This window comes from Zootoca vivipara, chromosome 1 (genome assembly GCF_963506605.1).
Source record: "Zootoca vivipara chromosome 1, rZooViv1.1, whole genome shotgun sequence".
NCBI classification, from domain to species: Eukaryota; Metazoa; Chordata; class Lepidosauria; order Squamata; family Lacertidae; genus Zootoca; species Zootoca vivipara.
This window is the reverse complement of record NC_083276.1, coordinates 112,851,863-112,996,041: the sequence shown is the minus strand read 5'-3', so window position 1 is coordinate 112,996,041 and position 144,179 is coordinate 112,851,863. Positions and strand designations below refer to the sequence as shown.

The 144,179-nt window shown below is 45.5% G+C and overlaps 1 protein-coding gene across 4 annotated transcripts; it reads left to right on the top strand.

Annotated features, from left to right (window-relative positions):
• Positions 1-25,126: 25,126 nt before the first annotated feature.
• On the top strand, positions 25,127-124,337 carry UBE2E3 (ubiquitin conjugating enzyme E2 E3). Of its 4 annotated transcripts, XR_009558353.1 has the most exons (7): positions 25,127-25,259; positions 27,312-27,514; positions 29,968-30,018; positions 110,875-111,007; positions 118,450-118,597; positions 119,681-120,981; positions 121,346-124,337. XR_009558353.1 is itself a non-coding variant. In XM_035133777.2 (6 exons), the coding sequence occupies exons 1-6, from the start codon at positions 25,194-25,196 to the stop codon at positions 119,776-119,778; spliced, it is 699 nt and encodes a 232-aa protein (XP_034989668.1). In that variant the 5' UTR covers positions 25,127-25,193; the 3' UTR covers positions 119,779-124,337. The 4 variants fall into 4 exon arrangements, 3 of the variants coding, with proteins under 3 accessions (XP_034989668.1, XP_034989682.1, XP_034989674.1); XM_035133777.2 differs by having other exon boundaries at positions 119,681-124,337; XM_035133791.2 differs by lacking the exon at positions 25,127-25,259 and adding an exon at positions 25,459-25,600 and having other exon boundaries at positions 119,681-124,337.
• The last annotated feature ends 19,842 nt before the right edge of the window (positions 124,338-144,179 follow it).

The window sequence follows — 144,179 nt, the reverse complement described above, 5'->3', positions numbered from 1 at the left end:
AAAAATATACTACTCATCTCTATTTGTCATCTGCAGTGTGCGTTTGTGCATGTGTGCGTGAGAGTGTGAGTGAAAAACTGTTGCCTTCATTCCTCCTTCCTTTCCTCTGAAACATCTGCATGCGTTTACTGACCCCAATTTCCATAACTACATTTTGTACCAGAATGATCTGTCCAAAAGCATAAAAATATACAAACACGCAAGTGCAATAGTTATTTAAGACACTGTGTTGCAAACCGCAAAGTATGTTATGAGCAGGAAGCACGAGGGCAATAAAATCTACTTTATTGTACATGTGGTTGATTTGAATATGTTTTTATTGTTTATGTACACCCAATGTATCGGCCGCCTGGGGGGTTTCACTGTTTGTGTTTGGTTGTTGGTGATTTAAATTATATATATATATATATATATATATATATATATATATATATATATATATATATATAATTTTTAAAAATCTACTTTATTTTCTTTCCTTCTCAAAGAAATGCTAGATTTGGCCCGGGGTGCCAAAATGTCATCAAAACATGAAGTAGGTGAAATATCGAAAGTGGGCGCAATTTAGTATATAGGAGAAGTGAAGCTCATGTAAAAAATAAAATAAATGTTGTTACTTGAGATATAGTGGAATTTTCTACAATGGTACTTGGCAAAGCACCATCACTCCTATACTGGAGGACAAGGCTGCTCCCTATGGAATTCATTGGACTGCAACTCCCATCAGCCCCTGCCAGTGTGGTCAGTGGTCATGGATGATGGGAACTGGAGTCTAGCAACGTCTGGCAGGTCAAAGGTTCCCCAACCCTGCTTAAGGGGACGTAAGACGGGTTCTCCATTACAGAGAGCACGATTTGCGGTGGGGGCTGGCAAACCACGCTTGGTGCAAAGGTGGGGGCATGAGTGGCCACTGTTGATTGGATAGGGGCTGTTGTTGGGCATATTAGCATGTAACGTTTTGTAAATCAAACCTTGGGGGGTATATAAGTTGGAACGTTGAATTTTTCTTACCCTGCTCTTTGGCTGCGTTTCTGATCCCCACCCTCCCTCCCTGTTTTTAGGCCTCTGTGTTGACATTGCTATGACTTTTCTTGGTCGCCTGTATTCAGGGGCCGGTAGGAATTTTTCCCATCTGGCTGATTGGCTGGTGTCATTTGGGTTTTCGCCTACTGCATAGCAAATAGTCACAACTTGTAAGGTTGGCGGTTAGGCATTGGTTATGTTGTTTGTATTAAGGGTCTTAAAGATTAGTTGGCCCCAAGTTTATGCCTGAGTGGTGGGGAAATCCTGGTCAGGAATACAGTGGCTCTATGCTGTGTCCGTAACCCCTAGGCAGGGGCCAGGACGGCATATTGAAGCCTCTGGGAGCCTGAAGGGAGAGGGGAGAGTTCTGTACACCCGGTCCCCGTCTCTCCCTATGGGGATTTCCCCGTGTTGACAAGGCAAGTTTTTATTCTATTATTAGTTCTGTCCTTAGGTGACAGTTGGGAACCAATGCCTACGCAACCACTCACATTGTTTTGGATTTAATAAAGTTGTGGCCAAATTCATGCCAAAAACCATTAAAACTTAATTCTGTGTACGTTGTGATTTATTTAAGGGTGGTTTGGGGACCTCCACACGCAATAAAAAGACCAGGCTTTTTGTTGTTAACGTCTACAGCCTGAGAAAATGAGAAGCCGTCACCACAGGAAGACACGGCTGACATACAGTGCATGAGGGAATCCCAGAGGGATTTCTCAAGTTTTGGCAGAGAGCTTTGTTAAACGGGGGCCATGCCAGGGCACACCAGCTATGTCAGAAAGCAAGCCAGAATTCCATGGGAAAGGGAGCTGACAGGAAACCACAAAGTCTATACATTTCAATTCACTGCCACTGCTAGACTTTGTCAGTCATTGCTGCACTTGCCACCTTTGCCTGTGTTGCCTCAGGTTGACAGTGTCCCTCCCTCTGTTTCACTTGCTGCTGTAATGGAACATGATCCATAAACACATCAGAGCTCAGTCATCTTCAAGTCAGCTGCACTGAGCCGGTGTTGTGTGCAGCTAAGGGATTTAGCGATAAAAGTGGGAAGTTAAAATCTCCCCTCTGCTATAAACTCGCTGGACAGCCTTAGGCAAGTCCTCGCTCTCTCCCTCCCCTCTCTCTGTGTGTGTCAGTACCCCATCTATAAAACAAGAGGCAATACTCTTAATTTACTTTACAAGGGTGTAGTAAGCAGGGCCTGCCCAAGACATTTTGGCACTTGAGGCGTGGTACCACTGTATCACAAAATGGCCAGGGAACAAGGAGTGAGTGAAGGTCAACATCAGGAACCAAGGTGGAGGATACAGTGGTACCTCGGTTTAAGTACACAATTGGTTCCGGAAGTCTGTACTTAACCTAAAGCGTACTTAACCTGAAGCGAACTTTCCCATTGAAAGTAATGGAAAGTGGATTAATCTGTTCCAGATGGGTCCGCGGAGTACTTAAACTGAAAGTACTCAAACCGAAGCGTACTTAAACCGAGGTATGACTGTAAAGACCTACACTGGGAACAAAGGTGGAAGGTGAGCGGGGAGGCAGGATCCACATTTTAAATGCCATACATGTCATGTTCAATGCTATATAAGTCACTTACATTTATAATCATATTGTACTGCTTTGGCTATGTGTTTAATAAAATATTTAATTCTCGCATTGTGAAAAATGAATATTCAGGTGAAAAGTGAAAAACATGAATTGCAAAAAATAAATAAATAGAGCTTACAGAACAAAACCGACTTCAGATATGAAATCAGCACATTGAAATTAGGTTAGAACAACTGCAAGTGTCAATGCAACAAAAAATTTGTTCCCCAGTGTTATTCTTCTTATTATTATTTAATTAATATACCCGCAGGTTTCAGGGTGGTTTACACTGGTCATCACACTGTTCATTTGTGGTTCTCTCACCTGGTTGACTAAGTGGGCTCCTCTTATTCTTACTTCAGGGTCATCAAAAGTTAGTTTTGTCTGGTAGAAAATTATTTCTCATGCTCAGATAAGGGCATCATTTCAGAGAAATTCACAAAATGCAAAACTGACCCTCCTAGGTGTTCATTAGAATACACCTGAAATGAGCCAAGCTCCCATCAAACCCTTGTGGGATTTGTTCTTTGGTTGCAGACAGTTTGCTGACAGACAGTGATTATTTTTCCTAAATCGATGGCCTGAGGAATGATTTGTGCATCGCGACATAATCAAATATGAATTGGGGAGAAATCTTTTTGAGAGTTTAATGAGATTCTCTCTTATAGACGCATCATTGACGTCCTTGGCAATAGATAAAGGCAGCCAGCGTTTCAGGTACAGAACACTCCACTCCAGAGTTCTTAACAACACAGATTTACAACTTATTTTGTGCAAAAATGTGCCAGAAACCTTCCTTAATTAAATCTGAGAAAATGAATTCTAGGAAGCAAGCAAGGAAGGAAGGTTAGATCTTGGTTGGTGTTTGCATGATGATTAAAATGATTTCATTCTTACTGTTAATTAGAGTTGCCATACATCTGGAATTTCCCAGACATATCCAGAATACTGCAGTTGAAAGCAGTGTCCGGGGGGAAATGTTCAAGAAAATCCAGGCACATTTTCCTTAAAAATCGCTCAAAAAAATATTCTACCACAACACCTTTCCAAAAGAAGCTCAACAACTTTTCTGTCTGGTTTGTTTGAAATATGGCAATGCCATTAATGTTCAAAATCTGAAATGATAATAATGGAAATTATAAATAAAACTGTTGCATGGCTTTAAGACAACAACACATTTCCCCCCCCCCTACATTGATATTCTCTTTGTGCACACAAACTTTGGATTAATATGAATAACTATGAGAGGGGCTATTCTGGTTTTCCTTGCTTCAATAATCCACAGGCTAGAAAAGATTTACACACAAAAACCGAAGGACACCATGGGATCTCTGAAATAATGAGCAATTGCAAAATGATGCTCTGTTCCCACACATATTAGGGTCGGTCCACCCCTCCCCCCCCCAGCACCACTAAAACATAGTGTTGAGAGTTAGTCTGCAAGGGTTAAAATCTAATGGAGGATTCCATGGTTGAATTAACCAGGCAAGGGTCCTCATTACCTGTTTGTCAGACAGGAGCTACCTGAAGCAGGTTACCTGTTCCAGCAGTGTGGATCCTCTAAGCCAGGGGTCAACAAACCTTTTCAGCAGGGGGCCGGTCCACTGTCCCTCAGACCTTGTGGGGGGCCGGACTATATTTTTGGGGAAAAACAAGAACGAATTCCTATGCCCCACAAATAACCCAGAGATGCATTTTAAACAAAAGGATACATTCTACTCATGTAAAAACACGCTGATTCCCGGACCTTTCGTGGGCCGGATTGAGAAGGCAATTGGGCCGGATCCGGTCCCGGGCCTTAGTTTGCCTACCCATGCTCTAAGGCCTCCTTCTCCAATGTAGAAGCTGATGTTGGTAAATGCATTTCTGATAGAAATGGGAATTGTGGGAGTGGGCAACAGAAGTTGAAATGGGAATCTGGACTAAAATGCAGCTATCAGGTAGGTAGGTAGGTAGGTAGGTAGGTAGGACGGACAGTTTCCTGTCTAAGTCAAGCTGCAACTCTATCAGCCCCGCCAGCTTAGTCTACTTATTAATGCTGACTCTGCAGTTGTAAAGGTTTGACGTCAGCTTGAAATATGTCTCATTAGCAATCCGAAACAAAGTCAGAGTTTCAGAGTTAGGGCGCCTGACTCATAACAAGGGCCAGTTTTATGAGCTGTGAAAAGTCGTATTCTCTCCAGTCCTGTAATTTGCAAACTTCATCAGCATCACTAGTGAGCTGTGGTGGCTGGAATGACTTATGAGATGGGAAGTCCCTGGGGCAAATCCTCACCATGAATATTCTAAGTGGCCTTAGGCAAGCTATAAGACACAGGCTGCAGATGCACCAAACATTTTAAGCACATTCTTCCCACCCATCCCTGTATCCTGGGAACTGTTGTTTATCCAACACAGAGCTGCAATTCCCACTACCTCTAAAAGAAACCACAGTTCCTTGGATTCTTGGGGGTGCGCACAACTTCTGTCTCGGCTCACAACCAAATGCAAAGCAGGGGGTGATCATAGCTTGCTTTACATTACAGAATTGCTATAAGGTTTGCTGAGATAATGGGAAGTGCTTTGAAAACACGAAAGTGCTGTGCAAATAATATATATTACTATTATTTAAAAGGCGGCTGTCATCATTTCACAGACCTATGATACTCTGGAAGTTGAGTGCAATGTGTCTATGGTTTCCACCACTTTTAAGAGATCGGGATCACTCCTAAGATGGGAATTGCTGTCACGAGCATGCTCTTTTATTACTGTCCCTCAAAGGCTGGATAGCTCAGTTGGTAGAGCATGAGATTCTTAATCCCAGGATCATGGGTTCGAGCTCCACGTTGGGTGAGAGATTCCTGCTTTGCAGGCAGTTGGACTAGACGACCATGAGGGGTCCCTTCCAGCTTACAATTCTGTGATTCTGTGACCCATCCCAGAGTGGTGACCCTGTTCTCCTGTTGCCACGAAAACAATGAGGAAACTTTGAGCACCTTGAAAGACTAGCAAACATATTGTGGCAGAAGCTTTTTGCAAACCACATCATCAGATTCACTGGATATTTTTTCCTGAATGTGGCTGAGGAATAGTGGATTTTAAAAGGTCGGAGGAAAACGGAATGTGGAAGGTATCGACAGTGACAAATACACTTTCAAGAAGAGTGTAGATGACAACACAAACATCCTGGCAATGGTAAGTGAATTAACACATGCAATCAAAACCACCATCCCCACCCTGTATTCAAGCCACAGGTGGTAGAACTGAACCTCTTGGCAAATTGCCACTCATCTTGAGGTGCCTATACTTGAACAAAGGAAGTTCAAAGGGAGACTTCATTGTGAAACTGCTGAATTTTGGGAGGTTCACTCAGGTTGAGTGGTTTGAATTGGGGTGTGTATATCTCCCACAACACAGGTTCATTATCAATATCAGGGTGTTTCTGTATTCATTTCCAGCATGCTCTTTCTATGCAAATGGTCACTCTTAATAATGACATTGTCCGTACTCCCTGTAATCCATCCATCCCCTAATCTTGTGGTATTTATAGCTGCAACTCAGGAAAACACTTAAAGCAACTGATGAAGAGGACTCTCGTCCGTGAATGCTTCTGCCATAATAAAAGTACTAGTCTTTCAGGTGCCCAAAGACTCGCTTGTTTTTTTCCTTGTTGACACTGGGCAGATTCCTGTGGTTCGTTTTGTGCTTGCATTCCCAAGTTCAACAAGGGAGAATGAAATGTCTCTGTGACCACATTACCTCCTTCACAAACACCAGGACCTGTGCACCAGGAAAGAAGGGGAAAACTCCTGCATTATTTCAGCAGCCCTCCTGGCCAGTGCTGTGTCCACTAAAGCTTTAGCCTGGGAATAGGGTACTTTGTGGGTCCCCAAACATTGCTGGACTACAGCTTCCCTGACCTTTGGCCAGGCTGGCCATGGAAGATGGGAGCAGGAGTCCAACATCATCTGAGAAATAGCTCAGCTGGTTAGAGCGTGGTGCTAACAATGCCAAGGTTGCAAGTTCGATCCCCGTATGGATATTCCTGCAGTTAGATGATCCTGAGGGTCTTGCCCAACTCTACAATTCTATGAGTCTATGATCATCTGGAGGAGCCATCCCTGTCTTAACCAAGCCAGGTTTCCTTAGCTTCCTCTTATAAGACCTACTTATTTTTTTAGCTGGAAGGAACTCACAAAGTCATTCAGAATAACCTCCTGCTCTGAAACTGAATGGGCAGCATAAAAAACAACAACAACCCTACACCTACTTTACAATATTTGTGGCGCCAGATTAAGATCCTTTTTAATCGCTCATGTGTTATATCTGTACATTTCCTCAGTCGATCCCAACATGTAATTATGGCTGTTGATGTTTGCGTTGTGGTGTGTTAGGCTTTGAATAATGTGTTATCTGCACTGGTGTACACTCTGCCCTGGAATATTGATCGGGGGTACCATAGAGTGTTTTATAATAATGAATAAATGAACAAATCAATGCATTATCACCCCCACCTCAAGGTGGCATGCATGGTTTGCCCCTAATTCTTTTTATCCCCAGAACAAGCTTCAGAGGTAGTCAAAGCACTCTAACCATTGATCTTATATAATAAATAAATATCTATCAATGGAAAACAGGGCTGGCCCAAGACATTTTGCTGCCTGAAGCAACAGAGACAATAGTGCCCCTCTCTCCTATTCCACAAACAGAACCGTACTGGAATGGCAGTGATGCGTCAACAGGCTCCACTGTACCTGAAAGCAGCAGCCTAGTTTAGGAAGTAGGAGGCAAGCCTCTTGGCATACATCCCTCAACACTGCTACACACGCACATAGAGAGAAACACACAGCCTCATTCTGCCTTGTGGTAGGTCCGGTTCAAAACCTTCAAAGGAAGACAGCTTCAGAATCTGTTCTGGCAGCTTGTTCTATTGCTGAGCCGCTTTCTAAAGAAGCTTGAAAAGTTTCCAAGAAGCTCTTCCTTATATCTCCCCTACTGAAGTCATTCCGGTTTTTTAAAAAGTGCTTGATTTTGGGCTGCATCGCATATAATGCTTCTTCCCCTTATTCCCGGTGGGCCTGTTAAAACAAAACGCTTCCCTTCCCTCTCTTGTCCTTTTTAAATATCGCAAAGTGTCGACGCTACTCGAGCCATCTTCTTTTGTCTAGACTCAAATGCACAAAGTTGAACGCTAAAACAAAGCAGTCATGCATTTACGGTCCCCCCCCTCCAACCCCATCAAAGCTTTATCAGCTGAGCTAATGGAGCAATTCACTGCAGCTCGCAGAGCAAAGAAGAGCCTCAATTGTTCTCTGCTCTAAGAGCTAGTTGTGATGTAAAGTCAACATCCAGGGGTTGCTTTCTGGAATTGTGCATGGCTGTAGATCCATTTAAGAGGAAACTGGACACAGGGGTTGCCTTAAAGCAAGGCAAGCAATTAGGATGAAATGGTTCCACACCTGGGGGAACGGTGCCCAAAATCAACCCTCAGAATGCAAAAGGTAAAACTGCTATTAAAAAAAATAATTATCTGTGTCTCATATTCAATATATGTTGTTGCTAACAGTATTGTGAAACCTTTGGCTCAGTTCATTAGTAATCTGTTTACTAAGCGGTAGCACGATGTGATCTCACGCACGGGTTGCATTTCCTTATCTAGATGCCTGTGAAACTTTTATTTGTGGTTGCTTAATCAAGAGGCTGTGCTTCTCCAGGAATCATGCGCTCCAAGTTTCTTCAGCCTAACACACGGGATTGTGTTATTTATTCATTATTTCTTTATTGCATATTTAGCACATATTTTTCTCCATGGAGCTCAAGGTGATTGAATACTCGGTTCTCCCTCACCTTCCTTTTCTCTTCATAACAAACTTTTGAGGTAGGTTGGGCTGAGAGTGAGTGACTTGCCCTAGGCCACCCTCATGGCCAAGTGGGGATTTGAACCCTGGCCTTCCAGGTCCCAGCGTGACACTCTAACCACTGTGCCATACTGCCCTTGCAAGAAAGTTGCTGTGTGCATCACATATTCTTTCTAGTGGCCATATGAACCTGACAGCCACCCGTTGTGGTGATTCCTTGGCTAGAAAATGAATAGTGCTGTTTGACCAACAAATGGATCCAAAACAGATCCTCTGGAGTGGACACTCCTGCTAAAAGAGAGAGAGAGAGAGAAAAGGTAATTTTTGATTATTCCTCCTTTCTGTAGGCTCATGGAAAGTTGCTCCAGAGAGCTGAATGTATTCTTATGATCTTATTGACTCATGTATATTCTTTCTGTATTGAGTGATGACATGTATTCATGCATCCTCATCCTCTATGAGAGGCCTTTAATGCCCACCCCGGTCAAGCTTCTGAGTATGAACTCAGTGGGTTGGATTGTATCCAACAAAGTCATCCTATGAGTGCAAGGATTTCCACCTGTGTCATGGCACTACCTCTCTCCACATCCTTGCCCCAATCTGATCCAAGCCCCATACTTCTGGAGCAGATCTGAGGTGGCAGGGGTTATACAGAGAGAGGAGAAGAAGTCCCGTATTGCAGCCGGAAGTCATGGCACTAAACAGAATGCCTTGTTGGAATGGATGTTTAGCTTTGAAAAGAACACTCTGCTACCAGGAGAGACGCAACAGGCTTTATCGCAGAGCTTGCTTATTTCAACACCACAAAGCAAAGCTAGCCAAAGGCACATGCTCAAGCCCAAGATCCCTCATTGCATCGGAGCGACAGCACCCATCCAGCCTAGAAGTTAAACACATACCCAGTCTCTGGTGTGACAGGTCTAATGTTCCTCTGACAGCCTGTGGCCAAGAGAGCAAAGAATGTGAGAGGAGGCTTGAGGAACTGAGATCCACACACGCACACACCCAGAGCTGGGGGGGGGGGGAGAATGCAAGAGCTTGGAGAGAAGATAGCATTTTGGGGGAAATGCAGTGGTGGTGAGGAGCTCTGCAACAGGATGTGGCTGATGCAATAGGCCAATCCTTCCATTGCTCTGTCCTTACTAAATTAGCCATCCTACTATTCAGAACACCTCTTCTCAGTCATTGCATCCCTACAGAGTGTGTGCATGCCTGAGAGCTCTCTGATTTCCTAAACCGTACCCAATAAATATAGTGTTCCCACCATTTGCCCTATTTATGAGTCCCTCCGGTTCTTTGAGGTTGAGTTCTTTTTGGAACATATGAAAATACAAGTGTTAATACTAATAAAATAGGTGAGAGGTGTATGCTTTCAGATTTGGGATCCAGCAAGATTGGGGAATCAGCCATCTATTTGTTCCAGCTCTGCAAGTGATTTTTCACTTCCCATGCAGCGATAGCAAACATCGAACCTAGCTTGCACCAATGCTCTTGGATAGCACTCCTAAAGCAGGACAGTTTTTGTTGCGGGAAGAAGAGGCAGTCAGAATTCCGTATCCCTTGCTTGCTTTCCACATCTAGGATGCAGTTTTGTGACCCATCAGTTGATGCTTTGGCTAGGACTGCCCCTGTATACACACTATACATTTAAAACACATGGCTTCTCAAAAAGAATCCTGGGAATTGTAGTTTACCCCTTGCAGAGCTTTGATTCTCAGCACCCTTAACAAACTAACGTTCCAAGGATTCACTGGGGAGAGTCATAAGCCTGAAATGTGCTTTCAGTGTATGGTGTGCATGTACACAGCCTGGCGCATAAGTGACATCACTCATTACGTCCTTTAAAGAGGATTGCTATTTATGCATTGTTAGACAACAAGGGGAAAACCTTTATCTTCAATTGATCAGTAAAATCTTTCCGGATTTTGATGGAATATTAAAATGAATAAGTATTAATTGATATAAATAAGCATGTGTTGAATCAGCTGGGCATTTCATAATTGTGTGACATTAAGGATTGGGAAATCACATCAAGGCTGACCTTTTCTATTGACCTCTGCTCAATAGTCTTTTGAAAGGTGACATCAAAAAACACTGGAATTAAGCTTAGTGTGCATCAGGTTACTTAACAGATACAGAAAGATACCGTTGTCTTATCTCTTTTAACTACCTTACTTAGCTCTATTTCTTAAACGTTTTGGTACACTTAAAGGTTGCATATCTACGGCTGAAATGAATCTTCACAGCACACTTTGATCTTTCTCAATTTCATGGATCTGCATAAAGAGAATTGGAGTACTTGACAAAGGAAACCGTACACAGCAAACTCTCTTTTAGGCCTAGGCAGACAACCCATTTATATTCAAACATGCTGAATTTTTCCTACCAACCCAGACTGAATTTGCACACGGTAAAGTGGTCCTGAGTGCTTCCTAAAAGATGGGGTGGGATGGTATAAGAAATTGAGACCCAGGCACAACACGGAGGGCTCAGATGATTGCGTTGCCATGCCATTGCAGAAGACACAGATACAGTGGTACCTCGGGTTAAGAACTTAATTCGTTCTGGAGGTCCATTCTAAACCTGAAACTGTTCTTAGCCTGAGGTATCACTTTAGCTAATGGGGCCTACCGCTTCTGCCATGCGGCTGCCGTGCGATTTCTGTTCTCATCCTGAAGCAAAGTTCTTAACCCAAGGTACTATTTCTGGGTGAGCGGAGTCTGTAACCTGAAGCGTCTGTAACCGAGGTACCACTGTACTTGAAACTGCAGAGATGGTCATTAACCAGCACATGGAGCTATTTCAACATGTACAGGAAGCCATGACTGACAGTGGATCCCCACTGCATGTGCAGAAGGTAAAACAAATGCACGGATTTGTGCCACATGTCAGTCTACAAACAGAATCTACATAATTCCACACAAGGGAGCAACTCCTGCTTTGGATAAAGCCGCTGTCAGTTTGAACTGCCGAAACAGCGCAGAACAAATGTAAGGTCACAAATGGGTTGTCTAGACTGGCCTTTCTTTAAACCACTAGGAGGCTGTACATCCACGATCAAAACAATCTACTTTTTACAGAATTCCATACTGCCATTATATCTTAGAAAAGATAGTTGGTGTGGTTTTTCCTTCCCTAGAGTAAGCCTGATTTTCTCTGTTTGGAAAGGACAGCAATCCTTGCTACCAATCCGAGCACCAATTCAGGCTTATTCCTCCCATCTAATGGAAAATAGGTTGCTTAATTTTTGTTAACTGCGAAAGTGTCTTGTTCGTTTACATGTACACTCACTTCCACTTTACACAAACCAAATAAGCTATTTAACATACAGCCAGAAGAACCATTTGTCCTCCCAGCTCAGAATTCTAGGGATTGAAGCTGGCACTTTCTGCATGATTTTTAAAGTGTGTGTGTGTGTATGTGTAGTGGGATTATTATGGGGAGGAAGGGGAAAATTGGGTTAGTGACCCCACTGGTTCCAGCCAGTCTGTGCTGTACACTGTTAGCTTCATTCTGGTGTGATGCAAAATCATGATGATGTTACAACACTGAACTCAGCACTGTGCTTGTGCTTCCACAGCAGGTTCACTGTTCAAATTATAGACATTTGTATGCACCTGGGGACCCAGGTGGTGCTGTGGGTTAAACCACAGAGTCTAGGGCTTGCTGATCAGAAGGTCGGTGGTTCGAATCCCTGCAACGGGGTGAGCTCCCGTTGCTCGGTCCTAGCTCCTGCCCACCTAGCAGTTCGAAAGCACATCAAAGTGCAAGTAGATAAATAGGGACCGCTCCGGCGGGAAGGTAAACGGAGTTTCCGTGCGCTGCTCTGGTTCGCCAGAAGCAGCTTTGTCATGCTGGCCACATGACCTGGAAGCTGTCTGCAGACAAACGCCGGCTCCCTCGGCCTATAGAGCGAGATGAGCGCCGCAACCCCAGAGTCGGACACGACTGGACCTGATGGTCAGGGGCCCCTTTACCTTTACCTATGCACTCTTAGTTACCTCTGCAGAGGTTATTTCTATGATTTGGATAGGTGTGGTGCCATAATGCTGTGCTGCTATATGAACCAAGTCAAGTGTGGGCAGAAAGTAGATCAGAATCTACTGGTAGGTTTCCAGGTTGCTTGCAGCAGATCAGCAAACATGCTTGTCTCTGACAGTTAAAACCAAGGAACAGTGCCTGCGTTTGCTTTTCCCCTCCTTCCTCCCATTCAATCTTTTTTTCTTTCCCCTTTTGTGTTGTGTCTTTCAGATTGTGAGCCTGAGGACAAGGACTCTCTTATCACTGACATTTGTAAGCCACTCTGGGAGCTGCTTTTTGGCTGAAGAGTGGGATAATTCTTTAAATAACTCTTTAAATAAACAACCAGGCAAATAACTATATATACGTTGGCAATGATGGAATGGCTCTCTCCCCTGCCAATAAATAAATGAATTAAACTGCTGAAATGAAGAAAACTTTGTGTAACCTGGAATGGATTTTCATGTGGAAGGAATGTGAGCTCAGCTCAGCTCTGCAGCACAAGACAAATCCCTGTCGTCGGCCTCTGCTCAAAGGTACCACGGCCTTTAACTCTATACCTTTTATAGAGGATAAAGTGAAAAGGATATGGTACTGTATCATAAACTGGAATACCCAGCTCTGTTTTCCTAGGATCAAATAAAGTGGTTTGCTGCTTAGAAAACCATTATCTTCTCTATTGCAGCCTCTTTCCTTCTGCATCCAGACATGTGGGAAGATTGGGAAGGTTCTGAAGGAAACTGGAAATCTTCTCAAAGACCAGTGGCATAGTGTGGGTTGCCAGTGCCAGGGGCTGCATGGAGCAATGGGGTGGGAGTGAGGAAAATGGACAGAGTATGCATGCACAATCAACTGCCTAATGGCATATAAAAAAGAAGAGTCAATTGGAACTGGTCCAAGCTGGTTGGAACCGGATCAAGCCAGTTAGAACAGGTCTAGGCTGGTTGGTACAGGTCTAGGCCGGTTGGAACCAGTCCAAGCTGTTGGGAACCGGTCCAGATTGGTTGAAACCGGTCCAAGCAGGTTTGAATCGATCCAAGCCAGTTGGAACTGGTTCAGACCAGTTGGAACCAGTCCAAGCTGGTTTGAAGCTGTCCCAGCCGATTGGAAAAGGTCTAGAATGGTTGGTACTGGTCCAGACTGGTTTAAACTGGTCCAAAATGGTTTGAACTGCTCCCAGCAGGTTTGAACCGGTCCAAGCCGGTTGGAACTGGTTCAGACCAGTTGGAACCAGTCCAAACGGGTTTTAACCAGTCAGAAGCCAGTTCAGGCTGGTTGAAACCAGTCCAAGCTGGTTTGAACCAGTCAAAGCCTGTTGGAACTGGTTCAGGCTGGTTGAAAGCGGTCCAAACTGGTTTGAAACTGTCCAAGCCAGTTGGAACTGGTTCATGCTGGTTTGAACCTGTCCAAGCCGGTTGGAACAGGTCTAGGCCGGTTGGTACTGGTCCAGACCTGTTTGAAACAGTCCAGGATGGTTGGAAACTGGTACATGCTAGTCTGAACTGGTCCAAACTGGTTGGAATTGGTCCAAGCTGGTTTGAACTTGTCCAAGCAAGTTGGAACTGGTTCAAACCAGTTGGAACTGGTACAAGCTGATTTGAATCTGTCCAAGCTGGTTGGAATAGGTCTAGGCTGGTTGAAACCGATCAAAGCCTGTTTGAACCGGTCCAAGCGTAGGCTGGTTAGTACTGGTCAAAGCTTTTTGGAACCGGTCAAAGCTTTTTTTGGAACTGGTCAAAGCTTTTTGGAACTGGTCAAAGCTTTTTGGAACCAGTCCTAGCTGGTTTGAACCTGTCCAAGCCGGTTTGAACAGGTCTAGGCTGGTTGAAACCGGTTCAGGCTGGTTGAAACTGGTCAAAGCCAGTTTGAACCGGTCAAAGCCGGTTTGAACAGGTCTAGGTCGGTTGGTACTGGTCCAGACCGGTTTGAACCGGTCCATGGTGGTTCTAACTGGTTTGAACTGGTCCAAGCCAGTTGGAACCAGTCCAAGCCGGTTGGAACTGGTTCTGACCGGTTGAAACCAGTCCAAGCTGGTTGGAACTGGTCCAAGCCGGTTGGAACTGGTCCAAGCCAGTTGGAACTGGTTCAGACCGGTTGGAACCAGTCCAACCTGGTTTGAACTTGTCCAAGCCGGTCGGAACAGGTCTAGGCTGGTTGAAACCACTTCCGGCTTGTTGCATCAGGTTGAAGCCTGTTTGAACCATTCCCAGCTGGTTGGAATAAGTCTAGGCCAGTTGGTACTGGTCCAGACCAGTTTGAACCGGTCCAAGCTGGTTTTAACTGGTTCAGATTAGTTGGAACCAGTCCAAGCTGGTTTGAAGCTCTCCAAGCCGGTTGGAACGGGTCTAGGCTGGTTGGTACTGGTCCAGACTGGTTGAAACTGGTCCAAACCGGTTTGAACCAGTCCCATCCGGTTGGAACAGGTATAGGCCGGTTGGTACTGGTCCAGACCAGTTGAAACCGGTCCAAGCTGGTTGGAACCGGGCAAAGCTGTTTGGAACCAGTCCTAGCTGGTTTGAACCTATCAAGCCGGTTGGAACAGGTCTAGGCTGGTTGAAACCGGTTCAGGCCGGTTGAAACTGGTCCAAGCTGGTTGGAACTTGTCTAAACCTGTTTGAACCAGTCCAGGCTGGTTGGAAACTGTCCAAGCCAGTTGGAACTGGTTCATGCTAGTTTGAACCGGTCCAAACTGGTTGGAACTGGTCCAAGCCTGTTTGAACCGGTCCCATCCGTACAATTACAGACAAATATCATGTGGGATCCTTCCTAGGGACTGGTGGGAGAAGAGGCTGCTGCGCCGCATTTGATTTGCTGCACAGAAAAAGCAGTGTGAGAATTTCGAGCCTAGCTGCATCATTAATTCTCACCTTTGATCAAATACATTTCCAAATGCTTAATCCTGACATTCAGGGTTTCCTCCTAATCTCCCAAGTCTCATTTGGCACCATCAGCGGCAGGCAGCTGAACGAAAGGCTCTCACACTGCTGACTGATAGACTTCTGATATTGTCCTGCGCCTCGCTTACTAATTATGCCCAAGCTGCTCATCATCCAAGATACTGTTTATGCTAGGAATTTTTCTACTGTGCGTCTCAGGGGCAATTTGCTTGTAGTGGGGAGCTGGGAATTCTCTGAAGCCTACTTTTTAACAAAAAACAAGCAAACATACATACATACAAGCCTTTGCTGTTCTTCCACGCTGCAGTCGAACACCAAAAGCTGCCTTATAACCAGGTCAGCTTGCTTGCTCATTTACTCCAGGTCTGCGGCCTTTGACTGGCAGTCGCTCCCTGGGGTCTCTCAGGTAGAGAGCAGGGCTCTTCACATCCCCTGCTGCCAGGTTCTTTCTAACTACAGGTACCCAAGACTGAACATAAGAATCTAGACTATAGAAAGCACAGGCTCTGCTGCATGGTCATACAATTACAGACGCTTCAGGTTACAGACGCTTCAGGTTACAGACTCCACTAACCCAGAAATAGTACCTCGGGTTAAGAGCTTTGCTTCAGGATGAGAACAGAAATCGTGCTCTGGCGGCAGCAGCAGGAGGCCCCATTAGCTAAAGTGGTACCTCAGGTTAAGACCAGTCTCAGGTTAAGAATGGACCCCCAGAACGAATTAAGTTCTTAACCCGAGGTACCAATGTACTGTTTTTACATTAACCCTTACCCTTACTTTTACCTGAGCAAACATCAGCCCCTCCCCCAATTCTTTGACTGCAACAACTTATGCTCCAAAAAGCCATTGTAAAGAAAAACCATTAGGTTGTGAGTGCTCTTAAAGGTAAAGGTAAAGGGACCCCTGACCATTAGGTCCAGTCTGGAGTTGCGGCGCTCATCTCACGTTATTGGCCGAGGGAGCTGGCGTCCAGCTTCCAGGTCATGTGGCCAGCATGACAAAGCTGCTTCTGGTGAACCAGAGCAGCACACGGAAACACCGTTTACCTTCCCGCTACAGGTAGGTAGCCGTGTTGGTCTGGGTCAAAGTAAAATAAAAAAAATTCCTTCAGTAGCACCTTAAAGACCAAAAAAAATTCCTTCAGTAAATTCCTTTAAGGTCTTTAAGGTGCTACTGAAGGAATTTTTTTATTTTACCTTCCCGCTGTAGTGGTACCTATTTTTCTACTTGAACTTGACATGCTTTTGAACTGCTAGGTTGGCAGGAGCTGGGACCGAGGAACGGGAGCTCACCCCATTGTGGGGATTCGAACCGCCGACCTTCTGATCGGCAAGCCCTAGGCTCTGTGGTTTAACCCACAGTGCCACCCGCGTCCCTTCTGAGTGCTCTTATGTAACTGTAAACCAGGTATCCCCAAACTCGGCCCTTCAGCTTTTTGGGGACTACAACTCCCATCATCCCTAGCTAACAGGACCAGTGGTCAGGAATGATGGGAGTTGTAGTCCCAAAACAGCTGGAGGGCCGAGTTTGGGGATGCCTGCTGTAAACAGTCATGGCTTCCCTGAAAGGATCCTGGGAAATGTGCTTGGTTAAGGGTGCTGATGACCTTGCCTAGCTGCAACTTCCAGCACCCTGAACAAACCACATTTCCAAGGTTCCCCATGACTTTGAAAGTGGTATAATAAGAGTGCCTTAAATGTACATCTTGTAGGTGAGCTAGGTCTGGGGAGAAATGGAGCCTGGGAATTCTGGGATCGCTTCATTAGTAGAGCACGAGACACTTAATCTCAGGGTCTTGGGTTCGAGCCTCATGTTTGGCAAAAGATGACCACCACCAAAAGACCATCTTTTTTTATGGCAGCACTTTGAAGTGTTTAAGAAGCATCACACACATTATCACTTAGTAACAGTGGCCACTGTTATTGAAGCATTGGAGGCAAGGCACCTGGGCTGGCCACTGGCTTTCTCTCTATAATGGGGGCACATGCTTAGTTTCATGGGCACAGCTGATGATGGCTCCCAAGTGTCAAGTCCATACTTGAAATGCGCAGCAGGGGAGAAGCCCATTCCCTCTCTCCAGGCTGAATTACTTTTCTTGCTGCAAAGATCATTGCACTTGCTTGAGACTCTCACGTAGATGTGCTGGATTCAGGGCCGGATTAAGACCTTTAGGGGCCCTAAGCACTTAAAAGAGCCCCATATATATCTAATTCAAAATGTAAACAATAATAAACCTAAAATAACATACCATATTTTTTCTGTGTATAACACGCTCCTGTGTATATTATTTTTGGGGACTCCAAATTAAGAAAATGGAGGGGGGGATTGCCCCATTTATAAGACGACCCCCCTTTTCTTAGCATTATTTTTAAAGAAAAAAACTTGTCTTATACATGGAAAAGTACAGTAATCACACTTTTATGTCCATGACAGTCACTTTTGACATTATGCCTTGGAATTGGTCATAAATAGAATGAAACTCTAGGGTGATTCCCTTATTGGTTATCACAAACAGCATAGCGTTTGGTATCCAAATTAATGACCTGACGAGTTCATAGGGATGCATATATGATTTCAACACAAGTTGACACACTGATTGCCTCCAAAATTTTGCGATTAACATTTGGCTCCCCCTAAATGCCGCCTCCCCCACCAGAAAAGTTCTCTCCAAAATTCTTGCCAAATCTTTAAAATGGAGAACTGCTTCACTTTCTCTCAGTGGACAACTGAATGGGATAGCCGATATGCATTCCCAAGATTACTGTAGATCATAAATATCTATTTTACCTATTTCACTGTTGTTGTTGTTGTGTAATTTTTTCATTTATTGTGGGAGCCTTTTTTGTAGAACCTGGTTCTGCTGCACCATATGGTCCATGGTAAATCCGGCAGTGGGAATTTTCTGTGCTGCCCCCCTTCCCTTAATGACCTAAGCGTGTGCTCATTTTGCTTAATGGTTAATCCAGCCCCGATTCAGGACTCTCTTTGGTGGAGAGATGTGATGTTGCTTTTCTTGGCCCCCACCATTTAGTGAGAAGGTTTTTGCCTGCATAGATCAGATGCAGACCCTCGGAGCACAGGTGTATTCACGTGCAAAGGAAAAAGCTTTTGCAATAGCACTTAGAAACGTGGGTACTGCAGCAAAGTGTTGCAGTACTGAGTGTTCCTGTGCTTGCTTTTAGCCAGCCAGCCTCGTCTTTCTTTATTAGGTCATTTTTTTATTAGGTCATTTTTGGGTGCCCACCCCTTAAGGCCTTCTGCGAAAGTGTCTTTTGTACATCTTTAAAACTGGGGGTTCTCCAAAGCCTGCCTCTTGCGCTGTCATTTTGCCTACATAAAAATGGCACTTGGATAATGAGTTTGCTATTAGAACAAGATATTTCCTTTGCACAGATCATGAAAGGAGCCAACCCTTTGTTTAATGCATGAAATGAACAATACGTTTGCCTAGGTTGTTAAAACAGCATGCCCTTTTGTGAATTAGGCATTTAATCACGACTGCGAGTCTCTTTCTTAAATTTAGGCATGGGTGGCGTTGCCAATTTGATAAACTAGGCAGAGTTTGCCTAAATGCTACAGGTAGAGGCAATTCATGAACCAATGTTCTTGTTTCATGAATAATGTAAAGAATGTATTTAATTCAGACATAAGGCAGTTTCTGACATTATGAATCCAATGATGTTTTATGCTTGTGTCTCGAAGCTTATTTCCAGGGATGTGTGACAACACTCCCCCCACAGTTTTGCTTGTCTGGTTGAAATATTTTTGGCTGCCCTTAATATTCCTCAGATATTTGAATTCTGCTTTAGGCGAAATCTGACGGCAACCCAGCAATATGCAGAGACCTTCTAAAAAGGTATTTAGTTCTGTTAAGTTATTTTTGGTTTCCCTTGAAAGTCCTACGAAGTTCTGTTTGAGACCAGACCCCTCCCTCCTTCCCTCCCTTCCCAACCGGCTTCAAAACGCTCTTTAAGTGGAGACTCTATTAATACTCAACCTCAGGGGTGGGACCCGAAGGTGGTATTTTTTTTATCAGCACTCTTCCGGGGGTCCGCATGACTGTACTGGGCAGGGCCAGAGGCAAGAGTGGATGGAACAAAGGATGCGATTCTGACCTCTGCACAACAGACTCCATTGCAGCCATGCCGAAGATAGGACTGGTTCACACCTCTGTTTACCCTGCTGCCACTCCCCCGCCCCCGGGAAACCCACTCTCTATTGCTGGAATGGCACAAACAACCATCAGGTTTTCTGTGGATTTCCATTGGTTCCGATTCAGCAGTAAAGAACCCTTTTCCCCAGGGGAAAGCTGTGAGGCAAATGCAAAACCGCTCGGACCTATGTTTAGAATTCATGCAACAAGTGGGTGCTGGCAAACTCAGGAGAATCTGGAGGTTTGCAGGACTACAAAAAAAAAATTCATTTTGGGATGACGGGGGTGGGGTGGGGTGGTGGTGAGACACACTCACCAATAGCTCAACAGCATGGAATGCTAAGAGGCTGAATAAAACCCCCCACTGTTGTGCAAATGGGAGAGGGGAACTGAATGGAGCAGCTGAAAGAGGACAGAAGCTACACACATACAAACCAATGTCTGGATAGGTCACTTCCTGGTTCACACTGAGAAGCTATTTTAAAACGCCCCCAGGGGCAGAAGTGAGAGCTGCTGGTAGAAATCAATGGAGAAACGCAAGATTTCCGTGTTGCTGAGACTGGGCACTGTCGGATGCACACTTAGCAGCCCCCCCTCTCCCAACTCCCCACCCCCTCCTGAAGTAGCAGCAAAAGAAAGAGTTTGCACTCTGTCTGATTCAGAACCTGCTAATGCAGCTTCCAAAGCAAATACACCATACTGCAGGCTGGGGTGGGCTGTAAATGGCAGAGATTGCCTCATGGCAGCCCTGCAATGTAGTTCACATTGAATACAGCAGGTTATACACTGAATGGGTCACAGCAACCCTGCGGTGTATTTTTTTTAAAAAAATAATTAAAACTTAATTCCCCTCCCCAACAAAAATACTTAGCATAGATATATGATGACACCCAATATTGTAAACTTTCACAGCTGAGACAATGTAAGGTAAAAGAAAGCAGGCATAGGTTACGATATTATCAAACCTGTGATTAGAAATTCTTCGTAACTGGGTCTTGAAAAATCGGGGGCAACCCAAAAACTGGGAAGAGGAAAAGCAACAGAGCAGCTGGAAATCTGAAGGTTTAATTCCGAAGGCTGCAGCTAAAGGGTTGGCACCACAGAGGTGGTTTTATATGAAAGTCTACCTCTCTGCAAGGAAACGCAGAGTTACAAAGGGATAAAGGCAACGGAGGAAAGGGAAAAAAAGTTGTTTCCGAACACTGCCACTTACTTTTTAAGCAGATCTATGGCAGATGTTTATCATTAGGCTACATTGTACATCGACGCCACGATCATCAGAATGCGGAATGCATAGCTGGGAAGGAAGGAAATTATTTCCCATCATGACTAATAGCACAATTCTCCTGGTGACATTTCATGATTCCCCACCCCCACCCCCAGCACAAACGGCACATTGCTTTATTGCTCCATAATTGATTAGCCATCCTTTAATCATGATAGTCAAGTTCCCATTACTTCATTATCAAAATTAATATTTCATTCACATTAATTTGCTTTGGGGGCACAGTTGTCCTTAGCCTTAGGAGACCTCGGCTAAAAATCAAGGCTTGCTGTATGGAGCCCTGGATTCAAATTCCTACTCATGCAAATGAGAGCTATCAGTGCTACTTCCAAGCTTTTGGGGGTGGAGAGGAGCTTCTGTAGGTCCCCTTTCTACTTGCTGCTGCTCATTCACTTGCCCTTCTAGGGAAGAAGGCTCAGAGCCAGGGGATTGGTGGTGGGACAATGATGAGTGGTCAGAGGGAGAAGAGGGAGCAAACTGGAAGGAGCAGGTGTCAGAACTAAAGAGGGAACAGGGCTTAGTGAGCAAGAAGAGGCTGTGGCAGAGAGAAGTCCAGACTCAGCAGCAGAGGGGGCCAAGAGGCAGAGATCAGACAGGCTACAGAAGAAGCCAGGGAGTTTCCTGCTTCTGCTACAACCAGCTCCCCTCCCCACTGGTCTTCCAGGACCAGAAGAGGCATGAAGAGGGCGGACCAGAGACAGACACGTTGACGGAGTTTCAAATTGCTTGGGAAAGATTTGGGGGCTTAGGCAACTGTGGGAAGACGGGGACTTTCAGTCCTCACAACTGCCCCATTGGGGCAAGATCTACCGGGAAGAGTTGCTGTGTTCACAAGGCCTGGTCTCCTGAGCTGTTTGTTTCTTGGAATAAAGATTTAAATTCACTGATGCCGTGTGAATTACTGCTGACCTCACTCAGTATTCCATCCTTTCTCAAACTTGGGTCCCAGGTGCTGTTGGATTACAACTCCCATCATGCCTAGCTACCAGGACCAGTGGGCAGGGATGATGGGTGTTGAGGTCCAACAACATCTAGGGAACCCAAGTTTGAGAAAGGCTGATACACTAGCTGGCAGTGGTTCTCCCGCCCTACCTGGAAGATTTCTGGGATTGTACCTTCTGCTACCCACTGAGACATGATCCTTCCTCTTCCCCCATCCTTTCTACATGGCCAGCAAGGGAGTGGTTGAGTCCCAAAGAGGAGGAGGCTCCTTTACCTTGCTCCTGTCACTTTGCTCCAACAAGCTGAGTGACGAGGCGGTCAAGTGGAGGAGGATCAGGGCTACAGGACTCTGGTGGCCAGAGTGGGCCCCCGAATCAGGACATTGCCCCAGCAATACCAACCCTTGCAGATGTCAACATGAATAATGGCCTACCTTGCAGGACAGTTGTGCTGAGGCCTACTATACAACCAGTTTTCCCCTGAGAACAACTCCCCGAGTTTGCATCTTCTACCCTTGATCTGAAGTGAACCCAGAGAACCAGCACATGCTGGCAAGATAGAGGATCCTGTCTCGTATCATTTGGCATATACAATAGAACTGGCGTGGGCAAAGAGATGGCAGGGTCCATGGAGAGATGAGCACAAGCCAACCTATGTGGCTGAAATATTGACACAGGGCTTGGTTGCACACATGCAACAAGACGGAAGGGAGAAGGACTCCCCCCCCCCGTAGACTAGGTATGTGTGCACCTGTGGCCTGCAAAAGAGAGGTGGGTAGATTGCATGGGGGTCAAGGGCTTCAATATGCCATCTCATCAGGAGGACGTAATAATTGGGGTGGAATTCAATTTTACATTAATAGGAGTGTTCGGCCAGTGCAGGCATTTTTGCTTGCCAGACAGAATGATCCCCCTATTCTCCCCCTTTCTACCCCATGAGCTGTTCTGCAGGTTCTCCTGAAATTCCAGAGCAGGATTGGGGCGGGTGGAGGCATGTGGGGCGTGGGGGAGAGAATGGAAGAAACCCCATTACACTAGCGGGATTCTTTGCACAGTGGGCGAGTTGAATAGCAGACATGCACTGCCTCTGTAGTTTCCTTGGCACCTGTTGCAGATCTTCCCTTTCCAACAAGCCTTTTAAAGCGGTGGTTTTTATCCAGGCATTCAGTTGGGTGGGTAAGGGACTTGCAGCCACTCACTCCTGCACATGACCCGCTTTATAGACTGTACATACTGGGTGGAAGCACGAGCGAACTCACCCTTAGAATTCCTTGCTCACCTAGACACAGGTGGTTGTGTGCAGGTTGCAGCTTCTCAGTGCCTTGGCTGTGCATGTAAATCCTTGATGAATATAGGCTGGGCACTTAAGGCTTCAACCCCCGTCCCCCCCATCCCACTCCCAAAGCATGCAACACCAAAAAAGGAGGACAAAAAGGACCCAGATTTGCATAGAATGGACATGTGCTAATTTATGTTTGTAGACACAAATTTAGAAAGTCTGTCTTTAGTGCTTTTGCCTGCAGAGCAGGCAGCAGGAGTGAAGACCTTTGCCCTGGCCAGGCCTTTAGGCGTTCCTCCTGCTCTTTTGATGCAGGTTTAGAATGTTCTGTAGGCCTATTGTTTGTCTAAAGAGAGACAAATCATGCACGTTGCCTTGAGTTTATTGGTGTGCCTTGAGTTTATTGGTGGAGAGTAAGGATATGGATGAATGAATGAAATACAATGTGTTATTGGGGGGGGGGGGAGAATGGATTCTGAACTTGGACAAAAAGTGATGATGATGTTGATGATGATGATGCCATGATATCTTCTCTCCCTGTCCCCCTTCTTTGTTTGAAAGCAAACAGATCAAAACTTCAGTAAAGACAACCCTTGTCCTCAGCCGTACAATCCAAGGGTTCTTGAATGAAGCTAGGAAAGTTCATTCAGGGTGAGATGCTTCATATGTGGAGTAGCAGGAAACAAAATGCTTTCCTGAGAAGAGAACGAGTCCCAATGTCTGTGGTGGAACAGTAGAAGTGTGACATCTTTAGGTTCAGTTCTGGGGAAATATTTTGTGTAAACATATTAGGAAGAAGAAGAAGAAGAAGAAGAAGGAGAGAATTGTAGAGTTGGAAGGGGACCCTGAGGATCCGCAACCCCCTGCAATGCAGGGATATTCAGGTGTCCCATACGGGGATCGAACCTGCAACCTTGGCGTTATCAGCACCATGCTCTAGCTAACCAAGCTAAGAAGATCTGTTCTCTGCAGTGCTTTTTTTCCTGGGGGGACACATACCCCTAAACATTTTGTGAATCTTTGCACTTTTATCCATTTACTGTATTTATTTCTCCTGATTTGAACTATAAAATGGTGATTTTCTTGAGTCAAAATGAGAGTACCCCTAAACATTTTTTTAAGAAAAAAAAGCACTGGTTCTCTGTTTTCATAGCAGTGCCCAGACAGACTTACCCACCAGAAATATTGAGCTGGCAAGATGGACTTGAGCAACTTTTGGTTAGGCAGGCCCCTCTTTTTCCTTTCTGAAGCCCCAAGCCTGTGTTTCACCTCCCAATAGTTTGGCTGAGTATATTTTTCAGAGCTCACCTTGCACAGCAAAGTGGTCCTCTCCCTTACCCAACCCTCGACTATTTCCCTGAGAACAGATAACTACCATATCGACAGCTATCCCCTTCCCAGGGTTAGGAGGCACCTCTACAAAGAGCAGTTGGGGATGCCCACGGGAACATGGATTGTAACAGAGCAGATTCTTCCTCAGCCCATTTCATCACAACCCCAAGGCAGCTGTCAGCTCATGCCAGCAGATTCAGGATTTCACTGCTCACCGCCCGCCACCATCGATAGCTGTTATCCCCCTCCACCCAACATACCCGCAATAACTGCCGCCGCTGGCAAAACAGGGGAGCGGTGTGTGTGTTAAGTGTTCCCCCATGGGATGTCTAGGGGTGGGGTGAAGGGGGGGGGACTGATGAGGGCCTCCAGGAGCCATTGCTAAAACAAGAGCCAGGGTTCAAAGTTGCTCTTGGTGGGGTGTCTCTGCACAGGCACCAACTCTTTGTCCTTGGCCAGCACTGAGGAAAGCAGGCACCCTGCAAAGGTAAAGCGCGCGCGCGCGCGCCCCGGCCCACAGGAGCGCGCGCGCGCCCTGCCAGCCGAGTAAAGCGAGCGAGCGAGCGCCGCCCCCCTCCACCGTTGCTGCCACCTTCTCCCTGTCAACTCTCCACCCCTCCCACCACGACACCCCCCCCTCCGCGCGCCAACCCGCTCCTTCCTCCGAGTCCGTTTGGAACTTTGCTGACTGCAAGGTTCTGGAGCCGAACGTAGCGACACAAGGGGGCGGAGGCGGTGGAACGTTCGATCCTTGCCTCGTTCCATCCGGCCTTTCCTCCCCCGGGGAAAGCGGGGCGGGGGAGTGGGGGGGGGAGAGCGTGAGAAAGAGGGAGCTCTTGATGATCCCCGAGCCACGTTGCCCCCTACCCCGCCGCGGGAGCTCGCTTGGAGGAAACGGTGCGAAGGTGGGGATTGGTGGTGGGGCGGGGGGGGGGGAGGAGAGGCGGCAAAGGGGAAATAAATAAATAAATTAGGAGGCCTCTGCAGCACCACCCTCCGGCCATCGAGCCGCACTGCACCTCCCCCTTACTCACTCACTCTCCCCCCCACCCCACCCCCCCGCTCCGACTCTCAATGTTCCACACTGCCCGGCCACAGAGCCTCCTCTGCTGCTTTATTTCAACGCCCCCCCCCGCCCCCGGGGCTGCTTCCATCCCCTCCAAGGACATTTTCTCTCCCCTGCCCTCCCCCCTCCCGTCCATCCCTCCCCCCTCCGAGCTAACGTCGGGACAGGACGCCTGCGAAGGTAAAAGGAGAAACGGGTTAGGTGGCTGCAGCAGGAGCCTGGGCGAGCATGGTGGGGGGAGGAGGAGAGAAGAGGAGGAGGAGGAGGGAAAAAGGAGCGCGGCGCCCGAGGTTGGAAGGGGGGGGGGGCGTTGAAGGAAGAAAGAGAGATTGGTAGAGGGAGCTTTGTTCTTGTTTTCAGCGCTTGCTGCCTGGCGGTGGCCGGCAGAGCCGGAGGAGCCGAGACTTGAGTTCACGCCTCACTTGGTGTGCACACACCACGCTGGTAGTGTGTGTGCGGGGGGGGGGGGAGAGGCTCCTGCCATAGCAGCCCCTCCATACCCTCCTGGCTGGGAGCTCGGCTCTCCCTACAAAGGGGGGGGGGAGACGGCGACGTCTCTCTCTCTCTGTGAGAGAGGGAGCGCGGGGTGGTGGTGGGGGGGGCAGAGCTGCAATTTTTGCCCTCCTGCAATTTCCGACGAGGATCCTCTGGTTTTTCCTCCTCTTCTAAAAAGAGAAGAAAATATATAGATATATAATACAAATATTCCAAGCCCTCCGATCCGAGCCTCCCTGGATGTGTTTTTTTGTTAGAGGGGGCAGGAGAAAAAAAATATGTCGGTCTGTTTTGTAGAAACTGATCAAGACTCGGTGGCGTTGAAAGCTTTGCAGAAGGTGCAGTTTGAATTATGCTTCTTCTTTTCTCTCTCTCTCTCTCCCCCTTTCCCTCTCTCTCCCTCCTCCTCCTCCTCCTTTCCAGCCTGCTCGGTGGTGACCAAATGCAATTCTTGCTGCCGGCCGTGTAAATAGAACCCGAGCTCGCGCGGGTTTCTCTGGACGGAGAGAAAAGCATTTGAGTCTGAAATAGCAAATCCTCTCCAGCCCTTTAAATACAGGGAAACGAGAGGGAGTGGGTGGTGTTGGTGGGGGTTTATTTCTCACCCCCCCTCCCAATTTGTGTATCAGCTTAAGTCTTGGGGGGGTGGGGTGGGGGGTGAAGGAGGAGATATGTCTGCCTTGACCCCCTCTTCTCCAGTGTAAATATTTAGAAGGTATTACTGACTTAAAGGGGAAAAAAAGCCTATATTTTTTTGGCAAGCCTCTGCTATTTACAACGTGTCATAAGTTATTAATGCTCTTGCCTGAGTACTCTGCTAAATCTGCCTCATGCCTCCGAACAAAGTAGACAATTGACGTACTGTCTGAAGAATTGGGGAGTGTGTTGTGTGCGTGTGTGTGTGTGGGGGGGGAGAAGGACGCATGATAGGATTTGGAGGTGGGAAGAGAAAATCCATTTTTTTAAAAAAAAATCTTTTTAAAACATTCATAAACATTGAAACTGTTGCATTGGAACCTCAAACTGAGACCTTATTTTGGTCAGCCCTATTTCCCCCTTTCATACACCCCCCCCCATGTAAATCTTCATCATGACCAGTTTAAGGGGCACTAAATAAGTAGGCTTGCAGATGACGGGATTGAATGAATAGCCCTTCACTGGGTGGAACTGATTTTTATTTAATTATTATGTGCAGGGGAGAAACGTAACATCAACAATCAACACACAGTCATAATAAAGAGGAATCAAAAGATTTGTTGTTCTTGGGTGAATTACAATAGAGTATAGCTTCAGTAGTCTTGGCCACCAAATGTATAACTAACGTCATATTTATTTTCCTGGAAATTGATGTGTTTTTTTTTCTTTTTGTCCCTCCTCTTTGCTCCTTCCCTGAAAGTTTTCCAAGATGTCCAGTGACAGGCAGAGGTCAGATGACGAAAGTCCAAGTACTAGCAGTGGGAGTTCAGATGCAGATCAGAGGGACCCACCGGCTCCTGAACCCGAGGAGCAAGAAGAGAGGAAGCCTTCTTCCACCCAGCAGAAGAAAAACGCCAAACTCTCCAGCAAAACGACCGCCAAGCTCTCCACTAGTGCTAAAAGGTAATGTGTCCCATACAGCCGGTAGGAATTTTTGAGGGAGAAAGGTTTTATTTTTGTTTGTTTGTTTGTTTTGCAAACAAGGGAAGGTCTTTAAGATGAACTAACAAACTTTGAGAGACCCACATGGAAATAGTCCGTGGATTAAGAGGTCTCTTTCTAACACCACGTCAGCGGTGGCGGTTGAACGGATCAGAGCAGAGTTGTGACGATTGCGCTGTTGGGTTGACCCCGTGATTCTTGGGCCCTGCCCAAAGTGAGTGTGTTAAATGGGGTGTCGAGTTGTGAACTGCTTTGCCCCTGTATGTGTGTGCTGGGGGCGCTGCTTCCATTCACTTTGCCCACTCATAGAGCAGCTCCAGTTTCTCCTGGGCAGTGTGGCGTCATCACGAGAGGTCCGTTCATCCATGGACATTCATACCTGGATCTGAATGCTTTAACTCTTTCTTTTGGTGGGAATGAGAGGAAATGGGACGATTCATCATTTGGCTTGGGTCGGATGCTGTATAAGAGCACTTGGCGAGAAACGACTCATTTTTGCTCTTTTTCTTTTTTGGAACCTCATTCATGCTCATCCATAGAAAGGTTTTTTGTTTGGTTGAAATGCAAGCAGGTGTGGTAGCTTGAGTGCCTTTTACCTCATCGGAACTACAGATTAATGACTGCCCTTCTACCTTGAAAGTTTCAAAAACTTGAGAGGAACCTGATAGAGGCTCCCTCTGTGCATCTACGATTTGCAGCTTTCTGAAGATCCTCACTCACGGCTTAATTTTCTTCAACAGCCTTCTGAATTGGGCAAACTTAAAATGCCTTGTTGATCTCTGCCTCTTTGGAGATAACCCAGTAATCATTTCCTCGAAGCTCACTTTTCGCTAGGAATCTGCGTTACATTCTCCAGTAGTGTACAGTATCTGACAAATGGCACCAAAGATATTTAAGAGTGCAGCAATCTCCCACAAAGTCAGTGGGAGTGTTTAACACTTATTTCAGAGTGGGCCTGTATGTTTGGAGGGTGCGTGTTGGAATATGCTGATGCCAAACTCCACACGTTCATTAGCAGCTCTGAAACTTTGCCTTGCAGGTGGGCAGTCCTGTTGAAATGACTGGAGGGGCATGTTAGCTTTTACCATCTGCTGCTTTTACACCGAATAGTATCCAAACACACCCCTGTGTTGCAAAAAGTACGTCAGCAATATCCAAGGCAACACGATGACCATAAACAATATGAAAATCTTTATGGAATTACTTCAAAACATAAAAAAGTAATAAACTGAAATCTTTGAAAGTCACTGAAAGTCTCTGAACGTCTTTAAATGGGGGGGGGGAATGATAAGAAGTGGATCTTTTGTGTAACTTCTGATGGATTTAAGGTAACTTTTGCTAGCGGCTGACTAGGTATTTATATAGTAAGTTTACTGCTGATACATAAATCCAGTGAGTGATTCTTTTAATATCCTGCTTGATCTTGTAAAATCTTAGCTCTGTGTGTTCTTTGACCTGATGTTTTGTGTAAATTCATGTATGGTACAAATCCAGAGCAATTTCATCTAAATCATTTGTCATTGCCATGGATCTACTACAGGCAAAACATAAAATATCTGAACTTTGTAAAATTAGCAGTAAAATCCCCTTCCCTTCAAAAGCGAGAGAGAGAGAGAGAGAGAGAATATTTTGTTATTGGAGCAAAATGACAAAGCTTCCTTCTTTTGATGACTTCTATTAACTGTAGCAAAACTGGCGAAACGTTTTCTCTCGGGATCCAAGCATCTTTATAACTGCTGTCCAGAGATACCATCTGGGCTGAAATCACAACTGATAGATCAGTGTTTGTTTTATTTTACGGGGTTTCTAGAAAAGAAAAGAAAAACGTTTCGTGGGTTTGAGGAGAGAAAGCAGCTGAAGGATGTCAAGGCTTAGTTCCAGGCACCTGGCTGCATATATACCAAGGTGATCGAAATGCTAAAAGTCACTATTGGCAGCAGGAGAAGCATTGCTTTTAAAAAAAAAGTGTCCTTGTTTATCATGCAGCAGCCTTGGCTACAACTCCCAGGCAATGTTGGTAGAAAAGTCATTCTCAAATATGCTTCTGTTTTCCTCCTCTCCCCCTCCCTCCCGGGTCTCATTTGCATATAAGATTAAAAAGAAAAAATGCCTCCTAAAGAGCGGCTGGAAATCCCTGAGACTCACTTTCCTGAGGGCTCGGTGGGAATTCCCACCTGGCTGAGGTGCAAATGCTCTATTTAGCGTCATAGCTAAGAAGGAAAGCTGCAAAGTTTTTCCTCTGTTCTGGGATTTGGGTTATGCCTCTGAGAACAAAGAGGAAGCAGCCATGTTAGCATTACTGAAGCAAAACCAATCTTGCATTTAACTGCATGGTGGTAGAGGGCAGTGTAATTCCCCGGTATATTCCTCAGGCTCTCGCAAACGCTCTGTGTCTCTTCTCATTTTGCCAACAGGATTCAAAAGGAGCTGGCTGAAATAACCCTGGACCCACCTCCCAACTGCAGGTACGGGGGAAACCCACCAAACTTATGGGTTTTTTTGGGGGGGAGAGGGGTGGCCGCGGTGTGTGTGTGTGTGTGTGTGTGTGTGTGTGAGAGTGTGCCAACGAGGGCAGAAACCGGGAGGGGGGGTGGGGAGTTAGTGTGAACAGAGGAACGCTCGGCGTTAGACAGATGTGTCGCTCTGCAATATTTGCAAGTGGATTTAAGATAAATCAGGAATTGGGTGAGGAACAAGTGTAGCCAGATGCTGGATAGAACGTACCATGAAGCTTTGATTGTTAGCTACACAGGGTAGGTGTCACCCTTGCTGGAAATAGTAGCCCTGGTTGACAAGTGTTATGTTTGCATGAGAGAAATTGTCATTATAGACGGGATTTCTTGTTAGCTCAGACTTATGGAATGGTGTGTTGGAATTGGAAGTTAAAGCAGGTAACCTCCTGGGTTGTTGGTTTTTCTACGATTGCGCTCTGCTTTTTCTTTCTTTTTGAAAGAAAGTTGTAAGTGCAGCATCTGGAAGTTTGGTTTTCTGGGCAGACAAGAGTCCTGCGATAAAGAGGCATTGTAAACACAACTCGGAGACTCTTGGGAGCGGTGGAAGCTTTTAGCAAAGGAGAAGGGCAAGTTGGTGCGAATGAATGAATGCTTGTCTCTCTCTCTCTCTTCTTTTTTTTAAATGTGAGAACTCTGGGGGATCTCTACAAAGAGTCACCGCTGGCTCAGCCTTTCGTTGAGAAATGGTCTGTTGTCATGCATGTGTGTGCAGTAAGCAAAACTGTGATGTGCTCCTCGAATATTCAGTGTTGGGACTGGGAAATAAAAGTTGTTCTGAACTGTGCCGGATACCTCTATTGACTTTATGCTCTTGATCAATTCTTGTACGCTTCCGTCCTCCACACCCGCTGTTTGCGTTGCAGTGTACAGTGACCAGTATATTGGAAGCATTCCTCATGTGTGAGAATATTGCACTATTCTGGCGAGGATTGCTCTTTAATTGGATTCTGGGGGAAATAGCTGTCAGAGCCTAAGTGGCTTTTTTTTTTTTTGCTGCTGCTGCTGTTATGTTTTGGTGCAAGCGGACTCTTTTATCACTTTTCTTACCTGCTCCAAAATAAATAAATACATCTTGACACTAGGAATTGGCGACAAAAGGGTTGACTTCTGCAGGGCAGGTCAAGCGCTATTCTGAGCTTTGTGCCGGCTCTTTGCTGCAACAGGTCTGATAGTCTGTTCTTTGTTGTTGCATTTGTGTGGATTGTTGTTGTTGTTGTGGTGCTTGTTTTGTGTTACTGCTGTGTGGTCACATCACATATCTGGTCTGGCATCCTACAATGGAAACAGCAAAGCGGGGTGATGGTAGAATGTATTAAAGAGGGAAAGAAACCCACATGCATTTGAGGCTGCTGGTAGAGAGTCTGAGCTATGGGCTTAGAGGTCCACAATTTGAATTTCGACTTGGCACTGCCATCATCTACAGTCATACTTCGGTTTGCGACCAATCAGTTTGCGACCGCCGCGGACCCGGAAGTGTTTACATCCGGGTTCCACGGCACGCAGACACGCAGAAGCGATCTGCGCAGCGTGCGCATGCGTAGAAGCGATCTATGCAGCGCACACATGCGCAGAAGCGCTCTATCGGCACTTCGCGCATGCGCAGAAGAGCCACTCTGTTTACGACGTACTCGGGGAGCGACCGGCTCCCCGGAACGAATTGCGGTCGTAAACCGAGGTATGACTGTAGCTCTAAACTGACTTATCAGAGTGAATTCCCAGCCCTGCCTGAAGGAACTGCGGATTGAACCTCCTTTCTGCATGCCAGGTAGATGCTCTCCTTCTAAGTTCTGGCTCTCTCCCCCTGCAACCTCTCCGCCCCAGAATATTACGTTCTTGCAACCTTGCAGTGTTTTCGTAAAGTTCGCCGAGGCTGAAGTTGGCAGTCTTCAACCTGCAGATTGTTAAATTCATAGCTGAACTGGGAGATGAGGCAGAGGCAGCCTCTCCGGACCATTTCTCCTCGTCCCACTCCCCTCTGCCTTTGGCCCGCCTTCCCTGCTGTGCAGCACAGCTGCAATCCTGTTTTCCTGGACCAGGTAGCATAAACAGTTAATTTAAAGGCAAAACGGCAAGATTTGGGTGGTAACCTGAAAATTGTTCTATAACCTATGTGAAGTGTTTCAAGCACACAGGGAAAACGCTACACAAATACCGGCGGCGAATGATACGTTGCGCCAGGGAAAGAAGTATTTGCTTCTCTGAAAGTAGATTTTATCGTGCTGGGCAGCACATGTGGTTCTTCCCATCCTTCCTTTCTGTTTGATGCACTGCGTGGGTTTGGAGAACTTTGGAATCCAGTAAGACTGCACGCAGTGAGAGGGGTGGGGGGGCTTATTGGTCTGTGGGTTTATTTTTGTTCTTGTTTGTAGTGTGTTCTTGTGGTGTAGTGGTTAAGACATGTAATCTGGGGAACCGGGTTCTTGTCTCCGCTCCTCCACATGCAGCTGCCGGGTGACCTTGGGCTAGTCACACTTCTCTGAAGTCTCTCAGCCCCACTCACCTCACAGAGTGTTTGTTGTGGGGGAGGAAGGGAAAGGAGAATGTTAGCTGCTTTGAGACTCCTTAGGGTAGTGATAAAGCGGGATATCAAATCCAAACTCTTCTTATTCATTTTGTTTTTTTATCTTGCGTTGTTACGTTCTGAGGTCAACAGATGAAGGGCGGCATGCAACTTGGATAAACATATAGTAAAATGACAATAAACTCCATAGTTGTTCTTCCTTGAAAGCAAAGAGAGTGCAGGAAGGAAATGATAACATTAAAAAGAGAAATCGGGAGTGGATACAGTCATACGTCGGTTTAAGTACACTTCAGTTTGAGTACTTTCAGTTTAAGTACTCCGCGGAACCGTCTGGAACGGATTAATCGACATTTCATTACTTTCAATGGGAAAGTTCGTTTCAGGTTAAGTACGCTTCAGGTTACCTACAGACTTCCGGAACCAATTGTATACTTAAACCGAGGTGCCACTGTATTTTTCTTTTAAAAAGCTCCTGGAGTACGAGAAATACCCAGGGGTAAAAATCCTTGAGGTCCACTGTCTATGCCATGCGTGCCATCTTGCCCCCGCGATTCACAGGGCTGCGCAAAATCAGCATGCCATGCTAGTAACGCCCCCATGGAACTTTGAGGGGGCCTGGCCCCTTCATTGAATTTTTTTTGGGGGGGCCCAGCCCCCCAGCCCTCCTACATGGTGTGTCTGGTCTATGCAGAGAGGTCTCGGAAGAAAGGGTGGCGCTGTGGTCCAAACCACTGAGCCTCTTGGGCTTGCCGATCAGTAGGCGGTTCAAATCCCTGCGACGGGGTGAGCTCCCGTTGTTCTGTCCCAGCTCCTGCCAACCTAGCAGTTCGAAGCACGCCAGTGCAAGTAGATAAACAGATACTGCTGTGGCAGGAAGCTAAATGGCGTTTCCATGCCCTCTGGTTTCCGTCACGGTGTTTCATTACGCCAGAAGCGGTTTAGTCATGCTGGCCACATGACCTGGAAAGCTGTCTGCGGACAAACGCCACCTCTCTTGGCCTGAAAGCGAGATGAGCCCTGCAACCCCTTAGTCGCCTTTGACTGGACTTAACCGTCCAGGGGTCCTTTACCATTTTTTTACCTTAATGGCGTGTCTGGTCTATGCAGAGAGGTCTCGGAAGAAAGGAACCACCTGTCTCTTTGCAGCGATAGGCACCATGGGCTAAGGGATTCTCTTTCTCCCCACCAGATCTCATTCCAGAGGACTGTAAGGGAAAGGTAGTCTCTCTCTCCTGCCTCTTGGGATGCCCTGCCCACCCAAACAGGCTTGCACTTCTCACCTTGAGGAGGTTGTAGGTATGGTGAAAGAATTCTTAGTTTGTGAACGCTATGCTTTCCAGGGGTCAACTTAGGATCTCTACCCCCCCCCCCAAAAAAAACCCCTGTTGAGAGGCCCTTCCTCTCTTTATGTTCTTGGTGATGTATACAGAACTCAGGTAGGGGCATCTCACAGAGTTCAGGTGATTATGGCCCCCAGTGTGGAACCAATGGCCATATTTTTGGAATTCTGCCAGTTTTTTGACAACAGTGGATAAATCTCTGGAAATTACCTATGTTCACTTGTAAAAGTTTGACTGAGTTTTTAATGTGTTTTCGCCGATAATTATTTTACATATATTTGTCAGTAGTTCTTGTTTTCGCTACACTTTTAGGGTGTGCTCTTCTTAAGGGAGGTCTCTGATAAAGCAGCTTGCTTGGAAAGTTTGATAAACAGCTCCCGGTTAAAAATAATAAGCATGGACACTCTGCCCTCTTGCAGGCTTGAAGCGAAGAGAACGTAAATGCTGAAATATTTGGAATGTCCCGCTCTAATTTATGGGAAAGAATGCTTCCTTCACCTGATACAAATTTGTTCACAAGGCTTTTGCTTTATTTTGTTTTTGGTGGTGGTTTTTTTTATTAAAAAAAAGAGGTTGTTGGATTCTACAACAGCGTTACAGTATTGGGGGAGCTGTTTTGTTAGGGAATTCCCAGTACCTTGGAAGCTCAGGGTGTCTTCCAATCGTACTCTTTAAACGGTTTTAAGGGCCATTTCGTAAACTGCATTTTGTCTTCAGAAACCACTTCCTAAGTATATAAATATGTGTGCCTTATGAAGGGCCCTTGTGTGCAAATAAACAGCAAATTACTGTTTGCAAATGACTCGCGAGCAATGACTGGAAATCCCTTTTCTGGGACGTGTTTTGGCAAAAGCTGCAATTTGCACATGTGGGCAGCTTTTAGAAATCACACTGCACTTTGTACCTGGGAACCGGCGCCCAAAATATACCATAGGAAGATAATAATTATAAAAAGCATTTCTACATAGTGCATTTCAGACATGCAGAGCGCGTCATGTAGATTATGAAATGAAATCGTTATCACAGACATTACCCCGTTAAACAACATCCTCACTGTTAAGCGACAGGCTCAGAATGTTTACAACAATAAAGGCAGGGCATTGTTTCTTGTGCAGCCAATGCGAGGCTCAGAATAGTAGCTTTTCTTGGTGAGCTTGTGTTCCAAGTGAGATTTGAACCCAGAACATCCTTGCTTGCGGTTCCTGCTCCTGGCTGCTACACAGCATTGGGGAGGGTTACGGCCTCTTCGCCTTTTGCCCGTTCTGCTTCTGCAAATGGGATGAAAAGCTACAGTTGACTAGCATTCCCATCTGATTTTAAAACGATGCTCTCTCTGCTTTCTGTCTTGCATTAATTATCGTCGCAGGCAATCCATTCCAGATTTGAAAGCCTGCTTAGCGTCACTCGTGCAAATGTCCTGGATTCAGAGCAGCAAGAAGAAACTGTTGTACTTTGTAGGTTGTGTTGGCACAACGCGGAGACGCACCAGGTTGCCAGGTGCACTGCAAACACTTTGGTTTGGAATTGCCTACGTCATATTTATTTTCTTACGGTGCCAGAACTTGGGTGAGAAGGTTCTCCGTCATTAAAAGTGGAACTTGATAGCAACATAACTCCGCTTACAACTTTAGTACTGCTAAGCAGGAAAAAAAGTGAGGCATCGGAGGCGGGGCGGGGAGAGTGCTCTGCTTTGAATGGAAAACCAGTCTCTCCATTGTTTAAAGCTCCAACGTTTCAGGGTAATAGGGATTCGCAACAGACCCAGTTAGATGCTGCCAAGAGTGATTTCTCGTCGTCCGAGCTAAAAAGTAATCACAAATGGTAAGAGGAAGCTTGGCTTCTTCCCGTGCCAGAACGATACTAATATGCGAAGGAAATGATTGGATTACTTTGGGGGTTGCTGTGTGTTATTTTGTTTATATGTATAATTAGGAAGCCACTGTGGTAAATGTAATTGGGGATAATTTACCGTGCAGCAAACGTTAGCTTTCCTCACTGACTAGCAGCACTGCAAACATCTCTGCTTGCTCCATAATACAATTATGTTTATCACCCTTTATCTGATGAACGTGAATATTCAGTGGTTTTTTGCCGACAATTTGGCTTGCAATTTATTTATTTGCTGTTTATTTGTTTGTCGGAGCTAGAGCTATATTCACACATACAAACCCTCACCAAATTTGGCAGCGTTGCTGTTAGATTTCAATTTCTGTGTGATTTTTTTTGAGCTTCGTTCTCACTCTTCCCCCCCGCCATCCACTTAACATTCCCATGTAACAGCTTCTTATATTTCACCTGATTTGACCTCTTTGTACTCAACACTTGGAGAGGACAGGCCTTTCCCATCTTGGCCATTTGCTGATGCACATCCAAGACATTTGCAAGCAGTAGTTTAATGTGTCAATGAGACAAATCCATGTTTCATTTCATTTCACTTCACTTCACTTCACTTCATTTATTTATTTATTGCATTCATGCATTATTGCTCAAGGTCTCTACTCCTCTACCCACTTCTCTTTCACCTTCACAACAACCCTGTGAGGTTGGCTCAAAGGGACAGTGACTGATCTCAGGTCACCGAGTGAGCTTCATGGGTGAGTGGGGATTTGAACTTGGAGTTTCTCAGTCTGAGTCTTGATGCTCCAACCTTGGGATGGGGAGCCAGCGGCGCTTCAGACATTGCCAAACTCCCAACTCCCAACCCCAGCCAGCATGACCAATGTATGGTCAGGGTTAATGGGAGCTGTACTCCACAACATCTGGAGGGCCACAAGTTCCTCACCTCTGCTCTAACCATTATACCACACTGCTTTGGAAACACAAGCCAATAAGGTGTTGACTGTGGATGCTCAGCGTGTGGATGGGGAGAGCGATATACATGCAAGCCCCACCCCAGTGTCCTTGAAGCTGTTTTGCCCTCCCTTACTCCTCAACCTTCCTTGTGTTATGTTGGAAACATCTGCAGTGGGCTTCTATTCCTGTTTTCCTGGTTTTTTTTGCTTAACTTGTCCATGATTACATAGAGGGTTCAAGGGAACACGAGGAGAAGCCCCCTGCAGACCTCCCTCCTGTAACATTAAGGGGAGGGGCAAACTCTCTGCCTGATGAAGGAGGTGGCAGGCAAGCTTACCTTGGGAGCACATTCCCCAGTTGAGGGGCTTCCACTAAAAAGGCCTCCTCCCCACACCACAGACACCTGGAGAAGGCCTTTTGCTGAAGATCTTAGAGCAGTGTTTCCCAAACTTGGGTCTCCAGCTGTATTTGGACTACAACTCCCATCATCCCTCCCTAGCTAGCAGGACCAGTGGTCAGCAATGATGGGAATTGTAGTCCAAAAACAGCCGGCGACCCGAGTTTGGGGGAGAGAGACACTGTCTTGGGAGTATAGACGAGATAAGTGGTCCATCAGGATTACTGTCCTCAAGCCATAAAGGCCAAAAAGACGACTTCGGATTTACTGTAGCCCAGAAACTCATTGGGAGTTGGGATTGGCACAACAAACTGGCAGAAGAGAGGTGTGATGTGATGGCAACCACTTAGCCTCACAGCTGCTTTGACTAGGGCAGCGGGTATCACTAACACCCAAACTGCAAGCCCATTTGTACAGGAGGAGTGCAGCCTTGTTGAGTGTGGCATGGGTACCACACATGAATCTCCGTTTTGTCTGGATTGAGTTATTGGCCTTCATCTAATCTGTTGCCACTGGTTTAGCACCGCCTCACCTGAAGTGAAACAAAAATTAAAGGTCATGAAACTTTGGCATCATTAGATCTGAGACCAGGGATTGTGCCTGTATGTATATGGACTCCCTGATCTTGGTATAGGTTTTTGCCCTTATATTTTTCATGTGCTATTGTTCTTTGTGCTTCCTTTCCCTTCACTTCCTGGCCTTCAGACCCGTTTCAGTAGTAGCCTACTATTCTCCTGGTGCACTGGCTGCACTGGCTCCTAGTGGGGTACAGGATCAGATTTAAGGTGCTGGTTTTGACCTTTAAAGCCCTATGTGGCTTGGGACCCTCGTACCTACGGGACCGCCTCTCCTGGTATGCCCCTCGGAGGACCTTAAGGTCCACAAATAACAATATTTTGGAGATCCCGAGCCATAAGGTGGCTAGATTGGCCTCAACTAGGGCCAGGGCCTTTTCAGTATTGGCCCCGACTTGGTGGAACGCTCTTTCACAGGAGACCAGGGACCTGCGGGATTTGTCATCTTTCCGCAGGGCCTGCAAGACGGAGCTGTTCCGCCTGGCCTTTGGATTTTGATTTGGGCCATTTTAAAATGAGGCTGCATTTTAAAACAATTTGTAAATCTAAATTCTATTTTAATCTGCATTTTAATCAGTTGTTTTTCTTTCTTTTACATTTTATTATAACTTTATTGATGTCACAGGTAGGTAGCCGTGTTGGTCTGGGTCGAAGTAAAATAAAAAAATTCCTTCAGTAGCACCTTAAAGACCAACTAAGTTTTTATTTTGGTATGAGCTTTCGTATCTGAAGAAGTGTGCATGCACACGAAAGCTCATACCAAAATAAAAACTTAGTTGGTCTTTAAGGTGCTACTGAAGGAATTTTTTTTATTTTATTGATGTCAGCCGCCCTGAGCCCGGCTCTCACTGGGGAGGGCGGGGTATAAATAAAATTTTATTATTATTATTATTATTATTATTCCACAAACAGGGGTTAATTCACACCGTCATGTCTACTATAAAATGAACATGGGAGATTTTGCTTAACCCAGCTATATCAGATTTTTGCAAGGCACGCCTGCAAAAACAACAATAAAAGATATCAGAATTAATCAGTTCATGATACAATCAGGTGGAAATTGTGGGTGAGCGCTAAGGCACGTCAGCATTTGGGGGGAAAGTGGACTTTCAGTGTTGTGAGTGTGGGGTTTTAAAAATAGAACCTAGACTACAATCCAGTGCATCTCTTGTCTGAACTAAAACATACTGAGTTCAACTGGACTTAACTGCCAGAACTGAATCCTCAGGCGTGTTTTAGGCACAACCTCTTCGAAAAATCCTGCTCAGACACAATCTGCATAGTTAAGTGTTGGAGAGTTAGGTTTTAAACAGTTTTCAGTGCAGACCTTTCGGATGCTTTTATGATACCAGTCACTATAAAAGCCACTGGTAGCCTCATAAAGGTTGACTTGCCACTTCGATTGGAGCTCAACAAGCTGTGGGCTGGCCACATAAGATCAGCTGAACTTTGAGAAACAGCCAGGAGAGGACAGAAGGCAGGCAAAGGTCTCAACCTCCACCCAAAGCCAGCTATTCAGATCAGCTCAGAATTTCTCTTTTCCTCAGTCAGTTACAATTTGGAAAAGCTGGACTTTCAGCCCTGCAGTGTAGGCACAACAGTTTGGGAACAGCTTGGGCCCACAGAGCCTGTGCTGAGCACCTAATTCTAGCCTTGCCTATTCAGAAGCAAGACCCAAATAGCCTTAATAAGCCTGTGTCACAGGAATAGCCACCATGGCAACTTCCCAAAATTGCTGGGACTTCATATCCCATCATCCCTGACCATTGGCTGCCCTGGCTGGGGTTGATGGGAGATGGAGTCTAGCAATATTTTGACGGCACCCCGGTTGCCTTCTCCAAGCTTGGCCTAAAATGACTACCAAGCCTGCTGCAAATTGTTGTAGCGTTTCCCAGTTTGCTGTTTTTTCCTGGACGTGTATTTTACTCGTCTCTCTGCCCGTGAAACATGGTGCACTCAAATTCAACCTTTTGCCTGACATCCAGGGCTTAGCGCGTTTTCCTCGACAGCTGGTCACAACATTCAATTGATACACTAAGCCTGTTAAACCAAAGGCTGACAGGAAATCTGTGCCATTCACTTCCCTAGTAATCATAGCCGAGCGAGGAAGTAACCCTTCTTCTCATAAAAAAACGAAAAGGGTCAGGAGTTTCTCATCCAGGAGCTGTCCTCAGACTTTGCTTAATGTGGCTTCCTTTTGTATCTCGGCTAAACCTGAAGGGTGAATGTGTGGAGGATGTAAAATTGTAAAAAGCCACACTTCTGCAGCCGTATTTAAGGCCTTGGGTTTCCCCAACCCTGATCTCCAATACAAATTAAATGAACACTGGCCAGGTCCCTGTCATTTAGATGGTTCTCTCTCTCTCTTTTTCACAGCTGTGTAACAATACTTTCTTTCTTTTTTTTGGGGGGGGGGTTCCTCCTAAGCGCCAGCAGCCTGCAGGGGAGAATGGCATTCAATTTGAAGGAAACTTTTGGAACCCTCACCTTAGGGGAAATTTGCACTTGGCAAAAAATGCAAGTCAATTCCTCGAATGCTGTTGTGGAATTTCCTTCCTTCAGAAATGGGTTTCCACGTGTTGTTGTTGTTGTTGTTGTTGTTGTTGTTGTTGTTCCCTGTTAGGGGGAAAGAGTTCAAAAACAATGCTGCTGTTTGGACAACGCAGTTCAAAAGCAAAATTCCAAATTGGCTTTTTGTGTTCTGCCGTCTTTGAAGCACCAGCCTCTCTCCCCTCCCCCTTTATTCTCTCCGGCATATAAAGGAAATTTACTTTCCTTTAGTTTCCTCCCTTTTTTGCGAGTGAGTGCATGCGCATAAACACAACTGGCGCCACTGAGAGGATCTTTGATTGTGGGAACCTCTGTTGTCGCCATAATAGTGACTAGAGATATCAGCTGTGGCATTCGGTCAGCTAAGCAGTTGTGACAGGAGTTTGCGGTGCCACTGGATCATTGCCAGTATTATACAGCTGTCCAAAAAATGGTGATGGATGGGCTCACAAAGGCGATTCTGTTTCACTGAGCTAAAAACCAAAGTTCTGCAAACATAGGGAGCTTGCCTTATACTGTCAGATTGTTGGTCTATATAGCTCAGTATTGTCTAAAAGAGCCAGTGTGCTGTAGTGGTTAGAGTGTTGGACTAGGACCTGGGAGACCAGGGTTCAAATCCCCACTCGGGCATGAAGTCCACTGGGTGACCTTGGGCCAGTTACTGTCTTCTCAGCCTTAGCCTACCTCACAAGGTTGTTGTGGAGATTAAGAAAGGAGGGAGAGAACCATTCACGGCACCTTGAGCCCCTTGGAGGAAAAGGTGGGATAACACAGCCCCCCCCCCCCCCTTCACCATTCAGCTCTGAGCACCTTCTGGCGGTTCCAGGTATACGGCCTCGGTCCTGTATGCCTGAAGGAGTGTCTCCACCCCCATCGTTCAGCCCGGACACTGAGATCCAGCGCTGAGGGCCTTCTGGCGGTTCCCTCACTGCGAGAAGCAAAGCTACAGGGAACCAGGCAGAGGGCCTTCTCGGTGGTGGCACCCGCCTTGTGGAACGCCCTCCCATCAGATGTTAAGGGGAAAAAACAACTACAGTATCTGACTTTTGGAAGACATCTGAAGGCAGCTCTGTTTAGGGAAGTTTTTAATGTTTGATGTTTTATTGTGTTTTTAAGATTCTGTTGGGAGCCACCCAGGGTGGCTGGGGAAACACAGCCAGTTGGGCAGAGTATAAATAATAAATTATTGTTATTATTATTATTATTGTTAGGATTTGGAGTATTGTATTTGTGGCCTGAAGTATTATTTAGGGTTTTTTTTGGGGGGGGAGTATATTGTTTATTAATGTGCATATATTAGTATTGTTAATATATATTAACAAATTCAAATATATTAAAGGATACCATAGAGAGGAGGGAGAAAGGTTGTTTTATGCTGCTCCAGAGAAGCGGACATGGAGCAAGGAATTCAAACTACAAGAAAGAAGATTCCACCTAAATATTAGGAAGAACTTCCTGACAGTAAGAGCTGTTCGACAGTGGAATTTGCTGTGGTGGAGTCTCCTTCTTTGGAGGTCTTTAAGCAGAGGCTTGACAGCCATCTGTCAGGAATGCTTTGATGGTGTTTCCTGCTTGGCAGGGGGTTGGACTGGATGGCCCTTGTGGTCTCTTCCAACTCTATGATTCTATGATTCTAATTGTGTCATTTTTTATGTTTGGATCATTTTCATTTTCATTATGTATTTTGTTATTTGATTATTTTCATTATGTGTTATGTGCTTCGTATACTGTAACTTTGTGTCATGAACTGCCCTGAGACCTCTGGGTATAAGGCAGTTTACAAATTTAATTGATGATGATGATGATGATAATGCTCTCCAGGGTTTCAGATTTGGGGGGGCGGGACGTGTCGGGCATTCCCAGTCACACCGACCAAATCAGAAACCTTCTGCATAGAAAGCATATTTTCTGCCACTGAGCTGTGGCTGCTCCCTGGTAGTATTATCCAGACTCCATGTTAAGGAACAGCTGAATGCTGGGGCTTTTATATATTAAGCAAAATAAGAATACTTGGGCATTCTCACTTGTTTGCACACTTCTACTTCTACTGGCTATGGGAATGGAGATCTATGAAATAATAAAGGAACTTTACCTGGAACTCTCAACATACTTTCATGCCTTGAGTTCTTCTAAGTCCCATTGATATTGTTGCACGAGGTCGTTAAAAGCTTAATGAGAGTTCCCTCCTTGAAACGTGCTAAACTTTGGACGGATCGCCAGAGGGATGCTGGTGTTGTCTGGACATTGGATTTTGCATCCAGCACCAAATTACTGTATATGCTTGCGCAGAACTGTGGAATAGTCGCAGTTCAAAGGCTATTCGAGGTGAAGGAATCCCGAGTTACATCTGCAAGTCCACAAATTGCTATGGTTGGTGAGTTCAGAATGGTCTCAATCTCTCTGAGATGACTCTTTGCAAATTTAGTACAGTGTAACCTCGGTTTATGAACACCTTGGTTTATGAATTTTCGGTTTACGAACGCCGCGGACCCATCTGGAATGGATTAATTTACTTTCCATTACCTTCAATGGGAAAGTTCACTTCAGTTTATGAACGCTTCAGTTTAAGTACTCCGCGGACCGTCTGGAACAGATTAATCCGCTTTCCATTACTTTCACTGGGAAAGTTTGCTTCAGTTTATGAACGCTTCAGTTTATGAACAGACTTCCGGAACCAATTACACCCATGCTTCGGGTTAAGGATGCTTCAGGTTGAGTACTCCGTGGACCCATCTGGAACGGATTAATCCACTTTCCATTACTTTCAATGGGAAAGTTCGCTTCAGTTTATGAATGCTTCAGTTTAAGTACTCCGCGGACCGTCTGGAACAGATTAATCCATTTTCCATTACTTTCACTGGGAAAGTTTGCTTCAGTTTATGAACGCTTCAGTTTATGAACAGACTTCCGAAACCAATTGTGTTCATAAACCGAGGTACCACTGTACTGGCTATCAAGGTGGCTAAAATATATAGTGTGTATCTATGTATAAAAGGGGTCATTAACCGTTTTTTTGACATGCTGTCAGATAATGCCACCAGCTACCATTGCAGCCTATTCTTGCACTTACTGGTTCCCGATTATAGGAGCTGTCTCTAAATGATGCCGTTTGTGCTTTATCCAAGGCAAAGGGCTTCCTGTTCATCTCTTATTGGCACTCGTGAAAATACTGCTTGACGGGGTTTTCCTTGCATGCTTGCATTCTGCCCTGGGGAGCGTGGGTGGAGAAAGGAAACTCCGAATAATGGTTGAGGTGGTCTCGCCACATTGGAGTGCACGCGTATGAAAGAGTCTGTGCTTTCCAGTATTAAAAATGTAGTACTGCTTCCGGGTCAGTGCACACTCGCCGACAGGATTGAGCAAAAGCAGGGTTTGCTGATTTCCAGAATAGTGATGGAAGGTGGGAGAACGGGAGAGGAGAAAGGGTTGTGAGCGTTCTAAGGGCATCCCAGCTACCTAATGGTAGAGATGGGCCTTTGGCTTGCTGCTGTAGCACAGTGTTTCCCGAACGTAGCTCTCTGGCTGTTTTTGGACTACAGTTCCCATCATCCCTGACCACTGGTTCTGCTAGCTAGGGATGATGGGTGTTGTAGTCCAAAAAAACAGTTTGGGAAACACAGCTGTAGCAGAACCATCCTTTGGAAGAGAGGGCCAAATGAAGCCCTTAGCTAGCCGGTCCCGGTGGCAGGACTGTCTGTTCAAACTGCGACTTCCTTCATCGTTAATCTTTTCGGAAGGTAAATCAATGCGTCACAGCCATTTAAAGATGTGTTTAACTAACGATGGCCTTTATTTACCCATAGCTATTATTAGTAAGTGATTTATTGGCGTATTGGGGAGCGACCCAATGATTTAATTTTGGAGCAGCGAACTCGGGAAAAGAAGAAAAAGGGAGCGAGATGCCATTTAGTACAGCAGCGTCTGCGACGACAATCTATTATTTTATTTTAGTCATTGCGCCTCCCTTTCTGCCACCTCTTAGTCCTTCAGGGTAACTAGTACTTAATGCGAGTAGCTATGGTGCTAGATACTAAACACAGTTGAATTCCGAGGCAATTAGATGCCTAATAGAATTTTAAGAGAGTTATTAATTTAGCAGACTTGACAAGGCTTGGAGATCAGGAGGGTCTTTCTCACTTTGCTACGCTTAGGAACGATTAGAGCATATTTTATCCAAGACAGGCTCAGTGTTTTCAAAATACTGTAATCATAATAAAAAAATCCCTATTGGATTTTGTTTTGTACTGTGTCTTCACACAGAGCTCTCTTCCTCTATAGCGGGGGTGAAACTGCACTGTTGCCATATTCATAGGTGGGGGCCTATGTTTAGTGTTTTGAGTTTCATATCCCTTCATTAGTGATTATGATGATGGTTATTATTATTATTAATCTTCACAGCAGCCCTGCAAGGTAGGCTACACTGAGATCAGCCATGACTGACCAAAGCTCATCCAGTGAGCTTATTTGCTGAGTGGGGATTTGAGGCCTGATCTCACTCCCAACACTCTGAACACTGCATCAGAATAATTTCCAACGAGAGGGATGAATTAAAATAGGAGGCAGAAATATATACATAGTGTACACAGGGGTCCTAAATCCAAAGCCTTCCTGGGTCTTTTCAGGACTCAAAAACTACCCCAGGGGAATTTCTGATCCTTTCCTTGGTTTCATTAGCTGTTTGTCATACATCATAAATACTAGACACAACTTTTAGAAGACATTTGCCTGGAGAAGAGAAGGTTAAGGGGTGATATGATAGCCATCTTCAAATATATAAAAGGATGTCATATAAAGGAGGGAGAAAGGTTGTTTTCTGCTGCTCCAGAGAAGCGGACACGGAACTACAAGAAAGAAGATTCCACCTAAACATTAGGAAGAACTTCCTGAGCTGTTCGGCAGTGGAATTTGCTGCCAAGGAGTGTGGTGGAGTCTCCTTCTTTGGGGGTCTTTAAGCAGAGGCTTGACAGCCATCTGTCAGGAATGCTTTGATGGTGTTTCCTGCTTGGCAGGGGGTTGGACTGGATGGCCCTTGTGGTCTCTTCCGATTCTATGATTCTATGATTCTATGACATCTGAAGGCAGCCTTGTATCGGGACGTTTTTAAGGTTTAATGCTTTATTATGTTTTTATGTGTGTTGGAAGCCGCCCAGAGTGGCTGGGGCAACCCAGTCAGATGGATGGGGTATGAGCATTATTATTATTATTATTATTATTATTATTATTATTATTATTATTAAATTGTTATCATGGGCTGGGGTGGGGAAGATGCAGTTCAAATTAAAAGTGATTGGCTTCTAGTTTGTATTTCTGGACCCAATTCAAATGCTGGCAAAGGCTACAGAAACAAGAAAACCACAGCCTCTCGTGGGTATGTGGGCTTTCAGGATTCATACTGGGGGAAAAACATTTTTAAGTGCCCCCCCCCAGGGAGAACTGCCCATAGAAATCAGTAGAGAAGTCTAGAATTTTACCATAGATGTGACTGGGCGGTAGCGTGTCTGGCCCGAAACAAAAGTTAGCTCTTTCTAATTCAGGGCTTGTTTTGTGTGAAACATCAGATTTTAAAAAAGATTTTAAATGAAAATAGTTCTGCCTCTAGACATTCCAATGCAGATTCCATCACTTATCCCCATAATGTCATCCCCTGCCTTGTGTCGTCTTCTTCTGTGGTTGTTCTGCTGCCTTGTTTTAAATATCTACCCGGTCCAGATATTGCCCCCCCCCACTCCCCGCTACTCCTGGACCAGAAAGTTCGGAGTTTGAATTCAAAGCCTGCTGCAGATGGAAGACAGCGGCAGGCGGGATGGAGATGAAAGTTGATTTCAGGTCCCCCCCTTGCCGTTAGCATAATCTTTCCTTTAATTTTATTTGTGTTGTCACAATCTTTTAATTGAACCCAGCTTTGGGGATCTGACAGAGTTGAAAAGTGAACTAAAAATAACCCAGATATATAAAATGCTGCAGCTCGAGGGGGCTTTGGCTGAGAGTAATCGTCCAGGGGTCCTTTACCTTTGCCTTTACCTAGGGCAGCCTTGCAAAGTAGTCCACTTGTTAATATTGCACCTGGGAGAATGGTCTGAATCCAGATTATAACTGCCCTTCAGTGTAGCCCAGTGCAGTGTTAGAAACTCAAGATAAAAGGTAAAGGTAAAGGGGCCCCTGACCATCAGGTCCAGTCGTGTCCGACTCTGGGGTTGCGGCGCTCATCTCGCTCTATAGGCCGAGGGAGCCGGTGTTTGTCCGCAGACAGCTTCTGGGTCATGTGGCCAGCATGACAAAGCTGCTTCTGGCGAACCAGAGCAGCGCACGGAAACACCGTTTACTTTCCCGCCGGAGCGGTCCCTATTTATCTACTTGCACTTTGATGTGCTTTCGAACTGCTAGGTGGGCAGGAGGAGGGACCGACCAACGGGAGCTCACCCCGTTGCAGGGATTCGAACCGCCGACCTTCTGATCAGCAAGCCCTAGATTCTGTGGTTTAACCCACAGCGCCACCTGGGTCCCATAGAAACTCAAGATACTGTAGATTAAGAATGAAAATCTGTCCTCTGTCTGAGGTGTGATGGTTAGCAACATTTATTTATGGAAATAGTTATAGGCTGCACTTCCATAAAAACATAACCAGCAAATAATCAGATGGGAAAGGGAAGTATTCGCCAAGTTAGGAGAGGGGGAATGAGATGGGGGGGGGGGGGGCGGGACGGAGAGAGCTTCTTTCTGCTGTCTCCTCTCCATGAAAGAATCAGACAAATTGCTCTTAACCCCCAGTAACGTTTTAGAAAATTGGATGACAATGCTAAAAATGAAGGGAGGTGGGGAACGGCAGGAGACTTAAGATTAGCTCTAAAGGAGGGGCACCCAGAGGTCTGCTGAAAGCGTTGATTCGCCAGGTACAAGCCAGGGCGGCTGCTATTTATATGCACCAACCTGGAAGACTGCTGAGTGCAAAGAGGCTTTTAAAAAAGACATACCGTATATTCTGGCATATAAGACGACTGGGCGTATAAGACGACACCCCCCCCCCCCCAACTTTTCCAGTTAAAATATAGAGTTTGGGATATGCTCGCCATATAAGAAATACGACCCGGCGTATAAGACGACCCCCGTTTTTTGAGAAGATTTTCCTGGGTTAAAAAGTAGTCTTATATGCAGGAATATACAGAGGGACACAGAAAGAAGGAGAAGAGAAAGAGCCATTTTCAAGAGAATCCTTCTCGGAAATGCCCTCCTCTGCTCCCTGCCCCACTTTCAGCTCCAAATACCCCACCCTGCTTACACAGTGGCTAAGGGTATGTGTGGTTTTTTTTTAATGGTTTTGGTTAAAAAAGAAGATGCCCAAGGAAAATCTGCCCAGAACCCTTAACTAACAGCAGCAATTCTCGGCAAGTTTGATCCATGCTCTTAATGATAGCGATCAAACCAAATTTAAGTATTTCCTATGAAATTAAAAATAGTCAGGACTGTAAAATCTTCTCCCTCCCTTCGCATTGGGAGAAGGACCACCAGGGGTGGCAAACTGCCCTTCTGATTTTGCCACCCTTACAATTTTGCCCCCAGCAGCTAACCTATGGTACTTCGTCTAGTGCTGAAACTGGCTTTTGTCAGAGTGTGTGTGAGTGGTTTGGTTAGGTTAGCAGGTGCTACTCCACATGGGCAAAGGGGGAAGGCATGGCCACCCCAAGGACTTTCTCAATTCTGCCATTTTGGCTGTTCCAAACCCTCTCTAGAGATCATCATTTTACCACTCGTCTTTTGGTTGAGCGGCTTATAAGTGGCTTTTTTCAGACTGGCTGGAGTCACTCAAGTTCTCAGAATCATAGAATTGTAGAGTCAGAAGCCCATCCCCTGCAACGCAGGATTCTTTTGCCCAATGTGTGGCTGGACTCGAACCCAAGACCCCGAGATTAAGAACCTTATGCTCTGCACCTTTGCAGTATGCTCTGCACCTTTGCAGTTCCTGTTCTGTGTTTTGGTTGTTTTATGAAATCGGCTGTGTTCGTTCTCGCTTTTCATTTTCATTTCATCACTAATGGCGTTAGCTGCATTGAGGGTCCTCAGACTGAACGGCAGGTTAAATATCTTTAAATGAATAAAGCTCTCCCCCCATCTGTTCGCAGTTTTGTTTTGTTTTTGGATTCTGATATACAGTATTTAGAATTTACCCCCCCCTCTCTCTCTCTCTGTGTGTGTGTGTGTGTGTGTGTGTGTGTGTGTGAGAGAGAGAGAGAGAGAGAGAGAGAGAGAGAGAGAGAGAGAGAGTAGGCCTTGGATCCTGGCTTTAAAGAATCACTCCTCTTAATGCATGCAGGGATAAATGAGTGATTGTTTATATAGGATTATGTTGACATGAAGCTGCCAGGGGTAGGGGTGGGGGATGCCACAATAAATGTGTTTGTGTTGTTCTGCGCATCAATTCTATTAAAAGTGTTACCTGAAAATGAGTGGTGGCTTTGTTAAAATACTTTTTTTGAAAAATGCCTCTCCTCTTAGGCTGTTTGTTTGTTTGTTCCATTTATTCCCAAGGAGCTCATCCTGGCATACATGTGTGTCTCCCCATTTTAACCTCCCAACAACCCTACAGGGTAATAATAATGATGTTTTTTGTGCCCTGTCCATCTGAATGGGTTGCCCCAACCACTCTGGGCAGCTTCCAACAGAATATGAAAGCATTAATTATGAAAAACCGAGTCTCTCCGGTCCTAGTCGAGCACTAGGGAGTAAGCTTCATTTAACATAGTGGGGCTACTTTTGAGTAAATGAAGATGAATTGGATTGCACTTTAGACCAGAGCTGTAAGAGGTCCTTTGCGCGTTATTGCACAAACCTATCTTATATGTCTACTCAGAAGGAAGTCCTCTTCAGTTCCTGCACGGGTCTGCAGGATTGTAGCCTCAATCGTTGAGTTTGTAAAGTTTTGTTGAGATTGTTATTTGAGAGGGATAAAGAAAGAGCCTAGAGTTGGCCATGGAAGAAGCAAACAACCAAAAAACCCAATCCAGCAGGTGTTTCTTTTTTAAAAAAATGAGTGATCTCCGGGCTTGATTGCTCACTTCTCCTCACAGTTGGCTGAGCCTGTGACCTCAAGGCTGGGCTCTGGATTTGAGTACTTTGAGGAAACATCTGATATATTTTGTGAGCTATCATCTGAACAGGCCCAAGGCAAATGATTAAGAGGGAGATTCGGAAGATACACAGAAAGCATTCTGCTCACAAACGGAACCCATTCCTCAGTATCCTAATCCCATATTTTTGCTTGAAAGAATGCCAAAGACACATTCATTCCTAATTTGATCCTCTCTCCCGTGGGCAGAGCAATTGAAGTCAAATCCTGCTTCTATTTTACAACAAGCCTGTGAGGTGGGCCACCATCAGCCTCCTTTTTCAGATGAAGGGCTTGGGGTGAAAGAGAGACTCTTTAAACTTTGGAAACAAACCTTTTTAGATAAGTGCACTATCCGCTGGGTGATAGTTGGCCAGAAAAATGAGAAAAGCCACACAGTCTAGCATTTTCAAAGCTTGTTTCAAATCCATGCTTAATACCAGCCTTCCATTTCACTTCAAGATTGATTGACATCTATCTTTCATATGTAAAATCAGACTGTGCAAAAACCCTCCCGGTACTGGTTAGCCGTGCACCTTGCAGCTCAAGTCTATGCATGCCTATTTAGAAGCAAATCTCACTGACTTCAGTGGCACTTATTCCTGGGTTTGGGATTGTGCTTTAATAAATAATTGTTGCATAGAATTCAGTACACTGGATGTGTCTTGTACGTGTGTTCCAGTTCTGGTGTGCAGTAACCATTGTCTTAAGTTTTATATTCATTGGTGTATGTCTTTTGCACAAGTTTACTTGCGTACAAGATGGTTAAATTGTGATCAGCAAGCATATACTTTCCCCACACAAATACTTGTACATGTGTAGAGACAGCTTCAGTGTGAACAAACCTAGACTGTAAACTCATTGAACGTTACATGTGACTAGCCATATGAGTGTAAAAAAGTAAAGGTAAAGGACCCCTGACAGGTAAGTCCAGTCACAGACGACACTGGGGTTGTGGCGCTCATCTCGCTTTACTGGCCGAGGGAGCCGGCGTTTTATCCGCAGAAAGTTTCTCTGGGTCATGTGGCCAGCATGACTAAGCCACTTCTGGCGAAACCAGAGCAGCACACGGAAACGCTGTTTACCTTCCCACCGGAGGTGTACCTATTTATCTACTTGCACTGGCATGCTTTTGAACTGCTAGGTTGGCAGGAGCTGGGACCAAGGAGCTCACCCCGTCGCGGGGATTCGAACCTCCAACCTTCTGGTCAGCAAGCCCAAGAGGCTCAGCGCCACCCACGTATCCCACGTATGTGAGTGTACTATGTGAGCGTACAGCTCAACTATTTGCACACACAGATTGGACACTTGTTGCATGTAACTTGTGAACTCTCCTGTGGCTTTGGGGCAAACCTGTTTCTGCACATTTTCTATCTTTGCTGTGGCCTCCGATGAAGCAGATCTGCGTGTTTCTGCAGCACTCTGGACAAGAATGAACATTTGTGAATGTGTATATATGATGATAATTAAATATCTCTGTAGTGCCATCCGTGTAGATACCACTTTACAGAGCTCAATGGGTCCCCACCGCAAGGGGTTTAACAGTCTAGAGAGGAAGGAGAGAGAGGAAGGAGAGGGAATCGGAGGCAGAATTAAACAGGGGAAGATGTGCTTCAACTACATGCATTTAGGCTAAGTTACAGTGAGGTATTGAGCAACGATAGTTCCATACAGTACTTTCTTCCTGACATCTATGAAAAATGGTCATCCTTATCTAGCATAGTTAGTCAGAGTTAGGCTTTCTCGAGTCCGTCAAAATCACTGAGAATGAAAGAAACAGTTAAGCACTTCCCGGGGAATCCGTTGGATTTAAAGGGCATTCCTCGTTGGATTTTCTTTTCCCCAGGCAGATTAATTTACAAGCTGACTAGCTATCCAAATAAAACTATTCTTCCATGCCTTTGCAACAGGCTTTTGACTTCCTATCCCGCTGCCCCCAGTTCCTTGATCTCTTCCTTGCAACCCACGGTACATATGATGGAAAATGAGACGTATCTCTTTGTTTGCCGAGTCTGGAGTTAAAGTACGCCGGGGCTGAAATTATTAGAAGCATGAATCCCCGTAACAGCAAGAAAGAAGTGGAAGAATGGATGTCTCTGCTGTTGGCTCGTGCTTGGAAGCAAATAGCCTTGTGGAGTCTTTGATGAAGTGGATGATGATCAGCTGGTTACCCCCCCCCTCTCCTCTGCCCTTCCCAGCCTCCATCTCATTGGAGACTAACATTCATAGAGCAAAGGCTAGGATAGGTACACCAAAGCTCATGAACACACCAATGATTTATTTGGAGGGAGTTCCCTGCACCCGGGCCTCGCTTGACTGATTTGCAGCTTCATTTCGCTCCAAAGGGAAAGTGGCGACGAGGGATGCTCAGTCCCTTGGCTGCGGAACCGGATAGCGGTGTCTCTGTCCATGTATATAGGTGTGTTTCTGTGTGTGTGTGTTTGTGTGTGTGTATGCATGCATACCTTCTAGCTTGCAGCCGGGCAAGTGGAGTGTTTGCAAGGCGGCAACAGAACCACTTGCTTGGGAGTCTAGTGTGTCGGCTCTCTGATATCAAAGGGTAGGGCAGACCAGGTGGGGAGGGGAAGGCCGTTTTCCTTGGGCAATGAACTTGACTTGGAATGTTGCAAAGCGTAACAGCAAGCAGTAACTACAAGGAAATGTTTTGTGACAGAGAGAAGGGCAACTCTTCTCCACGCACGTGAACATTTCCCCCACCAACTTTTTTAAATAAACTGAAAACGAAACCACAAAGTCGCAGCAGCTTTTGAGATTCGCTCCTTGCCTGATGAATTTCAGCTACACAATATGCCCAAAGAGTGTTCGCTTCATCCTATCTGAATGAATCTCAGGTAATATCTCTCTCTCTCTCTCTCTCTCTCTCTCTCTCTCTCTCTCTCTCTCTCTCTCTCAGACACACACACACACACACATTCAAGTGATATATATCTGTATGATCTGATCATTTTAAAAACTCCCTCAGATCTCTTTCTTTTGGTAGATAAAACTGTTTGCTTATATAGCTATTTATCCCATTTGTCTTTCCCATTTGCCCTAAGGTGGTGTACGGGGGTCTTCCCCTCATTTCATCCCCACAAGAACCCTGTGAGGTAGGTTGCCCTGAGAGAACAGTGACTGGCCAAAGGTCACCCAGTGAGCTTCATGGCTCGGTGGAGTTTTGAACCTGGGTTTCCTAATTTCTACTCCCAACACTCTCAACAGCACACTAACATTGCACTACACTTCACCACACAGGGAACATGAGGCTCCTGGGGAGTTTTTTAGGGCAGGAATGGCAGTCCTACAAGCCTGGAATGCAACTGACTTTTGTCAGGATTCTCCAGAACCAGTGTTACAAATTCATATATCTAATCAAATCGCCAAATGGGGCCTTAATCCTGGGTTACGGTTGCCACAATGGAATGCCTAGGCACCGTTTTTGTTTTGCTGTGGGCTGTTGTTGTTGTTGTTATTGTTTCTATACCACTTTGTATTTTAAAGAACAAATCTCAAAGCGGTTTGCTACACATTAAAACATCAAACAAAACAATCCGGAATAAAACAAATTCAAGCTTCAATGACAATATTTCAGATCCTTCTCTTAAGTGACCTCTTGTTATCCCCAGTCGCTAACCGGGCATCCAGAGATCTCCACAGTTGGTCACAATTGGACCCGCGCCAGTCGCAAAACGTGCCTGGCGCGTGGCTAATTTCGAACACTGTTGCAGACCCAATTGTGTATTCTAGAGCAACACAACTCACGGGCATCCTCTTAGTTCAGTGAAGCTGAAAGTTGGAAGATTCAGTACAGACAAAAGGCACATAGTTAAACTATGGGATTCATTCGGATAAAAGGGAGCGGTGACCGCCAACTTGGATGGTTTTAAAGGGGGCTCAGGAACATTCCCAGAGGATAAGTAGCCATGCTGTGTTCTAGCTCCACTTGTCGGAAGCAGAATGCTGTGGTTGGAAGCTCCAGGGGAGGAGAGTGTTGTTGCAACTGGTTGGCTTCTGTGAGAGCAGTATGCTCAGGTTTGCCATACATCCGGAATTTACCGGACACAGCTGGAATTCGGCCGTTGGAAACAGTGTCCAGGTGGGAATCGCTTTAATGTCCGGGAAAATCTGGATGCATGGCAACCCTAAAAATTGGAAGATTTCCTCCATATTTCCTCTTTTTGAAATAGGGCAAGGTCTCTAAGTATGCTTGACTAGATGGGCCGCTGACCCGATTGACAAGGCTCTTCGTATGCTAAACGCTACAAAGGATTCCATGGTCGACACTCAGGAATCCCTGGCCGACGGGTCAATGGAAAGGATTCACTCCAGGTAAAGAGTTTGAACTTGCCTGAGTTGTAAGTCCAGGACGGAATATTGGTGTAACGATGCTGCTACCTCATGAACAAGTCCATTAAAATTATTAGTCCAAAAATTTCTTTTTACTAGTCACTTGCTTGTATATAGCTTTTGATGGTTGGGGAAAGGGGTAGAGGGGAAACCTACTCCACACTGGATATCTGGGGGCAATTTTTACTCACCTCTGGCTGGTTTCCAGTTGATGTATTAGACTTGGAAGACCAAACATCCCCCTTTGCTTATTAGTGTCAACATTTTGCTCCCCCCCCCCATATGAGCAATGAAGACTAGCCTGAGATACAAACATGTTAACGTCAGGACAGACTTCTGTGTTAGATACCATGGGCTCATTTGTCCCACCATTTATTTAAGTTAAAGGTAAAGGGACCCCCAACCATTAGGTCCAGTCGCGACCGACTCTGGGGTTGCGGCGCTCATCTCGCGTTATTAGCCGAGGGAGCCGGCGAACAGCTTCCAGGTCATGTGGCCAGCTTGACAAAGCTGCTTCTGGCGAACCAGAGCAGCGCACGGAAACGCCGTTTACCTTCTCACTGTAGCGGTACCTATTTATCTACTTGCACTTTTGAACTGCTAGGTTGGCAGGAGCTGGGACCGAGCAACGGGAGCTCACCCCGTCGCAGGGATTCGAACCGCCAACCTTCTGATCGGCAAGCCCTAGGCTCAGTGGTTTAACCCACAGCACCACCTGCGTTAAGTTAGATTTTTTTTTAAAAAAAACAATCACCTGCCTTTCCCCTGCTGTCTACGGCAGAGCTTTCCAAACTGTGGGTCGTGTCACGTTAGTGTGTCGGCTGCAGGTATGTCGCGCAAACACTCCCCGCGCTCCTTCCGGGGCTGGAAAGGGCTTAGCTGAACCTCCGGGTTGCTAGTAAAACTGAATTACTGTGTCGCGAAATGATGCATGTCTAAAAAGCATGTCACCAACATGGAAAGTTTGGAAGGCTCTGGTCTACAGTGCCAAATAAATAGAACTCCATGTTGAAAAAAGGCACGGGGTTTGATGTCAAAACTAGAGAACGTTGGAACGTACCTAACCAAAGAGAGAGGGAGGGAAGATTCCTGCCTTAAATTGTTTATGCTTCGTGCTGTTTCAGTCGGCAGAAGGTTGGAAAATGTTTGATATTAAAGCATTAAAGGATTGCAGTTTACTTGTATCACCTTAAGGCAGAATTGTAATGCAGAATTAGGCTGATGCAGTGCCTTGTTTCCCTAGCTGTTAAGTTATATTTAAGCCAAAATAGATGTTGAATTTGCAGTAATAGCAGTAGTCTTACATAATCATTTTTTACGGCAGTGGCTAACAAACGCGTTCGCTGGCAGGCTGAGCATTAGACAAGGGGGAGGCAGATGGACTCAGAAATAATGTTTTATTGTTATAGCGCTTTAGCGCTGGGAAGAGGCCTTGTGTGCAATTAGCGCTATATAATCTTTACCACGTTTTTACTCATGCAGTGTGCCAGGACATTGCCTATAGGCCTTGGGCCACTTTCAGGTAGGCCCCAGTGCCACAGCCTGCCCCGTGCACTAGCTATGCCATCGCCGTAGCATTTTGCTTGGGCCAATGCCAACACCAGCAGCTCCTTGCAAAGCTGGTGTTGAGGAAGTCAGAAACAGAGAGAAAAGTTGGTAAGCGGATGTTACTATATAAATAAGGAAGGAATAGAAAGGGAGGGAATAAGAGAGGAAATTGGTTGTAGGAGGAAGAAGTGAATGGAAAAGGACCAGGGTTGAAATAAACTGGCAATTTTGCTGTGTGTGTCTGTAAGTCAGGTAGGGAAGAAGAACGGGAGAAGAAATTACAGGAGATGGGTAAGAATACGTTGAGACACGTGTTGGGAGGGGAATTGCGCAGCAAAAAGCCTTCTCCGCTGAGTGACTCTGAGTCATCAAATTCTGCTTAAAACGGGGAGGCTGAGTCACAAGATCTCCAGAGCCAATATCTGTACTCTGCAAAAGCTGAGCTGTGGAGCGCCTTGCCTTACAGAAAGTGCCATGGCAAAGAATTTAGCGACTTCCAAAGGTGGGTTAGGTTTCAGTAGAAAATAATGCCAGCCACTGGCATGTGATTGCGCCTCGCACCTGGCCACCATATTTTGACCGGTGCGCCTCAGTAATTTTCGCCTATCTCAAGTGGGCTCTGGGATAGAAGGTTTGAGAACTCTGTAAGGTGGACCAATTTTATTACCTCGTAAAACCAGGGAGGAGAATCTGAGATGGAGAGATATAGTGGCTTGCTTCTCTGGGCAGACCCAGAGTGGAAGGTGGCAGAAACAGCATGGCAGAGCATGCAAAGACTGAACAGTGCACTGGATTATAATATTTTGCTCTTCCACCTGTAGAGCCAGAATTGACTCACTTTGCCTTTGAACTGAAGAATTCTCAGATATTTGATTTGCTAACTGGCTTTGCTCATCTCTGAGCCTCAGTCTTCCATATCTGTATAATAGGACAACATATATATGAATTTTAGGTCCAGGAGCCAAATGCAGCCTTCCAGGACTATCTGTCTGGTTCTTGGGGACTCTCCCTAGGCCACATCCCGTCTTCAGCCATGTCCCTTTACCTACCTTAACTTCACATCCTCCTTGAGAGTTTTTACCTGACTAGAATGTGCCCTTAAACTTTGATAACGCCTCTTGCTAGCCTGCATGGAGGTTAGAGTGTGTGAGACTCTGTGGAAACCAGCCTAATGTACAATTTTTATTGCTACACTCACTTCCCTCCTGGTCCTGCTCACCTGACCTTTGGCACATTGCCCAGAAGGAAATGTGGCCCTTGGTTTTGTTTTGTTTTTTACTCTTAAGAGAAAGAAATCATCGCTTTTTCACCAAGTTCTGAACAAGGAAAAAGAAGTCAGCCTATGAGCCTGCTGAGAGGTCATCTCTTCAAGAGTCCCGCTCCTTCATTTGTCCTCAGCCCTGTTAGTTAAGTGCCGGTCAATGTACCAATGAAGCCCCTTATTTCTTTTCCGCAAGAGTTTGCAAATGAATGGGCAGTCTGTTGTCTACAGATGAAACTGTGTAAGAGACTCCACACCGCTGGATAGCTCAGTTGATTAGAGCATGGTGCTGATAATACCAAGGTTGCAGGTTCAATCCCCATGTGGGACAGCTGTTTTGCAGGGGGTTGGACTAAATGATCTTCAGGGTCCCTAGCAACTCTATCTGGAGGTGCATGCCTGCGGATCTTTGGATCTTGACTGTATTCACACACTAGCAACACATCCCGTAGAATTCTACCCATTATATTTTATCTGCACCATCAGAGTGAATTTCAGGAAACAAAAAGTTGTACCGAAAAATAGGGCGTTCGAACCCCAAAACGGCAAGCAGGCGTAGCGTTTTGGGGACTGCAACCCTGGTTCAAGGAGCCATTCGGCGCCTAGCTTATACACCTGAGTTTCTAAAACTGGTTAGCACTCACAACGGTTACTGGAGAAGGGATGCCGAGTGAAGTGCTTGCCTCTCCCGTTCTGAATGGGCTGAAATATTGACTGGGAGGGTTCCAGCGGCGCAGCGGAAGTGGCACAGCAAGGGCAAGGCGCAAATAGGCAATAATGTCAGCAGCCTTTCCCAGCTCTCTGTCCACTCTCAGCAGCTGCGCAGCTCTTTTGCAGCCACGCTTTCATTCCTAGTTTTCTGCGGAAAGTGTGCGTTCCCCCCAGTGCTTTTTCGGAACGCCCCCTCGCTGTGAGAATGGACACGCCCTTCACCAACTTTAGAGTCTCTGTCTGAAGAGGAGAGGAATTCAAAATATTATCATCTCGGTGCTGCAAGTCGTATGCTTCCTGGTTCCTATTAAGCCCTTGTTTTCGCTTCTACAAATTCCTAATAAAAGCTTGGCCCTTTCCCGCTAATGTTGTGGGCCCTGGATGCAGTTGCTTCAGTTTCCACGTCCCGATTTGAAGGTGTCCTCCGCCCTGCCTCTCCCCCCAGCTGTTGTTTAAATTCCAGCAGTTCTGAGCTTGCCGTTTCCTTGGGGAGACCAAGGAATGACACGCAGAAATAAAATTTCCCCTCCCCTCTGAGCTTTGCTTTAGACTGTCCCCACTGTTTGGATTTGTCTTGGATGCCTTTGTCCTTTGCTGACAGTGGAAGACACTGCTTTGTGTATCTGTGTTTTTTAGCAACCTCGTGTGGACTCAGATGCCAAGAAAATAAATAGCTTTGCAATGGTTTCTCTGTGTGCTGTTGCTCTGTGCTTCCATATGTTGTTAGCTGTTCCAGTTTAGTGACGTTAATCTTAGAAAGCATCACAGACGGATGGCCTCCTTATCAACAGGTGTGCTTTCCTTTTTAAAACCACTAGCCTGAACATACCTGCGCTTATTGTCGGCGGAAGATATACGTGACAGCAGATGAGCAATATGTTATTGGGACAGTGCTGTTAGACATAGTTTCAAGAGCTTAACTGGGATTTTTATTCTAGCCTTTCAGCAAAATTTAATTGAGAGCCCCCGCCTCGTTTGCAGGGTCATGGTCTCAGTGTGGCCACACATGGAAAAAACGGTCTATGACTGTTTTGGAGGATATGGCTGGCATTGTGGTGCCCAGGCAGCCTGGCATTTTGAAATGTCATTTGAACGCTGCGACAGATCACGGACACCTTCGACACCTTTTCTGGAAGAGGGCGGGCTGTGTGAAGAGGCTCTGCTGCATGCCCACAACACATCGGAGCAGTCAATTGAGCCAGTGTAGTTGCTACGTGTGTTGATGGCTTCATGGCATCAGCTGCCCCCTCGATGGCTCTTAGCAATAATAATAATAATAATAATATTTACCACTCTGGGCATCTTCCAACAGAAGAATAAAATAAAATAATCTATTAAACATTAAAAGCCTCCCTAAACGCCTTCAGATGTCTTCTAAAAATCAGGTAGTTGTTGTTCTCCTTGACATCTGATGGGAGGGCATTCCACAGGGCGGGCGCCACTACCGAGAAGGCCCTCTGCCTGGTTCCCTGCAACTTGGCTTCTCGCAACAAGGGAACCACCAGAAGGCCCTCGGTACTGGACCTCAGTGTCCGGGCAGAACGATGGGGGTGGAGACGCTCCTTCAGGTATACTGGACCGAGGCCATTTAGGGCTTTAAAGGTCAGCACCAACACTTTGAATTGTGCTCGGAAACGTACTGGGAGCCAATGTAGGTCTTTCAAGACCGGTGTTATGTGGTCTCGGCGGCCGCTCCCAGTCACCAGTCTAGCTGCCCCGATCTGGATTAGTTGTAGTTTCCGGGTCACCTTCAAAGGTAGCCCCACGTAGAGCGCATTGCAGTAGTCCAAGCGGGAGATAACTAGAGCATGCACCACTCTGGCGAGATAGTCTGCAGGCAGGTAGGTTGACTCCCAGGCTGCAAACCTGGTCCTTCAGGGGCACAATAGTCATCTTTTGCCTCTGCTGTCCCAGGCAGCATAGGCTGTGAATTTAAGTTTCTGGGCCATCGCATCTGAGCAGAATGTTGTTGTTTGCAGCAGGTCCTTCTGGTGGGCATCTTGTTAGAACACTAGAGTGTTGGATCAGATGGACCTTTGGCCTGATGCCTCAGGGCTTTTCTCAGGGCTTTTTTTTTTCCTGGACGAAAAGGTGGGGGAACTCACCAGGAAGTTTGCTTGTTTGCTTGCTTATTGTGGGCCCAGTCTCATGGACAAACACCCACACATACCCCTTGCAGTGGCTAAATGTAAGCTGTGATGAGTAAACTCAAGCAGACAATGATCTGGATTAGAAATGGCCACAACTTTATTGATTACAGATATAGGTGGATTTTTGGCTCAGGCATTGGGTGTATATCCATTCCAGTCTCTAAAAAAAAAAAAACTTTTAAAAAAGTAAAAGAACTCAGTTCCCCCGAATTCCTGCTCAACCCCCCCACCTTTTCTTACATTCTTACATGGTTGCTTTGCGCCTTCTCGATTCACAGAATTATTCACCCTTCTCACTCACTGTTACTTTCCCATAGCTAACACACTGTCCTTTTATAGCCTTTTTTATTTTATTAAATTGGCTCTTGGGACTAATGGCAATAACGCAGAGTCTTTGCATAACTGTTTGGTGTTAACTCAAAAGCCCTGTGTTTTTCTAGCACATTTCTTCATTATTGTATCCTTGCATTATTTAATGAAAACCACGCATACCAAATAAAAGCCAGGCGGTGTTTTGCATCTGTTTTCTCGTCGCTGACTTTGGTGATATATGTATTCTCTGTGCGAGCCACTGTGTTGTTTTAAGGTGAATCCTCAAAATAAATAGAGTGCATGTGGGGATGTGGTTTCCTTATGAGCAGCTAAGCCAGCCATGGAGAATCCTAAGCCCTTATTCTGTGAGGAGCTCAGGTGATTCCAGGGCTGGGGAGCCCTCTGCATCGCCAGGGCCGCGTTAGAAACTCAGATATATAATCTAGGTGCCAAATGGCTCCTTAAGCCAAGGTTAAAGTCGCCAAAATGGAATGTCTAGTTGCCATTTGGGGGCAAATCTTATTTTTCAAAGGATGGACTGACTGTGATTATCAGTTAAACATCTGGCTAGTTCAGAGGACAACCTTGAGCTAGGTTTAGAGCTTTTGAGAACTTGAAGAAGAGAAGTCACCTTATCCATACATATCTTAGCCTATTCCTACCTCTGTTTTGTAGTGGCGACACAGGCCATTCACAGCATAAGAATATTCTTCACAGCTGTGAGCAGGGCAGTGGAGTGGGGCAAGCGAAGACAAGCAACAACAGTTAGCTGTAACATTTTTCACTGCTGCTGCTACTTAGGCTGCACAGAAAAAGTGTTTTGGTTCCTGAAATTCATTCCGATTGTGCAGATGAAATATAACAGATAGAATTCTAGAGGACGGGGTATTAGTATGTGAAAACAGTCAAGATCCAAGGATCCCCAGGCATGCACCTCCAGGTGGTAGAGATGTCAGGTGCCATCCTGTCACCCAAGCATCTTCACTTGGTCGCAAGTGGCCAAGAGCCAGCTGCAAAATGTGCCTGGCGCCTGGCTAATTTCGAACACTGTTCCAAGGGCCACATGGGCTGGGCCAGAAGCAAAGTTGGGAAGAACAAGGAATATACTTGTTACCTTTACACAGCAGGCTAGTTTCTTCCCACACACCTCTCGGTGTCCATTCCAGACAAATGAAAGTAAAATTAAGTACAGTCAAAAACACTGAAGTGTGAATCTGTGCCAGTGAAGGAGGGGGAGTTGTGAGAGCTCAGATAGAGAGGCAGAAAAGCTGAGGTTTTCCACCTCTGCATCACACACACACACACACACACACACACACACACACACACACACACACACTGGTAGCCAAGTCCCAGTTTTTGTTGTTTAGATGAAGAGTAGCTTTGGGAGACTGAAACACGGCTAGCTGAATTGCATCATGATTTCAGCATCCTTTTTCAGTCCCGCCGCGCCTTGGTTTTAAAAGTGCCATCTAGTTTTGAGAGCTCCAGAACACTTCCCCACGAAAGCATGTGTCTTTTTAATACGTCATGGCTCAATTATCACATTCAATTTGGACTGCCAAAATAGCCATATATATTGTCTAGCGAGTGACAGGCTGGGCCTTTTTATCTGTGCCTGGCTGCCTGCCAGCTGCTTAATTGAAGCTCTGTGTTTGCTGTGTGTCAGATCTTACAGTGGTCTATTACGCCCAGCTAAAACAATATTTTGAGAATGTTTCAAATGCAAACCAAACCCACCCTGCGCCTAAGAATTTGATGTGGTCTTGCTGAATCGTCTCCTGCTGCAGTTGGAGCACTTGGTCATTTAGCGTAGATTATTTTGGAGCGCTGTATTTTTTCGGAGGGGGGAGGAGGAAGTTGTTGCCTATGGGTGTAAACAGGATCCGGGTCCCCTTGCATTCATCTTGGAAAATTACTGCAATGCCACCACCTTGCCACCCCTCAAAGCTGAGATGATTAAAGCACTTCCCTCTGCCTGTAATGTCTCATTTGAACACTTGCTCTCCACACAACCGGTCTTGCTTTGCATTGTGGAAAGCACTGAATGCCTCGGGAGGGACCCGCCTTCCCAAAGACCCTGCTCAGCTGAGTCCCACATGTCGACTTGTGTCATAGTTACACTCCATTAATTGTGGTTCCGTTTGACTGAACTTCACAAGCACAATGTGCTACCACATCTCTTCCAGCCTCTGCATTCTTGGCTGCCTGATAAGTGTGGGCATGTCGCATTTTGGGGGAGCCCCAGCTTAATAGCCCCCATCCATCTTCAGCCGCACGTGGCGGGGCAATTTGCATGATTTAGGAGTCCCCGGACGAAAAGATGGGGGAGCACACGTTGCCCTCCTGTTGCAATGGCAGATGGCCACATCCTGCATGCCACCGCTATTCCCTGTGATGCATTTGTTACCGTTGAGTGCTGACAAATGAGGGTCTTGTACGTTAAACCGCAGGGGGGGGGGTCGAAAAGGGGAGGGATAAAGGGTGTTATGTGTGTTGCAAAGGGGGGGGAAGCAAAATGTTGACACTAATAAGAAAGTGAAGTGCAAAAGGCAGCCACATCTCCTTCTGCCCATCGCAGTGCAGTTGGGCATCCAATTTGCCAGCTGCCTATTGCCCAAGGTTTCAAATACAGTAGGATAAATGTGCATGAGCAACTTGGGGCTGGATTAAGAGGCCCTGAGCACTTAAAATATTTTGGTGCCCCTCTATCTAATTCAAAATGTAAACAATAATAAACCATAGAATAAAACTGTTTTGATTTGATTTCTAGATGGGGAACCAGTGGCCCCACATAAGCTGTTGGACTTTAAGTCCCATCGGTACCATCCATCATGGCCAGTGGTCAGGGATGATGGGAATTGTAGTCTGGGAGCATCTAGAGCAGGGTTTCCCAAACTTGGGTCTACAGCTGTTTTGGGTCTACAACTCCCATGGCTTTGGCACCTACAGTATATCTATGTGTCTGGAATGGAAACTCCGCATTCCCGGGTTTTTTTTTACACGGAGGAAGCAGTGCTGGTTGATTTATACATTTGGAGGGGTGTGTGTTTCTGCCTAACGGTTTCCGCTGGCAGTTCATTAAAACTAGCCTGTGGCCCTGGTGTTTGACCAAAGTCACCCAGCCCCTTGAGCAGGTAAGGAGATTAACCTGAGTGCCTCTTTCTCACCCCTCTCCCCTGGTACCCACTTCAGCTCTTTGCAAGATGAGAGTCTATACAAAGCCGTGCAAATTTGCCATGGGCTTGTTAACTAACAATTACTTCACAGAGTGTGTATAAATAAATACTTAGAACTTGTCCTTTGGAATCATTTCTGCCAGGGACTTTGTTTATTTCTTTCCTTCCCTTTCCCCTCCAAGTGTGTTTTATGTCTGCTAGGAATATCTTTGACTGCCTGTTGAGTAGTTAAAGCCATAAAGAAACTTTGTGTTGGATTTTGAAAATGCTGTATTTCAGGCACGTCCAACAGGTAGATCGTGATCTACTGGTAGATCACTGGATGTCTGTGGTAGATCACTGGCTCCCTCCAAAGAAGCTCAACAACTTTGGCTCCCCTAAAAATGCTCAACATTTTAGCCCTTCACCCCCCAAAACAGGGCTTTCTTCCTACCTCAGAAAAGCTCAACAACTCTGACCTGAACCCCTAAAAAATGGGCCTTCCTAAAAAATCTCAACAACTTTGACCTGAACCCTTAAAAAACAGGGCTTTCCTCCTCCCTAAACAACTTTGACCTAAACAACACCCCAAAAGGGGGTAGATCACTACCAGTTTTTAACTCTGTGAGTAGATCACAGTCTCTTCGGAGTTGGCCACCCCTGCTGTATTTTATTCCCTTTTTCCCTACTAAGGGGAGAATGAATATATATATATATATATATATATATATATATATATATATATATATGTGTATATTAACACATATATGTACACACTTTTATATATCACTTTGGGAGGATATATTTCCTGTTGAAAATCATTTTTAGATGTATGTTTACACACACACACACACAAATTCATATGCACTATTTTATAAACATATACACACTCTACTCAGCAGGGAACAATAACGAATCCCTCAGAAACTATAGAAAGTTAATGTGAGCTTATGCCTGCAAACATGCCCCCTTCATAAGGAAGAAGAGGATGGAGGAATTTTAAGCATTTTTACGCATAAACTCCACTTCCCATTTAAGTGCTCCACACAAGTTGGGGCAGCAGCGTGACTTTGGGACTTGTTCCTGCATGTGAGCGACCTAAACTATGGGGTCATGTGCCGTACTAGCTCACTCTAGGGTGGAGAACCTTTTTAAAAGTGGAATTGAAGCAAGGCATTGTGGAAAACAGTGGCAGCAAACAGGCACAAAAATGGTATTTTGAAGCATGTGTGTCTGATATTTAGCTTCTGAATAAGCACTTGTGCTAAGAAATCAAAAGGGGTGGACCTTTAGCGCCACGGTAATTAAGACATTAATGTATCCATGTTTAGAAACTGCACTGTTAATTCCATCTGCACAAGAAATATTGTAAGGAAGGAAGCACTATTTCAGATATTTGGGGACTGAGCCATTTAGGGCTTTTAAATACTTAAGCTTTTTTTTATTTTAAAAAAATGAAAAAACAAAACAAAACAGGAGTTATATGTGTTCTAAAGAAAACCGCGGCCAGAATTCTGGCAGCTGAATTTTGGACCAGCTGAAGTTTCTGAGTCATCTTCAAGGGTAGTCCAATGTAGAGCACATTGCAATACGGTAATTTGGTCTGGAAGCTACCAGAGCATGGGATTCTGTGGCCAAGCCGCCGTGTGTCCCCCAAATACCATAATAGATGAACCAGCCAGCACTAGAAAAAGACTTCAAGTCTGACAACCTGAATCTCCAGGGACAAAGTTGAAACAAGCAGCACTCACCAAGTTGTGAACCTGCTCTTTCCAGGGAGATGCAGTCCCCACAACCTTCTGGATGTGAGAACTTGGAGCACATAACTTCTGTCTTTTCAGGTTCAGGGTCCGGTCCCCCCACATCCAGCCTATCACAGACTGCAGGCACCAAACTACCTCTCCTGTTTCAGATGAGTCACGGAATAGAGCTGGGTGTCACCTGAATATTGATGACACTTCACTCCAGATCTCCTGATGACGGTTCCCAGGAGCATCACACGTTAAATAGGATGGAGGACAAGCTGGAACCCTGTGGGACGCCATCAGACAACTCCCATGGTGTTGAATAGTAGCCTTCCTGGAGGGAGGAGTGAAACCACTGAAGCACAAGGCTGCCTACCCTCACCTCCTTGAGATGTTCCAGGAGGATGCTGTGGTCAACGGTATCAGCAAAAACATGTTTAGCCTTCATTCACTTCGTTGTAGGGAACAAATGGCCGAATTTTCACCTTCACGGTGGACTGACTGCTTTCCATACTCATTTAACTGAGAAGGGCATTCAGCACTCAGTACTAAAGTCCCATGATTTTCTTCTCTTTTGTTTGCAGATCACCTTTTAATGGAGCTGTAAAACTAAAGTGTAGACAGCAGCCGCCTTTTTTGTCGCCCGAAGGGCTTAAAAGTTGAGAAGGGTAGTAACTCAGATGTCAGAAACTCCTGAGGAAAGGAGAAGGAAGAGTGGGCAGCCTTGTGTAAGTAACGCAGCCATTAGCAGCGAGGGAAGTTGAAAGGCTCAGATTGTGACCCTTTTCATTCATTATTGCTGTAAAAAAAAGAAGAAGAAAAAAGAATGCCTCCCACGCGTGGTATATGAATGTAAAAAAATAAATCTGTGGTCCATGTGCCTCTGTTGTTAGATGGTCTTCACACTGTGAATAGTGACAGGCACGTATTTTCCATTGTTATGTGGTGCCGGCTTAATGCTGACTCCCTGCAAACGATGGTTTGCAAATCGGCAGATTCCAGACTCTCTTTGCTTCCTTCCCTTCTCTGGCGTGGTCCCACCTCCCTTTCCTAACAACAACAACAACAACAACAACAACAACAACAACAACAACAACAACAACTTATAATTTATACTCCGCCCATTTCCCCAGCCACTTTGGGCGTCTCCCAACAGAATCTTAAAAATACAATAAAGTATCAAACATTAAAAACTTCCCTAAACAGAGCTGCCTTCAGATGCCTTCTAAAAGTCAGATAGTTGTTTATTTCCTTGACATCTGATGGGAGGGTGTTCCCCTGGGTGGGTGCCACTACCGAGAAGGCCCTCTGCCTGGTTCCCTGTAACCTCACTTCTCGTAGTGAGAAGGCCCTCGGAGCTGGACCTCAGTGTCTGGGCTGAACGATGGGGATAGAGATGCTCCTTCAGGTTTACAGGGCTGAGGCCATTTGGGGTTGAAAGGTCAGCACCAACACTTTGAATTGTGTTTGGAAACATACTGGGAGCCAATGTAGGTCTTTCAGGACCGGTGTTATACGGTCTCAGCAGCCACGCCCAGTCACCAGTCTACCTGCCGCATTCTGGATTAGTTCTAGTTTCTGGGTCACCTTCAAAGGTACCCCCACGTGGAACACTTTGCATTAGTACTCTTTTGCAGTAGTACTCTACTTTAGCCATGGTTTAGTGTTACACCTGCACCTGTAAACCTGTACCTGTTAACACCTGCTCACCAGACACTGCCTTAACAGCGAATGCAAACTTTCTGCCCCAAACCCAGGCAGGCTCGTATGTGAGAATGGTGATACATAAGGAATTATTAGTCATAGTTGTGCTGCCTGGGAGAGTTCCCCTACCCTAACTTTCCTTCTTTTCTGGCTGGCCGGATGTGGGTGGGTGAGATTCTGTACTGCAGCTGACTTGACTTTGACCTTTCTTAAAAAGGTAAAGGGACCCCTGACCGTTAAGTCCAGTCGTGGACGACTCAGGGGTTGCGGAGCTCATCTCGCTCTACTGGCCGAGGGAGCTGGCGTTTGTCCGCAGACAGCTTCCAGGTCATGTGGCCAGCATGACAAAGCTGCTTCTGGCGAACCAGAGCAGCGCACGGAAACGCCATTTACCTTCCCGCTGTAGCGGTACCTATGAATCTACTTGCACTTTGACGTGCTTTCAAACTGCTAGGTTTGCAGGAGCTGGGACCGACCAACGGGAGCTCACCCCATCGCGGGGATTCGAACCGCCAACCTTCTGATCAGCAAGCCCTAGGCTCTGTGGTTTAGACCACAGCGCCCCCCGCATCCATTTGACCTTTCTTACAAGTGACCATTTGCCAAGTGACTACTTAAAGGTTTCCTGCATGCAATGGCTTGTCGTTTTGTGCTGTCTTGTCAAGCAGTGAGGAGATTGGGCAGCTGGCGATGACAACTTGCCTGACCCCTGATATAAGTCAGCTTCCTTTGAACCTGATAGCTATATGGCCCCTACTGCTCATTTTTCGGTGGGGTTTTGAGTTTTCCTCCTTGAGGTGAAATGAACATTCCCCTGCTTAAGGTGAAGAAAAGAAAAGGTGCGCTTCCAAAAAGGGAGGCGGAAAACCAAAGCAAAACAGAGAAGACTAGATTACACAGCTATTATTGTCCTTGTTTCAAAGTGGGTCTTTAAAACTCTTTTTTTCTTCTGATAGAAGGGCAGCTCTGTTTCCTCCTCTCTGTTGGAATTGCTTGGCCGAGCCATTATTAGCAGGGTTTGGAAGAAATGAGGCAGCTGGTATCTCTCCTTAGAGACCGAAGGCAACCGAAGGCCACCAGTCTATCTTGGATTACAAGAGGCATAAACACAGCTCTTCCTCCTTTCTCCCCACTCCCTTGGCTGCCTTGATTCCATTTTTTCTTAAAGAGGAAGCACTTTCCACTGCTGCGCTGCAAAAGAAAGGATCTGGAGGCATGATATACATATATTTTAAAGTTTGCAGGGAAATGGGGAATTGAATCAAACAGCAACAACAACATCGGCTTCAGTTCTTCAGTGCCCCTGCATGGCAAGAAATCCCCCCCCCCTTTTTAGTGTTTGTGTGTGTTTTTTAAAAAGGATGGAATTCTGCTCATTTGGTATTGCTAGAACTTGATGCTCACTTGTTTTTTATTGGTTTTTGGCTTCGTATTCTGGCTCTGCCAGTGCAGCTTGCCTACCTGTTATTTCTGCCGGCATGAGAGGACCCAACCAGGCAGTCAGGACTCCGAATTCTTATCTGCAGGCCTCTTTGCTACAGACCCAGAGATTCCCTTGCACTTAAGGCACCACATCATCTTCGAAGGAGAACTGTGTTTCACCGAATGGATAAGGGCAGGTGTGGGGAACATCAGTCCCAGGGCCAAATGCAGCCCTCCAGACCTTTATATTTGGCCCTCAGGACTCCCCCCCCCAGACCACACCCCTCACCATACCCTCCCTGTGTACTTTTCAAGTGTCCCTATTTCCCTCTCCAATGCCACCACTACTGAGCTTGTCCTGCTTCTTTTCGAGCATCTTAACTGAGGCACAGCCTTCAGAACTTACAGTATTTTTCCGTGTATAAGAAGCTTTTTTATTATTAAAAATGTTTAAAATTGGGGGTTGTCTTATACACGGATAGTGCAGAGGGAGGGGGGACTGGTGATTGTCAGCCGTGAACACAGATTGTCAGTGGCGTTTGGGCGGGTGATTGGTGACTGCGGCAAGGGCTGCTGGCGATTGGCTGCTGCTGCGGCAATTGGGCAGGTGATTGGTGGCTGTGGCAAGGCCTCCTGGCGATTGGCTGCTGCTGTGGCAATTGAGCGGGTGATTGGTGGCTTTGTCGAGGCGTGCAATTGGCAGCGCTGGTCAGGTGGATGAGCGATTATCGCTACCCCCTCCCAAATAGCTCAAGAACTCTGGGCAATCTCCCCCCATTTCCTTAATTTGGAGTCCCAAAAAATAGGGGTCTTATACATGGGGGAGTGTTATACATGGAAAAATACAATAAGCCACTGAGCATCTTCTCTCACTACTGAGGAACAACCGTGAGCAACCTCAGTTCATCTGTGACTACACTGAAAGGGCTTTTAGTAGCTGGAAGTTTTGGGGACTGTTACAATGCATTGGGCTAAAACCTGTAACATAACTACTTCTTCTTCTTCTTCTTCTTCTTCTTCTTCTTCTTCTTCTTCTTCTTCTTCTTCTTCTTCTTCTTCTTCTTCTTCTTCTTCTTCTTCTTCTTCTTCTTCTTCTTCTTTCTTCTTCTTCCATAATGAACCAGTGTATTGTGCCTTTCCCTCACCTCTATTTTTGAATCACAGATGCCAGGAACAACTAGTAAGTGGAAGGGCAAAATTCATTTCGGGCAAATGCTCTTGTTGCAATGAGCTTCCTTTGTCCCCCAAATCTAAGCATTTTTGGAATGCTCTTCCAAGATGCTTTCTGATAGTACTTGTTGCTTAAATGGATTCAGTACTTTTTGTGCTTCCTTTTCGAAACCAACAGCAAAGTGGTTCTTTTTGTGGTTCCTGCTGCCCCCAAGCCCACCCCGCAGAGATGCGAAAGAGGAGGCGAGAGAAATTGCTTTTTTGCGGGAGGAATGGGAAGGCTATGGATTTGTGAGAGACTGAGGGGAACAAAGCATGATTGCACAGCACACCTGTTTTAGCGTCTGTTTTAAATATTTAGTACATGCTTGAAATGCTTAAAGCTTCGCACTTAAAGCCGCGTTCTGATTTAATGTTATGTATAGCTGCGAATATAATGTTATGTATAGCAGTTCGAAAGCACGAAGTGCAAGTAGATAAATAGGTACTGCTCCGGAGGGAAGGTAAATGGCATTTCCGTGCGCTGCTCTGGTTTCGCCAGAAGCGGCTTAGTCATGCTGGCCACATGACCCGGAAAAACTGTCTGTGGAAGCGGACAAACGCCGGCTCCCTCGGCATTTAAAGCGAGATGAGCACCACAACCCCAGAGACGTTCACGACTGGACTTAATTGTCAGGGGTCCCTTTATCTTTACCTTTATAGCTGTGAAGGTATAACTGAAAAGTAAAGGAAAATCACTGGGCCGGGATGGGGATGGGGATGAGAGAGAGACAAGGGGAGGTGGAAACAGAGGTAGGCATCAAAGAAGTTAAAAGATTGACATGCGAGAGACAAAGTGATTGACACTTCGACAGTGCAGTCTCTGCATGTCTGCTCAGAAGTAAGTCCCAATGAGTTCCATGGGGCTTTATTTCCAGGTGTAAGGTTGCAACTTACTGGTTGTTTTGATCTCTGAAAACAGTTACTTATTTATTGCCCTCTTTTGGGACCAGTATTATCTCCCTAAAGCAGCCCTCCTGGTGAGAGAGAGGCCAGACCAACCATGAGGCAGAATGAGGGAATCGCCTCAGGCGCCAGATTCTGAGGGCATCCTCTTGAGTGAGCCCTGTGGCTGTACTCTTCCTTGGGAGGCCAGAGCTGTTAACAACAACAACAACAACAACAACAACAACAACAACAACAACAACAACAACAACAACTTATAACCCAGCCAACTGACTCTTGCTCCAGCCACTCTGCTAGGCTTTCAACAATTATAAAAGCGCAATGAAAAATCAAACGTTAAAAACATCACTGAACATGGGCTGCCTTTGGATTTCATCTAAAAGTTGTATAGTTTAACAATAAAGGCAACAAAATGCTTTGGCCCACTCCTGGTTCTAGGACAAGATAAAACTGAGTTAACAACATAACTCATATGTTGTATCTGTCTATAAAATAGGTAAAAGGGAGGGCAGCTGACCAGGAGCGATACAGAACATTAGATGAAATGTGGAAATGTGACTAGTTTACATATGTTTAAAGATGAGTGAATTACGGAAGGGGAAGGGAGGCGTATTCTCTGTAGATTGTATACAGTTCACTGAGAAGATGGGTTTAAACATTTATTAGGTAGATTTGTTATAGGCTAAGCGAGGAGCGGGCACAGTGGTTTTACGGGGGCAGAATTTGTACCCTTTCGCTGCTCAGGAAAGTTAACATGGAACGTTTCAGTGATTGACTATGTGAGGATCGTCAGTGGATGGGAAAAAAAGATACATGTTGCAGGATTCATAGTCATAGTAGCCATAGTCAGTTAATTTATATAGACCACATTTTACACAAATACTTCTGTGCTCATAAAAATGTCTAAATACAGTAGTACAATAACAGTACATAATAAAAAGTTGGAAGAGCACTGCAACCTACCCCTTCAACAATTAACAGTTCATTTAACATACATCAAAAAAACCTAAGGGAGCACAAAACTCACCAATAGGTCAAGTAAAAATACATTCAGGTTTGTAGCTTTTGTGGGTTTCATTACAAGCTTGCCATGTTTATGTCAGTATCTTAGTGGTACTTAACTCGGTGATCGACTGGGACCCTTTGCCGTTACATTTGTGAACTGGCTTAGTATCCATGTAAGCATGCAGTAGACATTCTCACACAGAAATTTTGCAATTGGCTCCCTTGATACAATTCTGTAGTGCAAAAAGATGTTGGCTGTGTGGTCAGATATTTTGGATGATGCTCCTAGGCAGCATAAAGGCTCTGTTTAGATGCAAAGCAACGTGGTTTAATATTTATTACAACCAATTAGCATGTTGCTTGTTTACGAAACATATGAATGACGAAATGGGGAAACTGATTTAGGGCAGTAACATGAGTTAGTCCTTTTTTTCTCCTTTTAACTTGGTGCCTTAAATCATGACGGAATTAAATCACTCCACCCTGCTGGAGAGTTTATTTAGCTGATACCAAAACAGACAACGAGACTTGCTTCTTTGCTTGAAAGAACAGTAAATTAACCTGATGATATTGCTATATCTACTCAGCCTGAGATATTTTAAAATGTCATTGAGCCTTGAAACACATCTGTTAAACCACACTGAATCTGAACATCAATTGTTGTCTAAGGCTGCAACCCTGAACTCTATTTTTTCCATGGCAGTAAATCCCACCGATTGAAGTGGGACTTGCTTCTGAATAAATGTACGAGATTACACTGAAAATTGCTTTTAGTTAAGGCTGAGCTGAAAGTTCTCCTCTTTGACACCAAAATTTGGTGGGTGCAGTGAAAAGGGGCCATTATTGGGAGGGCAAATTGTTTTTAAGGGGGGATAATCAACTCCCTGCTTTTACATTTTTGTGGGGAAGAAGAATATCATACTTTCTTGCTGACATGTTAGATTTCCATCACAGGAAGGGATGTATGATTTTTTCCCACACACACCGAAGTGGTACACTCCTTATGGGATTGTACCATGTATTTCCTCCACATCAGGGGCAGAGAAACACTTTCCAGCCTGTGGGCAGCCTTCCAGGGATGTGTGAATTGGAAGGGGAGAGCCTTCATATATGCAGGTTTTCCCCCGCACTTTGAAGTGGTACGCTCCATATGGGGTTGTACCATGTGTTTTCTACACATCAGGAGTGAAGAACATTTTTACAGCCTGTAGGACGGTGGGTGGGGCTAAAGGCCAAAGGGGGTGGAGCAACAGCTTATACTCTTGCCTTTGAGTAGGCTACCTTCCAGCCACTGGAACCAACTCCAGGGGACTGTAGGTGCTTTGACACCCACAATAATATATTTGTGGGGGATGGGCCACCCCCAGAGTCCATGGGCAAAGTTGAAGCCCTTCGTTGTGGGCACCCACAATCTTCAGCACGAGATGCCACCTATGCTTCCAGCCATGCAAAGCTGGAGGCTTCTGTACACACACACATACAGACACGTCCACCTAGACAATGAAGAGTTTTGCACAGTTTTAAGACTAGAAGAGCACACATAACCGAGATGGTGAGAGTGTGGCCTGGGAGGTGGGAGTCATCGCTTGAGGAGACTTCAGAGGACCAAACATAAAAGATGGGAGGGCTGCTTTCAGTGCCTGGCCTGTTGCCTCTCCACCCCTGCGCTACATTTTAGTAAAATCTGCCGTTGGTATCCAGGTACTGTAGTCCAAAACAGGAAATACACATGCTCCGAGCTTCTTGTCAAAGGAATGCTGTAGTCGAAGTCAGGGATTTGCAGGTGTTCGCCTCCCCGAGCATCTGTTGTGTCACCTTAACCGTTGTCACTCTGCTCTTGCACCCTGTGCATTGGAGCAGCAACCTCAATCGATGTGACAGAGTGAATGACAGAACGGCAGACTTGGTCATGGTCATCTCTTGCCAGAGGCAGAGCTCCCTAGTCAGTTCACTCTGAGCTCCTAAGACAAACAGAACAGACACTTCTCATGTGGGAAGGTGCATGGCGTTTGGTAATGTAGAATAGTAGTAGTAGTAGTAGTAATAGTAGTAGTAATAGTAATAATTGGAAGAGGAGGACAGGTTCTTCTTCTGAGGGACTTCACATCTGGTGTGTGCACAGATCTGCTTGTCAAGGGAAAGAATTCTCTAGTCTAGGCCTTTGGCAAGGAGGGTGCCCAGCCCCACACGTTCCCTCCCTCCGACTCACTCGAAATGAGGTGGAGAGGTGGTAAGAAACAAGAAGAGGATTCTCGAAACCTCAGGGCATTTGAGAGGAGACCTTCTCTCCCTGGGGTTTTCTTTCACACGTGCTAAGTTTTAGAGTAGATAAGAAGCAGCAAATGTATCTGTTTATCTACATCTATATCTGTTTCTTAAATGCCAGGCATTTAGCGGAGAGGAAGGAGTTGGCTGCAAATGCAAATAGAAGCTGCCTTTATACCATGGAATGTCAACATTTGTGAATTTTTGGAAATTTGCTTCCTTTTGTTTATTATTTTAGGTTTTGTTTTTAAAAAATTGGATTTGTAAAGAGCCATTGATGCGGTCACTTATGGTGTTTAAAAATCACCTGCAGATGACCAGACTGGAAAGTGTTTGCAATCTGAAAAAATAGTTTGCTCGCTTATCTGTCTGCTTTTCAGTCTCTCATTCATGTAAGCATTATGGAGAACAATAACTTCTTTAAAATGGAGTTTGGTGGTCTTTCGGACATGTGCTCATACACATCCTTGCAGTTTAGTTGTTTGTCTGGCAAGCTGCAGTTAATGCTTTTAGTTTAAGTGTGTTGAAAAGTTTCATTATATTTTCCAAAGGCTTTGGCATCACGTCCCGGGGGGGGGGGGGGGGCGACGACTGTTTTTAAAAGTGATGATTAACATGGCTGTTAGTTAAATCCCATATATGAAGTGGGTTAGATGGTTAAAACGGTTTATTTCCTGCATGTTGTTTTCATTTCCCTTCTTTATGACATTGCTGAGTAAGGGTAATAAGAGATCTGCAGGGAGGAGCACAACGAAGAGCAAAATTCATTTCTCTCACTTTTTTTATTGCCTTGTAATTTAAATCGGTTGGCACACTTCTCCTCAGAGGCAATAAAACATCTCTATTGCTCTTCTAAGGGTGAGTTAGCTGTGTAAGGATAACCATTCTGAGTAGGTAAGAGTAGGTAAGAGGTGTTGGGGCAGAGACACTTCTTTGTTGCACTACACTTTTTCTGAGCTTTGAATTATAGAATTGTAGAGATGGAAAGGACCACAAGGGTTCATCTAGTCCAATCCCCTGCAATGCAGGAATCATTTTGCTCAGTGTAGGTCTCAAACCCACGACCCTGAGATTAAGATTCTCATGAAACCTCAGAGCTACCATAGCCTCTTGTGTGCGGCCAGACCCCCAGAACCCTCTTCAAGCTGTAGTGTAATAGAGATGTAAAGAGTTACCCTTACTCAGAATTTGCGGCCACAGAGTGAGCAGGGAGCAGGGGTAGTCTTGCTCCATCCAGCATCTGGATGTACAGAGCAAAGCCTGTAGCAGGAAAGGCTTCATGCGTATAATTCTCATTTTTGTGACATGACCACCAGCACCCACCTCTCCTTCCCTCTGCCCCACTTCCTGCACTCCCCTGACCCCCCTCTCTCTCTTCATTGGTACAATAGCAGCAGTAGCGTTGATGGGTTCACCTGCTACTTGGCCAGTGGCGTAGCATGTGTTGGAGATTCATTCCCCGTGCTGCAGTCATGGGATTGTTGTCTATATCGCATTACGGTATATGTTTTTCATTCCACAGTGACGAAGACAGGATGTTTGTGTTACTGTGTTTCCTGAAGTGGGACTGTTGTCCTTTGTCCTTTCTCTTTGCTGTCTGATGCTAGAGAGAGAGGGAGCCATGTTGCAGTGCTCCGTGTGTGTTTATATGTAAATAAACGTAGATTAGCCAAATGCTGTGCTACTGAGTTCTGTTACGTGGAGGGAACTGGGAGGAAGAAATCCCAATCCCTGAGTTACATAGAGGGAACGGCAAAGCGGCCTGATGCAGCAGGACTTTGCTAAGAAAGTAGCCCTGATTTATGTGCTACAAAAGGAGGGCATTTTCCGATGCTTTTAAAGCATTTCCTGAGAGGAGAGGGACGGTGGTCCCGGGGCACAGAGTTCTGAGGGGGGTGCAACCAGGAACAATGCCCACGCACCCAGCCCCTAAGCTGGGAGGCGGCAGAGCTGGGTTTCTAACACGGGCAAGCAGTAGGAAGCCTCTGGATTGACCATGCATTGCATAAAAACGAGGGCTTTGGAAGCTCACAAGTGCACAAAGGCACCACTTTCCTTCCCTCAACTCCGCAATCCTGTCATCCATAGGCGCCAACTCTGTGGGACTGAGGACACCTCAGCCCTCCAAAATATATCGGGATGGGGCTCCCCAATCTGGAGGGGATTGGCCTTGTCAGGCCTCCCCGTAGCTGTGGCAGGGCCCTATTGGGCCTTCCCGCCGCTGCTGCGGGCCTTTTGCCCCCCTCCTGCTACGTGACATCACAAGCATGTGCCGTGTGCGTGACATCATACACGTGCGATGGGCACCCCCAAAGTTGGGTGGAACCTGGCACCTATGCTGTCGTCTGTCCCTAGCATCTAGCCCTCAAGAGTCCTGCCACCTCTGGGAACAAAGGTTTTGTTTTTATCTTTTTGCCTAATAGCCATTAAAGACTTCAGGTAGACTTATCTCTTCTGAAGACAAAGGCAGCAGGGGAACCACGACAGATCTCATTCAGTAGCTTTTCATCTACGCAGTGGTAGCGAGACGTTGTTCATCTTGTACTTGCAGGCCTTAATCAAGGGGGGGGGGAATCCTTTCATTTGCCTTATGTGGCCTGTAATTGTCAAGGTCATAATTCCAGGCAAGTTCATTGTATGTTGTTTGGCTGCGAACCGATTGCTATCTGGGCAACAACAAGCACTTCAAACTGCTTGGCTCTGGTCAGTTTTATTACAGAGGAGCAGATGTTTCCTGGCGCAACTGGGATTCTTTCACAACTGAACGAGTCGTTAGACTGAGCGTTACACTGTGAAATGAATATATAACCTCACATTTACATGCAGGATTGCATTTTCGAAAATGTTGTTATATCTATCCAAAATATTATCCTGTGGCAGTTCTGATGTTTGCAGGTTTCTGGGGCATTTTTTCTTTTTCTTTTTTTTGCAAAGCTTTAGAAAGGCAAATGCACTGTCGCTTTTAAGTGATATTTTGCGCATGGCATTACTTTGTATTAGGCAACGCAAAGGACTTTCCTTATATTGATATGCTACAATTGGAGGCTCAGAGAAACAAATAAGAAATGCTTCTTCCTTGTACCTGTTTGTTTTAAAGGCTTATGTAAATGTTTGTTTACTTACAGGTGGCATAAATAAATCAGAAGCCTTGGGAGATTAACATCACACACCTTTTTCCATACCGACAGCAAGAAAAATTAAATTATATTTACAGTTAACACACACTGCTTAGATGCACTGCTCAGATATTTGTTATGTTTTGTTTTTAAGCTGCTTGTATTGCTACACTTTTCTTTCTTTTTTACTTGCAAAGCTGGTCAGGTATTTGCAAATTTTCACTAACAATGCCCTTGTGTGCAAGTTGTAGCCCACCCTGTTTGACTGAGTCTTGCGGTGATTTGATAGCAGAGGCCATAAGGAGAAAAGTCTGGAGTGCCCAGCCCTACGTGAGTCAGGAAATTTCTCAAAATGCACACTTCACTTGGGAGCAGACATGATCAACACCACCCATTCTGCTTTAGAATGCTGAGCACGTTTAAAAACTGCTTTGAGAGTTTGAGAATTCCTTTGAGAGTTGCGATCCGCGTTTTTTAATTTTGTTTTAAAGCAATTTTGTAACTGTTTGGGTTTTCCCTATAGTTCTGAGATTAAAGCCAAGAAGGAACCTTTCACTCACTTGGATGAGACTTTATGCTTTTCCTCATGTGTATTTAGTATCTGCACGTGAATAATAAGGGATTGCAATTGTTCAGAATGTAATGCCCCATGTTTCGTTTTAACAGTTAACCGACTTGGTATTTCCTTCTAGGTTTGTAATTGGAATCGGCCTCAACATGAGTCCTTTATAAATACTTCGCCACTGCAGATGTGTGTAGTACAGCATTTATTTATTTTTTACTGTTCAAATGGTGAACAGTTGCCAAATTGAAATCTGAGACTTGCAGATGTAGGAAATTACTGATGCCAGCCAGAGATCAGTCTAAAGGTGTTGAAAAAAAATACCTCTCACTATATATAAGCATCTGGTGACTTCTGTTTCAGTGTATCTGAAGAAGTGTGCATGCACACGAAAGCTCATACCACTGGCAAACTTAGTTGGTCTCTAAGGTGCTGCTGGAAGGAATTTTTTTTATTTTGTTTCGAAAAAAATAGTTTCTGGGATTATGCAAATGCTGCTAGTTTCAAAATACAGTGGTACTTCGGGTTGTGGACCCAATCCGTTCTGGGGTGCCGTTTGCACCCTGAAATGTCCACAACCCGAGCGGTGATGGAGTGCATGCGTGAAAGTGTGCAGAACGCTTTGCGGAACCCAGAAGTAAACACTTCTGGGTCCGCCGCATTCGCAACCCAGAAAAACACAACCCGCAGCGGACACAACCCGAGGTATGGCTGTAAAGAAGATCAAAGATCACAGTCGAGATCAAGGGTGATCTTGGATGCCATCTGGCAACATCTCCTGTTTTTCCAGGGAACTGTTTGCAGTGCCTGCAGAACCTGACTCCATCCTTGCTAGAGCCACACCTTGACACCTGGCTGAGTTCCTGGCCTTTAGCAAGAAACCTCAGAGCTTTGACATTTCCATCCTCCCTCCTAAACAGATTTGGGTGCAGGCATGGGGTGAGAGATATGGCTTGGAGCTGCGCAGAAGCCTCACTTCTCTATGTCTGCTGCAAGAAAATCCCCCTGCTTGTGGACAGATTGACGGGCAGATACCCAGCAGCTGAATTTCCTTTTGACCATGTGCATAAGCCATGAGCTACAAGCCCTATTAACTTCATTATAATGATGGAATTGTCTGGGGCCACCATATATTGTTGGAAATTGTGGTTCATAAAATGTAAACCAAAGCAGCCAGCCATTTTGCTTTATTCTTTAGGGCACGAGTGTCAAACACAAGGCCCGGGGGCCAAATCCGGCCCGCCAGACCTCGTCATGTGGCCCGCCGAGCGCCCCAGCCAGCGGGACCCAGCAGCGGGACCTTGCTGCTGAAGCGCCATGCGACAAAGCGCCGACAAACAGCTGGGGCGGGGGGGGGGGGGTAGAAAGGCGGCCAGAGCAGCCTTCTCTCCCTCTCCCTCTCCCTCTCCTCAGAAACATAGGATGCTGCTTTATACTTCTGGCCCTTAAACCCTGGAACCAGGAGAGCAGCTCCAGTGAGTCAACCTCAGCCAGTCCCTTTGGTGAAGGGTGGTGGCTCACTGGCAGAACATCTGTCCTGCATGCAGAAGGACCCCAGCATCTCCAGGTACTAGTAGCTCTGCAAAGGTCCTGCATGAAACCCTAGCGAGCCTCCACCACCCAGTGCAGTTACCAAAAATCATTTTTCAACAAATTGTACAATAATTGTACATTTGAATATCTACTTGCCATTATTCTGACTATGTTTCTGCTTTCAGAGCTAGTTATTATTTACATTATTACAAAAAACAGTAATAATTGAATGCAGTGACAATAATTTATGATAATAAAGAGTGGACACATAGTCCTACAGATACAACCGGCCCTTTGAGGGTGACCAAACTGCTGATGCGGCCCCCGATGAATTTGAGTTTGACACCCCTGCTTTAGGGGATTAAAAATTGTGCATTCTTTTGCATGTACATCATACTTCATCATAGCCACCGATTGCTAGGGTTGCCATATTTCAAAAAGTTAAATTTATGACACCCACAAAGTTGTTTAGTGATTTTTAGAAATTGTTAAGCTTTTGAGCCCCCAAAATTGTTAAGCTTTTGATCTCACTGCTTCTTCCATTGCCATCCATCTGGGTTTTCCATGATTGTATCAGCACAGTGCATTTCTTTGCAATCTGGCTGCATGGTTGATGATCTGGAGCCAGAGTCATGCATGAGAGGTGGATATGGCAAATGTTACGTCTGCTTTAAACTGTGATTGGTACAGAGCTAGCATTATGTGGCATGCCAATCAGCAGAAATACAGATTTAGGTAGTGCTCATACTCAACAATCCTCTTACAGTGGTGCCTTGCTAGACCAATTTAGTTTGTTCCACGGGTCAATTCGTATAATGAAAAATTCGTCTAGCGAATCCCATAGGAATGCATTGAATTTTTTTTAAAAAAATTGCCCATAGGAATGCATTAATTGAATTTCAATGCATTCCTATGGGAAACCACAATTCGCTAGATGAATTTTCCGTAAAGCGAATTCGTCTAGCGAGGCAACCTCCACTCGAAAAATCTTTTCGTTAAGTGAAAAATTTGTCTTACAGGGCATTCGTCTAGCGAGGCACCGCAGTTTTGGGTGGATGAGGGTGTGTACACAACTGCAACCCTGCTCTATGCACATGTATGTCTGGTTGTGTAGAAACTCAATTTGTATTACGTTTCTGCCCCCTTCTTTGACCTTCCCACCACCTGCTATATAATTTAGGACAGGAGTCAGCAAACGTTTTCAGCCATGGGCCGGTCCACCAACTCTCAGACCATGTGGTGGGCCGGACTATATTTTTTGGGGAAAAATGAATGAATAAATAACCCAGAGATGCATTTTAAATAAAATCACACATTCTACTCGTGTAAAAACACCATGCAGGCCCCACAAATTACCCAGAGATGCATTTTAAATAAAAGGACACATTCTACTCATGTAAAAAGACGCTGATTCCCAAACCATCCGTGGGCCGGATTGAGAAGGTTGCCTACCCCTGATTTAGGACTACGACATCTGGGATAGTGGCATTTAAATAATCCCCCAAACAAAGGAAAGACAGAGTCAGCCCTCAAGAACAGAACACTATATTTCCTAAGATTCTCCGCATAATTGGTGGGCAGTATTAAGGTAAATTCAACAGTATAACATTTTAAAAGGGATATAAGATGGGAGAACTGAATCAGGTGGATATGCAGGAATGGTGGGCAAATTAAAAGAACCCTGGAAGTGGAGGGAGGGGAGTCATTGAATGGATGTCTATAAAATTGTAAAATTTAATAAAAATTATTATAATAAAAAAAGTTATCCATATAATTTTTAGTATTTCATTTGGGCAATATCCAAATGAGAGTAGTATTACTTGAGAGTAGACCAAAGGAAATAAATTCATTTATTTCAATGGGCCTACTTTGACTATGACTTAGGTTTATGATTAAACCCTTCCTTTTGGCCCACTAGAAACCCTCAGGACAACATTTTTATCAAACAAGCAAACTACTTTGATAATCTTATTCTGCTATCCTATGCTTTCCTGCTGGTGTATTTGCCTGCAGTATTTGGGACTGTGGAAGGTAGGTAGTTTGCATTCTCTTGAGAATTGTCTTGAACGTAAGTTGCTGACAAAGAAATTTCAGGTTGCGGTTCTGTCCTCACTTAACCTGGGAGGAAACCAGAGGGCCTTACTTCGAGTAGCCACACAGAGAATCACAGTGCTAGGGACCTTTTGTTAACACTATTTGTGGGGGGCTTCCTTAGCATATTTGCCCTATCATTTTCACCAGCTCCTTTGCGGTTTCTTCCACCACCCTGTTCAATGTTTGTGGGTTGTAAATAAGTTTTCCTTTGGCTGGGTTTCATAGTCACTGCTTGCCTACACGTTTTGTCACATTGGCACCACAATTTCCATTTGGAACCAATGTAAGCAAAAAATTAAAAAAATAAATATAATGATGTTAGTGGGACAGGATATTATAACCCAATTAGCAGGGGGCTGGAACGTTTGCCACGAATAAATGAATGATGTCACTGGAAAACCACAGGCTGAATTTACCTCTGCTCTGACATATGGCAAGAAGGCACTCTTGAAGAAGCAAACTGTCCTCGCATGCCTGTTAGAAATCTGGCAAGTGTCTGCTGCTCTGCAGAAGGCAAGGGCACCGTTACCAAATGCAAATACAGATTGGAATATTTACACAGCTTGCTTCTCACTGCAGTATTTTCCTGAAGCCATGTAACGTAAATGACTTAACAAGGCAGAGCGTAAATCCTTTGCAGGATTGCAAGTTTTCAAAAAACAATAACAGCCAGATGACCAGATAGATAGTCCCTCATGGCTTTCCCCATATCTTCTCTAGAAACTACTGTAGCCTTAGGAATAAGCCTTATAGATATATATAGAGCAGGCACGTCCAACAGGTAGATCATGATTTACCAGTAGATCACTGGACATCTATGGTAGATCACGGGTAGATCACTGGCTCCCCTCAAAGAAGCTCAACAACTTTGACTACCCTAAAAAAGCTCAACAACTTTGACCTGAACCCCCCAAAACCGGGCTTTCCTCCCTAAAAAAAAGCTCAACAACATGAAACCCCCAAAATGGAGTAGATCACTGCGTCCTTTTAACTCTGTGAGTAGATTGCAGTCCCTTGGGAGTTGGCCACCCCTGATATAGAGGATTGAGTGGTTATTGTCTTCAAGCATTCTTCTGGAGCCATTCCAGCACATTATTCAGAAAGTTGCAGGATAGCCTTGAGGCCTAGTTTCTTTCTTTTCTTTTTATCGCCTTTTATTTATTGCATTTAAATCCCACCTTTTCCTCAGAGGAGCTCATTTAATTCCTCCTCATTTAATCCTCACAACAACCCTGCGAGGTAGGGTAGCCTGAGAGGCAGTGACTGGCCCAAGGTCACCCAGTTAGTTTCATGGCCGAGGGAGAAGAGTTCATTTTAAGGACCTCTACACATTCTGCATCGAGCTTAGGGGCCTGCTCTTTCATAGCCGAGTGGGGATTTGAACCCTGGTCCGAGAACGACACTCGAACCGCTACAGTTCTGACAATCGAAACCCGACTCAGTCGTGGGGAAACCTGAGAGCTCAGAGACTCAAGTCTGTTTGCATGGTCAGTGTACGTGAGAACGACCAATTCTTGTAAGAACCCTGGGGAAATTGCAACGTGGAGGTTTCCACTTCCTAGAAGGGCAGGGATGTTGTTATGTGGTTCTGCCACTTCTCTCGCCTCCCTCCCACAAAGTATCATATGAACTGTATCTCTGATCATAGAGATTTGGACAGGGCCACCCCAGACTACAGGCGATGTGCTTGTATTTTTTCATCATTCTCCCGTTTTTTTAAACATAACTCCCTGCGCATAGTAAGGTAGCCCTGCAGGGAAAGGTGCCAAGCATTTCTTTCTGATGTGCTAGCTTGTTATATGCAGTGATATTGGATATATATTTTTTCTGGTTCTTTTTCCTTTTGCAGCGAAGAGCAGCCAAACATACGACAACTGCTTTTTGCCTTTGCAGTTTGAAGTAGTACATAGTCCAGAAGTCTCTCACCTCTTCATCTCTCTCATTATATAATGTGTAGATTGATCCTCCATTTGTTGTTTAGTCGTTTAGTTGTGTCCGACTCTTCGTGACCCCATGGACCATAGCACGCCAGGCACTCCTGTCTTGCACTGCCTCCCGCAGTTTGGTCAAACTCATGTTCGTAGCTTCGAGAACACTGTCCAACCATCTCGTCCTCTGTCGTCCCCTTCTCCTAGTGCCCTCAATCTTTCCCAACATCAGGGTCTTTTCCAAGGATTCTTCTCTTCTCATGAAGGATCTCTTCTATGATCCTCCATAGAAATGTCTTAAAGACTGGCAGCTCATCTCACCTGTATTTGATTCGGCCTTCTGGTCGTCGCAGTGCAAACAGCTATTTCTGCCTGGGCTTCCCCGCTTGAAGGAAATGACAAGTTCTTTTTGAAAAGCCCCCCCCCCCCCCCCCGTGCAGACAAGTTCAATAGTAGGTTATTTAGTGCCCATATATTCCGTTAGGCATTTAAAGTGATTTAAAAGCATTGCTGGCGTTCCTTCCTACGGCTCAGCTCCGTTTGTTATTTTAAACAATACCCACAGCGTATATTAAAAGATTAATATATTCGTACATAAATCTGGATTCGCCAGCAGTTTTAGCTCAAACCCAACAGAAAGCTAAACTTATTCCTGTTCCAAGTGTCGACATCTGGAGTTTGGGTCTTTCCAGCGTTCTTGAAGAACAAGAAAAAGGAATGTAAGGACTGTTTGATTTTTTAGAAAGCAATATGTATATCGTGGGATTCCCCCCCCCCCAAATAAGGCTTGGGATTTTAAGTAAGGCAGTTCCACAGCCCAGGCCTGTGCTCATTTAGACATAAGTCCAATTGCCTCTAATTCTTGTAAGAACCCAGGGGAAATCGAAACGTGGAGGTTTCCGCTTCCTAGAAGGGCAGGGGCATCTTTCTGTATATAGCCCATCTTTTGTCAATCAGAGAAGTTGGCAAGGTATCTGGTAATTTATTATTCTGTTTCTAGAGAGTACTGTCGTAAAACCAGTTTCTCCAGGCAACTCTTCATTTCAGACAGCAGTACAATAGGTCAGGCTTGAAAGACATAGGAAGGCTCCTAGGGAGCTTGCAATTGCTGAGTTCCTCCCTGAACTTTTTGATACTTCTGTTCCATGCTGAACTAACACAAGATTAAGTTCAGGCTCATGGCTAAGCCAGTGTGGTGTAGTGGTTAAGAGCGGTAGACTCGTAATCTGGTGGTTTGCGTCCCCGCTCCTCCACATGCAGCTGCTGGGTGACCTTGGGCTAGTCACACTTCTCTGAAGTCTCTCAGCCCCACTCACCTCACAGAGTGTTTGTTGTGGGGGTGGAAGGGAAAGGAGAATGTTAGCCGCTTTGAGACTCCTTCGGGTAGTGATAAAGCGGGATATCAAATCCAAACTCCTCCTCCTCCTCCTCCTCCTCTTCTTCTTCCTCTTCCTCTTCCTCCTCCTCACTCACCATGACTTGGAGCCATCCCCCCCCCCAGGAAAAACCCATGAAGTTATTGGTTTGAGTCCTGCCCTCCAGAGCAGGAGAAAACAAGCTTGTTCCCTCTTCCATGTGATAGCCCTTGAGAGATTTGAAGATGGCTCTCGTATCTCTTCTCAGTCTCCTCCTTTCCAGGCTAAACATGCCCAGTTCCTTCAACTGTTCCTCATAAGGAACCGTTTCCAGACCCTTGATCATCTTGGTTGCCGTTCTCTGCACACATTCCAGCTTGTCAACATCCTTCAAGACCTACCATATATAGGATTATAGGATCAGAAGGTAGCTCGGCAGGAGATTTAGCTCACAGTCCTGTACCTGAATTTTCCACTGCGGTAGAATAAGCTGGATTCCATGCCAAAGTGCCAGCCATCCAGCTTTACATTAGTTGCAGGGCTGGGGTGGATAACTCAGCCCCCCACTACCAGATTTCCTTCTCCATCTTTCTGAACAGACTTCCCCATTGTTGGGAAAGAAAAAGAAGGGAAAGAAAAACCCAACCCATTGCTGGCAGGAAACTGGCAAGTGTCCATTGACTGCAATGCAAGGCTGTGCTAATATGTCAAGGCCGGGCCAGGAAACTAATAATTCGTCCTCGCCTGAGATTTATACAGGAACTGATTCCGATCTTTCTGGAAGGTAGGAAGTTTTATTTATTTATTTTAGCTTGGCCGGCAGCTGTCAAGTGGGCTTCTGTTCTGCGTGGAGCCCAGCATTTGCATTTTCCCTGCCCTTCAGCAAGTTTGATTATTGTGGAGTCAAATAAGAAACAATTCTAGAAAGGTCTAAAAATCACAATTCTGATTCTCTCTCTCCCTCCCCCCCCCCCCGGTCTCGTATAGTATGTGTTACCGTAGGGGCGACTTTTTGTGAAATGTCAGAAGCCAGGAATGGGAGGGGGATAAGTGTTCCAGTGATTGATTGATTGTTTGATTGATTGATTGCACTTATACACTGCCTTTCTCTCATGGGGGTTTATCATTTTAGTGTGGTAAAACAAACAAATGGTATCAATATAGAACAACTGGGGCAAGGAATCCTCTCTCCGTGAGCTCTGTAGCCTGGGTGTCCATTCTTCTGTTTTCCCTCGGGTCACACGGGTCTTTCTTAAGGAGCCCCAGGAAGTGGCGGGAGCGGACAGGAAAGGGGCTGCCCAAACAGGCTGAAACAAAACAAGCAAACGATAAACAAATTTGTATATGTTCCGCAGGATGAAACCTTGCTTTTGCCCCCAGTTTCTGAAGAAATGCGTATTACTGTGCAAAGGACGCAAAGCTCTGATACTACCAGCTCACTGAAACCGCTGGTTATGATCTTCACAGCTCTGAATCCGCAGCGTATGCTGAAATCTGAATGTTGTGTTTTTGCAATAAGCCAGAAGTTGGAACATTTATACTGTATCAAGTATATACTGTATAGCACTCGTAGTGCTTTGTGTGGGTCATTTACAGTAGCTGGAATCCTAACAACAGCCCTGTGAGATGAGTCATTATTATTGCTTCCCATATTGCAGATGGGGAACTGACGCAGAGAGAGAGAGTGGCTTGCCTAAGGCCGTGTAGTGAGTTCATGGCAGAGGCGAGATTTGAACCAAGGACTTTCTGATTTGGTGCTCAGTCTCTTAGCCACTATAGTACACCAGCTGTCTGTATAATGTGGCTATACATATAAGTGTCTCTATGTAGATGGATACAGTGGTACCTTGGTTTTCGAATGTAATCCATTCCGGAAGACCATTCAGGTTTTGAAAACATTCAAAAACCGAGGTGCAAAAGGCGGTCTGCAAATTTAATAGAGAAAGTTGAGAAAAATAATATATACACTCAGCGGAAGCCGTTCAACTTCTGAGGCGTGTTCGAAAACGGAAGCATTTACTTCCGGGTTTACGGCGTTTGAAAACCAAAACGTTTGTCAATGGAGACGTTCGAAAACCGAGGTACCACTGTATGCATGTTAACTATAAACTACACAGCTTTTACAAAAGTTTTAAAAAATTATTATTATTATTATTATTATTATTATTATTATTATTATTATTATTATTATTATATTAATGTTATATTATTACAATTGACAATCAGGACCATTAGTTTTTGGAAGTACAGTGGTACCTCGGTTTGCGACTGCAATCCGTTCCGCGGAGCCGGTTGCTCCCCGAATTGGTCACTCGCTGAAGGCACGCTTCTGCGCATGCGTGAAGCGCCGATAGAGCACTTCTGCACACTCACATGCTGCGCAGATCAGTTCTGTGCATGCGCACGCTGCACAGATCACTTCTGCGCATGCGCACGCTGTGCAGATCGCTTCTGCGCCTCCGAGCGCCGCGGAACCTGGATGTAAACACTTCCGGGTGCACGGTGGTCGGAAACCGAAGCAGTCGCAAATGGAGGTGGTCGCAAACCAAGGTTTGACAGCATTTTTAATCTTCTTGGATTAACAACACCTTGTTTGTTCTCATAGCAAATTAATTTCCCTCCTTGTGTAGCGATAGAAATTGTGTAGGTAACTTTGTGTTGTTTGATAGAGATAGAGATAGATCTGGAATTTTGGCACATGCACGAGCGCACGAAACAGAAAGACACTTGTTCGCAAGGACAAAAACCGAGTGGAATTTGGTTTGGTACTCTGGCGTGAATCAACCAGAAGAGGCTCGTTTTTCAGTCTAGTGCTCTGGCCCAGCTTGCTGATTTGCACCAGAGCACCACGCCTCGCTGCCTCCCACCGCGGCATGAAACCCCAGGACAAAGACAAAACCTGGGGTGCCCTCAGAGAAAGCAGGGCCATCCCACTGAAAACAGGGTGCTTGGCATATATGGTGACTGCAAGAGGAAGAGGGAAGGTGTGGAAATCTGCCCTCTCTCAACTCCTCCCTCCCTCCCGATGAAGCCTCTGCTGGGACAAGAGTCCATTCCGTGGACATAAGTTTGCAGAAGGGCAGGTCTGGACCCAACCCAATATATATCCTGTATTTTCCCTGACTCTGTAAGTTTAGCCTGAGAACTCTGGGAGAATTATTGTCTGGGAGGAGAATGTAGTGTGCCTGCAAAGGCCTACTTAATGCATGTGAGGAGCGATGGGATCTGAAGCTCTGTGTGACTGCTTTGGCGTCAACCACACAGAATGTGAAGGACAGAGGGGCCGGCAGCAGTGTGGGGGTGTTTCTCAAGGCATAGCTTTCCTATTCCTCCCACCAAAAAAGGGAGTGCTTTTTCATACACTTGTTTTGAATGATTGAAGTCAAAGTGGGAACACGAATAGCATCACTGGAGACAGGGCCCTGGTTGCCTGAGCAATTCTTCATAATAGTGATTGGAAGGAACGCATTCTGTTATGTGTGCTATTGGTAAGGAAATCTAGAACAGCAGGTACCACGCAATCCTATACGTGTCCACTTGGAAGAAATGCTCAGAGTGAGGCTTACCCCCAGGTAAGCAGGTATAGCGTTGCAGCTGTAGTCTGCAAACATGTGTCTGCAAACATGTGCAAACATTTGTGTTCATCTGTCCTGGAAGAAATCTTGTTTTGCTGTAGATCAACATCAGGCAAGAATTAAAATCTGGGAACTTTAACATATACATGTAGTATTGTTTTAATAGCATATCCAGTTGCCTTGTGATTTTGACTTTCTGCCTGTCTCTCTAAAAAAGCTTTCGAAATAGTTATATGAACTCCACCTTTGACACATCAGTTCTGTTTGGATTCGAGATGTGTGTGACGCCGTTAATTATCCAAAACTTTCCTTCTAACCTCTCTTCTGCACCTCCTCAAAAAAACAAAACAAAAGGTTGTGGTTTCTTAAATTGAAAGTTCAGTTAATTGCAGCAGGGTAATTATGCTTAAATGGTTGGCTGGCATTTCTGCCCTTTAACAAAAATAAATAGAGCAAGTTTTGCAGTGCCTGCAATACATCATACAGCTTAGCTTAGTAAAACACAGTGTCAGTCCCCAAGAAAGGGACGTGGAGTGGGGGGTAGCACAGGGACAGGTTAATACTTAGCATTTCTAAAGTCTCAGTCTAAAATGGGTTCAGGGCTGGGAAAGACTTCAGTCTAAAATCCTTGAGGATTCAGAGTAGGCAGCACAGGAGACATGTACCATTGACTTTGACCCGGTTTGCTCTTAACATTAAGTCTGGGTTGCCAAAGCAAGAATAATGGGCACAGGCAGCACTTCTCTCTGGCTTCTGCTGCTGCTACTGTGGTTTGGCTTAGTGTTGTGCCTGATCCTGGGCTCATGGTTTCTCGGGGGATTAATAGATTTTGAAAAGCAAACATGAAGCATCCCCTCTTTTCCCTATCATTTGGCAGCTGGGGAAATTTTTTGAAGCATCCGAAAGTTGAACTGGCAATCTTTTCTTTTTTTTAAATGAACAAGTGTCTGTTACGATTCTCGTTTATCTGATGACACTGTTTTAATAATAACAAACCCTGTTTCGAAGGCAAAAGGTCATAGGAGACAGTCACGTTATCATCAGCCTTGCCCATTGTTTCCCTTGGCCAAGACAGTGTCGGGGTGACTTTGCTACAGAAACCATCAACATTGAGGTGAACGCTGAGAAATTGCTCTGTTAGAATATCCCTAATTTGTGGCCAGCTAGGCTAACCTCCTACTTTGAAGTCACTATGTCTCCTAAGGCTATGCAAGGAGGAATTGAAAGCCTTTACAGTTCTCTCCCCTTCTCCTTTGCACCTCCAGCATTGCGGAGAAAGAGGAGGATAATAAAGGGCTTCGCAAGCATCTCCCTCCTCCAGAAGTGCTTGGGAGGACTGCAAAGCCCTTCTCTACGCTCCCCCTTTCAATCTCGGATGTTGCAGGTTGAAAGGGGGAGTGTGTTCCCTGTGTAGAAAGTACCTATGTCTGCGAAAGACTGTGCAATCTTTATATAATAATTCTGTGCACACTGGTTGCACATTTGTACACAAATGCAATTGTCAGACATGCCAGTTCATAGCAAGTGCACGATAGGATTGTACGTAGCCCCATAGGTTTCCATGTAGGAAAGTGTGTGTGAAACAGCCTTAAGAAAGATGGGCTCCAAGCTAACAGACAGTCTTCAGTGTCTCTGGAAAGCAGAAAACCACATGCATTGGCTGTAGAAACTGGACTGCCTTCAATTTGCTGTGATGGCTGTAAGCCATTAGTTTGGAATGGAATTTTAGCTGACGGCGTTGATATACTTGGATTTTCTTAGCAGCAAGCAAGATAGCTGTGATAAGCTGAATGCCTAACTTATGCAAGTGAGTTTGTTTGTTTTTTTAAAAAGAAAAATATCATAGTAAAAAATAATGCTAATATCCTTCTGTTTAGTTCTGAGCATCTGTACTTCTGCCCTCATCTTTTAACGGGACAATAATGTAAAGTCTTAATGAAGCAGGTATGTTAACGGCGCATCTCCAGGTGCTTTTGTTTGCTTTTAATGGTTTTGGAATGCACCCCGGTGCTGTAATAAATGTTACTTAACAACAGCTCCAAGTTGCCAGAATATCAGTACTGTTACTTCCAGGTAGAATCAGGTGTTACCCGCACCTAATTGAACAGATGTATATTTTAATAGTTGTAAAGAGTTTCAGATGGTCCACGTGCAAAGTGTCAATTCCATATGGAGAAATCTCCCCATGAAGCAGATTGTAAACAGCTGCAACATCTTTCTTCCGCCAGCCAGTTTTGTGATCATGGTTTGCAGCTAAACAATCCACCGTTCTTGGTTCTGAAGTAGCTCTGTGCTAGCAGGGAGTAGCGCATGTGTGTTCAACACATTCACGGCAAGCCATTAACTGCAGCTTACCTTTCTGCTTACAAGCAAGGCATGATGGCAGCTGCCCCCCCCCCCAAGTTGTTTTGAGAAGCAAGGGTTGGTCACAAGTTTAGAACATGTTCGAGAGGCAGCAGCTCGCAGGACATAAATGCCCCCGCATTTGTGGAATAAAGTATGTGGCTTGCAAACAAAGCAAAGCAAAATGAAGAAGGCAAAAAGGACTTCTAAGAGGAGAAGAAATCTAAAAGGCCAGGTCTGTGTTCGAATGCTGGTCAGCTGACTTTAAATAAAGGACTTGACCATGCAGATAGACGTGAAAGAGGGATTAAGTTAGCAATTTATACAGGTTTATTTAAATTTGTATTAGTATATTACTAAGCGGCAGGTAGTGAGTGGTATTCAGCCAAGTTTTACTTATAGAGTACACCCATTGAAATTCATTAAAATAGCCAAGTTCAGTCCATTAATTTCAGTACTCTGAGTAAAAACTTAGTTGACGACTATCTGTTGTTAAGAGCAAAGTTAAGCATTGTTTAGCTTGTCTCAGAAGTGCTGAGCATCTGGTTGGATTCTGCCCCATGTGATGCATTGGCTGGAGGCTCGCAAAAGTAGCAAGCTGAATCCATTGTGGGAATGTGGTGGCAAATTGTTTTCCACGCGGGGAATGAACGCTAAACTCCATCTTTGCCACACTTTGCTAAAGTGCCTATTTGTGCTCCCTTTAAGTTCTATTAATATTAGTTAGTGAGCCCTTTGTTTATATTATGCCCCAGGGGGAGCCACCTAACACAATTATTATTCTAATTATTTACTTCCCTATGCTGACGCAAGATTCTCTTTATATTGAGAGAGGCAATGAAATGCATTGGGTATCTAGAAATCTCTGAGGCTGTGATTGTACTATGAATTACAGCATCTGGCTTTCTAGCAAAGGCATCTGTCTCATTGTTAGTGCTGGATATGTCAGCTTTAATTTCCTTCCCCCACCCCTTTTAAACCCTCCCCACCCACCCTCTGCAAAAAAAGGCATGTTTCCAGCCTGTGTGGTTAACAGAAAACTCTACAACCGCTCAAGCAATTTAAGCGAAACTAGAAGGATTCAGCACAGGTTCTCCTGTCAGGATTGGGCATGGTTGTGTAGTGGAGGGGGATTGGGGAGTGTATGTGTGTGTATGCACACACACACACACACACACACACACACACACAAGTGCAGCTTCAAAACTATTTTCATAGCAGGAGGTTTGGCATCATCTGCTAGATCAGTGTTTCCCAATGTCTGTGTGAGAAACCTCTCGCCCGTTCTGTTGACATGCATGCTGTTAATCCTGACTGTATCCAACAGCCGGCCTTTAAAACCACTCTTGGAGAGGCGTCGACAAAGGGCCACTAAATGCAACATAACCACTGATTTATGTGGGGCGAAAAACATCTCCCAATGGACGCATCTCCATCTGTTTTATATTGCTTCGTTTTCTCCCTCTTCCCTAAACCACCATGCATTTTGTCGCGTTATGCCATGATTTTGAAATTTTGGGGTTAGCTGTAGGTGCTGGTGCAATTTGTTCCTCTTACTAACTCCAGGGAGAGGAGAGCATTTGCTTGGAAAAAACCTGTCAATCACATGCAAAACCCCATTAATTGTAAACACCAGGGGTAGCTAAACTTTATCGCCCCTATGGCTGTCTCATTCCACAGATCCTTATTGATGAGTGTCCAGAAATCAGCATAGCAAACGCAGAACACTTCCACAAGCTCCACACTTGATCCACAACAATTGCCATGTAGCCCTACAGGGATGGGGGTGCGCCTCTCCCAACAAACGTGCTGAAGTGTAGGCAGCTTGCCAGAACTTTTTAACTCTGCTTGTGAATGCATCAGGGCATCCAGGTGCAGCCAGCATTGCCAGGGGCTATGCGCCCAGGTGTTTAAAGATGCTGGCATGATATCGCCTGTCCTTTACACACCTTGCAGGAAGGAAACATACCTGTAAACACGAGGCAGGTGCAAGAGGACAGCTGTTGGAGTCGTGAAACTTGACGCGAGCACGAGAAACTTAATATCCTGTTCCTAGTCAGCATTTTGCCCTTTCTGGTGGCCCTAAGCTTTTCATTTCCCCTTCTCTGTTTAGGGCTCTTTCTTTCCTCTGTTTCCTTCGTGATGCACGAGCGAACGGATGCCTGTGAGTTAAAGGGTGTGGTGATGTGCAGTTGCATTAATGTGCTGAGGGGTTAGTGCATGGCTTGCGGCTGTTTGGGGCCTTGACCAATGTCATTTGCGTGTCTTTTGGTTTGAAGACCTCTGTTTTGTTGCTCCCACTCTCCACCATTGCTGGAGATTACTGTAGTCAGGGAAGCATGCTGTGAGTGTTGATGGGGTTTGCTGAGAGCCTCCAAACCAGAGGTCGGCAACCTTATCCGAGGATGAGCCGGTCCAATCTCTGTCCGTCAGAGGATGGGCCGGAGCATGTGCGTGCACACTTATTTCCAGTGCACACCCGGGCTGGAGAAGCACCTATGCGCATGCGCACAGGCGGCATCAACCTGGAAGTCAGTCCCGGTGCCGCACCGTGCCAGTAAGAGCGGGCAGCGGGGGGCGGGGCAGCAGAGGTTGCCATGAGCCGGTTAGACAAGCCTCGTGGGCCACTACTGCTCCAAACCCTTGTCCCTTCCCACCCATAGCTGATTTGTGCTGCAGTTGAATCGTAGCTTCAGGGGGAAATGTTTTCAAATGCCCTGGTATCCCAGGTTATTTTGCTGCACTAGTGAAAATGCCACAGCGCATAATCTTGTCCATGCTTTGCCTTACACTGACAGTACTGGCGCTTCTTGAAATTATGGGCTATTTCTAGCAATGAGGGGGGAGATTCGATTCAGTTCACATTTCATTGCACATCCCGAAACGGTATGGGAATGGATATGTGGCAATATTTAGAAATTCACGCCCTTTAAAATTTTGCAACGTGGTTCTCCAACAAACAAATGCATCCATTTGGAGGAAATGCCCATAAAAATGGATGCATTTGTGAAAATTATATTAGGAAGAGTAGCTTGCTAAAATGTATTTTTTTTAAGGGAAATTGAATACAAAAATGTGTAAATTTGGATAAAAGTGCAGCAAAATGATTTTTTTGAGTGAAGGCTTAAAAAAAAATGCAAACTGACCTCATGACTGGGGAAACAAGAAAATGAAAATAAACCAAAATACTACATGAAGAACTACAATATTACTAAATGGGTTAAATTACTAGTGTAAAAATTTGGTTTAATGGATAGCAGTGAGTGCATTTTATATAACACATTCCTGCCGGTTGCTGTGCAGCTAGCATTAGCTGTGCAGAGCTGAGCTGTCAAATATATTATGGTTTCTTTTTGTGAATGAAGAAAAACTATAGCGTTGATTGCTTTGTGTGTGCGTGTTTCTTTTTAAGAACCAAGGAAGGCCTTCAGGGTTTCCCCAATGTGTTTTGCTGAAACTTATTCTACATTGTTAGAAACAATAACACCTGTGCGGATAACATAAATAAAAAGGAATGGGATTCCCCACTCTCACCATCCCAGCAACCATTTCTAGGCATTTTAGCTAAATGCCATGTGCAAGCACTGTGGTATTTTGAACAGCACTCCCAATATGCCAGCGTCTTTTATGAATGATTTAGAAATGCTAAATAATTGTTCCTGTTCAGCTGCTGTTTGTGTTGCGCCTTTGACTTAAATAGACAGTGCCAGCTGTATAAAGAACTGCTAAATGTTATATTTAAAGAACCAGCCCCGAGTCGGGAGTTTGTAATGCTAGTATTTTGAAATCTTGCTTGCTTAAACATATACTTTAGTGGTCACATTTCTGAAAAGTAATTATTAGATCTGGCATCCAAACAGGCTCGGGACGCTTACAAAATCCTGTCGTTTACCTAGCACTAAAATCGCTGTTGGGCTCATAACTCGAGACCTGCTGGGGGCATTAAGCTGTTGGAAGGTTTGAGCAGCGTTAGAAACTCAAATATATAAGCTAATGGCACCTTAAACCTGGGTTACAGTCACCACAACAGAATGTCTAGGCACCATATGTTTCCTCAGTGAAATAAAAAATATTATTATTATTATTTTCATTACCGCTATCTTTTAAAGAAAAAATATCTCTCTAAGCAGTTTATAACACATTAAAACAACAAATGGATATAAATGGAATGAATTTATGTACGTTCATGAGACGTTCAGATGACTGCAGTTTCAGCAGTTCTGGTTTTGCATAACTCTCTGCTTCCTTGGCGAGAGTGGGCCTACCTTACTGGGTCTATTTTGCTCCAAATTTTGCAGCCAACCAGTTTGAAAGCATACCAGCGCTACGGCAGGAAGGCAAATGGCATTTCCGTGCGCTCTGGCACCCGTCACAGTGTCCTGTTGCGCCAGAAGTGGTTTAGTCATGCTGGCCGCATGACCCGGAAAAACTGTCTGTGTACAAATGCTGGCTCCTTTGGCCTGAAAGCGAGATGAGCGCCGCAACCCCATAGTTGTCTTTGACTGGACATAACCGTCCAGGGGTCCTTTACATTTGACTTACCCAAATTTGAGCCCTGAGGGATTTGCTCTGCTGTGGGCTTCCTCAGACATAGTGCTGGCTTGGTTTTTCAGAAGCCCCTAGAGCTCCCAGCATAGTGCTTTTGGGAAATTTAGACGGCGGTTAGAGGACCTACCTACATGGTTTGGAAGACTCGGGACTGCATACCCTCCAACATTTCTCCGATTGAAATGGAGACTTCCTATTCCGTCATCATATTTATACCCCACCCATCTGACTGGGTTGCCCCGGCCGCTCTGTGTGGCTTCCAACATATATAAAAACATAAAGGTACCCCTGACCGTTAGGTCCAGTCGCGGACAACTCTGGGGTTGCGTGCTCATCTCGCTCTATAGGCCGAGGGAGCCCGTGTTTGTCCGCAGACAGCTTCTGGATCCTGTGGCCAGCATGAATAAGCCGCTTCTGGTGAACCAGAGCAGCGCACAGAAACGTTGTTTACCGCCGGAGTGGTACCTATTTATCTGCTTGCACTTTTGACGTGCTTTCAAACTTCTATGTTGGCAGGAGCTGGGACCAAACAATGGGAGCTCACCCCATTGCAGGGATTCAAACCGCCGACCTTTCGATTGGCAAGCCCTAGGCTCTGTGGTTTAGACCACAGCGCCACCCATGTCCCTATATAAAAACATAATAAAACATTAAACATTTTTTAAAAAACTTCCTTATACAGTGCTGACTTCAGATGTCTTCTAAAGGCTTTAGAGTTACTTATCTCCTTGGCTTTTTTTGGGGGGGGGGGTCACATAGCTCCATACCCTCCAACGTTTCTCCAATGAAAATAGGGACGTCCTAAGGAAAAGTGGGACATTGCGCGATCAAATCAGAAACCGGGGTGGCCTCTGTAAATCCAGGACTGTTCCTGGAAAATAGGGACACTTGGAGGGTCTGGGGCTGGAGTCAGTGCGAGTGGGCCCTGTTGGGGTCCCGGCAGCTCCCCAAATTTGCCAGGTGGTGATGCTGGGCCTGACTTGCTCAGCTGTATCCACGCCAACAGCTAACAAACAGAAAGTGTGGGTAGACTAAGCTGAGTCAAGGGGAAATGTTGTGGGACAGCTTTATCCTCTGATTTTCAGAGGCTCATCTGAGATAATCATTCTTCTTTCTTTGTACCTCCCACCCCGCCTCCAACAGTTTGGCCTTGTGTTCCTCCTGCTGTAGAGGCAACTTTATTTTAAGATAGCACATCCCAAAATACCCCCCCCCCCACACTTTTGCAACAGCTTTGCTAGCTTAAAGGACTGACACCAGCACTGTTTCCTCCAAGAATTCTTGCTTAACAACGTAACACCCCATGTAATCTGCAGTTGGGCAAAGGCCCGGAGAGAACATCAACTTGGAGCCCTTGTTGAAACATGATTCATCATTCCTTGTGGCTGCTACCATAGATTCTTCGTGTTGGAGCTCCTAGGTCAGGCACACCTTGTGTGTGTGAATTGTATATTTCCCTCCCAGAAACAATCTTCCAGTCATTAGCATAACCTGCGTGAATTTTCTGTCTCGATTTCAATGGCAGACCCGAACCCTAACAACACAGCAAACATGGCCAAGTTTATTTGTAAAAACTAGGTCCCAGTTATTAAAGGGAAGATGATTTCTGGGTCAAAACTGGGTTTTTAATCTCCGTGGATTTTTCAAATTCTCTCTTTAAAAAAATAAAAGACAACATTTATATGCTGTTGACTCCCATCCTCCCCTTTTGCTGTTGGTATATTGAGACTTCCACACCGTATTTGATGTGCATAAGCAAATAAACAAAACGTGACGATCAGCTCTGTTTTCGAGCAGCACATGCCATTGTATTCCCCTTGTCCTCAACAGACAGGGTCCCTTGGTAGATGTGACCATGTTTTGGGGGAGGGTGCAAGTTTCTGCTGTGAGCAAAATAGAAATGACCTCATGCAGCTTGAAGTTTATGCTGGACTTTTTAACCTTTCCGACCAGTTAAGAATCCATAGGAAGATGGAACAGGCCAACAGCTTGTCTCGTCCAGCATCCTGTTCTCACAATGTCCAGCCTGATGCATGTGGGAATTGCGCAAGAGGGACTCTGAGAGCTTAACTGTGCTTTTCCTGCTTGTGAATCCCAACAACTGATATTCAGAGGCATACAGCCTCCAACACAGTAGCTATAGGTAGCTTCCCTGTTGTTGTTGTTGTTTAGTCGTTTAGTCGTGTCCGACTCTTCGTGACCCCATGGACCAGAGCACGCCAGGCACTCCTGTCTTGCACTGCCTTCCCTAAGGGGCTACTAATATTAAGGTCATCTGAACAGTCAGGAATGCAACTTGGAATGCTCTCCCCAGGAAAGCTCGCCTGGCTCCATTGTCGTATATCTTTAGGTACCAGGCAAAATCATTCCTGTTTTGCCAGACCTTTGGCTTTTAGTTATCCATGGCCTCTGTAATTGGGCGGGGATGTTTTAATATAGTTTTAAAAAAATAGGATTAGCCTTTAGATTTTATTTTTAAAATGCAGGTTTTCGTGTATGTTTCTGTTTATTTCATGGAATCATAGAACTCTAGAGTTGGAAAGGGGGCACAAGGATCCTCTAGTAACAGGGGACTTGAACCTGCAACTCTTAAGATTAAGAGTCTCATGTTCTACCAGACTGAGCCATTTGTTTGAAATAATTGTAAGTTGTTTTGAGTTGCCGTGGCAAAAAAAAAAAGCTACTAATAAATTTATTGAGTGGTGGTCATAACAACAGCAAGTGACCGGCATGAAACACATGTTTGCCAGTCCGCTTTAGGAAGGCTGATTAATTTTAGGAAGTGAGACACTGCAAGGACCATCTATGTCGGGTGCTACAAATGTCTTTTGTCCCCTGTGACCGAACCCAAAGGGTGCTCATCAATGGCTCCTCTTCATCCTGGAGAGAAGTGACTAGTGGGGTGCCACAGGGTTCTGTCTTGGGCCCAGTCTTATTCAACATCTTTATCAATGACTTGGATGATGGGCTTGAGGGCATCCTGAGCAAGTTTGCAGATGACACCAAATTGGGAGGGGTGGCTAATACCCCAGAGGACAGGATCACACTTCAAAATGACCTTAACAGATTAGACAACTGGGCCAAAGCAAACAAGATGAATTTTAACAGGTAGAAATGTAAAGTACTACACTTGGGTAAAAAAAATGAAAGGCACAAATACAGGATGGGTGACACCTGGCTTGAGAGCAGTACATATGAAAAGGATCTAGGAGTCTTGGTAGACCACAAACTTGACATGAGTCAACAGTGTGATGCAGCAGCTAAAAAAGCCAATGCAATTCTGGGCTGCATCAATAGGAGTATAGCATCTAGATCAAGGGAAGTAATAGTACCACTGTATTCTGCTCTGGTCAGACCTCACCTGGAGTATTGTGTCCAGTTCTGGGAACCACAGTTCAAGAGGGATATTGAAAAGCTGGAACGTGTCCAGAGGAGGGCAACCAAAATGGTCAAAGGCCTAGAAACGATGCCTTATGAGGAACGGCTTAGGGAGCTGGGTATGTTTAGCCTGGAGAAGAGAAGGTTAAGGGGTGATATGATAGCCATGTTCAAATATATGAAAGGATGTCATATAGAGGAGGGAGAAAGGTTGTTTTCAGCTGCTCCAGAGAAGCGGACACGGAGCAAAGGATTCAAACTACAAGAAAGAAGATTCCACCTAAACATTAGGAAGAACTTCCTGACAGTAAGAGCTGTTTGGCAGTGGAATTTGCTGCCAAGGAGTGTGGTGGAGTCTCCTTCTTTGGAGGTCTTTAAGCAGAGGCTTGACAGCCATATGTCAGGAATGCTTTGGTGGTGTTTCCTGCTTGGCAGGGGGTTGGACTGGATGGCCCTTGTGGTCTCTTCCAACTCTATGATCCTATGCATGGCGAGTATAATGTATGAAGGAGAGCTGCTTGCAGTTTTTGATGATAGCATGTGTGCATTTCTCATTGCGAGCACATGCTCTGGGAAGGCAAGATTGGCAGCAGCTTCCCGGCACAAGCTTTATTTATAGGGTGCCATCTGTGTGCACGGCACTTTGTAAAGAATCAGAGGACGGGTCCCTGCTCTGGAAGCCGCAGCGGCAGATGGCTTTGTAGGGTGGCTGTGGCCTCAGCAACCACACAAACCAGAGGTTAGGTGAGTCTGGCTGCCACATGGCACTGCCCAGTACTGCCAAAAAGCTTGGAATCCCTCCAGGGGTTGCTAACGTGATGCCCTGCAGATATTCCTGCACTACGGCTCCATCATCTCAGACCACTTGCCTTCCTGGCTGAAACTGATGGGAGTTGCGGTGCAACAACTTATTTGCAGGAGGGGATGCAGGCTTATCCCTGTACCAGTGTTAGAAACTCAGATATATATATATCTAGGGTAGGCTCCAAATGGTTTCTGAAACCAGGATCACAGTCACCAAAACGGAATGCTGAGTTGCCATTTTGGGGCCAGATGACTTTTTTTTCAATATGACTTTTTGGTTCTTGAAATTCATTCTGACTGTGCAGATAAAATATAACGGATAGAATTCTGCAGGACGCGTTGCTAGTGTGCCAAAACAGTCAAGGTCCAAGGATCCCCAGGCGTATATACACCTCCAGGTGGTGGAGATGTCAGGTGCTATCCTGGCACACCCAAGCATCTTCACTTGGCCGCAGGAGGCCAAGAGCCAGATGCAAACTATGCCTGGTGCCTGGCGAATTTTGAACACTGCCCCGTACTAATGGCACACTCATCTTGTGAGTACTGATTACATAGCAAAAACAGAAGTTCATGGGGGTACTAGTAGGCTCTGGGGAATCCCAAGGTTTGCAGAAGGCCAAACAGCCCAACCGAGACTAAGCATGCTCTGTGGTAATGGAATGCTGGTTGGCTATTTGGCATGTGTCAAATAGGGAGAGAGGGGATGGAGTATCCTGGGAAAGGTTGTAGCTAGATGGCTGGAAACCTGAACAGGAGCACTCCACACTGGCTTGGTCACAGGTCCAAATGAACACTGGGGAGGCCTCAGGGGAAGGCAAGGGAGACAGGAAAAATAAAGAGAAATGGGGAAACTGATTATATATCCGATCAAATGAATTGCATGTAGTTGGGCTCATGCAGTTAGTTAGGGCAATCATTCTTCATCACCAGTTGTGTGTGGAGACCTTTTAACCAGCCCTAGAAATAAATTCAGACAAGTAGATAAATTTTGGTTTGGCTTTTGGCAAAATTTAGGCCACAACTTTATTGATTACGAATCAAGTGAGTGGTTGCATAGGCTCTGGTTCGACTAGCTCCCTGCACCTTTGCAGGCAGCGTTGACTCTGGGCACCAACCATAAGTCAGCCTTGGGTGAACACCTGGGACAGTGGCAAGCAGGGGGGTCTGCTAGGCCTCCACCCAGATGAGCCCTGGACTCAGGCTCAGGGCACAACCCCGCACGGGGAGACCAACCATGAGTCCGTGGATTCCTTCTTAAAGGAATACCCAACGCATAGGGATGGCTAGGCATCCTATCCAACTGAACCAGAGCCTATTCACAACCTTACAAGTTGTGATGGTTTGGTACGCGGCAGGCGAAACCCAAATGGCACCAGCCAGTCAGCCAAGTAGGGGAAATTGCTGCCGTGCCCCTGTCCCAACGACAGGCGACACACGACGGCATAGCAAGGTCAAGTGCAAGCCCTAAAATAGGGAGAGGTGGGTGGGTGTTCCAGTGCACTGAGCCCAAAAGAGGAAGCTCAGGGACACGTGCATCAGCTTAAGTAGTGGTCCCTCGATCGCTTTGACTGGCGTCCCTCATGCCCAATTGCTCCCAAGATCGAGGGACCACCAATAGGGTGTTGTGGCTGCTCCAATGTTCCCACCCACAACACCGGGCGTGATTGCCAGGTCCCACCGCAACACATGCCCTCTTGGTAGGGAGGACCCAATTAAGCATTAAGGGGCTGCGTCAAAGGTTTAATGGGGAAGGTAGGTTTCAAAGAGAGATTTGAAGGAAGTAGGAAAAGAGAGAACGTGCCAATGTGGAGGGGTTCTAAAGTATGCATGCCAGCTGGGGAAACCCAGCCAGATGAGCGGGGTATAGATATTATTATTATTATTATTATTATTATTATTATTATTATTATTATTACTTGTACTTGACCCCGCTGTTGAAGGCTTGTGCATGGGCTGCGGGGAGGAAGCACATGTTCCATTGGCTTTCTCTCAATTTCTTAACTACAGCTAAGAAGGAGATCACATCCTGACCTTGACACATTGGCCTTCAGTGAATGAGGGCTGCACGCAGCCAGCGACGATCTTGCATCTGAGGCAGGAGCTGGTCAGCAGCCTCTTTGTAGTTGCACAGTTGACACCTGCCCGGATTATTCCTGTTCTGTGGGCCCAGGCAGGTTCTCACAATAGTAATTGCCATCAAAGCCTCCAACCTCTTGTCAGGTCACAGGCTGAATTATTATTTCTTTCTTCTCCCTTTTGTTATCCTAATCCAGCTATTATGTGATAATGAAATGTTCTTGGGTTTTAAGTCTAATTATTAAAGATGAAACGCAGCTGGCAAGCATTTAATGGAGCTATTGCAAGGTAACCTGTCTGGCGTGGCATGCTTTTTATTGCTGATCTCTGCCCCAGTCTACTAGTCAATCCCCAAGATAAGCACCTTGTGTTGGATGCCTTCGTCATGTATATGCGTGCGTGCGTGCGCATAATACTGTATTTGCATTGGTCTGTCTTCACGCAGGCAACCGAGTGCTCATGCCGATGCAGGGGAGAAAGAGTAAGTAAGTGAGACAGTGAGATTGCTACTGAAGTGAAAATGAAAAACTGCGTTTGCAACCCATATTGCAGCTGCCAGCCTCTTTACCCAGTGCTTCCTGTCTTCTCCAACACTGCCTTGTCTGCACAACTCTCCAATGGGCCCATACAGGACTGGTTCTGGCTGGTTCCTTGGGGTGGCTGCAATATGCTACCTTGTTTTATAATAGTAGTTTGTTTCAGCAAGTTTTTAAATGCCACAGAACTCTTCCTTGGCATATCCAAGGAATACATTCAGTGCAGGTGGCGCGGTGGTCTAAACCACTGAGCCTCTTGGGCTTGCCGATCAGAAGGTTGGCTGGTTCGAATCCACTCGACGGGAGTGAGCTCTCATTGCTCTGCCTCAGCTCCTGCCAACCTACCAGTTCAAAAGCATGCCAGCACGAGTAGATAAATAGGTACCGCTGTGACAGGAAGGTAAACACCGTTTCCGTGTTTGTGTCCCGTCACTGTGTCCCGTTGCGCCAGAAGCGGTTTAGTCATGCTGGCCATGTGACCCGGAAAGCTGTCTGTGGACAAACGGCGGCTCCCTCGGCCTGAAAGCGAGATGAGCGCCGCGACCCCAGAGTTGCCTTTGACTGGACTTAACTGCCCTGGGGTCCTTTACCTTTTTATATTCAGCAAAACAATGCAAAATAAAAAAAGAACTGAGATAGATGCTTCAAAGGATGATTGGGGGTGGGGGGAGACACCGTTTGCAGTTCAATCACATTGCAGCAGGTGGTTCTGGCAGCCACCATAATAGATGGCATTTAAAAATGGATTAAGCAGGTTTACAGATAGATCTGCCTGCCTGCTAGCCTTGATCGTTATATAGACTCTCTGTATTCAGAGGAAGTGTAACCAGATCTGATAGCCAGATGCTGCGGACAAAAACACGTGTGCTGTCGCGGTCATATTAATTTGATCCCTTGAGTTGGTGTACTGTAGTGGTTAGAGTGTTGGGTTAAGAGTTGGGAGAGGTTCAAATCCCCACTGGGTGACCTTGGGCAAGGCTCCATCTCTCAGCTGTGTTTTAGGATGAACTAAGATAAGTGGTGGCACTGTGGGATAAACCACAGAGTCTAGAGCTTGCTGATCAGAAGGTCGACGGTTCAAATCCCTGCAACGGGGTGAGCTCCTGTTGCTCGGTCCCAGCTCCTGCCCACCTAGCAGTTCGAAAGCACATCAAAGTGCAAGTAGATAAATAGGGACCGCTCCGGCGGGAAGGTAAACGGCGTTTCCGTGCGCTGCTCTGGTTCGCCAGAAGCGACTTTATCATGCTGGCCACATGACCTGGAAGCTGTCTGCGGACAAACGCTGGCTCCCTCGGCCTATAGAGCGAGATGAGCGCCGCAACCCCAGAGTCGGACACGACTGGACCTGATGGTCAGGGGCCCCTTTACCTTTACCTAAGGTAAATGTAACAAATACTGTAATATGGATTTGACTGTCTTCTGCGATGATTTTCTGAAGCCTGTTGCACGTCTCCCTCCCACATGACATCTGCGCTGCGGTGGATATGCACGGTGGGCAGAGCCTTTTCTGTGGTGGCAGCCAGATCACAGTATGCCTACAAAAAGAGTGCAAGAATGTGGCAAAAGACGTATGCCTGTCCCGATTGCTGCTTGCCTTCCAAATACTTTGCCCTTTCTGTCAGCATTTTAGATCTGGGGACTCAGCTATACAGCTGCAAATATATAGTTTTAAGTGTGTTTTAAGTGCATTATACAAATGTGACACTAGATGGCGATGGTGAGCTAATGGAAAATTCAATATATATTTTAAGACTTCTTTTTTTAAAAAAAGAAGAAGCATTTTCACAGCGTTTTAAATTTTGTCTAGATTCAGCCTTGGTCTGTGAACCTCATTTCTGACTTCGTTGCTTTGTGAATGTTTTTAATTGTACTTTCAATGTCCTGTCTGCTTTGCGTTCGTTTCTCATATTTCAGTTTTTACCCTGCCGTCTGTACAATTTCTTAATAATGTGCGTTATAATCCCGCCGACCTGGAATAGCTCAGTCAGTAAAGCATGAGGCTCTTGATCTTAGTGTTGTAGGTTTTTGTCCACATTGGACAAAAAAAAAGTCCTGCATTGCAGGGGGTTGGACAAGATGACCCTTGGGGTCCCTTCGAACTCTGCATTTCTAAGATTTTGTAAAAAATAAATACAAACATAGTAAATCACGCCCTGCTGGCGAGCTTCCCAAGTGAATCTAGCCAACAACAGCTGTCAGAAATGGAACCAGATTGATTGTTAGGATAAACCTAGTACGGTAACACTAGTACGGTAACACTTAAGTGCTTAAGGAATTCTGGGATCAGGAGTGGTTTTTGAATAAGAACATTTTAAAAAGTGGAAAATTCTTAAGAACTTTACAAGCACAAATTACAGTCTTTCTAAATGCTTGGGATTATATATATATATATATATATATATCACCTACAAGTTTCTTTTGGAAAAAGCTCTCTTGTAACAAGAAACTGTTCTTTCCAGCATGTGCCAAGGTCCAGTAAGCCGCTCAAGCTGCAGCTGTCTTAGTAGTATTTCAAAGCACCTGAATCACACCAGCTCAATACAGCCCAGCAACTGGGAACAAACCCTCACACTCTTTTCCAGAGAGAGCTTCTGCACTTCAGAGTATTTCCAAGACTGAATCCACGCTGTCTGTTTGACTCAGAAATAAGAGAGTGTAGGAAGATTCTGGTGATCGACTGGGAAAAGCCTGACACTTCCACCACGCCATAGGATTAACGCATTTGCTTTTTGCTATCCTGGCCATAGAATAGGCCAGGGGTCAGCAAACTTTTTCAGCAGGGGGCCGGTCCACCGTCCCTCAGACCTTGTGGGGGGCCGATCTATTTTTTTTTTAATATGAATGAATTCCTATGCCCCACAAATAACCCAGAAATGCATTTTAAATAAAAGGACACATTCTACTTATATAAAAACACCAGGCAGGCCCCACAAATAACCCAGAGATGCATTTTAAATAAAAGGACACATTCTACTCATATAAAAACACCAGGCAGGCCCCACAAATAACCCAGAGATGCATTTTAAATAAAAGGACACATTCTATTCATGTAAAAACACCATGCAGGCCCCACAAATAACCCAGAGATGTATTTTAAATAAAAGGACACATTCTACTCATGTAAAAACATGCTGATTCCTGGACTGTCTGCGGGCCGGATTTAGAAGGCGATTGGGCCGCATCCGGCCCCCAGGTCTTAGTTTGAGGATCCCTGGAATAGGCTTTAGCTTTGCCTTGCAAATTTACAAGAAGGGCCTGCGACTAAATGTTGCAGCGCTTAATGCTTCTGTTTAGACTCCCAGCCAGCCAGTTCCATGCCTCTTTCCAGGACACTCAATTCCATTCCCAGAGCTATTTTTTATTTGTTATTGATACTTTTTTTCTTTTGAAATTCCGCACCCCTAGAGATTTTGTGCCCAGGGCAACGGACCCTGTGGCTCTGCCCATGCCATACCACTGACAGCAAGGGACAGGAGAGGTACAGAGGCTGCATTGATTGTTATGGTTTTAAGGTTGTCTCCCTAAAAGCAAAGATTGTCCGTATTTTTAGGCATGGATTTAGGCTTAGCTGCACTCTTGCTCAGCAGAGAGAAAGAGATCCTGAAAGAGGCAAAATAAAAATAAAAATTCCAAAGTAAAGATTTAAGCCTCGGAGTGTATTTGGTTTTCTTCGAATGGCAGTGATTTTCTGTGGCACCTCTTGGTACGATTCATCTTATTCTTTGCATCGGATTGGCGCACAATGTCTCCGGCTTCCCGTCCCGGCAGGCATTTGCAAGAGAATGCTTCTGTGGGAGATAAGCTCGCTTGTGAAAAGGCAGCATTGAGCTGCCTTGAATTGGGAAGCATTTCTATGAACCTTTAAAGGCCTCCCAAAACGGAGGGCAAAAGCAGGGTACAAGTTACATCAATAAAAATCAAATAGGATCCACACGGAGCAGGAAGAGGGAGCACATGGGCTTTGCGTGCAGAAGCTCCCAGGTCCAGTCCCTGGTATCTCCAGTGGTTGACCTGGATCCGGCGGCCGGTGATGGAAAAGACCTTTGCATGTGACCCTGAAAAGCCACTGTCGTCAGGGTAGGCAACGCAGGGCTTACATGGGCAAAGAGCCCAGCCCGGTCAGCTCACTGTGGGATGGAACCTGCTGCCGTTTCATTGTGCTTTAAAAGGCTGTGGTTTTCAGACGTTTTGCCTCGAGGGAGCCATGTCCACATTCACTTGCCTGTGCATTGCGGAGGGTTCGGGGGGGGGTGCACACCCAGTTCACACAAGGCCTGCATGCTGTCAGGGAGCCGACAGGGAGAGCAGGCCGTTCGCAGAACAGAGAAAGACAGCGACACGCCGGTCAACCCACAGTTAAGGAAGCAGAAGAGAGAACACGTGGAGACTCCTAAGGGTTGCTCATGTCTAGATGAAGCAGTTGCCTGGCCTCTCCCCCCTCCCCCTCTCACTCTCCAACCCTGTGTGTCAGGCCCCTCCCTCTGTCTACGGGGAGCCCCAAGGGACTTTCTCTGTTTCTGCCTGGCTCTCTGCTCTGTGCCATGCAATAGATGCCTTGTTCTGGGAAGGGAAGGGGCGTTTTCAGGCTTTCAGCAGAGAAGCTGTCGGGATGGCTCTGTGGTGGAGCTGTCAAGTCTGATAACTGTGGGCAGGGGCACCTTCCCATTTCATCCTCCTCCTCAGGCCCGTCTTAAGTGCCCCTGGCGCCGTGGTGCGACAGATCCCTCCGGCGCCCCGTTTCCCAGCACGGCGGGCGGGCACAGCTCGGCCGCCACAGGCGCTGCTGCGCGGCGGGCGGGCAGGCACTGTTAGGATTTCATAGTAGATTCTGTTCCACCTTAAACAGGAACAGGCTTGGAAGAGGATGTTGAATATGTCACATGATGTATACTTCCGTTTGTTGTACTATTGTAATGTTAGTTCTCTTGCTTTTGCTTACCGGGGGGGGGGGGGGGCTTGGTGGCCCAGGTCTTCTGCGGTTATGCTAACAGGCACAGCGTGGTTGCCGTGGGCGCGGCGGACCGGCCAGCAGGCGGGCGCAGCTCGCAGCGCCCCCCTGGCGGGCTGGCGCCATGGTGCCCTGCGCCACCCAGCCTGGCCGTAGACCCGGCCCTGCTCCTCCTCCTCCTCCTCACTGCCATCCTCCATCCCTTCCCAGCTTTCCCTTTCCTCTGGCCGGTTTCCCACCACCAGGGTCCAGGGTCCAAATCCTCTTCCTCTTCGCTTTCCCTGGGGGGCTCTTGTTCAGGCGGTTTCCACCACTCCTCATCCAGCCAGTCCTTGCACACATGCATCTTGAGAGTTCACCCCAGGGCACACGTCCCACAGCTGTGTATTACTGAGGGAGGGTAGGAATAGTGGGCAGCTGCTCTTTGTAAGGAGGTTTACCCTTGCTCCCCTTGAAGGACCCATGATAAGCTTTGAGAACCCAAGGGTGCCTCAGACTACAGTTGGGAAGGGCGAGGGAAAACCCTGCTTTTGGGGATCAGGGGCTATTGCATTTTGGATATTTCAAATACCTCAACTTTCCCCTGGTTCCACCACCACCACCACCACCACAGAAATCACAGTGCAGGTGATGTAAAGGACCCCTGGGCGGTTAAGTCCAGTCAAAGGCAACTATGGGATTGTGGTGCTCATCTCGCTTTCAGGCCGAGGGAGCCGGCGTTTGTCCACAGACGGCTTTCCGGGTCATGTGGCCAGCAGGACTAAACAGCTCCTGGTGCAATGGGACACCGTGACGGAAACCAAAGCGCACGGAAACGCCGTTTACCTTCCCGCCGGAGCAGTACCTATTTATCTACTTGCACTGGCATGCTTTCAAACTGCTAGGTTGGCAGGAGCTGGGACAGAACAACGGGAGCTCACCCCATCGCAGGGATTTGAACCGCCGACGTTCTGATCAGCAAGCCCAAGAGGCTCAGTGGTTTAGATCACAGCGCCACCCGCATCCTTTTTCACAGTGCAGTGGGGAAGAACACTATCGCCCTGATTCATCTGAAGACAGGTCTGGTATTAGGCAGATGTGTCAGGCTTCTGAAAAATGCCTTCTGCACCTGCCGGGTTAGAATACATGGATTTATCCCCCCCCCCCCCCGCGTACACTTTCCCCCTCTAGGAACAACCCTTGTAATTTTAAGTGGCACTAATGGTAATGCAGTAGATGACTGTAAATAGTAACTTAGGAATTATTGCTCTTAGATGCTTGACTATTTAATTGATAGATGCCCTTGTTCTGACTCTTTGAGTGATTACCAGGTAGTCTGGCACATGGCTAGAGGCTGTAACCTTAATTGTGACTGATTAATTTGGCTGAAATATGTTGCTAAGTCAATTCAGCTGTTTCGATAAACTGATTGAATTGCATCCAGCTATTAGAGGTGTTTGAAGGAAAGGTAGCTGACAGATGATATAGGAGCATGAACCTCGGCATTAAGCTATAAAATAGCCATCAAGGAAACCTGTGCCAAAATTGAATTGTTCCACTGAAATTTGACTTCCAAGCCTAATGCTAATTAAACGATATGTGCTTAATGGATGTCAAAGAGTTCATTAGAGCACCGGATGGCCTGTGCATGGGTTTTAAATATTTCTACATTTCTCCAGCCTTTTCTTTTCTTTTGCATTATTGCTTCTGCTGTTTTGTTCTGTTCGCAAACTTAAGAAACGCGGGCAGAATAATTTAACCAAGCGACTTTGGAAATGCCTGTGAATTACTTAGGCATTGTGGCCTGTTGTCCCTTCTCCGTCTTAATTCTCCTTGAGTATATTTGAATCACCTCTGTTGTCAACGAAGCACAGTTTAAACAACAACTGTTGATTGCTCTGAAATACTACCAGATGTTGTGGTCTTAATATCGTTCGGGTCACAAAAGGATCACCCACGGCTGAATGTATGTGGGATAATAGGGTACAGCAAGGTGCCCCAGAAGTCATTTTGCAAGAGTTTTGTACTCTCTTTCCAGATTTCGAGCCTAGATTTTGAGTAGTGGTTCCCAACGTGGGGCACATGCCCCACAGGGGGCAATTTGAGAATGAGTTATTAGCAGTGATTATTATTTTTTTGCAACTGTCCGTTCGTTCTTTTATTTTTCTCTTTCATGGATGCCATGTTCTTTGGAAGCTTGTTTAGACCAAGTTAATGGCCTTTTAGGCTTCCTCCATGTGAATAGGAGTTCACTTTTTGAAAAATAAGAATTATATGTCATGGAGGGGATCAGGATTTTAGAGATGCTTAGATGGTGCATGGCCAAAAAAAAGGTTGGGAACCACTGATCTAGAGGTTGGGATGGCAAATCCATGAAAGGGGAGTCCAGTCGTCTTTTGCCCCGCCTCTAATAAACCTTGTTATGCCATTTCAACTCCTTTTGTTCCCATCTCCCTATCAACGTAGTTCTATTCCCAGATAGGTAAAGGTAAAGGGACCCCTGACCATTAGGTCCAGTCGTGACCGACTCTGGGGTTGCGCGCTCATCTCGCATTATTGGCCGAGGGAGCCGGCGTATAGCTTCCAGTTCATGTGGCCAGCATGACAAAGCCGCTTCTGGCAAACCAGAGCAGCACACGGAAACACCGTTTACCTTCCCGCTGTAGCGGTCCCTGTTTATCTACTTGCACTTTGACGTGCTTTCGAACTGCTAGGTTGGCAGGAGCTGGGACCAAGCAACGGGAGCTCACCCCGTCGCAGGGATTCGAACCGCCAACCTTCTGATCAACAAGCCCTAGGCTCTGTGGTTTAACCCACAGCGCCACCTGTGGGTTTCTCTAGATAGGTTCCCAGATAGGTTCCCAGATAGATAGGTTCCCAGATAGGTTTCTCTAAATGACTCCTGGAAATGACTTGGGCCTCTTCCTCCAGACATCTTTTTCATGACACCTTCATGGTGATTTATGCTCATGATCCTGCCTTCAGTACTATTTTTCCAGGCAGTTGGACTGCTTCATTTCCCTTCAAAACATATCTTGTAACTTGGTTTCTGCAGAAATCCCAAAACTTTGCATACCGCAAATGTTCTGGGGTTCGTTCCGTTTTCTGTCCTGCTTTCATTGTGCTATAACCCCTCCGATCAGCAACAGGTGGCATTGGGGGAGCTCAGTTGCTTAGAGCATGGTCCTGATAATGCCAAGGTTGCAGGTTCGATCCCCACAAAGGACAGCTGCCTATTCCTGCATTGCAAGGGGCTGGACTAGATGATCCTCAGAGTGCCTTTCAATTCTATGATTCTGTGAAATCCGTCACTAATGCACTATGATTACATCAGGGCCACAAAACCTCTGTCCTGGAGGGCCAGTCAGATTTCATAACAGCGGAAGAGTTAATTTGGGAAGGAGGGACTGGTGTAAAAAAACTTGAACAGGGAGTTTCGTAAGACCGCCTTGATGCTTCCATATAAAATTTGTGATGAACATTACTTTAGAGGTCTTATTCTAAAAAAAAATATGGTTACTTGGTGAAGTCTTTCACAAACTGTTTTTGAATCCGTGTTAAAAAGAAAGGAAGCAGAACGAACATTTGGCCCTCTTATAGTATAACTATAAATGTAGATGTTCTTAAAATGTTAACCTAAAAGTGTATTTGTTGCTTTGTCAGTAACTTTGCAGCCTCCTTTATAAAAATAGTGGTTCCTCTGTCAAAATAGGCTTTTCAGGGGAGTGGGGGAGTTTAGCTTAACAGTGGTATCGTTGCTGCTACATTATTGTAATGCAGTGAGCACTTAAGCCTTAAAATAAGTATTGGGACGGATCCTTTAATAGCTGTCCATATCTATAAAACTGATCAACTATATAATACAGGCACTTGGGATCCAAAATGGCCTGCGGAACTATATTAGATTGTATAATACTGGTGCTTTCACTGTCAGATAATGTGATGGTCTGAGGAATGGCAGTTCCTGACCACCACTCTCCCAGCTCTTTGTTCTGGAGGTCAAGGGAAGCTTTTCAGGAAGCAAGTGAACAAATTCAAGAAGCGTTTGTAGCATTTTAGGATCCGAGGGAAACTACTTGGAACTGACTGTATGGCAAAACCACAAGAACAGTGCAGGATCAAGCAAGAAAACATTCTTTTAATGTCTGCATTGGTTACCTCGGAGCAGGACTGGGCAATCCTTGGTCTGTTTGTGGACTCAGAACTCCCAGGGATGATGTTGAGTTGGAGTCCAGTAACAATTGGAGGACCACTGGCTCCCCATCGCTGCCTTGGAGCCCTAACTTACAGCCGAGAGCCATTCAAAGGGAGTATTTTTGCCGTTCAATTGTGTCTGGTTTGCACCTTTTGGCACAGGTTTAGGCAAGTTGAATTAAAAGCAAGTACTGCTGTGTTTCATGGAGTTTGCTCTCAGGCAGATGGGCATACGGTAGGATTGCAGCCTTGTTGGACCAGAGCAGAGAGACCTGGGTTGCAATCCCTTCTCAGCTTGGAAGCTTTGCTGGATATACCGTAGGCAAGTGGCTCTCTCCCTTAGCCTAACCGGCTTCATAGGATTGTGCAGATAAGTTGGGATAAGCCCATGCACGCTGCCGCGAGCTCCTTGAAGAAAAGGTTGGATATAAATGGTGAGGGAGGGATGAATGGGTTTAAGTAGGCCTAACCCCTCCCTGTGTTGGATTGTAGTCCTTGCGTTTTAAGGCATTCCCTCTTCCTCCTCTCCCCCCCAGCTTTCTTTCATGAATGCCCCACGCACCGGAAAGAGCAGCAGACAGAAAGGCCACAGAGCTAAATATCATAAAAGACAAAGATGGGTTTTGTGTTTGAAAACATTGACAGAAGCACAGTTGACGCGCCCTTCCTTCGTTCATAGCACACTCATACAAAAGCTCCACACCGATGACAACAGAGGTCATTGACGAGGATTTAAGGATGAAATGAGTAATGACTGTCAGTGCCCAGGAACTATCCAGATCACTTTCTGTTTATCCCCCTCTCTCTGTTATTTCAACAGTGCTGGGCCTAAAGGCGATAACATTTACGAGTGGAGATCTACTATCCTCGGTCCCCCGGGTTCTGTGTATGAAGGTGGTGTCTTCTTTCTGGATATCACGTTTTCATCCGATTATCCATTTAAACCACCAAAGGTAAGCATTTGTGGCTCTCTGTATTTTTATATGCAGCTTCTCCATCCTTGAATGTATCTCCACTCTTCACATTTGTACCAGGGCTCATGAGACGCTTGCACATTTGACCATCGGGGAAAGAGAAGACTCCACAGCTCTGAAGTTTCAAGTGTAGCCCAGGATCTCAAATAAACCGGTGACCATGCCAAGCTGTACAATATACAACCCAAGAATCCTCAGTTAACTTCCACTCAGTGTGTTGCAGAACTTGCAACTCAGGGCTGGCAATTTCCTGAGGGGGGAAAATGAATTTTGTTAGCGTGCCAGTAGCTATTAATCTCCCTCCACCCCCCTTAGAAGATAGTTTAGGGAATGTTTATGGTTTTTATTCCATTCCCTCTCACACATGCAGGAAAACATTCCTAAATGGCTAATAATATCTTCTTAGTTCCCCCTCTCCTACCAGCCTTTGATCAGGTGTGTGCTAGAGTCCCTGCCCTGGGAAACCTGTGTTTCCCAAACTTGAGTCTCTGGCTGTTTTGGGCTACAATTCCCATCATAGCTGACTGCTGGTCTTGCCAGCTAGGGATAATGGGAGCTGTCGTCCAAAAGCAGCCGGAGACCGAAGTTTAGGAAACACCGGTCTAAACCTCCGTGTTTCGGCTGCCTCAAACTGAAACTGAAAATTAACCATTGCAAAGAAACAGTTGCTTTATTAGAGCGATGTGACTTAACTACATAAAGCAGGGGAATTCTGAGATGCAATGAAGTGTAACACTCAACTTGAAGTAAGCTAACTTTGTGCTCTTGTCCGGTCTCTGTGGCCATCATACGTAATGGCAAGCAAAGTTTATTAGCATAATAAACCATGCTGTACACACAGTCCGATTGCGTCTACTTCATTCTTTTCCTGACACATTCGTTTCCGAGCACAATTCAAAGTGTTGGTGCTGACCTTTAAAGCCCTAAATGGCCTTGGTCCAGTATACCTAAAGGAGCGTCTCCACCTCCATCGTTCTGCCCAGACACTGAGGTCCCGTGCCGAGGGCCTTCTGCCAGTTCTCCTTGTTGCGAGAAGCCATGTTGCAGGGAACCAGGCAGAGGGCCTTCTCGGTAGTGGCGCCCGCCCTGTGGAACGCCCTCCCATCAGATGTCAAAGAGAATAACAGCTAGCAGATTTTTAGAAGACATCTGAAGGCAGCCCTGTTTAGGGAGGCGTTTAATCTTTAATCGATTATTTTATTCTTCTGTTGGAAGCCGCCCAGAGTGGCTGGGGAAACCCAGCCAGATGGGCGGGGTATAAATAATAAATTGTTGTTGTTGTTGTTGTTGTTGTTGTTATACACAGGCAGGTAAGTAAAGCAGGAAGGGGACAGCTTAGTGTTAGGTCTGAACCCTGGGATTATGGTTTGCTTCACTTCAACAAGATATGATCAGTAAGTCAACACCAGGCCATGGCTTAGGGCAGGCAAGCAATAGTGGTTTGTTAGGGCAAAACAAACCGCAATGCTGGGTTCGGCTGTAGCATTAAATTATATCCTTTCTGGTTTGTTTCCCCACTCTCTCCAGGGGAGGACCGATCAGGCTGTATGTTCAAGTGTGGTTTATTAAACCAAGAGCCTCGGCCTCATGTGAGAATGGAGTCAAACTCTTGGTTTAGCAAGCTAAAGTGCAGCTTCAGCAACCGAAGTTAGTAGAGTGACCGTACCTCTCAACTGCACTGATTCAATCGGGACATCCTGTTTTGGGGGGCTGTTTTGCCACAGCCCCAAAAGTTGCGGGGTGTGATCTCGCATGTGTGACGCACATCCTGGTTTTCTGCAGTGACCCGTTGGAGGTTATGCAGTGACTTGGGTCAATCATCATTGTTTTCTGCATAAGCAACATTGTAACATAACTTGATCTACCGTGTTTCCCCTTTTTTAAGACGTAGTCAGAAAGTAAGCCATGGCAGCATTTTTTATCATTAGTGAAATCTAAGACACCCCCCGAAAATAAGACATACCTCCATGCGAGACCGCCAAGCGCCCCAGCCAGCCAGAGGGGCCTGGAACCGGCTGCTGTTGCTGCAGTGAACGCATGGAGCGCCCTGCAGCACCTGGCCTCTTTTTTTCTTTTCTTTTTTTTGGGCTGCCCGAGGCCTGCCGCCCCGCCACCGGAACCGGCGGCTGCAGAGCGGAGCGCTCCGAAACAGCGAGCGCTCGGAGCGCCCTGCAGCACCTGGCTTCTTCTTTTGCGGGGGGGGGGAGCTGCCCGAGGCCTGCCGCCCCGCCGCCGGAACCGGCGGCTGCAGAGCAGAGCGCTCCGAAGCGCCGAGCGCTCGGAGCGCCCTGCAGCGCCTGGCCTCTTCTTTTTTTGGGGGGGAGGAGCTGCCCGAGGCCTGCCGCCCCGCCGCCGAAACCGGCGGCTGCAGAGCAGAGCGCTCCGAAGCGCCGAGCGCTCGGAGCGCCCTGCAGCGCCTGGCCTCTTCTTTTTTTGGGGGGGAGGAGCTGCCCGAGGCCTGCCGCCCCGCCGCCGAAACCGGCGGCTGCAGAGCGGAGCACTCCGAAGCGCCGAGCGCTCGGAGCGCCCTGCAGCGCCTGGCCTCTTCTTTTTTTTGGGGGGGGAGGAGCTGCCCAAGGCCTGCCGCCCCGCCGCCGGAACCGGCGGCTGCAGAGCGGAGCACTCCGAAGCGCCGAGCGCTCGGAGCGCCCTGCAGCGCCTGGCCTCTTCTCTTTTTGTTTGGCTGCCCGAGGCCGGCGGCTGCAGAGCGGAGCGCTCCGAAGCGCCGAGCGCTCGGAGCCCCCTGCAGCGCCTGGCCTCTTCTTTTGGGGGGAGAGCTGCCCGAGGCCTGCCCCCCGCCGCCGGAACCAGCGGTCTGCAGCGCCGAGCGCCCGGAGCGCCCAGCAGCGCTGGGCGGAGCGCCGAGCCAGCAGCCTGCCGCCTCGGTGCCGCGCAGAGCGCCCAGCAGCACCCCGAGCCAGTGGCCTGGCCCTTCCGAGGAGGCCTTAAGGTACAAGGCATCCCCTGAAAATAAGACACCGTCTGTTTTTTTGAGTAAAAAAAGTTATAAGACGGTGTCTTAAAAAGGGGGAAACACGGTAATTAGAGAGATTTTGATAAGTGCCCATAAACGTATAAGGACTGTGTTGAAAGCCAGTTCTTACCTTTAGGCAGTTTAACTTAAAACTGAAAGTAACTCTAACCTGCTGCAATCTTGACCACAATTCGTTGGCACTTAGCTGGCATTCATGTGACCTGAACAGAAAAGTACCAGTGTGAATAGACTTGAAAGTACCCACGAATTAGGAAAACCCAAACGAAGCAATTAGAAACTGACAGGTTGAGGACAATATGATATTTTCTGAAATCTTGTATAGTCCCTTACGTCCCACTGATCCCAGTAGTATTCAAGGGTTTATGACATGTATGCTGAATTGTAAAGTTGTTTATTAATCTCAAACAATGTGCTTTTGATTACGGAGAACTGCTTGACTTCCACCCATATTTCTGGTAACTGTTGTCAAAATCTGTCATCATTGTTTTGCTTCTGCAATAAGGCGGGTTAAATCACTTGGAAGAGCAAGGTCTAACGAATGGGACCTTCTATTTCAAGAACTACATCTTGATATTAATTATCTAAAAAGAAAAAAGAAAAGATAGAAATTGAAAAGGAATACTGGTCTTAATGCTGTTCTACCAAGTGAAAATTAGGGCCAAACTACATATAATAATGCTTGAATAGCTCTAGACTTAAGTACAGTGGTATCTTGGGTTACAGATGCTTCAGGTTACAGACTCCACTAACCCAGAAATAGTACCTCAGGTTAAGAACTTTGCTTCAGGATGAGAACAGAAATCGCGTGGCAGCAGCGGGAGGCCCCATTAGCTAAAGTGGTAGCGGTACCTCAGGTTAAGAACAGTTTCAAGTTAAGAATGGACCTCCGGAACAAATTAAGTTCTTAACCACTGTATACCATACTTTTTGAGAAATGGCTATTGCCTGTTCCAAGTTGGAAACCCAGCTTAGGTGCAGGGAGGGAGCAGGGGACCCAATAAGGATCATGCCCCCCCCCCGAAGATACTTGTCCCCTCCCCCAACCCTGCGCATAAGGGCAGAACTACAAGACTAAAGTTGTGTGTATTCAAGTCTTCAGTTTTGGAATCAATTATCATTTGCAAAATGATGTTTATGCTAGTGATTTGTTTGTCTAACCCTGTTTCTTTAGGGGGGCTGGGAATATGGAAAACATAGCACACAAAATTGCCCCAAGTGTAATTTCATGTACTCGCTCATATCGTATATATATATGCCAGCATAAATGTTTGTTTAAAAAATTGCAGCTGTGTAGCAGATGTTTGATGAAGAAGATTTAGAAATCTGCTGCTGTACAAATAAGGCAAAATGTTAGGTTTGCGGAGTTAGTTAATCTGCTGAAGATAATGCCGTAGAAATCAAGGGGCCGAGATCCCAACTCCTCATCTTCTCCCCCTGCTGCCTTGTGCCTCGTCTAACAAATTATATATTCTGGCTGAGATCCAAAGAGCTATTTTTGACATACCCAAGAGACTGGGTATCCCCAGTGGGCTATTTGATTTAAAAACAAAACAAAAAAACCCTCCACGCACAAGCTTGCTTTTGAAAGTTCCCAGGTAGTTTGCCATGCAACATGGAGTGCTACTGGGGTTTTTTGTGGGGAGGGGGGAAGGGAACCCAAACCCAAAGGCCCCTTTTGATGTGACTCTGCCATCATTTCTTGCTTGTGAACTTCCAAAAAATGAGGAAACAGGATGGTAAATTAGAGAGGTCTTTGGTCTGATCCTGCAGAGGGTAGCCTGTGTGTGGAACTAATTGTGCATTTATCCGGATCATATATAGTAGCTCTTTTCTCTGTCCATCTGTCCGCACGTGGACTAGCAAAGGGAGGAAATGAATTCTGTCCTCGCAGTTCTGCAAAAGCCAAAGAGCCTAGTCTTGAATTTGGAACAGAACAAAGTTGCTCAGAGTTATGCATAGATAGATAGATAGATAGATGATACACACACACACACACACACACACACACACACAGCACCGCCCTCTGCAAAAAGAAAAAGGGGAAACTGTAGAATAGTGGGTAAGAAGGATGAAGACACAGCTCTTAAAACAACCAGCTCTTTATTCTAGCTCTCAGTCAAGACTCAACAGCAGCTTAGCCGACTGGCTTATATAGTACTCAGTAACTTGCAACAGTAACAAACTTCCCCTAGGTACCCAATCTGTGAACAGCACTCTCAATCCTTCATTTGCATGTAGTGGACCTGAGTGAGAACTGCAGCCACAGTGGGCAGGGTAAGAACTGCAGCCACGTTGGCCAGAAAGAGTACTGCAGTTAACTTAATACATAACAGAAACCATTGAAAGGATTGCTGTTTCGGTTTGTTTGTTTCCTCCAGCGTGCGGTGCCATTAAGAGTTTGGTTTACCCTTTGTGCCATAAAGTATTCCTTCTGTAACTAATGCATTTCAACTCTGCGCTGGGTTTGTACAGAATGTTAAAGTCAATTAAAGCAGAATGATGACACAAATTAGAGTGTGGTGTGCCTCACACATAATGATGCCGTCTAATGGGAAAACATAAGTGTTTTTCAAGTCCTTTGAAGATGAGCAGCTCCCTGTTCCATGAAAGTCTCCCATGGGAATGTTAATGCTGGACAGTTTTAGACTATCCAAGTTCAGTCGAATGGACCCTATGCACATGCAAACCTGTGTGTGTGTGTGTGTGAGAGAGAGAGAGAGAGAGAGAGAGAGAGAGTGAGAGAGATCCTGTTCCAAAGTATTGTGAACAGGATTATGTTCATTTCATTTCTAGATCACTCTAGGGAAACTTGGAAAATATCTCGTCGTCCTCCAGAGCCCATGACAAGCCTCTATGTTGGCCTAATTCATAGACTATTATGGTTGGGGGCCGTGTATTCCTTCCTCGCTCCTCTGCTCTCCATTCAAGTTGGTTCCCACCACTGCATATACTGTGGTTGTGAATCCCACAGTTTAACCATGTACTGCATGAAGCTCAGTCAGTAGAGCGTGAGACTCTTAATCTCAGGGTAGTGGGTCTGAGTCCCACGTTGGGCAAAATAGTCCTGCGTTTCAGGAGGTTGGACTAGATGACTCTCAGGAACCCTTCCAACACTACAGTCCTATGATTCTACCTTTGTCCGCCCTGAATCTTCTGGAGAGCTTGTCACTGGACACTTGAGGTCCAGCTCTGAGGACCTTCTAGCAGTCCCCTCACTGCGAGAAGTGAGATTGCAGGGAACCAGGCAGAGGGCCTTCTCTGTAGTGGTGCCAGCCCTGTGGACTGCCCTCGCATCAGATTTCAAGGAAGTAAACAACTGAAAAATTGACTTTTAGAAGATATCCGAAGGCAGCCCTGTATTGGGAAATTTTTTAAGTCTGATGTTCTACAATTTTTTATATATGCTATAAGCTACCCAGAGAGGCTGGGGAAACCCAGCCAGATGGGTGGGGTACAAATAATAATAATAAAATTGTTATTATTACAGTGGTACCTCAGAAGTTGAACGGAATCTGTTCCGGACGTCCGTTCGACTTCCAAAACATTCGGAAACCAAGGTGTGGCTTCCGATTGGCTGCAGGAAGCTCCTGCAGCCAATCGGAAGATCCGGAACCCGCACCAGATGTTTGGGTTCCAAAGAACGTTTGCAAACCGGAACACTCACTTCTGGGTTTGCAGCATCCGGGAGCCAAACCGTTCAACTCGCGAGGCGTTCATGAACCAAGGTATTGTCTTCAGCTATTTTCTAGCCACCCTGAACAATTTACTTAAATTTTCCCTAACAATTTAAATGGGCTGGCTTAGTTGCCCACAGGCTCCTTAACCCATTTCCGCCCAAACCCCAGACTCCTCTGCAGCGATCAAACAGCAAATTTATATAACTATATATCTCTCTCTGATGTTTTGGCCTTAACATGCACTGAAATGGAACGGAGCAAGTCATCTGAGCTTTGTCTATCTCCCAGGCATCGAAGGACAATACAAAATAAATTTCCCTATGTTGTGGCGGTGATGGTTTCAAAGTGGGGTTTCAAAAGGCTGTAGGCCTGCCAGGGAGGGGAGGGGGGAACTGCAATAAAGCTTTTAACATTGAGATCTACATGGCAAACATGAGTCAAGACAGCTGCTTGAAAAGTGGCGGTGGCGCAGGGAACCACTTTTCAGACGAACCTTTACAGAATGAGCAGCAGCAGCAGCAAAAAATGAAATGAAATGAAAGGTCTCTATAGAGAAAAATTACCCCACAGAGGGTGAATAATTCAAGGCTGGTTTCAAAAAGCTGGCAACAAGCTGTGCATGAAGAGCATGTAATGATTCTCTCTGTCTCTCTGTCTCTGTCTCTGTCTCTGTCTCTGTCTCTCTCTCTCTCTCTCTCTCTCTCTCTCTCTCCCACCTGCAATTCAACCCCCCCCCCTTCTACCTCTAGGTTACGTTTCGCACTAGGATCTATCACTGCAACATCAACAGTCAAGGAGTCATCTGTCTGGATATTCTGAAAGACAACTGGAGCCCTGCTTTAACTATTTCAAAGGTCTTGCTGTCTATTTGTTCTCTCTTGACAGACTGCAATCCTGGTAAGGCGATGATTTGTTTGTTTGTTTGTTTGTTTGTTTGTTTGTTTGTTTGTTTATTAAAAGGACGGGAATTACTAATTGGGTAGTAAGCAGAGTCAAAACAATTCCTACCCTTAGCTGTAAAAAAAAGAAAAAGAAAAGATTGTTCAAAGTACATTGACTGCGTAAACAATTACATAAACGTGGGATCAGAACGGGATAAGATAAATTCAGGTTGAAAAGGCGGGTTGTTTTCCTTTTACATAGGGCAGCCTGGAAACGGATCCTCTTTGTTCAGGTTGTGTTTAAACCTCTGAATCCCTGGACTTTGAAGTAGAATTGGCCACAGATTCAGACTTTGCATTCAGTTTAATGGCACAATGCACCTCCCAGTTTGCTCAAGATTAAATCATAAAATTTGCCAAGCCCTTGAGATACCTTCCCATGTACAAAGTTCTAGGTTTGTCTAGCTCTAACTTACTTTAAAAAAAGGTGGAGTAAGAAAGACTGCTATAGATGATTGCCAACCTTTTTGGACCAGTGGGCACATTTTGAATGTTGAGAGAGTCCTGGGGGCACCATTCACAAAATCGCAGTTTGAAATGTTCAGGGGAAGGGGAGAGTTTTGAGAGAGAAAAGGAAGACATTGCTGGAGAACCAAACCACAAAAAAAAATTATTTATTTTTTTGCTTCTTGTCCAGAAGGGTCCGCATTCTCCTTCTGGCTGATGTTTATGTCAAGCACCTTGTCTTTTGTTTTTTAAATCATCTTTATTCATTTTCGCATAAAGAAAAAACCATACAAAAATACAAAAAGTAAGAAAAACAACAACAACAACATGAGAAAAAACAAAACAAAACAATCACACAGTGAAAAAAGCAAAAAAAAAATCTAATAGTCTTATATCAACATCATATCAATGATGTTGTCTTTTGAACAATGCATGCTTGAGGAGGTCCTGCCCCGCAGCTTAGGTTGGAAACAAGTGTGGCAGAACGAACTTTTGTGATGCTGATGTGTCTCTGATCTTGACGTGCTGTCTCTCTCCCTCTCCTCCCATTTCTTCTCTGGTCTCTCTCCCCCCCCCCCCCCAACTCTTGCAGCTGATCCTCTGGTAGGAAGCATAGCTACTCAGTACCTGACCAACAGAGCCGAGCATGACAGGATAGCCAGGCAGTGGACCAAGAGATACGCAACATAAGCCACATCCTGACTGCTTGGTGTGCGGCGCCAAGGTGCACGGAGGCAGCCCCTGCAGTGTGTGCAACCGATCTTTATAGCCTTTACAATACGGACTTCTGTGTATATGTTATACTGATTCTACTCTCTGCTTTTATCCTTTCGAAGACGGGGATATCGCTTTCCCTCGACCCTTAACCCCTCCCCTCCCCAACCACGATGAAAAAAAGAAAGAAAGAAAACAGAAAGGAAAAGGTAAACGCTATCCAGAGTAGAACTTTGTAGCTGTAGATTAGTTATGTTTAAAACGCCTACTTGCAAGTCTTGCTTCTTTGGGATATCAAAATGTATTTTGTGATGTAACTAAGGATACCGTTCCTGAAGTCAACCAAATATTATAGTGCATTTTAGCCTAATTCATTATCTGTATGAAGTTATTAAAGGTAGCTGTAGATTACTAGGAAATTACGTCATTTGTATTAAGCCCAGATCTATTTCCGATATGTGGTACATGCTGTTGTGAAAACTGTTTTGAACTTCTACCTTCGTCGGTTTGTAATGAAAGGGTTCGCCCTCCCCTCTTTTTCCCCCTCTTTTCCTTTCATCCCCTTCCCCCTCCCATCGCCACCACCTTGTAGCTCAGAAGAGAGCATCCACTGGATCATCTCAAACACAAATAAACATGCTCCCCCCCCCAAGGAATAGTTTCTTTGTTTTCGTATTTGAAGCTAAAAATCTAAAGATACTGCAGCAGGTTAGAATGTAGGGCTGTTTAGAGAAAGATGCCCATCCTGCCCCCCCCCCCCAGAAGCAGAAAGCCAGCATGAGTCAAAAAGGAAAAACCTGAGAATGAGGTCTATTGCTCTTGTCTAGACTTGTAGTTTCCCTCTGACTGCTGCTCCTGAGGGACAAACTTCATGCTGAACCTTCTGCTATTCTAATTCTCTGCATATTAAGTCTTAAGCACCAGCAATATCTTAGGCCTGGGAGAATGGATAGATCCCATCAGCATCCCACAACCACCTGGAGCCATCATAAGTCACTCCCCCACCCCACCCCCGAGGATCTTCCGTTTATTTATTTTGTATTGTTCTTTTTTTTACTTGCCAGTAGCCATGAAAGGTAAATGCATCAAAAATCAGAGATGCAAGTATTTGAAATAAATGAATGCTAAGCAGCAAGAGGGGCAAAGTGGGGTGGGGTCAGAATTATGGCATGTTAAAAGGTGGAATAGGACCCAGGTGGCGCTGTGGGTTAAACCACTGAGCCTAGGGCTTGCTGATCAGAAGGTCAGCGGTTCGAATCCCTGCGACGGGGTGAGCTCCCGTTGCTTGGTCCCAGCTCCTGCCAACCTAGCAGTTCGAAAGCACGTCAAAATGCAAGTAGATAAATAGGAACCGCTACAGCGGGAAGGTAAACGGCGTTTCCATGTGCTGCTCTGGTTTGCCAGAAGCGGCTTTGTCTTGCTGGCCACATGACCAGGAAGCTGTACGCCGGCTCCCTCGGACAATAATGCGAGATGAGCGCGCAACCCCAGAGTCGGTCACAACTGGACCTAATGGTCAGGGGTCCCTTTACCTTTTTAAAAGGTGGAATAACCCTTTCCTCTCCTGCCACAGTCCTGGTGAAAATCCGTATGCACAAACACAAAAACACACACACACACACACACACACACACACACACACACACACACACCCCTCTCTAAGCTGCTATCAGCCCCAGGATAGAAGCTCCCCACAGACTTAGAGCTTTGACAGCGCCATTGCTGGGACCACGGCAAGGGAGGGAAAGGTTAAATCACCTCTCTCCATGGTCCTGATTGAAATCCTCCCCCTCCCATTGTGCCTGCTTTCACCATTTTAATAACATGCATGCGAGTGCAAATCACACGCCTACTGTTTTGGTTTGGCCCTCCATTGTATTTAAAGGACGGACAGACCTGCTGAGGAGCAATGGATGCTTGATATATGGCGATGCCCGTGCAAATGGGTTTGCTGCGGTGGATGGATGCAGACCACTCCTGTGTGCTCACGTAAGCACCTGGTATTGCCTGGGCAAATGTCTAGGAGACTCTTAGCCACAGTTCTTCCCCGGATCAGAAGTTAGAAAGCCATACGATTCTTCTCTCCCCTTGGTCAAACAAATATGTGCAACAGGTTTATCAAGCGGCCACATGCATTCCATATTTTATGAATGGGTTATATTGGTAAATGATCATCTGCAGTCATCCTTTATTGATAGGGCCAATGGCGGGGTACAAATGTTGGTTGGGGGAGGGCAGTTGTGTGCCTTGCTTCTTCATAGCAAATCCTCGAGCATGTGGTTTCCTTGTGGTTTTGTTTTGTTTTTTACAGTTCGTTCTTTCCCTCCCCTCCCTCTTAATTTACCATAAACGAGCTAGCTTTTGCAAGTCAAAATGTAAAGGTTTTCAAATTGGTGGGCTTAATTCCCTGCCCCCCCACCCTCCATACAAGGCGCTATGGATTTTGCTGAGATTATAACTTGTATCAGATTGCAGGCAGTTCTGTGGTTTAGAGGGAGGTGTAAAATTGCAGTTTATCTAAGCATGTTAAACTGTCTTCCAAAGCAGCTTGGCTGCATGCTGTGTATACCCGCTTCTCTCAAAGCGGAATGAACGGTGGGCTATTAAATCGGAAACTAGAACATTAATATTAATAATAACAATAGTGGAGGCAAAATGCACTTTTGTAAGTGAAACATAGGTTCTAATTAACTAGTCGTTCTGAGTACAACCCAACAGGACGGTCTCCTGCACAAGCCCCAGTGAAATTAATGGAATCTCTCCAAAATGGTGTTTTTGCACAATTTCTACTCGGGAGATTGCTCAGGAGAATCTCCCAGTAGAAGGTACCCTTTGCAACTAAGGCCTGATTCATACATGACTTTGCAGCTTGATTTTCTACCCCCAATCTGCTCTGTTCCTTCCATGTTAAGTAGTATATGCTGTGGATGTTTAGATCAGCTTGGATTACAAGTATTTCCTGTGTCACAGTCCATCCTCTTTGTTAGGGTGACTGGCACTCATAATCACAGAACTGTAGAGCTGGAAGGTACCCCGAGGATCATCTAGTCCAACCCCCTACAATGCAGGAATATGCAGCTGTCCCATATGGGGATCGAACCTGCAACCTTGGCATTATCAGTACAATGCACTGAGCTATCCAACTGAAAATGATCCATGCAATAAAAGTATCTACATTTTACCTAACGCAAGCCATAAACTCAGCAGAACAATGTATGAATCGAGCCTTAGACACAGACATGAATTCTTGCAACTTGTTCGGTGGGGATTACTTTCTCTTCCTTGTGTTCTCTGTGGTGGTGACAAAAGGTTGCTTCCAGTTGATATCCCTCTACGGGTGGAAAGACTCAATGATCCAGCAGGGCCTTCTGTCAGCTGGGCAGATATCAAAGAGCTCTTGGGCAATTGGTGACCTCCCCTACAGTCCAGCCTCCCAAAATCCACGCTGGAGGCTTGGCGTACCCTTTAGATCATCAAGTGAGAGTGGAAATCCCTGAAGTTGGAATGGACCCCAATGATCATCTAGTCAAGGGTTTCCCAAATTTGGATCTCCAGCTGTTTTTGAACTACAGTTCCCATCATCCCTCCTGCTAGCTAGGGATGATGGGAGTTGTTGTCCAAAAACAGCTGGAGGCTTAAGTTTGGGGAACCCTGATCTAGTCCAACTCCCTACCTTCCGTGCAGGAATCTTTTGCCCAACGTGGGGCTTGAACCCACAAGCCTGAGATTCAGAGTCTCGTGCTCTTCCGAATGAGCTATCCCAGCAGTTCCAGTCATATGAGCCCCAGACTTCAGTCTGCAGCATTAAAAACCTCAGCGAAATCTAGGCCTACATCTCATTTTGTAAGGGGAGCACATTATATAGGGTGTGATCTGTAGGGTGCATCTGCTAGGCAATCTTCATCTCTTTCAGTGGGTCGCGGAAGGTCCCACTAAAATGAGTGGAGTTTACACTGCATGTATGCTTTGTAGATTTGCACTATAACTTAAGAGAACTAAGGCCCTACAACTTCCAGGCATCGTTTTGCTGGTTCCCGTATGCCGGAAAAAAGGCACCCATTCTTTGCATGTAGAACACGCCCATCGATTTACAATGAGCCGCAAATTGTATATTTCACATATTAAATATGTGGCCTACAAAGCTTTCAAATATTTATGTCGCAAAATATAAAGTATAATTAAAAATCTTGTTCTTGCTTTTAATGTACTTTGTTTCATTTTGCACCTCAGATTTCAGAAACCTTCGAAGTGAGATGCTTCCTCACTATTGCCTGTTGTCCTCTTTACCAAACATTTGATTATTGAGTCTGAATTCCCTTTCTGTCATCAGTTTGTCACAACCCTGTTCTTTTTCATGTAGGTTTTCTTTCTTTGTCTGTAAATTTTATATTTACTGAAGTAAGAGGTTGGGGTTTTTTTGTGTAAACATTTAAACTTTAAAATAATAATAATAATTTTGTTTCTGAACTTTTCTCTGCTTACACCAAGTGGTAGAAAGAAATTTGTATTGTTAAATAAATCAATTAGTTGTTAAATGAGAATGCGTGTCTGCTTTTTGGTGTGTGTGTGTGTGACTTCACTGTGGGAGAAACCTGCACCCAGTTTGTTCCAAAGCAATGTTCAGACATTAGCTATTCTGTCATCAGGGTGACAGGAAGTGAGGTAACAGCCATGACTCTCCTTGGCCTGGAAAACACATAGCTTTCTGATAATGGGATAATGCAGAGAGAGTCACAATAGCGCTACTCTGGTGTTCAGCCAAACGTATGAGGACACAAACCGAATGTGACTGTGGATGGTCACAGCGTCCCTGCTCTCTCCTGAATGCACAAAGATCTGAAAGGCTATTTTATGAATGTTTAGCTGTATATAAATCATACCCCTGGCATGCCCCCCCCAACCCCCTGGAGTAGGTCGCGGGTTTGGGATGCAACGCATTGGCCGGAAAATAGAAATATATGGAAAAAATGCAAGGGAAATTATTTAACTTTGTGTGTGTGTGTGATATTTCTCCCCTTATATTTCAATGAGATTTCATGAAGTAGAAGCTGCTGCTGCTTTTTAATGAAAATTGAAGCTTCCTTGAGGGGGGCATACCCCGCTTCACAGCCCCTATGCCTCAAGCTCTCAGGACGAGAGATTTTCGTCGATGATGAGGAAGATGGCGATTTGGGAGGTCATTTTCACAAAGAGGAGTGCGCAAAATGAATTTTCCTGGCTGCACTTCCGGCTGCTGACTGTTCTACCATTCTACTCTGCTAGCAAGTGTAGGCTAAAACTAAGCTGAGCTCTAAGGCCCGAGAGAAAGGCCCACACTCATTTCAGCTTTTGTATGTGATAAAGCCTGGTGTTCCTTCCTGTCACTGTTTCATGCACCTCTGTGAACTACATACAAAGTATTGTGTCTGCCTGTACACACTTACTTCCTCCTCTCATAATAGTAATAACAACAACTCATTGCACTCTGTGGTCAGGTATTTTGCTATTTGGGAGCTCTGGTTTCGCAGCCCCACAAACATCAGCATATCTAGGGGGCTGACACCACCATTCTGGAGCTCGCTCCATTCCCAATGAGTACAGCACCCCACTGGTAGGACGTCACTGCCTCCGCCTCCCTCATGAGCCACCGCTGGTTGAAAACTAACCCACAGGGAAGTACTCCTTCAGCAGAAAAGGACCCTCCCGAGGTTAGTGAGAAATCATCATTCTGAAGCACACAAAGTGGACATAAAAGAAAATAAGTGAATAAGACATGAACAATTCATTATTTATCAGAGGAACCTCTCAACATTCAGGGGAAAGGGAAATTAGGTCAATAAACAATGGTTTGACGGAACAGTTCCGCTGCAGCTTTCGAGCAAGGAAAAATTATCTACTTGCAATAGACCGACATTCTTCTTATAACTGATAGACTTGTTCTGGATGCAAATTAATTAGGCTACAGTCCTAGAGACACGCAGATGTCGACTGAATTCACATAGGATTGCATTGTCCGGTGTTGGGATTCCAAAGTATCGGGTGCAGACCTTAGGACAGGAGTAGGGCACCTGTTGTCCTCCAGAGGGTGGGTTGGACTACAGCTCCCATCAGTCCCAAACAGCATGGCCATTGGCCATGGATGATGGGAGATGTGTGCTTGACAAGTTACTTTGCTTTATAAACTCTAACAAACTTCTATTTCCCTGGGCTGTACCCTGTGTATCTAGAAACTGCTACCTCATTTTTAAGTGGCCCCGTTTATAATTTCCAAACAGGAATGTCCAGCTTCAGTATTATAGGGGACAATTGGGGACTCAAATGTTACAGTCTACCCCCTCCAGTCCCAACAGGAGTTCAGGGCTCCAACCCACCTGGAAGAGGAAGCTTGTTGTTTAGTCGTGTCCGGCTCTTCGTGACCCCACGGACCATAGCACGCCAGGCACTCCTGTCTTTCAGTGCCTCCTGCAGTTTGGTCAGACTCATGTTCGTAGCTTCGAGGACACTGTCCAACCATCTCATCCTCTGTCGTCCCCTTCTCCTTGTGCCCTCCATCTTTCCCAGCATCAGGGTCTTTTCCAAGGAGTCTTCTCTTCTCATGAGGTGGCCAAAGTATTGGAGCCTCAGCTTCAGGATCTGTCCTTCCAGTGAGCACTCAGGGCTGATTTCCTTCAGAATGGAAAGGTTTGATCTTCTTGCAGTCCATGGGACTCTCAAGGGTCTCCTCCAGCACCATAAACAAGGAAGCTTGTAGCATGATTCAAATTTCCTGAAAGTGGGTGAGGTTTCAGGAGGGAGCAAAGGAAAAGGAAACATATTGTTCACACACACACACACACACACACACACACACACACACACACACACACACACACACACACACCTTCCTGGATTATTTACTGCTAAAGATTCAGGATTGGTAGCTTTATTTATATATATGGGGGGTGGGATGGAAGGAGTGTCCGTCCTTCCTCCCAAAAATCCCCAAATAGCACGGGGATCATGATCCTTATTTATATTTGTATACTGCTCTTCATATGAAGATCCCAGGGAGGTTCATAACAGAAAAACAAAAACAAAATGAGAATACAAAATAAATAGTAAAGCAGAAACAAACCAGTACCTCCGCTTCCACAAACAGATTTAAAAAGCCATAGAATGTTAGTCAACAGAATGCCTGGTTGAAGAAAAGGTTTTTGCCTAGTGCTTAAAGATATGTATTGACTCAAATCTTCCCGACCCTAATTCCCCCCCCCAAAAAAACCCGTAATATGTTGTTAGCTGCTGAAGCAGACCAATTCCCTGACCTCCATTTCTCCTCCAGCTGACACCCTCGACCACACCCAATCTGCCCTTGATAGGTCCCTCAAGTCTTTACACCTAGACCCAGTGCTTTTTTTTCTAAACAAATGTTTAGCAGGTACTCTCATTTTCCTACTCATATTGAAATACTGCCCCTCAATGAGGTCACACTTAAGATTCACAAAATGTTTAGGGGTATGCGTACCCCTGCGTCCCCCCAGAAAAAAAGCACCACCTAGACCTTTGCCAAGCTGTTTTTCTCCACCCCAAACACGTTTCTTTTCATTTAATTTACTTCGGCCTGCACGCTTCGGAAGTCTTCAGACCACGGGGGAACCTTACCTTTGCACGGCCCATTTTTCACATATATAAATTCACAGGCCTGGGACCATCCCAAGTCCAACATTAGCTAAATAATAACTGCCCACCCAGAATTTCCCCACAGAGAAATGTCAGTGCTCAAGACCACCCAGTGAGCTTTATGGTGAAGACCTCTGTCTTTCCAGGCCATACACTTTCCCCCTCTATGCCTCGTATAAATACATATTTCAGAGCCTTGAAGTCTGCCAGGTTCTGTATGGAAACATAAGCCTTTTCTAACTGACTTACAGTACTGGTGAATTCCTTCATGAAAACAACCCCCCTCCCCCAAACACACACACACACCCTTCTCCCCCTCAAAACAATGATGGTTTCTTCAGGAATCTCATTAAAAATCAACTACATCTCCACTAGATGTCAGTGCAACCCCATTTTGCAAGACGCAGAGGAAATAATTAAAAATTGTGTACTGACTGTGTATTGGCTGGCCTCACGCAGCCAAGCGCTCTACAAGCTTCTTAGTACTACAAGCAGGATCTGCAACACAACGTCCAAGTGTCGGGCGCTCCCATGTGGGGTGCTGGCCGGCTGGCCATGAAAGCTTCCAAGATACCCCATTCTGTTTCCCCTCCCAGTGGTTTCCCATCCCTCTGCCTCAACAGTCAGTAAACACGACATGTCCACTAAGCATGCTCAGTCCTCATTGGGCTGTTTTGAGGGCAGACCCCCCCACTTAATTCCCACTATCCCTCTCAAAAATGTGTGTGTTTGCGGTAGTTTATGGGTACTTCAACCAACCTGACACCACCTCTTTTGTGTTTGTGGTGCCATTGTGATGATGGTTTCCTTCTTTCTTGTTTACACTTGATTGGTTTGTACTGGGCGCATGGCCCTGAGAAGATACAGAGCGATCCGCTGCTGCAAATGGCAGGCTAGGCATCTGTGGCTTGGCCTTAATTGCGCATAGCATGCGCCCTGGCACTTTGTTGCAGGAAGGATCAATTAGCAACCCTGAACAGCTTTAAAGTGCATGTTCCTGCGGTGGCCTTGCTGGCTCGTGGATTTAAGATAAATGTAGATTTCTTTGGGGGAAGGGAACCTTGCAGCCTACATCATTTTGCTGCTTCCCCATGAATCAATTTCTCCCAAAACACTTGTTTCTCCAAAAAATAATAATTAAAAAACCAACAAATCTTGTGCAGTTAGATGTGCCTCTCCTGGTATGCCCTGCAGAGGACCTTAAGGTCCACAAACAACAATATTCTGGAGATCCCAAGCCATAAGGTGGCTAGATTGGCCTCAACTAGGGCCAGGGCCTTTTCAGTATTGGCCCCAACTTGGTGGAACGCTCTTTCACAGGAGACCAGGGCCCTGCGGGATTTGTCATCTTTCCGCAGGGCCTGCAAGACAGAGCTGTTCCACCTGGCCTTTGGGTTGGATTCAGTCTGACCCCTGTGTTTTCCTCCCTCATGGTTTTGATTTATGGACTACTTAAAATGAGGCTGCATTTTAAATTTTAATAGTGTATTTTAATCTGTATTTTAATTAATTGTTTTCTTTTCTTTTATGTCTTATTGCAATTTTATAGGTGTGAGCCACCCTGAGCCTGGTTTTGACTGGGGAGGGCGGGGTGTAAATAATTTTTTAAAAAATTATTATTATTATTATTATTATTATTATTATTATTATTATTATTATTATCACTCAAAGCTGAAGAATGCCTACCCATCAACCAGTGCGGGCATTAGACAAAATATGTGATTGCAGCTTTTTCCCTTCACACATCCCCCCTCAACCCAATGCTTTGACTGTGAGGCAATGGAGGTTGGCCTATGAGGGTGAGTGGGGTGCTTCTCTCAGCCTGCACCCCTCCCTTGCTGGCCTTCTTAGGGAAACAAGGATATGGCAGTTTGGGTGCTTTCACTTTCTCGTGTCTTTAATCTTCAATTCAGTTCTCCACATTTCTGCAGTAATTTGCCATTATTATTATTATTATTATTATTATTATTATTATTATTATTATTAACCCTCATGAATTTCTTAAGCATTTTAGTGCTGGTTTCTCCTCCTAAACACATCTTTGACTCGTTTGCACATTGCTGCAAGCAATTTCTCCTGACATAATTCATTTTTGGTGCTATTTTCACCAATATAATTATTTCCACGCACGCTTTCCCCTAATAGGCACATTCTTGTAAGCGCCAGTTGGAAAACTGTGTTGCAAAATTCAGATAATCTTGAAGGGTGGCTATGTTCCTATTTTCTCACTCTTCCAGAAAGCGTGAATTTGTGAAGATTCAACTTTAAACAAGGAATGAATTGAATCCCTCCTTGAGTAGGGACTTGCCTACCTCCTCTCAGCTTCCTACTCCTCAATCTCTGTATTGCCCCATTGTAGAATTCTGCAGAGGGGATGAAGTAGAAGTTCTAGGATCAGTTGGTTCTTACTGGTGTTGCCTCTGGTCCCATCTACTGCTGACTCCTCTGATCTCCACCCTAACAATCCTAATGGCCACCACCCATCATGGGACTTTGAGAAATTTCCAAGGTTACAACCAGAAACCCTTTCCTGCAGCTGAGCAGAGAAACTTGCCTATCATAATGAAGCACCGTTTTCCATAGTCACTTATGTACAACTCACCATTAGGCTTCTCCCTTTCATCTTCATTTATTTGCAATTATATAGAATCACACATCTTTTAAAACAAACAAACAAATACCCTGAGCACAGCTAAGATATAACCTGGCACGCCTGGCATGCAAGAATACCATAATCATGATTATTCTTTCTTCCAAAAACACCAGAATCCACATTCAAAATAATGTTGACTTCCATACAGGGCAAAGGGGGAAGAATATTACAGAGTATGCCTGTCGTGGACATAGCTGCCAAGTCTCCCGTATTCCCCGGGAAATCCCCGTTTTTCCAGCTGTTCCTAGCTGAAAAAACGGAATTTTTTTGTTTCCCCCCGGTTTATTCTGGCGCGACGGCCATTTTGGAACTGGGCAGAGCATGCTCAGAAGCGACTTTTGATGCTGCTCTGCCCAGTTCCAAAATGGCTGCAGTGCGACTTCTGGCACGGCGGCCATTTTGGAACTGGGCAAAGCAGCATCAAAAGTCACTTCTGAGCATGTTCTGCCCAGTTCCAAAATGGCGGCAGTGCTACTTCCGGTCTGCTACTTCCGCCCGGTCCCTTATTTCTCCGACAGCAACTTGGCAGGTATGGTCGTGGGATGTCATGGGCTGGCTGAATGTAGAGGAATGGTGGGAGGAACCAGCTGAGGAACCTCCAAGGGGAGAACACTCACAGCCTGGGAAGTGGTGGTGGGATGTGGATGAGTGATTACAGGGAGAAGAAGGAGAAGACCGGGAAGAGGAAATGTCGGAAGTTGAAGGGCAACAGGGCTTAATAAGCTGGGAGAGTCTGCGGCAGAGAGAAGTCAAGAATGGAGTGGAAGCAGAGGGTGGGATAAGGGAGGTCAAGAGGCAGAGATGAGTCAGGCTGTTAAAGTGTCATAGGTGTCTTGCCATCCTCTCGCAACAAGGTGCCTTCCTCCTCTGTCTCCTAGAAAAGGCATGAAAGGGGAGGAGGAGAGGTCAGCTTCACACAGACACAGTCTCTGATTGCTTGGGAAAGCCCTGGAGAGGAGGAGAGATAGACAGCTGTGGAGAGGCAGGGACCTTTATTCTCAGCAACTGAATCATTGAGTTAGATCTGCAGGGAATGTGCTCATCAGGCCTGACACTCAGCAAAGTTTGTGAAGAGCATGGTTTTTTGGTCAATGCTGTTAAGTCCAACTTTGAACTGTACGATTTACTAACCGGCTCACTCCATGACATGGGAGGTTTTACTTGCTATCGAAATACAGTGGTACCTCAGTTTAAGAACAGTCCTGTTTAAAAATGATTTGGTTTACGAACTCCACAAAACCGGAAGTGGTGTCCCAGTTTGTGAACTTTACCTTGGTCTAAGAATGGAAGCCGAACGTTGGAAGGGCACCGGCGGCAGGAGGCCTCATTAGGGAAAGCGTGCCTCAGTTTAAGAACGGTTTCGGTTTAAGAACGGATTTTTGGAACGGATTAAGTTCATAAACCGAGGTACCACTGTAGTTGCTAAACTCATTCTTGCCTTGAGCAGAAATAAACTCTCAATACGTATTTTAATTGATGCCTTTCTCCTGCCAATTGCTCCTTGGTCCAATGTAGGTTTTGGCAATTATTTCAATGGAGCCAGGATTAAATCTCCCAAGTTTGCTATTGCACCAGTGCGTCTGGGTTCCCCCTAATTCTACTCTTTAGGTACAGCTTGGCACGGCGGATAAATTTTTCCGCAGCCCCAGAATGTAAGTGGATTGATGTGGAAACAGCTTCCGTGTGTGCTGGCTCGCTTAGGGTATGAATGCAGCAACAGTGGAAATGATACCTTTCCATGTAAGACATTTCCTTTGTCCTACAGGCACCGGTGTAATGGCATGAAATACTGTCTCCGGCATAGGTTAACTTCATTGTCGCCGCAGTGGTTTTTAAATTGGGTTTGGCTCTGTACCTGGATCGTATCTACAGAGGTAATTTCTAACTGAGCCTGGCTTCTGGGTACAAAGCATTTCAGTGTTGATTTCCCAAGTCACATTCAGGAACTGGAAAACAGATTCCCCCCGAATGAAGGTCAGCAGCATAGCACAGCCGTAGCAAACATCTCTTGGCCTGTGTGTGTGTGTGTGTACACATACAGAATTGCAGTGCCTAAGGATCTGCTGAACGGTCTTTCTAACGCTCCGTGACAAGAATATGTTGTTGTTGATTTAATTTCTATACCACTTTATATTTTTTAAGGGGGGGGGTACTCAATACAGTTTACAACCTACATTAAAACATCAAATAAAACAATCCAGAATTCTGATATAAAGTCAAATACGAAGTATACCTTCAAAGCAGGATAATTAACTGGAAACTAACATATTACCTTAAGGATTTTTAAAAAAAATAAATTACAGAGAAGGCCAACTACAGTGGTACCTTGACTTACGAACGACTCGACAACTGAATTTTTCGACTTACGAATGGGGGTAATGGCTGCACGCTTACGAATGTCTCGACATCCGGGGGGGGACCCACGGCGGTTTTAGATAGGGATTTTTCGACTTACGAATTTTTAGATGGGGTTGCTTCGACTTACTAATCTTTCCGTTTCCAATGCATTCCTATGGGAAATCGCGTTTCCAATGGCGTTTTTCGACTTACGGATTTTTCGACTTGCGAAGGTGCCTTCGGAACGGATTAAATTCATAAGTCGAGGCACCACTGTACAGAATGCCCATTTAACAAAAACAACAACAACAACAACTTAAAAGATTTCAAAAGAAACATTGCCAAAGGAAGCCGGAAATAGCAGACCAGAAGTAGAGCTGCTGCCATTTTGGAACTGGGCGGAGCATGCTCAGAAGTGACTTTTGATGCTGCTTTGCCCAGTTCCAAAATGGCCGCTGCGCCAGAAGTTGCACTGCAGCCATTTTGGAACTGGGCAGAGCAGCATCAAAAGTCGCTTCTGAGCATGCTCCGCCCAGTTCCAAAATGGCCGCCGCGCCAGAATAAACCGGGGGAAAACAAAAAAATCCATTTTTTCAGCTAGGAACAGCTGGAAAAACAGGGATTTCCCGGGGAAAACAGGAGACTTGGCAGCTATGCATAGAATGTATCTGCTGCTGTTGCTGCCATTCCTGCCTATGGTGGTTCATGGTGGGCGATTGCAATGGAAGCTCAGGCTCAGTGACCCAGGTCTCTGAGAGACAGCCAAGAGGATCCCTGGTCTCTTCAGCAGCCTCCACTTTTGTAGCTGGAGTCAGTCAGGGTGGGGAAAGGCCTGCAAGGCCTTCCAGGACTCACAGCAAATATTTTATGTGCTGAAATATATAACAGGATAACATGTTTGCAGTTGGGTGCTTATTATTAGGACTGTGCTGAATATTCACTGACAAACGTGTTTGCTTCATGGGATCATTCAGAGACCACCAAATCCTTCAAAATGATTCCTTGTCTGTATTTGTTCACAGCCCTGATTGCTTGTTAAAGGTAAAGGTAACTTTAGTATTATTATTTTTTAAAAAATTTTTTAACATCTACCTTCTTCCCAAGAACAGGGATATCATCACTTCATCAATCAGTTGTGTCTATGTGATGATGTCACTGGGGGCAGACAGTACTAGTTCAGAGTGAGGGTATGCCACTGACTGGCTATATAATGAGGTCACCATTACTAGGAAGAAGAACAATCAGATGGAAGGAATGGTAACAAAGCTGTAGCTGATCAGTTTTGAGAGCCAGTGTGGTGTAGTGGTTAAGAGCGGTGGACTCGTAATCTGGTGAACCGGGTTCGCGTCTCCGCTCCTCCATATGCAGCTGCTGGGTGACCCTGGGCTGGTCACACTTCTCTGAAGTCTCTCAGCCCCACTCATCTCACAGAGTGTTTGTTGTGGAGGAGGAAGGGAAAGGAGAATGTTAGCCGCTTTGAGACTCCTTTGGGTGGTGATAAAGCAGGATATCAAATCCAAACTACTCTTCTTCTTCTTCTTCTTCTTCTTCTTCTTCTTCTTCTTCTTCTTCTTCTTCTTCTTCTTCTTCTTCTTCTTCTTCTTCTTCTTCTTCTTCTTCTTCTTCTTCTTCTTCTTCTTCTTCTTCCTGCCAAGAGGATTGTTCAGATGTGCCAACACTTGAATACACACACAACTGATCTAGGAAGCGTTATTTTTTGGCTCTCAGTTGCTCCCATTTGTGTGGATCTTCTGCATATCCAAATTAACTTAATTTGCTCATCTAGTCATCTTCTTTAAATATATACTCTTATGAAACTGCAGGGTTATTATAACAATCCTGCCAATGTTCTTATCTGTTTAGAATTTATCTGTAAATATTCAATAAACCATTTCCATTCTTTTATTAAGAGTTTTGTTGTCTTGATTTCTTATTCTTCTGGTAGGTTTCGCCATTTCTGCAGATTCCATAAGTTTTTGAATCCATTCTTCCTTTCCTGGGACTTCTGCTTCTTTCCAATTTCGGGCAAGTAACATTCTTGCCGCTGTAGTAGCATAAATGAATAAGTTTCTATACAGTTTAGGTAGTTTTCTCCCTATAATCTCTGATGGCTCTCAGTGTTAGGTAATACGTAGCTGCAGAAGGAGGTTTAGCAAATTCTCCTTCCTTGCTGTCTTTTGTTTCTTTGAAATGCTTTCCTTTTTGCAGTTATTTTCAATGTGTGTCATCGTAACACAACATACCATGTGTCCTGACCTAGTGGTTGTTTGTCCAGGTGGAAGTTCCCCTGTGTTCAGCCCAGCTTGTTCTCAAGTAGGCGTCTTTGGGTTTCAGCTTTAATTTGTGTGACACTAGATGTCATATTAAAGCTGCCAGTTTTTAACAGATGGCAAATCTGTGACTCTCAGGCCGGGAAGAAGCTGTCAGCCATAACGATATATTAATTTTATTGGGGTACACACATTAGAGCTGGAACGTGCAATACCGCCATTCATTACATGGGGACAATAAAACTATGGGATGAGGGTTTTTATAGAGACAGGCGCTTGGGATAGGTGCATTATTCTGAAGTCACAAATGACAGATGAGTCCGTACACACAGCGATCCCAGTAAGTGCTGTGAATATTAATGGAATGTACATTTTTGGCATATAAGTCAAGAACCTTTATGCCACACAATAAATCCTGTGTGTAGCGTATGCTTTGGAATGGAACGAGAATGATGCCTAAAATTGGGTTGAACTGCGACGCAAACGTCTTCAAAAATGAAATTCTCTGTAGCCTTCACTCAGGATAGTTGGAAGACGGCATCCCCAAATCTCCAAACATTTAAACATTTCACGCAAGAATCATCTACAAAAAAGGCTGTTTGAGTCAATACCAACCATGAGGAAAATGGGGAGAACAGAAGTCTGTGGTTTTGGTCTCAAATTTCCTTCTTATTCTGTCTCTTAAGTGAGACCGCCAAGTTCCCCTCAAATGCAGATCTTTGTGGTTTAATTCATATAAAAACTACTCATTTCCTGAAGTTTGGGCTGGTCATTGTAAAAAAAAAAACACTTATTGAACCAGCTAAAGTGAAACCAAGACCATACAATTTTATTAAACTCATGCAGCATTAACTGAAGGGTTTTTTAAATATATATATATATATATTTAAAAAACCCGAATTAGCTGCATGGCATTGGCATGACTGCAATCTTACCTGGGGAGCAGGTCTTCAAGGTAGGATATTAGACTGGCAAGCAACACTCAAAATGCTGCCTCGAAGGTGAAAATCACCTCAGAATTATATATGTCACCATTACGAGATTTGTTTTCTTCTTTTTCTGGTACATGCCAGGTTCTGAATGAAGCTGGAGAAAATTCTCAAGGAGGACTACCTGCTGAGGGCTTGAAGGGCCCCACCCTTGCCTCTTTCCACCTGGCTTGGGGTGGGGCTTGACAGGCTTCACAAGGACTGCGACGGCTGCTTAGCAGAGAGGTCTCCTCTTTTAAATTGTTTTTCATTTGTATCTGTGTTGTTTTAAATGAGACCATCTTGCCTGTGAGCCCTGGAAGACCTGCACCCTGCCTCGCTGGCCTTTCCCCATCTGGCTTGGGAGAGTGGAGTGCTGACTGACTCCAGCTACAAAAGCTGAGGCTGTTGAACAGATTCTTGGGCTGGAGTATCGTTTACGTTGGGGGGGGGGTGTTGAGAGAGTTGTTGCTGTTATTGATATTGTTGCTGTATCTTTAGTTTTAGATCTTATGATTTATGTGGAAATGGTTTCCAATAGGTTGTGTACTTTTTGATGTGTTTCATTTATCGTTTATGGCTTCTGTTATATTTGTAATTACAGTGGTACCTTGACTTACGGATTTAATGCGTTCCGAACGTACATTCGTAAGTCGGAAAAATTTGTAAGTCGAAGCAACCCTATCTAAAAATTCGTAAGTCGAAAAAATCCTATCTAAACCGCATCCAAGATGGCGGACGGAGCTCCGCTCATAAGTAGAAACATTCGTAAGTAGAATTATTCGTAAGTCGAGGTACCACTGTATGTAAATCTTGTCATGTTGTAAGCCGCCTTGAGCATAATTTTAACTAAGGAAAGGTGGCATACAAATAAACTGATGATGATGATGATGTTCTGCTTTTGAGATTTGTGGCTTCTCTCACGATGGGTTTTTCTTCCACAATGCCGAAGCAGCTCCATTTCATTCCATCCTTTTCTCTGCGCCAGTCTAATTAAAGATTTCATCAGGAGATTGTGCTGGGTACCATAGGAATGACCGCTCCCCACATCAAATGGGGGGGACTTTTGCGTGGTCGCGCGCAGCCCCCTGTATCCCAGTTTGGCTCCTGGTAGTTCAGGACTGGCTTCATCCTCCCAGGCAGGATACCTGGGGTCTCCGCCTACCTCAGTCAACCGCCCAATCCTGCCTGGGGAGGCGTTGCCAGGGGATTAGCCAGGTAAGGGGAGGGACCGCCCTGCCCACACAACAGAAGGTGTAGCTTACCTGGGAAGCGGCAGTCGGCTCCAGAGCTTCTCCCACCCTCCCCTCCCTCAATTAAGTCTTCTATTGCAGGTTAACCTCTTTTCCACAGGCACACAGGCGCTGCTACGTCAAGGCCTCTGTTGTCCTCCCAAAAGTCCACTGTTCTTCTTCTGTGATATGATAGCCATGTTCAAATATATTAAAGGATGCCATATAGAGGAGGGAGAAATGTTGTTTTCTGCTGCTCCAGAGAAGCGGACATGGAGCAATGGATTCAAACTACAAGAAAGAAGATTCCACCTAAACATTAGGAAAAACTTCCTGACAGTAAGAGCTGTTCGACAGTGGAATTTGCTGCCAAGGAGTGTGGTGGAGTCTCCTTCTTTGGAGGTCTTTTAGCAGAGGCTTGACAGCCATATGTCACAAATGCTTTGATGGTGTTTTCTGCTCGGCAGGGGGTTGGACTGGATGGCCCTTGTGGTCTCTTCCAACCCTCCTCCTCCTCCTCCTCCTCCTCCTCCTCCTCCTCCTCCTCCTCCTCCTCTCAAAGGTCCTTTGAGCATGGATGGTGTCTTACAAAGAGCGGAAGAGCCCTGTCTGGTCCAGCACCCTCTTTCTCCCCCTGGGAGAACTACAAGCAGGACATGCATGAGTGCAGTAGCCCTCTCCTTCTGTTGCTATTCAGCAGATGGTATTTACGGGCAAGCTCCGCCTCATCCTGACAATTGCATATGGCTATCAGAACAAGTAAATAACTCACTACTCCACATTATCTCCCACATTGTGCTACTTGCCAGAGGTGCAAGCATACCAGCAGCCAAGCATACCAGTGCCTGGAGAACTTTCTCCAGTCTCCTGTGTGCAGCACCATAAAGCTCTTTCAGTGTCTGCAACCCGACTCCACAAGAAACAGTAACATCTAAAAACACCTTAAAATGAGATCCTGTCCTAACACATTCAATATCCATAAAGCAATGCTTTGCATCTCCACTGTTGTTGGTATGTGGACTTTGCACACTCTGGGGCAGAAAAATGCCATAACAAGAGGGTTTTTAGTAGGGGGGCTGCAATAAAATGTTACAGTGTGAATGCTTATGCCCTGGGTTCTGGTCACCCCATTCCATGCCGTCCACCTGATGGGGAGAAAGGGAAGTCAGATTGTTCTGCTCCCACAATTCAGAATAAACAGACTCTATGGACATAATCAATCAGTGTCACACCCTTTTGAACCCCATAATTTTCAACAGGAGAGATGTTCACACATGAATAGCTCACTCATTAAATCAAATGCATAACTTCAAACCATAACCAGTTCTATGTGTTTAGCTTGCAAAGAGTTTGGCCACTAGATGGGGTTGGTGGAATACGTGTAAGACAAATTTAACCTGCTCATTATGGCCTTGCTTGTTGTTTTGTGGTTCCAAAATTGCTCTCCGCTTGGCGCCCCTTAATCCTTCCTAAGGGATGTCATTGTGATTGCTGTTTAGTAGTTTGAGTCTACATAAAATTGATGTTGAGCATTACAACAGCTGTTTGACACTATTTTATGTCGATGTTGTGACTTTTAAAAATGCTCATTACTCGAAAATGTTAACTCTTCGGGAGAACATGCTGTGAGCATTCTGCTTCCATTTCCCTGTGATTTATTGTGATCTTAAATCACATTGCTTGGGATTAGATCTGCTTTGGGTTTGCTGAGTCTACTTTTTCAAGGACTTCTGCCTTCCTTTGCTGGAATGAACCGATGAACATTCCTCTAAATATGAATTACAAAATGTGTTTATGCCTTTGAGGCAGCGCAGTCCTAATACATTTTACTAAAGTTGGAAAATGCTAGTTCTGATCCAGCCAGCCCCATGTGTACATATGCATAGGCAGCCAAGTTGTTTTGTTTGAGTCCAGAGACTGGTTGTACCAGAGGTGGCGGGTGAACCTCTGGAACACTCAGAAAGTTGTGAGCAATTTGCTTGGCACTTTGAGGCTAACGTTGTTCTGCTACGTAATGTCTTAGATACCACTATCCCTATCTCCTATCTCAGATCTAAAAACTCCACCAGAAATTGCTCCTTTTATTCCTCTTCCCAAAGTGCTGCCCTGTGCCTCCCTCTGGTTGGCTGTTTTGGCAGCCAATCAGAAAAAAGGGCTTCAGCAGTCTTGTGGAATTATCAAGGACTGCACCACCAGATTCTGGTCTGGCTCTGCTGTCCATCATAGAAGCAGAAACTCACATGTGCCGGGCACCCCAAATGTGGACTGGAACCTGGCGCGCCTGCCTAGTATTCGAAGTGGTGGATACTGCTCAGCTTTAGAGGGTGTACTGTCTATGACAAGCAGCTATCTGTTCTCTTTTTTGGCACTTGCACAATTGGCCACTCCAGCTTTGCTTCAGGTAGTGAAATGTTGTGGGCTGGCACTACATGCATTGTACTATATGGTAAATCCTCCTCTCTGCACTGTCCCTTTGTAATTGCAAAAACTTCATGCTTGCTTTTTTTTAAGAGTGAAAATGTGCCGCCATTCCTATGAGCCATGCGATGAGCCTGTGCAAAGTGCTATTTTGAGGACCTACGGTATGCCAAAGTGAAGTGACAGGCAGCATCTTGTCATATTTTGTCAGAGTTGCAATGGAATGACTAACAACATCTTAAATCTTCAGCTCCCGGCAAAAAGTCACCATTAGTCCTGGCTTTGCTGATTTGCTGAATGAGACCTAATTAGGCTCCATACCCCAACAGCCGCTGGAAAAAGCATCAAGGCCCTGGACATTAAACACTGCCCAGTTATTTCAAAGGGGGAAAATGGAGACTCAATAATCACATTATCCAAGTGTGTTTCTAATGTGAATCGAAGAATCTTATTTGGCTTAACTGATATGGCTTTGTAGGGGGGGGCGCAGAATAAATGTTCTCCCACCCTCCCTCCCTTCCTTTCTATTTTCTTTTTGGTTTACGAGAACTGGACACATCCTGGCAAAGCAAAAGACGATAACTGCTGCTATGTGCCAGCATTTAATCATTCTATTCTTAGGCCTCTGTCGTAAAAATGATCTACATCCCTTTGAAATTTACAGAAGTCAAACTGAAGTTAATGGTTTCATGAGGAAGTGGCTACTGATGAATTATATTAATCTTTATCTTCTTCTTCTTCTTCTTCTTCTTCTTCTTCTTCTTCTTCTTCTTCTTCTTCTTCTTCTTCTTCTTCTTCTTCTTCTTCTTCTTCTTCTCCTTCTCCTTCTCCTTCTCCTTCTCCTTCTCCTTCTCCTTCTCCTTCTCCTTCTCCTTCTCCTCCCCCACCACCACAAAAATGTGTGTGTGGGGGGGGGGGAAGCAGCCTTGTTTCACAGCAGCCCAAATGGTGGTTGTGGACTCTCCTTCCTCGGAGGTTTTCAAGCAGAGGTTGGATGGCCATCTGTCGTGGATGCTTTAGCTGAGATTTCTGTATTGCCAGGAATTGGACTAGATGACCTGTAGGGTCCCTTCCAATTCTACCATTCTAAGAGTCCAAGATTTTGCTCAGTCAAGCTCAGCGGAGGAAGGATGAAGCTTCTCCGGGTAGGAAATGTCCATGCTTGTCCTCCCGCTGCCACCTGAACAGGTTGGCCAGGGCAGGTATGACTACTAGGCTCAGGAAAAATGGGGTGTTGAGTGTTGTTGAGAAATGAAAAGCTGCCCCCAAAGCCTGTTTGTGACATTGTAAGATTGGAGGCTGGCCTGGTGCTCCTTCACTCTCTTTCTGGATTCTGTAAGCCTGGGCAACACCCAATCCCAAGCAACAACCGCTAACTAGGCCAAAAGTAATTGCATACCGTCCAACTTTTGGAGACCCAAACCCGGGACATGTGTCTTCCAGGACGGACTCCCGGGCAAGTCATGCGATCTGCACCTCGCTCTCACCCTGAAAAAGCACTTTTGGGGGGGGGGGTTGGAGCACACAAGATCATGGCACCCAAAATGGCCCCTGTGATCTCGCATGAAAAAACGGGATATCCCATTCCCGCCCCCCCCCAGGGCACTTGGCAGATATGCAATTAGCAAGAGAAGGAAATGGAGAAAATGTCTGCATATACAGCATACCTTTAAAGCACATTTAAAGTATACCCTCCCCCAGAATCTTGGATACTGTAGTTTGTGTGGGGTGCTAGGACTTGTACCTCTGAGAGGAGTAAGCTATCGTTTCCAGGATTTTTTTTAAAGGAATGTTGTGTATTGGGGGGGGGGGAGAGGAAGAGGAAGAGAAGATGCATGCAATTTTTAACCAGGCTGACACCCCTCCAACCAAACGTGTGAGGTTAACCCTGGTGGTTTAGAGGCCAATGTGAACATACACAGACAGCAGCCTGCTTTAGCAAAGGTGTGACTGAGAAGACCATGAGAACGTAGAGAGCTGTAGGCTCTCTATAGGCAGGTCTTGGTCATTTTTGCCAACTCTGATAAATGACATGGGCGTTTTCATCCAAAAGCTCAGGCTGTTTGCAGAACTCGGTTTCACACTTTGCCCTTTCCGTTGAGTCAGGTCCGGATAAAGCCATATACCGTTCAGATAACGTCCGCAGGTACCCAGAAGGGTTAACCAGGTAGCCGCATGCTGTTGTGAAAGCTGCAGCATAGGGTGGGGCGGAGAGAGAGAGACACAAACCGTTTCCTGAACAGATCGAAAACCAAAAAAGCCACCACAGGACGCAGAAGTTCAGTGTGAGACGCTAACATTTTAAAAAGAAGAACAGCAGTACTAAGGTGATACTGAGGGGCTGGGGCTGGGGACTAGAACTCTACTTCTCTATGGGATGGTCTCATTTTTCTATACTGGTTTACATTTTTAGCTCCTTCAGGTGGCAATCTTATAACACTTCCCTTGGAAGTGTAAGTCCCTTGGAATTCAACAGGTATTGCAAAGTGGGCATGTGTAAGTGGGATTTTTCTAGACAACAACCTTTCTAGATAAATCAAAGTTGACGTGAGAAAGCCTACAGCTCTTCTGTGACTGGCAGATCCAGTCAGTTAAACAAATAGCCAAGAGGTACAAGTCTGCTTTGCAGAGCTTAGGAGGAGAGAATTTTTTAAATAAAAAACCCCTCTCTTGCTGCAGATTATTACAAGGCAGGCAATAAAACACACACCAATCTGTTAATATGATGAAGAGTTATTCTCGGCGCTATCAAACAGGGATGACACATAAAAATATATATATGAAGGTCCTGAAAATTAGAAGAACCACTCTAGTTTATTGTTGGAGGGGGACGCATTAGAATAAAACGTCTATAGCTGCTTCTGCCAGGAAGATGGAGAAGTTCACTGCGAAATGTAATGGTGCAGACTGACTTTTCTCATCGGGGCTGACATTTCAGTAGGCACTGAAATGCCTTGCACTTGAAAAAAATAAAAATAAAACCCTGAAGTGCAGCCATGTTAGGTCTAATTCATACAAGCATACAGCCCCCCTTGGTGGTCCCTTTTAAAGGGAGCTATAGCGGGGACGGATAGGGCCCTTCAACCTTGAAAGGTGTCCTAAATCAGCACTGCCTTGCAGGATATCTTTGGGAGAAGAAAAGACTAAGAAATAGATCCTACACAAATCTGGAGTGGAGTCCCAAAGACGGTTGGATGGAACCTTGTACGCCTCCTTCCAGCAACTCCTGCAGCCAAGCTTGTGCCAAATGTATTGCTCTGCTGTCCTTTGGACCAACTCAACAAGGCCGGGGGGGGGCGCACGGGTTGTCGCCTGGGCAGCCCAGAACCTCCATACACACTGCCCAGACTTGCACCTCAGGGAGGTCACTTTGGTGCTGCTAATGCAGTGGTTTGACTTCACCCCTAGAGGTGCACTCCATTGTCTCTCAAGACAGACCGAGGCCAACAAAAACAACTGAGGGCAGGGAACTGCTCCTCAAGTTGTCCAGTGGAAGGATCTGCTATCTTCCAACCCTGCTGCTCCTTCTTGGCAGCCCAGCATTAAAAAATGAAATAAAAAATGAACAGGTGCAGGGCAAGAGGTTGAGCAAGAACTGATTGCGGCAGAGGGTCACCATCCACACAGAGCAGCATTCAAGGCTAATTGATGCTTTAGCATGAACTGGACCTTGCTCTAGTCACTGCAAAAATATATAAATGAAAAAGGGAACAGGGGCCTTATACTAATTCAAACCATCTCACAATGCATTTTCAAGACTGGCTGTCAGAAGCTCTCCAGGATTTCAGGCAAAAGTCTTTCCCCAAGCCCTAACATTGAGCTAAGGTCCTTCCCCCAAGAGAGAGGGAGAGAGGGGGGGGAGGGAGGGAGGGAGAGGGAGGGAGCCAATGCTGGTGCAGTGGAGCATCTCAAGCATGCCAGGAAGGAAGTCCTCCATTGCAATCTCGTCTCTGACACACGGCCTCAGTCTCACATCTATGTGTCTGCAACACAAGGAGGGAATAATATGTTTGTCACCTTAGTGCCATTGAGAAGAAGAAAAACTTCGTCATGAAAATCTACCAGCACTTTACCACACTTTTCTCCTGATATAAACACATTTGTATGCAATTTTGCCTAATATATATTAGAAGTATTGATACGCAGTTGAAAATAGAACCCAAAGGACCCATGGGGGGATGGGGGGGTCAAGAGATTCAAGGTAATCTCAATATGTGGATATTGTATGCTTTTTTATGTATGTTTATTTTATTTTATTATTTTTATTATTCTATTTTTAAAAATCATACTATGGCTTGTTTTCAGGGGGTGTCTTAATTTTTAATTACGTGTCCAGCCTCGCTTCTTCCTTGGCACCCTCCAGAACTGCACCTGTCACTATGTCTTATTTTCAGGGTGTGGCTTATATTGCACAAATGCTTAGAAATACTGCTACGTCTTATTTTATGGGTATGTCTTATTTTCGGGAAAATGGGATATGGATATTGTCACAGGGGTCTGAAGGGCTACTTCAGAGTAACGACTCCACACAGCTCTGCATTTTATCTTTTATTTGGTGCTGCGTATTTACAGTGCTAAAGGCAGTGCTATTTACAGAGGAACATCTTAACCGCTTGAGTCAGAACCTCCGAATGGCGTTTGGCGCGTCTTTCTCCAACATAACAACTTGGGGAGACCCAGCCTCTTCCCCCGACGCCTCCTGCGCAATTCCGGAGTTGGGGGGATCGGTCTACCCCCCTTACTTCCCCCTTCCTGTCCCACCGTGGACGATGGCTCTGCTACCTTGCCTGAGCCTCGGACACCACTTCCTGCTTCCCCACTTGAGTCGGAACTCTCCCTGCTTCCCCCAGTGCTCGGGGAT

Coding starts and splice junctions, on each gene's coding strand:
- UBE2E3 (XM_035133777.2), top strand. CDS start 25,194: ATGATCCCCGAGCCACGTTGCCCCCTACCCCGCCGCGGGAGCTCGCTT. Junction 30,019..110,874: donor GACCCACCTCCCAACTGCAG/GTACGGGGGAAA, acceptor TTATTTCAACAG/TGCTGGGCCTAAAGGCGATA. Junction 118,598..119,680: donor CTTGACAGACTGCAATCCTG/GTAAGGCGATGA, acceptor CAACTCTTGCAG/CTGATCCTCTGGTAGGAAGC.